Below are 121,896 nucleotides of genomic sequence, written 5' to 3'. Positions count from 1 at the left end.
AAGAAAGCTTATGTTGCAGTGTACTTCTGTGCTCAGAGGAGCAAAGCCAAAGGTAGAACCACTGTGAGTTTAAGGGCATTATAGGCATACCCATACTTGGAAAACATGCATATATTTATGACTGTAAATCAGAAGGGGCTGGACCCAATGATCTCATGCGGTTTCTTCTAGCCCTAATGTCTATGAAAATTTCAGGAGCCCTTGACTTAGTTCTTGATGGTATTTAAGAAATGTCTTTTTTCTGCATTTATGTAGTACTTGCCACAATGGTAGCCTGGTTCATAACAGCGTCTCTTCTGTACCATCACAATGCAAATCATAGCAGCAATAATTACAAAATTCAAATGTAAAAGTTTTTTTTTTTTGCATATGAAGGTTAGATTTAGTTGTAGCTATGATTCCTCTAAAGGTTTAAAATGTATGTTTAGCTGTGTAAATTCCCTGATGAAGACTAGGTGTTTCAGGTTGAATGTTAACAATAAGGAGGATGAAAGTAAAACCTCTGAGATCAGTGGAAAATTATATTTGAAAAGTCTGTAAATCTCAAGTGGGACGACAACCCCTTAAACCCTTTTATTTTTTATATGTTCCACAAAGGAAGTGCATTTTCTTGTTGTTTCTGAGAGGAAATAATATTTCTTTTAAGGAACTTGTTTTAATTTTAACTTAATTTTTCTCAACAGAGAGCATGAGCTTCTGTTTTAATTAAGTTTCTCTCCCTCCCTTTTAGCTTATTCCTAAAGAGAGGATGTGTTGGTTTTTAATGTATTCAGAGCCTGAGAATGTCTTTAAATTACACCTGTGAGCTGTTGTAGTATGTTGTAATACCATCCTGAAAGATTTCCTATTGTTATTTTTCCCTTGAAATTCTATTTCTCTTCTTATACCTATTAGACCTATGTGTGTGAGGTGTAGGCCCATATGCCTTTCAGGATTGGAGCCTCAGACTATAAACACTTTCTGACAAGGATTGCTTTCTATTACATATTTGCACAGTGCCTACCTCAAGTAGGCCTCTGCCTTATTGAAATACAGATACCTTATAACATTAATCTGCTTTGGATAAGTGTCTTTATTTTCTTCATTGACCTTTGGGGCTTCTCTTAATTAGTTTTTTTCTCCGCCCTGAAGATTGTTTTTCTCTGTTCTCCCATGCACCAAAGCACAGAAATGGCATATTCATGTGTGAGTGAAGAACAGGGGAAGCTACCTTCATATTGTTATGAATATTATACACACACACATATGTGTATGTGTATATATATGTATGTATGTATGTACATGTATATGTAGACATGCCTACATTTCTTCCTTGGCACTCCTGGGGATCACTGCTCTTGAGCATCTCTTCCTCACAGCTGCTGCAGGCAGCAAAACAATGCTGAGAGTGCCCTCTGCTGTCACTCTGTGCTTTCCGACAAGCTTGAGAACAGCAGTAAGGGGCACCACCAGCACAGCATCAATAGCTCCTCCTCGATTTGGTGCTTGTTAGCAGGAATGGGTGTGAAATGTGTTCCCTGTTAAGAATGAGGAAGCTGTGTGGTGCTCCCTCTAAGAGAAGTGCCGATGCAAGCCTGCCACTTTGCAGGAGTGCCTACAAGAAGATTGATTGTTCACTGTTGCAGCTGCTTGTGGGGCTGATACGAGGTAATGGAGAAGCATGACACTCCTATAACTTGTCATCTTGGAAACTGTTTCTTATTCTCTCATATATTTCCTACACTTAGAAAAGTCTGAATTTGGAGAACTGCAGAGAAGGCAGCTGAATCAATAGAAAATTAACAGAAGCCAATAGCATATAAGACTGCAGTCAGTAAGAATGGTTCGCTAGCATCTGATGAAGTACGCCCACTGTTTACAAAAAACATGCTATGCATCTCTGATTTAGTGATTCTATAGCCACGTCCACACAAGCATGGATGCTTGTTTCCGCAGGGACAAGAAGCAATACCATGTGCTACTGCTACTTGTCCCTGGGGAACACCTGTGCCACGCACCTTGCGGTGCATGGCAAGTTACACCGGGTAGGGTTGGGGCAACTGTGCTGGCCCCAGCAGCCTTACTTGGGGGTCTCAGGGAGCTGTAGCTCTGGCGATCCTGCCCCTCAGAGTCTGGCTGGCAGCCAGAGTATGGCTCTGGCCAGCCAGGCTCTGGTTTGGGTAGTGCATGCTGCCCCCACATGTGCCATACTGCTTTTTTTTGTGTGGGATTTTTGACCCTGGGATCTCTCGAGGTCAACCCCCCCTCACACACACACTACTACCTTGTAGCAAGAAGAACACCTGAATGCACAGTGTATGGTGCTGCAGACATGTCTGTGGCACCACATACACTACAGCATGGCCGTGCATGTCTGGACATGGCATTATGGTGCAAATCTACCCTGCCTTCCACCAAAAATAATCATTCCCCATCCCACTTCTGCAGGTTTGTGCCTACTCAAAAAACAGACAGGTCTTCTTGCATGGGAAACCTTCTATTTGAGTATTTTCTTGTTGCATTGCCTGTGAAAAAGAGGGGACTCCAGAAGAAAGATAGGAAATTGAGTGATGCAGAGAAGATTGGGGGGGGGGGGGGGGGGAGAAGAAAGAAGAAAGTTAGGGAAAACATTGGGGGAGAAAGAAAAAAGAAATATCAGCAGCATTGGTGAGACTCCTCACAAAGTGCCTCATGAAACACTTTTTTTGGTACAGAGAAGAAACTGAGGTCAGGGAAGAGCTTATAGCATTGTGAGGAGTATAATGACTCTACGCAATTTCAACACAGAGTGATCTGAATATGTCAGGCATCTGATAAAGAAAACCTTGATGATAAATGAGTTAGGGGTTACATTCTGCTTCACTTAATTTGGCTTTTCCTTTTAAATAAAATTAATTTTAAGATATTTTATTTTTATATCAAATGTAGAAGCTGTTTACATGCACAGTGTTGTGCATTAAATCTCAGGTCCAGAAGATGGGTAGTTCTGATCCTAAAACTGAGGTCTGATTCTTTGCAGTGAGATGTTAAGTGAGTATTTTAATCTCTTATGAGCACACAGTTTACACTATTATGGAAAGATTTGTTGTGGTACAGTTTGACTCAAGGAAAGGATTAAAAGAAAATGGATTTTTAGTATCTTTCTATGGTTTTTCACACAATTTTAAATAGCTCATGCACAGCTGAAGCAGCTTTCATTTTTCCTGGATGCAGCATTTTTCCGTCCAGTATGGATATCTGTTACCCTTTGTTGTGGATTCCTTTTTTTATCGAATTTGAAATGTAGATAAAGATACTGAGCTACGTTCCTAATTCATCTGCAGCGTAACCATGGAAATGCCTGGAGTTAAATCAGGATTAAATTTAGCCCATTTGAATTTTACAAAATTTGGAAACATGGTCATATTATTAGGAGTGAGTGCAAGAATACTGCATGGATGTGCAGAACGAAAATCAGAAAGGCTAAGGCCCGCGTTAAGATGCAGTGAGCAAGTGTACTAAAAGCAACAAAAAACATTCTATGTTAAAAAAGTAAGATGAAGACCAAGGAAAGTGCAGGATCCTTAGTAAACAGGGAAGGCAAAGTAGATGATGCAGAGAAGCCTTGAGTATTTAATATCTTTTTTACTTCAGTCACCATGAATAGAGGCAGGTATCAGATACTGAACACGGCTGGCAGCAAAAATAGGGAAGGAGATGATCAGCCTAGGATAGAGAAAGAATAGGTTAGAGATTACTTAGAGAAGCTTGATGTTTTTAAGTCAGCAAGTCCAGATAAGATGTACCATAGTGCATTCAAGATCCCAGACCATAATATGGATATGAGTCAACAAGGTGCTCTTGTTTGAAAATTTCAGGGAGGATGTAGACAAATCAGAAAGAAGCCAGCAGAGACCAACTAAAATGATTAGAGGTCTAGGGAACATGAGGTTGGAAGAACTGGACTTATTTATCCCAGAGAAAAGCTGTGGTAACATTCTTCAAATGTATGAAGGGTGGTTGTAAATGATAGACTATTTTTCGAAGCTGCATGGGACAGGACAAATAATAATAGTCTAATATTGCAACAAAGGAAAGTTAGGTTGCATGTTAGGAAGAATTTTCTCACTATGAGAATGGTTAAGCATTGGAACAGATTACCTATACCTTGGACATTTTAAAGAGCAGTTTAGACAAACATTTACCTGGAATGGTGTAGACGGACATGATCCTGCCTTAAGCAGGGGTTTGGGCTATATGACCTTTTGAGGTTCCATCCAGCCTTAATTTTCTATGATTTCCCCAATCCCACAAATATATGCAGTTTCTAATAAAAAATATCACTGTAGGATCAGGTGAAGAATGTATTGGTTTAAAAAACTGACCAAGTGGCGTTCACTTTATTTTAAATAGTTTAATTTAAAATATTTTGTTTATCTTTGAAAATGCTAATACAGTTGCTTTATTTACAACAGCTGCTTTGTAGAGAATAGATTTTAACTCACCATTTCTGTTATTAGGAAAGCAATTTAATATTGTGTACTCTCTAGCATTTAGAATAATATTCAGTGAAATGAAAAGTAATGTCTCAATCTTAATCCTATTAAAGATAATGGCAAAACTCATATTAAATTTAATCAGGACAGGAACAAACAGAGAAAGCATTTCATATATTTGTTCATTCTCTTACAGAGTCTAATTTGTGTGTCTAATCTGTGTTAATTTGTTATCAGACATAGATGGATCCAGGACCCAATTCAGCAAAGCATTTAAACCTATATTTAGGCCTACACCTAGCACAACAAAGCACTTAGGCATGCATTTTAAATTATCTGAAAAAGTAGAAGTGGATTGTTCAATCAGATCTAATTATGAAAGCAAATTAAAACACATCTTGTTAAAAGTGTACTTAACTGTTTTAAGGCAAGAGAATAATGTTAATGGTATTATGATCTCATGCTACGAACAAAACCAGATTTACCATTATGGCGACTTGTCAGTAAAGCCACAACTTTGTCTGGGATAAAACTGCACATGTAATTTACTGTTATTAAAAAGGATGGCAATTTGTAAATGGCAGGAATAAAAGTGCAAATTCTGCTTAAAAGCATTATAAAAAAGTGGGAAATTAAAAGTAGTAAGAATACATTTCATTTTGAATATCAAGGAAGAGCACTGTAATGAAAAACTGAGATGGCCCTTATTTTCTATTTATCACATATAACAAGCAAAAAACAAAAAACAGTACAAAACAAAACAAAACTTTGTACAACTTTAGAATATTTAAAAGGTCAAGGTATATAGTCCAGTATAGTCCAGACAGGATTGAGAATGAGATGCATTTTCTTTTCCCTACATACATATCATTTAAACTTTTCTTCTTTCTCACAAATTTAAAACCTGTCTTGTGACTTATACCACTGGTACTCAACCTTCTGTCCCCAAAGGCTGGATGAGTAACATGAGCCAGTCTGTGGGCTGGATTCTCTGGGCCTGGGTAGTCCATGGGCCAGATACAGCATAGGGGTTGGTGTTCAGGGTCAGTCTGTTAGTATGATCTAGCACAATGGCCCAGCCCTACATGCCAGATCCAGCCATGTGCTGACCCCATGTGCTGGCCCAGCTGTGCACCCTGGATCCTGTCACAGAGTAACTTCATATGCCAGCATGATCTGGTGCATGAGGCCATAACTAGAAAATTGGCAATGGGAAGCGGTGGCAGTATTAACTGCTGTGGCCTCCAGAACCACTTGCAGAGTCACAGCAATTAACACTGTCACCACGTCCCTGCTGCCAAATTTCCAGACTTGTGGGGTGCCTCCCCAGCCAGATGATATGATATATGATACTATCAGAATGCAACACAAAATGTTTATGAAACAAGTATGTTATGTCAGAATACTTAAATTATCTAGAAGCAAGGATTTGTTGTGGTATTTATATTGGACCAGCTGTATAGCTGGAAGGCCTGGTCATTCAAAACGCTTGTCTAACAGGTCTTCCAACTATACAGTTGGTCCAATAAACAATATCTCCTTGTACCTTTCCTGGATCATCACAGCAACAACTCTCTAACCCTATACCATCATTAAATTAACTAGTACAAGGATGCTCAACCCCCTGGGAGTCATGTCATTTGGCCTATGGGGCTTCCCAGAATTTGATGGTAGGTGAGTAGAGGGAGTTTCAATTGCCACTCCCCTAGTGACAAATTTCCAGACCTGTGGGGAGTCCTGTGAGGTGGATAACATAACCCTGTCCCCCGATCATGCCAGCACTCAGGTGGATCTGACTGCATGACATCAGGCTGGCATTAGATTGGGGTAGCGTGTGGCCAGATCAGTACAGTGCAGGACTGACCTCATGCACTGACCCCACACTGCCCCTGGACTGACCTCATGCACTCATCTGGCCCACAGAGTCAGAAGGCTGGTTGCTACTGATCTGATATATTAACTACAGCTCTACAATGACTAGCTTTGATTGCTTTAGGAAAGATTGTGCAATGTAAACAGAGAAATGTGATATTATTGGTAATAGTTTCACACACTATTCCATGAGAGTTCATAAAATATACTTTCTGTAGTGATTTTTTGTTTTTTGTTTTTAATTCCCTGAAGTTTTCCATCAGCCATAAAACTTCTTTTTCCTTTTGTGAAATAGAAATCTGATCATTTAGCCTAGAGAAAAGTGTTTGTTGCCTTTGTGATCTCAGCTCTTTAATAATATAAAAATTCCATCTTATGTTCCAATTTTATTCCTAAATATTCAGAAATATTAGCTAATAATTTCTTCGAACATTCATTTGCTTCAGTAAAGAGAGTTATGATTCAAGCAGTTTTTCTTAGTAAGGCATGGAGAACTTGTATTTAAACATCATGTGGCACAGCCTGCTGGTCAGTGTTCCTTACTCTGCCCTTGAAGTGTTGGGTCACATCTTTATAAAATGGAGGATGAACTTTGGTCTCTGCACCATACCTCATATCTTTACATAACAATTGTCTTTTGACTTATATCAGGGGTGCTCAACCTTTTGACCTTGTGGGCGCAGGGACGGGTCTGTGGGCTTGATCCAGCAGGCAGACTGCCCCTGCCTGCAGATCAAGCATAGTGTGGTGTGGGTATGTGGGGTCAGACAGTGGGTATGATCATGCATAGATCATATTATGTTCACTAACCCAGTACAGGACAACTTCAGTGAAGATATGTTCAAAGGATATAAGAAATCCAGAGGTGTGTGTAATTTAGTAGCCTGGGCAAATCATAGAAGGTAATATAATATTTTAAATGTCTGGTAGATTTTGTAAGGTCCTATTTGCACAAAAAAATATTTTTAAAATTTTAATTTAATATGAAACAAATTCTGATCCCCTGAACAATAAAGATAGCACTTCATTGTGAGTAGTACTAACAAAATTAATATTATAGTTTAACATATACCAGCACTAAATGATTCAAACCACACTATTTTTTCCATCTATTCAGGCAAAAAAATTAAACATATTTGCCATACTTAGCTACGATTGTGTTGTAATATTAACGAGGCCTTAAAAAGTGTTTACGTTTGTCAAAACTTTAGATAATAGAATTATGGAAATGAAAAGTATCTAAAAATCAAAGAAAATATTTGCTACAACAGACTGCTTTATTTTTAAAGGATTTACTGCAGCAGAATAAAGATTGTACAACATAAGATACCATCAAGGTAATTGGTTTTTATTTTGGTTTGGTTTGGGTTTTTTTGTACAATTAGATTTAAACATCAATTGGGAATAACGTGTTGAAGGCGAAAAAGACTCTTTGGCTGGATAAGGTTTTTTCCTTACTGCAGAACAAGTTTATATAACCCTGCCAAACTGTAAATGGTTTAGAATGATTTTTAGCTTTGTTTGAGAAGCCAGGGATTTCCAGGTATTATGTATTAAGAGTCAGGCTGTTAAATGTCAGTATTCATGCTGAATATGTATCCACTCTAATCATAAAAAATACATTTTCTTTCCTCTAGCCAGTATTGATGACACAGTTGTGAACGAGAAGATAATTAGAAAGAAGAATTCCTTGTTACTTGTGCATGTATCCTTCCTGACAGAGGGCAAAGACTGCAAATAATAAAACAAAGCAACATTACCAACGGTCGTTATGTCATTTGTAGTCACTTTACAGCTAATACCTGTACATGGATGGTTTCAGTGTTTGGCTCATATTTTTTAAATATCTAAGTTATTGCACACCTGAGCAAGGCACACTTGAGTGTGGAGGAAAACATTATTAGAGATGAGACAAAATAAATAAACTAAACAGGAAAACATATTATACAGAGTTTATTCTCTTGAGGTGTATATAATGGAGATCCATAGAGCTTTTGATAATGGCTTTCACTGACAAGATACTACATACAGGTGCTTTCCCTAGTTTATTACAAAATATGAGCATGCATAGAATATGAAAATTAGATTTAATGTACTTTGTTTTTACTGAAAAAGTAAGAACATAGAGAAAAGCATTTTTCTTCATGAGCAGGGTACTTATACATTCTTCATATGCATTATTAACTTACAAAGGTCAGTAGTAGAGTACAAAGAATTACTTCTCTAGAGTTTTAGGAATGCTAATCAGCAATATTCTTTGTTAAAATCAGTAGGAAGTGTGGGTTGTGGAACAGTACCTAAGATTCCTTATTTGGGCCCAGAACATTCATCTCCCATGGAAATTCCTCTGATTGGCAATTGGTAGAATCAAGGAAAAATCTGAAGGGCCACCCTCGTAGAGCTTCTCAAAATTATCCCAAGGGACATTACCATATGGTTCTTCCCTGGGCCCTAGTACCTCCCCATAATTGGTAGAGTACAGAAACATCCACATAAGCACAGGTTCTAAAGCCTTTCCATATTTTTATTTGGAAACATGGCTCCAGTAGCTAACCCCTTTTTTCCTTTTTCTAGTTTCCTGTACTTGGTTGTGGGAGTTGATATAGGTCACCACAATGTGGAATCCATCTAGCAGTTACTAATACAGACAATAATGTCTTTAGATTTGCAGGTAGGGTGAAAACAATGACATTTTTAGGTTTATGTAGGAACATAACCATACTGGATCAATCCTGTAGTCCAGGGGTGCTCAACCTCCAGCCTATGGGCCAAATGTGGCCTACACAAAGCCATGGCATCTGGATTGCAGGGCTCCCCATGAGATTGGAAATTTGGTGGTGTGGGAGCAATAGTATTGTTACCCCTCCAGTGGTGCCAAATTCCCAAGCCCCACAAGGGTGGATCACAGCCAGCCCTCCCCTTTCCCTCCCCCACATAGAGCCAGGTTGAAGCTGAGCAATGCCGCTTCCCCCTGCCGGGCAAGATTTGTGCCGGGCCATTCCCACCATGTGCCTGGATTGGGGCCAGACCATGTTCCTCCCTTCAGGGCCTGATCTGGGCCCCTCCTGAGCCCCTCACACAGCTGTATTGGCCCAGCTTCACCACACTGAGTGCCAGATTGGGCCCTTTGGTGGGATCTGGCCTGCAGAGGGCCTGAAAACCATTTATCTGGCCCAAAGAGGCAAAAGGGTGGGTACCACTGCTGTAATCTATAGCAATGTTCAAAACCAGTTATAGAGGAAGCTGCAAGAAAGCACACAATGGGCTGATGTGGGAAAGTTAGCAACCTAATCACTAGAGCAGAGGTTTTTAAAGAGTTTTAGATTCAAGGCAGCTCTTGGAAAATACCAGCTCTTAGTTTTCACTCGTTTATTTTTACTACAGAAAAATAATAGAGTAACTTTTCTGTTTCAAGAATCTTGGAAAGATGACGACAAGTCAGAATGCTTTTGATGCTACAGATTGCTATCTGAATTTATCATGTGGTTTGAGTGTAGCACTACTTTTACCTAGTCCCTATGGCACCCTTAAAAAGATCTCATATCACCCTGGTGAAACTCACTGCAGTAGAGATTGGCTCAGCCCTGAAGACTGAGTTTTAACATCCTCGAGGTTTAATAACATCTGATAGCATGCAAGCTCAAGCACATCCATAGCTTAAGTTAAGCATATGGGACGACTTGTGTTGTTAAAGTTATGCATTTGCTGCTTGCTGAATCTGTGCTTTTTGCTCTACAGTAGAACCCCGCAGGGAAGATTTACAACCTGCTTAATTCACAGCAGGTCTCCAAACAAGGATTTCTGTAACTGTTACTTCAAAGGCTGCTGTTTCCATTCACCTAGCTAGACCATAGCTAATGTCCTACACAGTTAATGGGAGAAGGAGGATATATCTCCATGAGAGGCTTCATTGCAGAGCTGACTAATTAGCTCCCATCCAGAGTAATACCTAGGCTCTTGAGGCCCCATGTTAACTCCCATTATTCCTTCCCCAATTCCTTCTATTGCTCCCTCCCAGCTTCCCTCTGACCCTTTCTCTCCCTCCATCTTCTCTCCTCCACTAATCCCCACCTCTTCTTCCTCTCCCCCCTTATCTCCCTTCCCCTCCTGTCCTCCCGCTCCCCATTCCCATCACCTTTCCCTTTCTTCTCATTTCCTTCACCTCTGTGGGCCCCGTCTGGCCTATTATTGTCCCCTGTATCATCCATTTCCTTTTCCCTTATCTGCACCCCCGGCAGTCCTTCTGCCCCCTTTCCCTGCCTGCTTTCTGCTACTATACCCTCTCCATCTTGTTTTCTTTTCATAGTATTTGCAAATGTTTTGGGGCAGAACACGACCCAATTCTCTGCCCAAATTACATTTCCATTCCTTTTTACATTCTCACACCACATGACTCTCCTCTTCACACACCATGCAAATTGCGTATGGGCAGGCCATTGCCAAATGTCCCTCTTCCTTGCACTTCAAACATAACTTTGGCTGTTCATAGTAAATCACCACCCTTTTGTGGGTCCCTAAGGTGATTCCCAGAACCAGGTATCATATTCCATCTGGTCCCACTGAGTCCATCCAGAGTAATACCTAGGCTCTCGAGGCCCCATCCCATACTCCATCTGGGTCTTGGACCTTGTCCACATTCTTCACTCTTTCAGAGTACCTCAATAGGCAAAAATTTATATCGTCCTCTTCAGTAAAGTCCATAGACTATTCACAATTAAGATGTATATCTCAGATATCCTCAACAGCCCCCCAAATCAAAATATGCCAGGATGGGGTCTCCCTAGCATTCCTTGTATGTATCCCAGAATGTTCAGTATGTTGTCTCATCCCTGAATGTTACCTCCCAGTCCAAGTTCCTCCACATCTAAATTAGGCAATTCATATCAAGCACACAAGACTTCAGCATCCGCTGGAGTATCACCCTGCTGAAATCCAGTTGAGTCATTTCTAGCTTTGAAACACCCAGGCAAAAGCCTTGGCTTGTGGAGATGCTCATGTAAACTTGCTTCCTTCTCCTGGTTCTCATCCATTCTCCTCCAACAGGTGCAGTCCATCTCATCTCTTTTTAACTTTTATTTAACATCTCTTTCCTTGCCACCATTACAAATGTTGCTGCTGCCGACGCTGTCACTTCTGCTCCAACTGCTGCCACCAATCCTACCTAAGCCTTCCAGCCAGACTATTCAACTGATGAGAGCATACCACAAACATAGAAGAGTACAGAACATCTGAATAAGATACATGGTAGTGCCCACTGCATTCAGTACCAACTCTTTTTCAAGTCATGGTGAGGCACTATGTTGAATATCTTTCATCTTCCTCCTCACTTCCACAGCTGAGTAGTGCCTTTCTTTCCAATGATTCTTATTTCTTCACCAGCCTTGAATGTTTTGCAAACATCACCAAACAGGGCCTCAGACAGTTCACCCAGAATCCCTCTGTCTCTTCCCCTCTCAGCCTGCCACATATGATTAGCGTGACCCTGCCCTCCATGAGGGGAGGCCAGGCCATGTTGTCCTGCACCTCATCTGTGCATACATTTTTGGAGTATCCCAGGACTCATGACAAGAACACATGGTTCCAGTCATGAGTAGGTGGATAATTAGCATGTAGAACCTTTCTGGATGGTATCAGGGATACACGCATATATTGAGCAGTGCTGTAAGGTCACCATTAGGGTGGCCATCATAGAGGACATTCCAGTTTTCTGTTACTCTGTCCTCTATTGATATAAAACCCAATGCCATTATGTCCTCTATTTTTCTCTTCAAGAGACATAAAGGTATCTGGTTTCATATCAATAGAGGACAGAGGACAACCAGACTGTCCTCTATGATGGCCACCTGTGATTGCCAGAACCAAAGGGGTTAATGAGCAACTTATAGCAAAAAAAATATCTGCTTCTTGAAAGGCATATAGTTAATATTGGCCAGGGCAAAGCTTGCAAAATTGTTTCCCGCAGACGTATCCTATCTGTCAGAAGCATAACTGTAATGTTAAAATTAACTACTTGTACCAATCATAAGACTAACATGGGCCCCAAGAAGCAGAACTAGAAAACAAAACTGCAAACTTAGCTGATCTAATAATTTTTGCTTAAAGGTCAGTAAAATTGACAAACCTAACCACAAGGTATAATTAACACATTTCAAAAAATTCCAAGTGGGTTGAATTTAGGCGGGGAAAAATGATAATCTCAGACTCCAAAGTGATGTGGTGTGATTTGCTTATTGGGTAAACCCAAGTTTAGGCAGTAACCTATTATAATAATTTCTAACACCTTTTAACCCCATAGGGTAACAGCTGTAGGGTAAGATTGTGAGTGGCTCTAAAGCCAACAGAATAGTATAGGACAGGATATAAAGGAACACGCATGTCAGGTGACCAGTAGGAAGGACAGAACAGAATGGTCATTGCTGTTCCAAGCCAGGACTTCAGACTCCCAGTGTGAGCAAGGACCAGATCCTGACTGAGGGATCTTACCCAGTGCTCCCTTCGACAGCATGGATCAGTGATGCCTGACTTCGCTGGATCAATTTGACGTATACCTGGCACTGAGGGACTATCGATAAGTTGCCAACCAAGTGGGAACTCTTTGTCAATTTGTCTGTCTGTTTTTATTATCACTGCCAATTTTTAACTTTTATTGTTATATTGTCTGTTTATTAGCTTAACTTTTTTATTAACTGTTATACGTGTAAACCATATTTTGCTGCTTAAATGTATTTTTGTTGCTATCTTGCTGCTATAAAATTTATCTTTATTGTTATAAGTTAAATTTGTCTTTGCTTAACTCCCAACTCTGCCTCCTCGATCCCGAACAAAACAGCCCAATGGCTTATTAAGTTGCAGCACCCAGTCAGCCTGCAATTAAATTGATACACTCACAGTGCCCAGCTGGCCTGTGACAGCCACCCTAGTTACCATGGCTGGACTCTGCTGGGCTCCAGCCCAGTGAACTATATGGTAAATATAGCCTGTTGGCTTTACACTCATATCATGCATAGTTTGTAATGTATAAGGAGGTACAAAAGTACTGCTTAAAAGTATGTTTATGGAGTACCTGTGATAAAACTTGCAGCAGAAAAGGTAAAATGCATCAATTCTATATGAACTAAGTATATGGATACCTGTAGTAATTTAACTATATGCAAATTACTGCAGGCATGTTTATTTCAAAGTCAGTATTTTAAAATTTGCCCCTCACTTCCATGTGCTCAGGGAGAGTAGGGTCTGACAGTAAGGGGCAGTGGGGAAAGGGGGAAGAAGCTGGTGGGACAGGGGGCAAGGGAGCCACCTGACATACTCAGATTTATTTTCCCTGTTGCAGCAGTACTAAGGGGACAAATTCAAGACAAGCTCCAATAATTAGATTCTATACATCAAAAATTTATAAATTTTCCATAATAGAATCTAATTAATGGGTGAGTCATATTATATTCAGAGTTATCTTATATTTGAATAAATATGGTAATGCTATTCTTTATCAGGCTATTTTAGATTAATGTAGCATATCCTTCATTAATATTTTGACATATTAGTATCTTAGCTGTAGTCAGTCAGACAAATTAGTCAGACAAATGATGGAACAAAATGAAAATAAATTAGGAGGCTGAAGAAAACTACATAATTATTAATGCAAACTCTTAAAAGGTGACGTAGCAGGAACTTTGTATCATGCCAAATATCCTGTAACATTTGGGAAATGCTCAACTTTGAAGTCACATTCACATTTCTGACCTCCTGCCAATAATTTTGAAAAGGGACCTGCAAACAATACATCCTGGAAATTTCACAGTAAATCTAGAGAACTTTGTAATAAAATGTCTCTCTGACATGTCTCTTGTGAAATTTAATGGTGATGAGTTTTTAAAAATGTTTATATGTATAATCATATGGTCCATGAGATTTTGTAACTAGCTATGAAATTTAATAAGTAGTTTTTAGGGATTACTGGGCAATATAAGAAAAGTAATTAAATTAACAATAATAAAAACATGAAAATAAGGCCCACTTGCACTTTATAATCAATTGTATTGTTTGCTTATATTTTGCCTTTGGATTAGTAATTTAGGAACTACAGTTTATACAGAGAAATTTGTTGTTGTTATTTGACTCTAAACAAACCTTGGGCAATTTTTGATACTGGGGATTAGACATATATCTATCAATTATCCTATAACTCTATGAATGGCATCCTTCAACTACTTGAATGGTTACAAAAAGGATGGAGCTAGACTGTTGTCAGTGGTGGCGGAGAAAAGAACAGGGAGCAATGGTCTCAAGTTGCAGCAAGGGAAGTTTAGGTTAGATAAAAGAAGAAACTTTCTCATGAGGAGGATAGCAAAGCCTGGAAGAGGCTACCAAGAGAGGTTGTGCAGTCTCCATCCTTAGAGGTTTTTAAGACCTGGGTAGACAAAGCCTTGACTGAGATTAACTAGTTAGGGATGTTCTGCTTTGAGCAGGGTTTGGATTAGATTACCTTCTGATGTCCCTTCCAACCCAAATTTTCTATAATTCAATTTTAATGACAGGGAACAAGAAGGCTCCTTTTACTTGAGAGGAAACTGCAACAGGGTGAGGTGGCTCAGGGAAAGCTAGCAGCTAAGGACTAGCTTTCTGCTAGCTGGGTTGTAGCCAAAACCCAGCAATAATAGGCACAAGGGACAGACAGGCTAGTTGCAGACAGTTAACAAGCCTAAGGCTGAATCAACTCAGTCTTTTCAGGTTAATCTAAAATGAACAAATTAAATTGAAGCAGAGCCCCCAGAGAGAATAAAAGAGCATCAAGCCCAGCACGCAGGCAGACACATCGAGGGATGGAGATGAGAGCAGGACTAAGAAGAGCTGGGGAAGAGCTTCCCAGTGGGTGGATGCTGCTGCCCTGAAGAGCCTCTGTGGATGCTTCATGGCAGATGGCTTCAACCCCAGTCAGTGTGCAGTGCAGGGCACGGGGCAAGACCCTGGGAGCTGTGTGAGACAGCTCGGGTCTCCAGCCACTCGGTGCACATAGCACAGTGCATGGAGCCAGACCCTGGGAGCAAGAGGCTTGGATCTGCAACCCCTGGCATGCGACCAGGGCTCCCAGTGCACAGCACAAAGCCAGATCCTAGGAGCAAGAGGTTCAAGTATGCAACCCCTGGTGTGCAGCCATTGCTCCGGGTGCATGGAGCCAGCAAGACTCTGGGAGCCATCCGCAGCGACTCAAGATTCCATCTCCTGGCATATGGCAAGGAATCTGGGGCAGGAGATGTTGCACGGGGGGTCCAGGACCTGACCAAGGCCCGGAGCCACGTAAAGGTCTTCAACCCTGAGCAAAAGCCAAAGCCCTCACAAGCACAAGATAGTGCTCAAGGCTCTGAACAGGGAGCAGCCCAGGAAGAGCCAGAGGCTCCAGAGGCTTTTCTGAATGAGGGCCGCTCACTTGAGGGGATGAAGAACCCCACCTGGGCATTGGATTCATGAGCTGCTGGGGAATAGGGTTCCCACAGGGGAGGGGAAGTCCTTTTTGGCTAGAAAGGGGTTCCTGGAGAGAAGGACCAGAAAAGGTCCCTTTTGAGTTTGTGGCTTGCTAGGGGGCTTGGTGTGAGGCCCAAGGGGCAATAACTTCACAGGTCACTCGAGCATAATCCAGGCCCCAGGAACATGGCAGGGCCTTAGGGACCCTTTTAATGGTTTAAAGTTACTTCTATTGTGCCTTCATAATTTATGATATTGTGCCTTATATTTTATAATATTGTATTTTATGTTTTATATGTGAATTGTGTGCTCCCGTATCAGTAAGAAAAATAACAGAGTGTAAAATCTATATTGAGGTCCTCCTGAGATGCCTCCCCATTACTTACCTGGGTTTACTTATAACTTACCTGAACCCTGGTTATGGTAATCTATTGTAGAGAAACAAGGTTATTGGTCCTATCTTATCTATAAATATCTGTATCAGTTATATATTAACAATTATCTTTTAAAGTTAATAAATTATCTTTCCCTGTAAATTGTAATAAACTTGTATATAATTAAGCTATCCCTTGTCCTGGCCTAACTCTAGGGATCATAGGGAAGTGGATAGTATTTTGCAGATCCCTCCCACAGCACTTCTGCTTAGCTATCTATCCCTTCTATTTAGAGAGGGGAGCACATACTTGGGTGCACCCAGGTTACATATAATTCTAACAAATGGAAAAAAGGGAAAAAATTTTTGTTCTGCAATCTCTTCCAACTATAGTAATTTAAATGTTACTTATACCATCAGCATTAATATCCTTTTGGACCAAGTGTGATTTTTTTACCCTGCAGTTTTCCTTCATCCACAGGCCTTTAAAATCTGAAGGCAGTTGTTACAAAATACCCGAAAATGACGTTTCCGGGTATTTGTATATCTTGTTTTTTGAGAGGGGGCAGGTTGCATGTGATAGGGGTTCATTAGGAGAGTTTTACCTAGTGGCAGCTGATGAAACAGGCACTGTGGCTGCTGTAATTATAAGTAAAATCTGGAGCAGGGCTAAATTAAGTATTAGACTTGATAGGAACTGCAGTGGTCAAAGATCACTAGGTTAGTATTGACTTCTAATAATCTCCTTTACTCTGCGTTCAGTTCCATTTTGCCCCAAGGATATTGAAAATGAAGCATAGTAAGAAAGACCAAGCCCTAATCATCCAAGGGATGCTAGTACCGGGGGAAAGGCATTTCTGGTCTCAGTCTTTCAGGTAGTCTCCAGTCCACATTGTTGCTCCAGGGTTCCCCATCCCTCCCCTGCCAATACAATCCCAAATATGCGTGGGATAATAAACATAGGCATTTTCATTTTCTTTCCCGCACAACTGAATTATCACATCAGTTCATTTCGCAGCATTTTTATTGAAAATGTACATGTGAAGAATGTGAAAAATCTGTGAGCCCCTATATCAACGGATGGGGACTATTCATATCTCTACTGCTATGTGGACTGGGGACAGTTTAAACTATGGCTGTCCTAAATTGTCTTTAAGAGCCATTATGAGAGACAACTCTCATGTCAGGTCTGGAACACTGTGCACCCCCTGCAGAACCAATAAGGAGGTTCCCTGCATTAAGGGAGATTTCAGCCTGTCCAAAAGCTTTGCTAGCACCATCTGTGCTGTAGAGAATCTGTCCTGTAGTGGCTGTTTGTCACATCAGTGCCCTAATGCCATTATACTGTCCAGTGACTGTGGTGAGAGGTACTTTAAAAATGTAAGTAGACTGGGAGAACAGCTTTTCTGTCTCTGTTGCCATTGCAACCAGACTGATATAACAAGAGATATTTGTACTACAAGGCTGGTGCAATTTACCAGCAATGTAGAATGAGTCTTGGCCAGATGCCTGTCTCTTTGGTCCAGGCATGAGGAAAGAATTAAAATTTATCCTTTAAGTCCCAGATATTTATTTTTCTCTCTATAAATCATGACACTGAGCTTGAGAACCTCAGGGACAGCACAGGGGATTTTCTAAATCCCTGATGCATAGCAAATCTAACCTTGTGCGTTGAAAGCAGCAGCAGACATGGCAGGTGTGCTCCCAGGTGAGGGCGCCTGGGGGGGCTGAAGCATGTGAGCAGGGTTCCCATTGAGAAAAGAAACCAAAGCAAAGCAGGAAGCAAATACAAAAAATATTCCAGCAGTTCATGTCATCACAGGCTGTTTAAAGCAACAGGCTGACCGGGCTGGTTAATCATTACTAAGAGCTAGAACATGCAGAGAGATTCACTACTAACTACGCAACAGGAACTCATTTGAGAGAAGAAAAGAATCATCAGAAACAGCAAAACTACCAAAGAATCAATGCTTAGATTTTCTCATTATTTTTACTTTTTTTGTGTGGGGGACACAAGGATCAATGATTTTTTGTTCCTCCAAGATTTCAGACTATACACTGTTCATACGTGTTTTCTTGTTTGGACGAGGAAGTGAAAAATTCCCCCATATGAGCTATTGCACTTTAATGCTCAAGTTTCACTCCTGACTCCGGAGTTGCCTTGTAATGAGCTCTCAGTGGAGCTCTGGAAAGAGAAGTTTCCAGCTGCAGTAAGATTTATTTCATTTTGTGCCAAGAGGGAAAAGAAATTCTACAAAGAACTAAAATGTTGATGATGCAGACATTTGCTTAAGGGTGTTGCACCTGGGAGACAAAGAAAAAGAATAAGGAGGAAAGAGAAGGCGGCTCAAAGGAAGAGTATCAGGATGGGGAACTTTTGCCAGAAACACTGCCCTTGTTTTGTGTCTTGTGCTCCTTGGCTACTCCAAGAGAGAGACTGTGAACAGAGTGAGAAATACAAGACTGGCCAAGTCATCCACAATCCAGCCTTGGTAGGGAATGACTTTCAGCCACGCAGCCTCTCCCAGGGAACATGGAATATGCCTGAGCCAGACAACAAATATAAAACAAAGCCTCTTCCTCCTCTGCCTTGTCCAAAGCAGAAAAACTGCAGGTTTGTGGCATTGTTTGACTACCAGGCCCGCACTGAGGAGGATCTGAGCTTCTGTGCCGGGGATAAGCTTGAGGTACTGGATTCATCCCAAGAAGGCTGGTGGTATGCTAGGCTTCTCCTGGAGAGTGAGTCAACACGAACTGGTCGCAAGCTCCAAGGCTACATCCCTGCCAATTATGTAGCTGCTGATGAAAGCATTGAGGCTGAGCCGTAAGTAGCGCACACATTTTATGTACATGACTATGATCTTTTTGACTTAAAAGAGTGACTTGAGATTGAAAAGTTCCTTACCTAACAAGCTGTCTTCCTAACTTCCATGGTGCTTTAAGTAGTAGAACTAGTCAACATGAGTAAGGAAATCATAACCTGGTTCTAAACAAATAATTTATTAAGACAAAATATCCACAGGGTTTGTTATAATCTATGTTACTCTTATCTCTGAAATGCTTTCATCATCTGCTTTAAAATATGTGGGAGTACTGGGTAGATCATGCCTGGTAGAGATAGTTGCTATGATTATTTTTGTATACTGCTACACACACACACACACACACACACACGTGTATGCATGTGCGGGGCAAGTATGCTTGGCACTTTTTGAAGAGTCAGACTAGGTCCCTGCTCCAAAGAGCTTGCAGTCTAAATAACTGTAACCGTATTAAATTAGTTAAAGGCTTAGCAAGCTATAAAACTACCACAAAATACAATGAGTGTGTCTCTAAAGCACTGATTCTCAACCAGGGTGTTGCAGCACCCTGGGATGCCTCAAGGTTCTTTCAAGGGTGCTGCGGGGCGCCATGCAATGTGAGCATCGTTAGATGTACAAACATAATTCACAAGATAAACCCTCAGCTTTCAAGCAGGAATCCATAATGTTAAAACAGTCTGACCTATTGTGGCCTTTTCAGAGTTCTTTGCAACACAAGATTTATTATTTGCTTTATTATTTTTCTCTAGTCAAAAAACAACTGAAAACTAAGAACTAGCATTTTCTGAGATGTGCCTTGCATCTAATGAAAGGTGCTAATGTCTAACGAGGTAGGGAACCATACTCTAAAAGGGCTGAGATCTGTTTTTATTTATGGTTTGTGAGTATTGCATCCTTTTCTTTGGAATATTTGAAGTTAACCTGTAGCATTATAAAAGGAAGATGATGGATGAAGCAAAGTAACATACACTGGATCTGTTAATGTCTGACATAATTTGGCAAAGCACCCAAATATTTGGCTGCTTCTGCAAGACTTCTCTGCACTAACTTCATCCTTCTTTTTGTTCCCACCATCTAAGGCAATCTGACGAAATTAAGCTTTCAGCCACGGTTTCTTGGACTCTATCTTTGGTGCCTGGGATTCCAAGGCAACCTCTTGTCCAAATACTAGCCAGACTCAGGACTGTTTAGCTTCTAAGTCATCTTAGATCAATTTGGGTCCATTCATCTGGGGGCAAGCATGTAATATTGATAATTTAGAAATCCAGTGAGACTAGGCTATTTCACTAGTGGCATGAGCCTTGGTAGGATATATTATTGTGTGTATATTGGTGTTAGCTACATTTGATCTTTAGCCAAAAGATCCATTTATTAACCAAGAATAGATGCATGTTCCTGCTAAAATGATTACCACAGGAATAGATAACAACACAATATCATTAAGCTTCAGAGATAACATTGATTAGGGACTAGTAATATACTTTATTTTACTATCTGCAGAAGTATATTTCAGTCTTTAGAGGAAAGATGTTTGACCTAGTGAGATAAATCCTTAATCTCTGAAATATGTCCCTAACATTCCTGATGCTTTGGCTGATACTTAGACTCAGTAATTCCATCTTACACTAGCTGAGGAGTTCATGCTGGGGACCAATTTTGGGCAGCTTGAAGTTTTGTTTGTACTCTGGAGACCTTAATTTGCAGGCTCTGTCTAGTCCATTGCATTTATACACCGAGTCAGGCAGCACTTCTTTCATTCATATTCAAAAGACTATTTTTCTTGAACCACAAAAAATTAATTTGCAGAACAGCATTTCTCTGAGGCCACCAGAGAAATGCTGATGTGCTCCAATTCTGACCCCTGCTCTCTTTCAAGAACTGGTTTCCTTGCAAGTTTTCCAGGGTTTCTGTTTCTCATCACAGTTAGAAATACTGTCAAAGCAACTTCTCTAGGACTTAGCAGAATCTTATTTACCCTACTCTCTCTTATCTTTCTAAATGTTCAACATTTGATATGAGGTTATCTCCCACAGCATGCATAATTTGCACTGAACAGTCCTCCTTTTCTCCTTGTTGGAGTATCACATTATTTTTTCTTTTTCTTTTTTTTTTAACCTCTCTCTTTTTTTTCAACAGAGGGAATATTACATTTTGCCATCTCTGTTTTTGCTTCGGAATCTTGAAGGGGAGCTTCTTCAGCTCGCAACTGAAGGGTCCTTTTTTCAAGATGTTTCCTTCAAGGAGTTTGACTTAGGAAGAAATCTAAGTTAGTGAGAATAGAAAAAATGTTTAGTTACCCTGTTTTTATTGCTTTTTGATTTACCTGTCATAAGCCCTCTAGTTCTACCTCCAGTGTTATAGGAATGGACATTTCCATGTCCATGTGCTGTATAGTGTATGAATCCATGGTGATCTTCTAAAATTTATCATCAGAGTTCATTTTTGTTGATTAAAATATATAGTTTTTTTACCATATTTTCCCCCCCAAAATGCTGAAATTATCTATCTGTACTATATAGTCAGATAGTAAACAGTATCTATCTGTCTGATAAAGTCAATCTACATGTTTCTGTTCCTTCTGGCAGAAGACAGCACTGGGTATCATCTGACATGAGAGCTTTCTTGTTCAAATACCACGAGATTCTATACTTTTTTCCTTCCACTTTGTAACTGGAGGCATTAAAAATAGACTTTCTGACACAGGGGGCCTCAGTTAGACCAATGATTCTCAGTTGACTGCTGTGGCACCCTGGGGTGCCATTAGATCCTTTTAAGGATGTCACGATGCCTGGGCCCTGTGGGAGGCAATGCACTCTCCTTCCACTGCCCAGCATCCCACAGACAAGTGGTACCCACAGCTGTTCCCCAGCAGGCCCTGTGGTGGCCACCCCATGCTCTGACTGGTGTACTCTGCTGCAGGCTTGTGGGTGGAGCCAGGCCTTACAGCCCAGCTCAGACCCCTACTCCCACTCCTCTTATGTTTCTAGGATTGGAAGGAGGGGCAGGTGGCTGCAGTCACTGGCCTGGTAGATCCCAGAGGTTTATCCCCTGGGGTAGACGGCTGCCCTGGTTCCCCTGTAGCTGAGGCAGGGGAACCAGGGCAGCACCCCTGGGCACTAATTTGTTGCAGGGCAAAGGAAAAATAGCAGCTGCTACTGGGGTCACGTAGGTGCGTTGGCAGCATGGTATCAGTTGGAAGTTGCTGCTGCCTCCACGTTGCAGCTGCCCCAGGTGACTAGCTGCCTTGTTACACCTCTGGGGTTGGCTTTTGGGTCTCCCAACTTGATTGGGTCTAGACAGTACAGTCCGTTTCTTCTAGCCAAAGTAAAGCTACAAAGGGAACTATCTCTCTTTGGCCTCTACTACACGTTACATAGATTGCTCAATTCACAAGTTAATCACACAATAAATTTAAACCAGCCACATGTGCAAAATAAATATCACATGATAAAAATGTCTATCCATCTATAAAAAGAGCCAACCAGCTGTAAAGTTAATGCTTGAACATATGTAACAGCTCCATAGTTATCTATCCAGCTTTAATCTTAATGTTGAGCACGTAATGTTGAGCAGGTAGGGAACATAATGGGAGAAAATGGCAGAGATTAAATGGTTCTCCCTAAGCATGAATTTTTCACACCTTTCTTTACATCTTCATAACAAAAATGGATCTGTTTGGATTCTTGTGTTTGGAATATCCAAACAGAGGCACCACTAAGGATAACTTTGCTCTTCTGTGCTTCTCTCTTAGCAGAAGGCTCCTTCTTGGGATGAAGGTAACTATGTATGGAGGGCAGAGTATAGATTATCACACAAACATGTCAAAGGATGCATTTTACTAGGTGGCTGAAATCTATTTTTGAGCAGGTGGAATTCTGCCACCCTTACTCATGTTGAGTGGCATCTTGCTCTGTAATTAGTCCCTAAGGCATTCAAAAAACCCTGAGGTTGAATCAGTCCAGTCTTTGCAGGTTAGTCTAAACTGCGCAGATTAAATTGAAACAGAAGTGAACAGACATTTACCTTTGATTCAGGTAATGCAGCCACATATCTGCAGTGACTCAGGCCAAAAGCCGGGGGGTGCTAGAGTACAGCTCTCTGGCTGTGTGTTCACTTCCTCTTCCTGCCGACCCTGAGGTCTCTGGGATTTGTAGTCCAGAATTACAGGAGAAGGATTCTGCAAGTTTGTTGATTGCTTGCTTTTCCTGCTTCCAGGTGCCCCTGGGTTTTGTAATCCAGTTACAGCCAGCAGTAAGTTTGAGTGGGTGAAAGGGTATTTAGCCCCCCTCCCTGGCCCTAGACCCTAGTCAGGGTTTGCCTGGGGAGGGGAGGGTAGTCCCCATAGACTTGGCTGCATCCCCAGCCCGGCTTGCCCCACAATTGTCAGCCAACCCTCATTGCTCCAGCTAGAGAGAAGATGGGCGAGGTCAGCCCTGCTTGCTGGAGCAGACAGCTCAGCCCAGCCCAGCACTGGAAAGCATGCTGGGGGACTGTGATTTAACTTGAACCAGGAAGGGGTCTGAGACAGAAGTTTCATAAACCGGTTTCAACCAAATCAGTTAAATCTGATGCTACATTCAACCAAGTTTGTCTTAAACTAGTTTCAGCCATTTTGAAACCGGATTATGTGTACTGAGCTTCTGTTCTGTTACAGGTTTAAACCAGTTTCTGATCACTTAAACCACTTTATGTGTGACTTCTGTCCCTATCCCAAGAAATCAGTGCTGCTCAACATAAAGAAAGCTCCAGAGAGAAAAGATAGTTATTACTCTTTAGCCAGCTGTGTCATGATGGGGGAGGGGAGGGCGATATTCCCTGCCCTTCCACAAACATTAAATATTGTAAAGATGGCTTAAAGACTAAAATAATGAGGTGCCATATGAGTACCCAAGATAGAGAGAATAAGGTCCTTAATTTTTATGTTGATTAGTAAATAACTTCTTCCTTGCTGACTTTTACTGCACCTGCTGTTCTCATACTAACAATATTGTTGTCAATGAAATGTTAGGGTGTACTTGGTATTTTCAGAGGCAGGTGTGTTCTGTCTGGGTGTACCTGGAATGCTTGGTACTAATCAAGCGATTAAAGATAGGCATTTGTTTAATTAAACACACTCACCCATGATCTGTATATGGCATTTCACTTCCTGAGGACTTAAATGTGTAATAGTACAAAAAATATTCTACCAAATATTTTGGTATATAAAGAAACAGCCTGAATAACAGGAGAAATCAAGTATGTCTGTGAAGCCTCCATACCCTTCCCTCCAACTGAGAAGAATCCAAGCAGTAGAGGATCTTCTATTTCCAATTCTAAGGAGCTGGGCTCTGTACAGCTCAGGTATATACCTCCTCACTCCCTTCAAAATTGATTTTTTTTCCATCTCCTAATACAGTAGAAATGCTCCAAATCCATTATTGTGGTAGTTTTGTAGCTGCAGGGTCAGGGTTGGACTTACCATATTATGGTTAATCACAAATTTTAGTGTGGCTTAGAGATACAATTGTTAATGATTGTTAATGATAGTTCCACCAGCTCCAGTAACTTTAGCACATCAATATGTGCACCCACTGCTAATTTTTTTCTGGGTGGAGCTTCTGCTATTAAAAGAATATTTTTTTTCCCCTGGAGCCTGACTGCATAAGCTGCGCAGGGACCCAGTCCTTCCCTCCATGGCTGTGGTCCCTGGGACTGCCTGAGCCAGGTGCCTGTGGGCAGGTGCCACTTGGGGGATGAGGGGTGGCTGCTGCTGCTGCAGAGGGAAGCTCAGGCCCCCTTGCCTGCAGCCCTGGGACCACTCTACCCGCTGGCAGCTCGCCTTCCCCTCCCTGCCACTGGAGAGGCATGTACGACACGGCTGTACATGACACAGGGGTTTACTTTGCCCTAAATTGAAGCGGTGTTTTAAAAAACCCACTGCTTCAATTTAGGGCCCCCCTTTCACCTACACACACCCTTAGGCAGCTGGCCCAATTAATGGGAAATGAGCAAAAGTCTTTGATAATTTAGAGAACCACGCTACATCTTAACAGAGTTGCCCAGTTAACACTCAGGTGGTTCTTCTGAGCCCTGTGACCTGAGAAGGTTAGGGTATGTAGCTCCTTCCTTCTTTTCCTACTTTTTCCCAGTCAAACCCTCTTAATTTAAAATTATTTGGGCAGATGCTTGTTATTTTAATAGTAACATTTTATGAGTGTAGGGAGTGTTCTTTTGAGGCCTTGATTTCACTCATTTTGAGAATACAGTTTTATAAAGGGATAGAATGTTCTATGAAGGCAGGTTCCTTCTAGTTTTTTTTCTTTGTGCATCAGTTTGTGCTCAAAATAATGATCTGGGCAAGGTTTCATATTGTCAGTGGGAATGTGCTAGAGAAGGAAATGGCATCTACTTGATCTGATAAGATCGACATTTGGAATTCTAATTTTAGGGGTTTAGAAATAAGCAGCAATAATATAAACTAACCCAATGAAAGATCTGTTCATCATTCTTAAAGTTTAACCTTCTTTAAAAATAAAGAAAAAGGGATGAAAGAAGGAGGAACAATTTGAATAGGTTTCTAGATGGGGAAGTAGAAATCTGAACTAAAGTATAGGAACTTCCCTGACAAACAGTAGGTTTTCTCTCTCTTTCTATGCCTTTTCTGTGTTGACTGCTTTCCTGCACTGTAAACAGGAACCATAGTAACACAGATTCACCTGTCCTTCTTTTCTTCCTGCCAATTGTTTTAACTAAACAAGAAAGCAACATGGTGCAAATGATTATGGACAACAAATACTGCCCAGCTGTACGGTTAGTTTCAGTGAACCAAAAACTAACCAGTGGGAGTGGCAATGCTACAGAGAAACCTGTCTTTGTTTCTTAGAAAAAGGGTGGAATCTCATTATGGTGGGCCTCCTTCTTATAAAGGGCCCATTCACTATTTATCTACAGTTAATTGCATTATATTTATTCTCCCAACAGTACAGGCACAAAGGAGTGCCATGCAGTACATCCAGGCACAAGTAGTGGAACACATCTTACAAATTTATTCTGATATTAAAGCTATCAGTTGTTCTGGGGATACTGTCTATATTGGTATTTCACAACATTTTGATAATAGAACCCTCCTTTTTAAGTTGATGTAGCTAATTGTGAACCCTACCATTCATACTGTTAAAGATTTTCCCCTACCAAAAGTCTTCATGCAAGATTTAAAAAAATATTCATATTGTAATATTTTCCCACTTTTCATATACCTATTGAAGAATGACGCAGTTTGTAATGTTGCTATTTAACGAATCACCACTAGAATTTGAGTTGGCATGAGTAAAGTAGTTTATAGCTCAGGGCTATTATTTCAGGCTCTTTGCAACCTCCAGCAAACATGGTTGTATTAGTTAGATAGGACATTGTTCCAAAGTTTTTTTCACAAATGTAGCAGAGAGACATGCTTCTTTAAATGAAAACTGTGACTGCAGAACATCTGGAAAGTCTGTCTATATCCCTTTTCTCCCCCCACGCTCACTTCACAAAAAGCTGTCTTATTTTTAACATTTGAACTAATAGTAATTCTAGAAGCATGCTATATGTTCTAAAGCACCTTATTCCTTGAGTTTCTGAGGCTCTGTCCACCTCTAAAATTAAATGTTCCAGCTCTTCTCTTATATAAAAACAACCTCTGTCACAGAAATAAGTAGTTATTGTGTACCTGTAATGGCTGCATAAAAATTCTAAAATAAAAGTATTTTCCTTAAATGGTGATACAATTACATTTATTTAAAGTATATGTAAGTTTTAAAGCCAGAAGTACAATGCTAGTTAAATTCCCCCCAAAATAACTATTGGAGCAGTAAGGCACAAGAGGGCACATATTGTAAAGCTGTGAGGAGATGCTTTGGTTGTGTTCTGCTTTGTGCTTTAAACTCAAATACATGATGCATGTGACCACCTATCATTCCAAAGAGAAACTTTCTGGTCTAAGCCAGGGAAAAAGATTCTTAAAATCAAAACTCTTTGAATGATTTTAGAGCCTATAATCTAATATTGAAATTAAATAGTCTTAACTGTACTTCTTATAAAACAAAAGTTCAGAATACTGTATGCACGTTAAGGCTGAGATTCATAAAGGGACCTATGAGTGATGATGCTGTGTTCCCAATCCAGGAAGTTATAAGCCTAGGTCAAGGAATGAAATTCACAAATCTGAGTTGGATATCTAAGTTCTTTAAACTTTAAATGGTGTGACTTTGGTTCCTAGGAATAGGATTCATAGGCTAGGGATAGACATTTACACATAACTGGTTTAAGTGATCAGAAACTGGTTTAAACCTGTAACAGAACAGACATTCAGTGTACAAACACCAATTTGAAAATGGCTGAAAGCAGTTTGAGATAAACCTGGTTGAATGTAGTATCAGACTTAACTGATTTGGGTCGAACAGGTTTATGCAATGTCTGTCCAAGACCCTTTCCTGGTTTAACTTAAACCAGAGTCCCCCAGCATCCCAGATGCTTTGCAGCCCTGGGCAGGGCTCTCTGGTCCAGGGAGCAGGTCTGGCCCTGCCCTTCTACTCCCTGTCTGGAGCTCTGGCAGAAACAGCAGGCACACCAGCATCTGCCTGGCTTCCCCATGCCACCGCCTCCCTCCACCCTCACTGCTCAAGCAGGGATTCTCCTTTCCTCTCTCCCACAGCATGAACCATAGCCAGAATGTGGTATGCTAGCAAATGCTGAAAGGTGTTTGTGTAAGGCAGACAGGATGCTGTCCACTGAGGGCTTTTTGGAGCTAATCTATAGGTAGCTGATAGTGTCCCTCCATTCTTTCCTTGGAAAAAGCTCTTTAAGAAGAGCTTGAACTAATGAGAGAGCCTTTTGTTTTGTTTTGATGGGGTGCTAAATGCTCTGTTATCAACTCCCTGCTGGGCTGGTCAGGCGCGGTGAGGGAGGGAGGGGGACCCCTCCCTAATCGAAGCATCCCCTCCCTAATTAGCACATCCTGCCCTGCCCCCCTCCCACCTCAGCTCAGCACAGTGGAAGAGAGGGGAGGGCTGCTCTAGCATGCCTAGTGTCAGGCTTCTAGCCTGAGCCACTGCAGCCATGCGCCTGAATTTCTTCAGTCCAGAGAGAATGTCTGTGCAATTACAAACAGGTTCAGCCTAGTGAGGTTATACTAACCTGCAAAGCTAGAATCAATTCAGGCTCCGGCTTTTTGAATGTCTGTCCCTAGCCATAATGGCCAGCCTGCTCAGTGGGGGGTGCAAACTAGGCAGTAAATGTAAAGGAGCAGTGTGTGTCTGAAACTTTGTCTCTGAGGCAATATCTGTGAATTCTCTTTGCAGCCCTGAGTGCACATATGTATGTGAGACTGAAATTCATAGCCTTAATCCCCTTTCCTCACACTTGGGTGCCTAAGTCATCCCCTTATTTTTAAGAGACTTGAAAATGGCTTGCAGATGGCGCTACCTGCTTTTCCACAAACCAGTGGTTTGAATAGTCCCCTAAGCAGTGAGAAACCAGGGTTCAAAGCCTTCTTCAACCAGAGAGGTTCAGATTCACATCTCTGAATTTACAGGAGAGTACCCTAATCATAGATTTCATAGACAATAGGGCTGGAAGGGACCTTGGAAAATCACTGAGTCCAGCCCTCTGCCCCAGGGGCAGGAAGTCAGCAGGGATCATAGGATCCAGCAAAATAGACATCCAAATGTCTCTTGAAGGTGTTCAAAGTAGGTGCTTGAACCACCTCCAGCAGCAGCCTATCTCAAACCTCGGGGGCTCGGACAGTAAAGAAGTTCTTCCTTATGTCTAGCCTGAAATGGTGATGGAGGAGTTTGTGACCATTCGACCTTGTCATCCCTTGGGGCGCTCTGGTGAACAGATGTTCCCCTAGATCCTGGTGAGCATCCCTGATAAACTTAATGGTGGCCACCAGATCACCCCTGAGCCTGTACTTTTCCAGGCTGAAGAGATCCATGGCTGTCAGCCTCTCTTCATAAGGTCTGTTTTCCTGACCTCTGATCATGACTCTCCTCTGCACCCTCTCAAGCTTCTCCACATCCTTTTTGAATTGTGGAGCCCAAAACTGGATGCAGTACTTCAGCTGCGGCCTCACCAAAGCTGAGTACAATGGGAGAATGATGTCCTGGGATTTGCTTGAGAAGCATCAATGGATGCAAGCCAGCATTTTGCTTGCTTTACTAGCAGCGGCATTACATTGAAGGCTTATGTTCATCTTGTGGTCAATCATGACCCCCAAGTCCCTTTCATTCATAGCGCTAGCCAGCGTAGCACTGCTGAGCCTATAAGAATGCTGCGGGTTTTTCCTCCCAAGGTGGATAACCTTACATTTTTCAGTGTTAAACACCATCAGGTCCTTGTCTGCCCATTTCCTGAGCCTGTCAAGGTCAGCCTAGATCACCCTCCTGTCCTCAGGTGTGGACGCTTTACCCCAGAGTTTGGTGTCGTTGGTGAACTTGGCCAGTCCACTTCTGATACTAATATCCACAGCATTAATGATGATGTTGAAAGTGTAGGCCCAAGGACAGAGCCTTGAGGGAGCCACTTGTCACAGGGCACCACAACGATTGACTTCCATCAACCACCACCCTCTGGGTCTGACTATGGAGCCAATTAGCGGATTGTGGTGATGCCGATCATCAGGCAAGAAGCTAGATTGGAGTGAAGACACTTGTCATTCTTCCTGTAGAAGCTGGGACACTATGCAGAGTAGAATGTAAGGTTCAATAGACTAGCAGGAGAGCAAAGATGAAGCTTGACTCTATAGCCTGATGATAAAGGCATCCACTGAGAGGGAGGGAGTCATGCCTTCTGGTCTCCCCTCCTCCGTATGCTGCTTATTATTTACATTAAATATTCATTGGTCAAAATGCATAAACAGCATCACAAGTTACAGTTTGAAGCTGCAAAATGTCAGATTTTATCAAATGCCACAGTGTATGTGTGCATGGACAGATCTAGGATTTTGAAGAGTGTGTTGTGACCTTATGGAACAGCATGCTGAAAGCGGTCTGAGCTCCTTGCCCCAAGCCCAGACAGAGCTCCAGGCTTGGCCACCCTGGGGTACTTTACAGGAATGGGGTAATGGGAGGAGGAGTGGACCTAATAATTAGAAGTGGAGCTCAAAGTGGTCTATTTGAGCTTGTGTGTAGAATTGTATTCATGTGCACAAATAACAAGTAACAACTCCCATCAATGAAAATGAGTGTCATACCTGTGAAGGTATTGTAATGTAGCAGGTAAACTGGTCATTGCAAACTTTATGAGCACCAAGCTTGGCATTTTCAAATGCTAATGTTGCCAAGAAATATGTCATAATTTACTCAAAATTTTGAAATTCCAGAATGTTCTTTGATTCATCTATCATTGAAATTAGTGTATACAATACGTTTTGTATTTAGTTTATACTTGTTTAATAGCATACCATGATGGAGAGATTGATGATAAAGTGTGTCAATGTGACAGACCACAACCTTAATGATCATTTACAGACATACCCATTTTGGGTACAATGAGTTTCAGGTGACCTTTAATTAATCCATACCACCTACTTACTTACAGGCTAGTGGGAGGGAAGACTCAAGACATGCTGAAAACATTGTACAATTACTTATTTTTGCTTCTAGATAAGGCTAAGATTTATAAAAATTCAGTATTTAAACTCCTCAATCTATATTTTAGCCATGTCAGTACTGTAGGGTGGGGGTTCCAGTCCCCTTGTCCACGCCTGTATCTACATTTTATATTAAACAGCTATTGCAGAAAATATGAAATAGTCCCTGGGGCAGGAACCAGAATCTGGAATTTACCCACCCTAGCTGTAGTCCAAGCACTTGGCAGCAAATCAATCCCCAGTTTTCACTTTCTCTCCCTGGCCCCATGAATTATTTCCTATACAGCAGGGGTGGCCAACCTGAGGCTGTGGAGCCACATGCGGCTCTTCAGAAGTAAATATGCATCTCTCTGAATCTTTGCACAAGCTCACAACGACAAGCTTCCAAATGGAAGAGGCCATTTGGAATGGCCAAATGGAAGCTGGTCACCATGTGCTTGTGCAAATAGTCAAGGAGACGCATATTAATTTTTGAAGAGCCACATGTGACTCTGGAGCTGGAGGTTGGCCAACCCTGCTATACAGATTCAACAGGAGAGGTGTAGTGCACTCCTACTTTCCCATGTACATTCTCTAGAATAGCCTATAGCCTGGTGATTAAGGCACTGTCCTAGGAAGTGGTCTATTTGAGCTTGAAACCCCATAGCCTGAAGAGGGTCTAGAATATGGAAGCATTGCCTGTGGGAGTGTTTTGATTACTAACTGTTTGTGGGGACTGGCACTACCTCTGCTTACTCCTGAAGCCATGTTTGTAAACAAATGTGGCTGCCAGTGAATTTCATGTGTGGGAAAACCTAATAATTAGGCCCTTACATATAAAAATGCTCAGTTCAAGGATCCCAAAGAGACTTAAGTGGAAGAAATGCAGCTACCTGGTTAGGCTGGGGCAGTTCTAGGCATGAACAGAGGCAGAACTCAACTCACTAAAGTTATCTGGCATCAGTGATTCACCAAAATAAATTCTATTAAATATTCCTTAAGATATTCCACAGCTATGCTCACTAGCACCAGGACTGAAACAGACTTGGGGGTCTTGACTGACCACAAGATGAGACACCAATGCAATTCCATAGCTGGCAAAGCAAAGCAAACCCTGGCATGCATCCACTGATGCATCTCAAGCAAAACCAGGGACATCATTCTCGCGCCTTACTCGGCCTTAGTGAGGCTGCAGCTGGAGTACTGCATCTAGTTTTGGGCCCCTCACTTCAGGAGGGAAGTGGATCAGCTCAAGAGAGTCCAAAGGAGAGCCACCTGCATGATCAAAGACCAAGAGAGCAAGCCTTACGAGGAGAGGCTGAGGGACATGGGATCCTTCAGCCTGGCAAAGAGAAAGCTCAGGGGAGACTTGGTGGCTGCCTACATATAAGTATATAAGGGGTGTACACCATGATCTAGGAGAACAGTTGTTCACCAGGGCTCTGATAGCAAGGTCTAATGGCCACAAACTTCTGGAAGGCCAATTTAGACTGGACATAAGGAAAAACTTCTTTGCAGTTTGAGTGTCTGGGGTCTGGAACAGACTCCCCTCCAGAGGTGGTGCAAGCACCTACTCTGGATTCATTCAAAAGGCGATTGGATGCTTATCTTGCTGGGATCATTTGACCCCAGCAGACTTCCTGCCTACGGCAGGGGGCTGGGCTTAATGATCTAACAAGGTCCCTTCCAGCCCCTAGTGTCTATAATGTCTATGAAATCTATATCCTTCAAAAGAGCAATGACAATCTATTAGTGATCTCAGTACTCTGCATTTCCTTATACTTGCACTGTAAACAGCATTGCTGCCCAGCTTTTTAAAACTAGCCACCAAACTAGTCACCAAAAATAAATTCCTAAACCCATGTTCGTTCATAAAATAATTAAAGCAGTATGATTTACAAGAACTGCTCAATGCTTACAAATCTCAGCAAGAGTTGTATATGTTCTGCATTATAAACCTCATTCTCTGCTCCCAGTTTTGCAAATATTGACTTGTACAACTAGTTAAGTCTCTTATAGTCTTCTTCTAAATAAGGGATCCTCAGGGTTTCCTTTTGGTGTACCTTTCCCTGAACTCCTACCGGTTTATGAATGTTTATAACTTTGTGTATTATTTTCAGCTGTTCACATGGATGAATTGGTACCTTATTTATCCATAGAAGATTGCCCATTGTTTTTCCACCCTTCAGAATGACAATTTGATTAGTAGGAAAGATGGTTATTACTTTGCTGAATATTCAAAGAGAATAATAATTAGATCTTCCTCATTATTAAGAGGTTAAATTACTTGACAAATCACGCACAAATATTTTAATACCAAGGTACCACTGTCAGGCTTTCCTGACTTAGTGTTACAATGTATTTGAGCAGTAGTTTTAACTATTTGGTGGAATAGCAAGAGGTCAATCTTCCCAGTCACCCTGGCAGTTAGGAATGGTGTTTGAAGCAGTATGGAAGAGTTATTTTTTCCCCTAATGCAGATACATTCAGTCAAGAGTCTGTTACTGAGCTGCAGATGTGTCCTGCAACTCTCTGGAAAGGGGAAAGAGCCAGAATGGGTTTGGGGTTTCAGACTGTAATTTCTCTCTGGTATCAGTCAAGGGAAGGGGCATATTTTGGCTACTACAGTCCCTCCATATCATACACTAAAATATTATCTGAAAGAGGTTTAGAATCTGTTTGTGTTGCTGGACACCATATGAAAAAGTTTTTGTGTGGAGCTACTATACCTAATATTGATGGAAAGATCTGACCCAATAAATTATTTTGTACTTTTCTTGTGTGTATAACCTCTTTCTGCAACTATATCAGATGATTTTCACCCCTGCCTCAAATATTCTAGTTCTTGGATACAGATACAGACTTCTCTCTTGTGAATTTAGGGCTTATAGGTCTTTGAAAACATCAATAGGGGATTTTATGGCTACCAGTGGGGCATTAAGGAAAATAAACTGTTTCTGACTAATTTATGAAACAGAAGCTTGATAACTTAAACATGAAGTTTGAGGACTTGAATGTGAACATATGATACATTTTCTTTTGCTTTCCATTGTCTGGACTATTTTACCATATGGTGGTATTGTAGCTATGATGATCCAGGAAATATATTAGAGGCAATGATTTGGGGGGGATAATATCTTTTTATAGTTGGGAGAGATTTTAGATAAGCTTACCTTTTGCCCAAAAATGTATTTAAAAATTTCTCCCAAACATGTAGCTGGTCCAATAAAAGACAGCCCACCAAAAATCCTCTCCTTTACTGTTAAGATTTAAAGAAGCTTCTGCTTTGTGCTTCGTGGGGGGGGGGGAAATATTAGCACTTCTTTGCATATTGGTTTTAGACAAGGATTAACACATGTCTAAGAGTTTTCATAGGTAACTTGCAAATTTATATGCAGAAGGGAAAAAGGCTTGAGAAGTGCTCGTTTTCAGTCTTGCTTCAGTCATCCTAAAGAAGAAACAGGCACTTAGGTCTACGATTGTGCTTCACATATTAAGGCCTAAAACAATGTCCATTGAAATCACTGACAGTTTTCATTTCCTTCAGTGAACTATGGACTTGAGCAGGTCCAGTGGAACTGCTACTGAAATTGGCTTCAAAATGTGTCTTGGGAACAGGCTTAGACAGTCCAAAAATCTGATAATGGATCATAGAAATCAAGAGCTGGAAGGGGCCTTGAAAGATTATCGAGTCTAACCCCCCTGCTCTGGGCAGGAAAACTGCTGAGATCAAATGATCCCATCAGGATGTCTGTCTAGTTTCCTCTTGAACACTTCCAAGGTTGGGGACTGTACCACCTCCTTGGGAAGTCTATTTCAGATTCTAGTCACTCTTACTGTAAAGAAGTTTTTCCTTACATCCAACCTGAAACAATCCTCTAACAATTTATGGCCATTGCTCCTTGTCCTTCCCTGGGGCACCCTAGTAAACAGGTTTTCTCCCAGCTCCTGATATTCACCCCTTACATACATAATGATAATAGAAAAATTCTATGATTGGTGAATGTATAATTAAGTTAAATTGGTAGATACCAGTGACTTATCCAACTGCACTTTGTGCGCCTTGTAAAAGGGTGTGGTGTTATCATGTACACAGTTTATTTCCTCTTCGGCGGTGAGGATTTTAAAGCAAATTAAATCATACAATTTACCAATGATAAATTAGCTGACAGATAAAAGGAAATGTTAACATTAATTAGGCAGATGATTGCAAACTGGCCTTAAAGAACAAGATTGATTTAAGGAGGAGAACATTGGAATTCAAATGAATTCCACAAGGACCTTTTGTTTGGCTATTGCTGTTATTTGCCTTTTGTCTCTATTCTACAATGAAAACAGGGTAATGAAACTATGCTGATCTACACCAGCCGAGGCTGTATACCGAGGACAAGCCTTTTCCATTTGGTAGAACAAAAATAGCTTTGTTAAAAATAGCTTTGTTAAACAACTCACCTTGCCAGACCCTGCCCTGCTTTTCTCCTCCCTACAATCCATAAGAAGGAATGCAAACAGTAGCATAAGAATGGGTGACCAAATAGGTAACAAGCCTTGGGCTCTGGCTAAGTGTTGAGGGGTGACCATATGGAGCTAGGAGGGACTCCTCATCCTCCCTCTCCTCTCTCGCTGCACCCTGCAACAGATTCAGCTCTGGCAGCAGGGAGGACAGAGCAGCAGTCGCTGCTGGAGGTTTTTTCTGTGGGTGGGAAGATGTCACCTCCTTTTCTTGCCACTAAAAATTAGTGTTCGAATGGCTGCTTGACACACACATGGCGGCAGCAGCAGCAGCGAAAAAAAAAGAAGTGATGTCTTCCTTCGCAGCACCTACACCATATGCAGCCACCATGCGGGGCAAAAAGCTGGCCAGTAATGCTACTGAATGAGCAACAGAATTTAGTTCTAGGTGCCTAGTTACAGCATTAAAAGTAAATTATGTCAGCTAATGCCAATTAAGGCCAAACAGTGTTTCCACCATGCATAATGGCTTAAAGAACATCACTTTAATTTATGGACAAGTTTGTGTAGAAGCTCCTCAGAATATTATAAACTGAAATAGACCAAATAGTTCAAAACTATCCACAAGAAAATCCATTTTACAATAAAAATAGAATGGCTGACCTTCTTGACAGGGCTTTAAACTGAGGCCGCTGGGGGATGGGCAGTCTACTAACAGTTCTAGGCCAAGTCATGTCATCTGCACTACCAATAACTTAGACAGCCCAAGGAAAGGTCCTGATTCACCTGTCAGGGAAGCATTGGGCTTCTCATGGCAGACTTAACTGCCTGTACACAAACATCAGAAGCTTGGGAAATAAGCATGAGGAACTGGGCCTTCTCCTATGTGAAAATGATTATGACCAGGTAGGAATTACAGAGACCTGGTGGGACTCCACCTATGATTGGTTGGTGGCAATAGAAGGCTATAACCTATATAGGAGAGACTGGGTTGGAAAGGGGGTGGGGGTGTAGCTCTCTACATCAAGGATCAGCTCACCTCCCTGCAGTTCACGTTTCCAAACCAGGAAGGGCATCTTGAGATCCTCTGGGTCAAGATATGTGGATAACTTGGGGAGGGTGACTTACTTATAGGAGTCTACCATAGACCTCCCTACCAAGAGGAAGACGTAGTTAAAAAATTCAATAGGGAACTGGTCGAGGCCACGCACTCCTGATCCATGATCACCATGTGGGGACTTCAACTTCCCTGACGTCTCTTGGGATGAGCGCACGGCCAAATCTGACAGGTCACGTAGCTTCCTCGCATGCATCAGTGACCTCTACCTAACCCAGGAGGTCTATGCGCCAACTGGGGGAGAGACATTGCTGGATCTGGTCCTGGCCAATGGGGCAGACCTAGTGAGTGATTTGTGGATCAAGGGAAAGCTTAGTGACACTGACCATGAATTGGTCACCTTCTTAGTTCATTGAAGAGCAGGCAAACCCAGCAGTAAAGCAGGAGTCCTCAACTTTGGGAAGGCTGACTTTTACAAACTGAGATAATTGGTCAGTCAGACAATTAGAGGCCATACATTCCCCGCCCCCCCCCCCCCCCCGCCGGAAAGGGAGTACATGAGGATTGGTTATTTCTTAAAAACATAATCCTTGAAGCACAGGGCAAAGCCATACCATCTCACAAGAAATGCAGTCAACAGTCAAGAAAGCCCCCATAGCTGAATAAGGAACTCTTGGACCTTATTAAGCGCAAAAGAGCAGTGTACACCAGCTGGAAAATGGGAAGTGTTACCAAAGAGGATTACTCCGCACTTGCCCACACCTGTACTGAGTGATCGAGGAAATCCAAGGCACAAACTGAACTCAGGCTAGCTATGGGACTCAAGGACAACTAAAGTCCTTCTTCAGATATGTGGAAAGCTGGAAAAAGAACAAGGATAGCACTGGACCCCTGAGAGATCCAATGTAGCAACTGACTACTGATTCGCAAGAAAGGGCCAGTCTCCTAAATGACTTTTTTGCATTGGTTTTTCACCACCTCTCTCCACCCCCCCCGCGCCCCCCCCCCAGGAGGAACATACTGTCAGAAATGGCATAAACCCTCTAGGAGTGGGTGACGGGCCTAAAATCAGTGTGGATCAGGTGAGGGAACACCTTAAGGAACTGGACATTCATAAGTCCATGGGCCCAGATGGAATGCACCTGAGAGTCTTGAAGGAGCTGGCAGACACCATTGCATCTCTCTTGGCAGAGATATTCAAAAAAATTGTGGCACTCAAGCAAGGTCCTGGATGACTGGAAAAGAGCCAACATGTTCCCATCTACAAGAAAGGGAGGAGGGTTGGCCTGGGGAACTATAGACCAATCAGTCTTATGTCTGTCCCTGGAAAAATCCTCGAGAGAATTGTCAAGAGATCCATCAACACCAGACTGATGGAAGGCAAGTTTCTGAATGCCAGCCAACATGGCTTTGTGACTTGCAGGTCATGCCTGACGAACCTCATTGCCTTCTATGACCAGGTAACATGTGCCCTGGACAAGGGAGATGATATGAACATCATATACATGAACTTCAAGAAGACCTTTGACCTAGCTTCCCATGATGTCCTCATGGTTAAGCTGGGGAACCGTGACCTTGATTATCATATGATCTGTTGGCTAGGCAACTGGCTATGTGGTCAGACTTAAAGAGTACTAGTTGAAGGAAGCAAATCAACCTGGTACAGGGTGACCAGTGGAGTCCCTCAGGGCTTGGTACTTGGGCCGGTACTCTTTAACATCTTCAATAATGATCTGGATTTGGGAATTGGATGTGAACTCACCAAGTTCATGGACAATACCAAATTATGGGGGGAGGGTGGTCACACTGCAGGACAGGCTGGGGATTCAAACTGACTTGGACACACTCTCAAGGTGGGCTGATCAAAACTTGATGGCCTTCAATGCAGAGAAGTATAAGGTGCTGCACATCGGTAGGAAGAACCCCCAGCACACTTACAGGCTTAGCAGCACTATGCTCACTAACACCACAACCAAAAGGAACTTGGGGGTCTTGATTGACCACAAGATGAATATGAGCACCAATATGATGCTGTGGCTGGCAAAGCTAACCAAACTCTGGTGTGCATCCACCGATGCTTCTCTCCCCTATGGCAGGCAGCCACTTCTCTCCCACTTTCACTTCCTCCCCTACTAACTGGTAATTCTAATAGGTTGAACTATGCTGATGTAAACTATTCCCTGCTTATCCTAGGAAATGTTCCATAGGTCTTTTCCCATTCCCTGTCCCCAACACACCTTTCCCATCTGATCTAGAGGAAAATTACTTCCTGAGCCCAAAGCTGTCAGTCTTCAATCTGATCTGGTGATCAAACTGCAATCAGGCACTTGAGAGGTTTCTTAGCACCAAAAGGACCACCAGTGCACTCCACCAAATCTCTGATGCTTCAGAGGAAAATGAAAAAAAATATAAAAAGCAAAGTTATGCACAGTTACTTATGGTCCATATTAAAAAGTCCCACATCTCTTGACACTTCCCTAACATCCAATTAGCCCAGCTGCTGGTCACCAATATATCCTAGAATCCCAGTAGTCTTTTTTTCTCCCACATTGCCTCACATTGGTAGCTTGTGGTTAGAGCAATATCCAGGATGTGTAAGACCTTAGGTTTATGCACCTTTCAGCCTGAGGGAATTCAAACTTACATCTTTCTCTTCCCAGTGCCTTAATCAGCTAACTGCTATGTCTGAGGGATATGGGGAAAGGCACCCTCCACCTCTCCTGTTGAAACTTGGTCAGAGTGCAGTAACATTCATAGGGCTAGAAGGAGGTTAAGAAAGAGGAAACATGACTGCATCCTAGTAATGATGGTCCTTCAGTTCCAGTGCCTGTTCCCAAGGTTACTACTGTTTTTTCCTCCAATGATTGAAATGTAAAATTCATAAATACTTTTGGGATGGCACCCAACAACCAGTGTTGTTCTTCCTACCTTGGGTAAGAGGTAATTATAATAGTGAGTTTTAGAAAATTGTATAGAGGAGTAAGAGGTAGCCAAAGTGCTAAGAACAAGGTAAGAGAATGCCTTGATTTGTATTTGGTACAGTGCCAGGCATGTAAGGGATATTTTTAATTTCATGTTCAAACTGAAAGACTAGGGAGGAAAAAAATGGTTTTAGTTAAATAAAAACATTTGTCACTGTTATCTAGGTAAAGAACAAATGACAGTTATTTCCCCCAAACCCAACATGTTTTGTAGGGCTGTGTAGAGCTTTGGGTGGTGATTCAATTTGGAGGATATTCAGCCCTATTCAGTGGCCGAATCTCTGAATCTGAATTGAATCAGGGGACCAATTAAAAGGGATGAATCGATTCAAAGCTCTCTGAATCTTCAGAAAAGATTCAAGAGCTTTGATGATTTGGGGAGTCCCCAGTGACTGCATCAAGGAGCTGCAGCCGACTCCGAGCTGGTAAGTACTAGGGCTGGGGGAGGGAGGGCTGGGGGAGGGGGAGGGTACCATGGGGTACCCGCTAGGCCCCATCACTTGCATAGTCCCCCAGACCCCACCATGGCTGCCCTGTTCACCCCTGCTCCCAGTGTTTTAAAAAACATGGGGCAATCCCTGCTCCCCTGCACTGCCCCACACTATATGGGGGGGCTCTGCAGAAGCCCCCTGACCCCTCCACTGCCTAGCCCCCTCCCCACCATGGCTGCCCTGCCCGGGCCAGCTCCGTCCCTTTAAGAAAAAAAATGGAGAAAAGCCCGCTTCTGCAGTGTCCTCAGGGATTCGGGGGGCTCGTGGAAGAGCCCCCCATGCAGCATGGGGCAGTGGGGGGGGCAGTGGAGATCACCCCCCTGCTGGCAGGAACTGTGAGTCCATGGGTCTTTTTGTGTATTTTTTCTTAAAGGGCCGGAATTGTGGCAGGTGGGGCAGCCATGGGGCAGGGGCTGGGGGAGCAGGGGATGGTCAGGGGGTTTGTGCAGAGCCCCCCATGCAGCAACGTGGGGCAGTGAGGGGCAGCAGGGATCACCCCCTCCCTCCACCCATCCAGCAGCAACCACTGAGTCAGGGCTTTTTTTTTAACAAGTGCTGAGCTGGGGTGAGCAGGGCAGCCATTGCCAGGCTCGCGGAGGGCGGCGGGATGCGCCTGGCTGATACAAAGATTCAGAGTTGGCAGTAGCCAAATCTCCAAATCAGATTATTCTGAATTGATTCAGGACAGTGATTTGAATCACCAAATCGAATCACTGTCCCCTGAATTGACTGAATCCGAAGTGAATACTAGCCGCTTTGTGCAGGCCTAATGTTTTTGTTTTGTTATCATATTTCTTCAGCCTTTTTTCTTGTTTCTGTTAATTTAGATTAACTTTTAAATGAAAAAAAAACATTTAAAAAAAGAGAGAAAAAGTATTTCATTTGAAAATGTCATAATAAAATATTTCAGTATCTTTTAATGTTTTTCCTTCATTTTCTTTTTGGTTTAAACTATTAATTGAATTCACCTCAGATGACTCTCCTGTGTCAGCTCCCTGAAGCTCCATTTTTAGGCAAATTTAATATAAACCAAATAATCTAATTTGGTAAAAAATGGTGGCTATTAGTGGGTACCCAGGTTTTGCCCCTCATATAAGCCAGCCCTTCATATAAGCCTCAACTTTTTTAGACTCAAAGCATGCCTGGATAGCCATGGGAACGTCTCAGAAAATGCTGGCTCTTACTTTTTCTTTTTTTTTTTTATGACAACAGAAAAACAATAGAGCAGTTTTTTCATTGCAAAAAACTCAGAAAGACCACAACTATAAGTTTCTATTTGAAATCTGTAGGTTTATATTGTGAATCATGTTTACAAACCAAACAGTGCTACCATTACATAGCAACCTGTGACACCCTTGAAAGGATGTCAAGGTACTCCAGAGTGCCATGATACCCTGGTTGAGAATCACTAATATAAGGTCTCTCTCAATCCTGGATTCAGCATATGAAAATAATATGATAACTGCAAGCTACCAAACATATAAATAGAGTGCTAGACTCTTTCTTGATGTGAAACAATTCAGCCAGAGCTGGCCTTAGGAAAAATGCTGCCCTGGTTGAACTTGTATTTTGCCCCCCACCAGCATCTCCCCCAACCCCACAAGTCACCCCCCCCCCCCCGCACTTCAGCAACACTGCTGCAGGCACAGGTGGGTGGGCAGGGGTGTAGGACTGGAGCAGGAGCCACCCTGCCTGCACTTCAGCCTGTAGAAGAGAAGGCTCAGGGGAGACTTGGTGGCAGCCTACAAATACATAAGAGGAGTGCATCAGGATCTGAGAGTTGTTCAGCAGAGCTCCCTAAGAAATAACAAGGTCCAACAGCCACAAACTCCTAGAAGGCCAATTTCAATTGAACGTAAGGAAAAACATCTTCACAGTCCGAGTGTCCAGGGTCTGGAACAGACTCCCCCTGGAGGTGGTGCAAGCACCTACTCTGGACTCAATCAAAAGGCGTTTGAATGTTTATCTCACTGGGATCATTTGATCCCTGCAGACTTCCTGCCTATGGCAGGGGGCCTGGACTCAATGATCTCGCGAGATCCCTTCCAGCCCCTAATGTCTATGAAATCTACTTCCTGGCTTGGCTCTTCCTCAGCAGTGGTTTCAGGAGCACCAGACCTCAAGCTGTGGGCAGACTGCTCTGCCCCTACCCGGCAGTGCCCCCTGGCAGGCTGCTCGGGTGGGCTGTGTCCAGAGGGCTGTTATGGCAGGTTAGGGACACATCCTGCCACTGCCTGAGCCTTGTATAGACCTGGGGCTTCCTCAGCAGGGAGTGGTGTAGTGGGCACTGGAGTGGAGTACTTACCTGCTCCATGTTCCATAGGGTGCAGGGTGGGCTGGACTGGGTGTACGAAGTGGAGCAGAGCCAGCAATTGGGAAGGGTGAGTTTGTGCGAGGGGGGAGTGGAAAGTTGGGAGTCAATTAGGAGGCAGCAGGGCTGGCCTGGCCCTCACCTCATCTCCCTTCACCTTCCCCTCCACATGTCATGCCACGCTGGGATCTTGGGGCAATGGGGAGGGCAGGGATGCTGCTCCACATGACTGAGCCAGGGGTACATGAGGGGTCCCCATAGAAGTGGGGGTGACAGTTGGGCTCAGCTGGCCCCTGCTGAGCTGGGCTGGGCACCCCTCATCCTGCCTGGGGTGAGGATCGGCCAGGGCAGTGGGGTGTTTGGCGACCCCCCACCCCTGGACCATGGCACCCTGGGTGGTCATCCTCATTGCCCACCCCTAAGGCCAGTGCTGAGTGTAGCCCTGTTGGTTTTAATGGTGCTACACCAATTTGTATCAAGGGAAGATCTAGCCCTGTATGTTTAGGGAGGAAAATAACTTACCTTTTTCTTACTTTCTTTTTCTGGTTTCAGTGTTTCCCAACTTGTAACCAAAATAAGATTACTTTAGGGAAAGGATTGACCTTTTCTAAAACGGGAAGTGGCTGAGCACCTCAAGGTGCTGTATGTAAAACATGTGGACCTTGCCTCTTTGTTTTCACAACAATTAAGTTATTCAGAAGTGTAAAACTAAACAATAGGCATGACTCAAATCTTTACATACCAAGTGTATTTATTGAGTTTGAGTAAGGTTAAGTGATTCTGACCTGAAGAACTATCTCTGAAAACATGAATTTCTGGTTCTATTCAGACTAAAAGAGCTTTTTGAATTAAGAGATCAGAACTAATCTGCATGGCTTTTTTTTGTGTAATTTAAATGAATCCTTATCTCAAGTCATGCCTATATTAGATATTTTTTTCAATGTTCTCAGCAAATTTTACTTACAATTTTGTAAGTGGCATAGAAAGCTGTTATTGCTTATAATTTTGCCTAAAGCATACTAAACACTAGCTTAGCTCTACCTGCTGCTGCTTACTTCATGATTTTCCTCGTGAAGGCAAAGTGTTATGATGTAGGTTACTTAATCCTACAAATGTATGAGGGGGTGTAAGGAAAGAATGATGAAGCATTCTCTAGGGAACTACAAGTAGGTACAGCCTTGAAACTGAGATGACCTTTGGAAATGGAATAGTAAGACTGATGCTAGGAAATCATACTGAGCAGTAGTGATATCCCTGATGCAAGGATTACCTCCTGGGGCAGGGCAGCTCTGTGAGAATGATCCTCTGAGCAAATGCAGTGGCAGTAACCAGAGACATATTCAATGACCCTTTTGACACAGGCAGTGTCATCAGACCAGCTCTTTTCCATTTGTACTTTAGAAAGTGTTTCCTTTTCTCTAATTGGATGGCAGCTTTGACCGTCTGCTTCCTCCCTCCTATGCAGACCCCTCCCTCCCACTTTTCTTCCTGTAGTCTCCTTGCTTTTCTCTTCCTTTATTTTCCTTACCCACTTCTGTCCTTCTTCAATATCAACAACTCAGTTCTCTTGCTTTTCCTCCTTGCTCTGCTCCTGTATCCCGACAATTAAGTTTAATAACTGACATAAGGTTTATAAATTGAAAAAAAAACTCCCCACTACTTGCTACCTTATAGCTAGATGACTTACCTTTATGACAGGAGTACAACGTGTGAATTCAGCTGCCCTGTGCTGCTGCACAGTGGAAACATGCAGGATCTGTTGCCAATGGGACATCTTTGTTATGGCATATCTTGCTTACATAAAGCAGTGCATGTCATTGCTCCTAAGAATTATCTTTTCAAATTCACTCAAGTGAGATAAATTAAATTATGTGTAATATGAACCATTTGGCTGTCTGTAGTTTGTTCCATATTTTTCCCATTCTAAAGTCAGATTCACCAAGGAAAGCTGTAACAGCCTGCACATCTCTTAAGCTGCCTCCTCAGAAGCAGTTAGCGATTTCTAAATGTTTTGCCTAATTTTTTTCTTAACTTTCCACCTCATAAGTACTTTAATCCTTGCAAGTTTACTTCTTAATTCTCAAAGAACAGTACATGGTTTCTGAAAGACAATATTATATCATAACAATTCAAGATGAACCTCATAGTTAAGGGTGTCCAACACATTCCATTAAAGGACCCTATTTTCAGTCATGTAACTTTACTATTTATATTAATTTTTTTCATGCTTTGTGCTAGTTCACAGGTTTGTTTGTTTTTATAACCTTTCAGCAAAAGTGGTTCAGAAAAAAATATTAGGGGGAAATTATTTTGAATGTGCCAAGATATACTTTCAACTCTTTTGTTGAAAAGCATTGTGTCCCCTGGCTTTGAAGCAGGGATTTGACATTTGTATTAGAATTGTGCCTTTTGCCATCTCTATAAAATCTACCTCATGTTACAAGACTCAAAAATCAGTTTTCACCTGCTCAGTAAAGACATTTTAGAATTTAACAGCTAAATTCTTTAAATATTCTGTCTGTACTAAGCATATTCCAATTTAGGGTTACAAATAGGGTGGCCATCATAGAGGACATTGCAGTTTTCTGCTACTGTGTCCCCTCTGTCCTCTATTGATATGAAACCTGGCACCTGTATGTCCTCTATTTTTCTTTTCAAGGGAAAAATAGAGGACATACAGGTGCCAGGTTTTGTATCAATAGAGGAAAGAAGACAACCAGATTGCCCTCAATGATGGCCACCCTAGTTACATTTATTGTTCGCAGCTGCTGGAGTCTGCAGAAGAGCTTGGTAATAAAGTCAAGAGTATAGAGACTATTTTTCCTTGTGTTCTAAATACTTTCCCCACTGGGGTTTAGTGATCTGAAATAACCTGGTTGCATAATAGATGCTGAGTGTGGCTATACAGGATGTTTACTGTGCAGTTGACTAATTAGCTCTGCAGTAAAATGTCACTATCTACACATGCAGTGGTATTAGGACAGAGTAACTTAATTAATTCCACCATAGGATAGTGCTACCAGACACAAGTAGTATCTTGCAGCAGTTATTTACTTTGCCACAATAGGACAGACATTGCACAGTAACTGATTCAAGTAATCAGAAACTGGTTTAAACCTGTAACAAAAAAGATGTTCAGTGTACCTAAACCAGTTTGAAAATAGCTGAAACTGGTTTGAGTTAAACCAGGCTGAATGTAGTATCAGATTCAACTGATTTGGCTCAAACCAGTTTATGCAATGTCTGTCCCAGACCCCTTGCTGGTTAAAGATTAACCAGACACCCCCAGCATCCCTCCTGGCATGCTTGCTGGGCTGGGCAGGGCTCTCTACTCCATAGCAGAGCTGGCCCCTCCCCTCTGCTCCCTGGTTGGATCTCTGGTAGAGACTGCAGACACAGTAGAGTCTGCCTGGTTTCCCCCTGCCCTGCCCTCCCCTCCCCCCCCCCCCCACTCCCTGCTGCTCACTGCTCAAGCAGGAATTTCCCACATCCCATCTTCCACAACACAGACTCCAGCCCCACGGACCCATAGCACATGGTATGCTGACAGGGTTGGCTGGGGCATCCACACATGTATTGGCTAGGGACAGAGGTTCAAAAAGGCTGAACCTGAATTTATTCAATCTTTTCAGGTTAGTCTAACCTGGCTAGGCTGAACCAGTTTGTAACTGAACAGACATTCTCTCTGGACTGAGGAAATTCAGTCACATGCCTGCAGTGGCTCAATGTGTTTCAGTGTGGGAACTACCTGCAAACTAGCCCTGCCCTGAAGCACCCTCATGCTCCAGCTGGGCCTTCTGCAGCATGTTGAGCTGGGTCAGAGCAGGCCTAGCCTGGTAGGCTGACCCCCTGGGCCTCCTGCCAGTCAGAGCTGCACCACCTTGGCTCAGTGTGCTGTGGATGGACTGGTTGGGGCATGAGGGTGCTATAGTATGGGGTTAGCCAGTTGGCAGCCTCTGCCCTGAAGCACCCTCATGCCCCAGCCAGCCCCATCAGCGTCTACATTTGTGTTGCAGGAAACAACAGGAAAAGCAACTGCTGCAGGCTGGGGAGGGGAGAGGGGGAGGAGAGTGGGATTTTCACCTGTTTTAGGGACTTAAAAAAAACACCTTGGAGCCTCCCAAGAGCACTCTGCCTGCATCAGTGGGGGTGAGGAGGCTGAGATCTAGGGGTGCAGCCACCCTTGAAGTGTAGGTTGCTGCTCTTGCACCCTGCTTTGGGAAATCCTGGATCCCTCCCTGCCAGTATACTATCTGATATGACTTTTTTCTTTTTTTGCTTCTAGGAACTTTTCTAATACCAACAACCTACTAGCGCTATCAGTTACTTTAATAAGTCAAGTGCCAAAGGTCTATGTTGTGAATCTAGTGTTCTCACTCTGATGAAATCACATGGGAATCACTATGGGCGTGTATGATGCAGTTTCCAGGATTTTTTTTTAACTCCTAACTTCAGTGAGCAGTTTGGTAATTATATTTAAAAAGCTTCTGATAACAGAACGTTAAGATTAAGTAGTCAAGATCTCACATGCTAGAAAATGCCACAGTTAAGGTTGCCTACACAAATATTAATTTGGTACCCTTATGCACACATATGATACATTCTTTAATTATGTGATCAGATGCTGTTCTTCCCCCTCGCTCCTGATGAGTAAATCAGACGGATGTTTGTCAGAGAATAGATCAAGGTCATGTATGTGATTTGTAGGACTCCTGTTTTGTTGCAGAAGTTGGAAGGTGTATACTAAATAACTCCGAGGGCTTTAGGGAGCCATGCAGGGACAGACATTAAAAAAGCCGGAGCCTGAATTGATTCAATCTTTGCAGGTTAGTCTAACCTAAGTAGATTGAACCAATTTTCAAGTGAATATACATTCACTTTTGATTCTGGAAATGCAGACACAGGCCTGCAGTGGCTCAGGCTAGAAGCTGGGAAGCACTATAGTGGGCACTCTCTTCCCTTCTGCAGCAGCTGACCTGGGCGGCATGGCATGGCCAGCCCCCCCTCCCCCCCACAGGATGCTAAGTATGCTTGGGAAGGGTTTTAATTTAAACCCCCACCCTGGCCTGCAGGGACCTCAGATGGGTTGTGCCAGGGAGGGGGGCAGGGGGGGAAGCAGCCCTTGCCAGGCTTGTCCCTGAGGGGGGAGGCATGGCCAGACACTGGCCTGAGCAGTGTCTCAAGTGAAGGGGGGCAGGGAGGGGAAATAAACTCTGCTGTCTCTCCTCAGGCATAGGCACGGGGGCCCCAGCTGCGGTCTGACTAACTTTCCCCTGCTCTCTGCTTGCATGGTGGGGGGGGGGGGGGGCAGGGCTGGAGTGAATGGGAGCTGTGCTCTGAACAGACAAAGTACTATCTGGTGTTAAACTCTCTAAAACATTAGGTTTTAGACATCTCCAGTTAGACACCCAAAATCACACCCAATCATTTCCATTTGGACATCCAAAATAATTAATTGATATTTATGTCTCAATGCTTTAGTCCCTGCCTATGTATGCTCCTTTCTGTAAAACTGATTTACAGGATTACTGTAAAAATAATTATGTTTGTGCATTGAGATCTAGTAGTGATGAGCCCTGTGATAGAACTTATGAGGAAATTAATAATTCAAATAATTCAACAAATTTATATTCAGAACATGTTTTGAATAGTGTGCAGTAATAATGTGCAGGGCTATACAATAAAAGTAAAACAAAATACTGAATAGCTGCTCATTCAGTAAGCAGCAACCATTTGGTGAACTGAATGAGGAAGAAGAATAGGGTAATTAAAGATGGTATCATAGTAAATACATGCCAAGGTGCCACATTAATATTGCATAGGTAAACTGAAGACTGGCTTTTCCTAACTTTGCAGGTCTTAAATTTGCAACCATAATTTTTTAAACATTATATATTAATAAATAAATAAATAAATAAATATGTGGTGTATATGTGTTGTGATATATATAATGGGGGGAGATTGAGATGTAATAGTGTGTAATTTTTATATTTATGTTGTATATACCTTAAAATCTTTTCTTTACTCAAACTAATTTTTGCATGATCTTTCAGTATCCTAGATCTATTTGCATATTGTGACAATATAATATACTATTATACTGGGCACCAAAATTTATACCTATCTACCTACCTTCAAGTATGTTATAAAGTCCTTGTGGGGATTCCCATCTGTACCTGCCTGGCTTTGAATGCCTGCTCGTGTGCTGCCTTGGCCCGAACTGAAAGGGACGTATGCTCTTTAGCTTCGTGGACTGTCCGAGGTGGGCTTTGGTTGTCCCTCTGGCCTTCCCCGAACTCACCTGCCACGTCTTTGAATGTTATGTCAGTGTGGGGCTTGGCCTCGAAGGTCCCCTTAGGGATGATCATTCTGCTTGCAGGATGTTTGTGGGGCTCCACCTCCCCTATACCCCTACACAGTCTTACACCAACCTCTGGCAGGATGCCAGATCTTGACATGGACACCTCTCCAGTGTGGATGTTCCTCATGCCCTATTGTACCCCACTTTTCTCCTTGGGGGAAGGATAATTAGCTGGCTCAGGCTCTAAGCCTGAGACCTCCTTGAGCTGGCCAGCTCTATTCCTGGGGTCTTTATGGGTACCCTCTGCCTCCTCACTGGCTCTCCCCACCTTACTGCTGGTGGCTGCTTTTATCCCTGCTGGTTGGTGCATCTTCGTGATGTCACCCACTGGCTTTAGTTGCATAAAGTTGCTTGTAAACCGTGCGGGCTCTTTTCTTCGATCCTCCTGTGTCGCTCCTCCTGTAAGTAAGTAGTTGTTTTGTATTTTTTTCTTTATTTTCATGTTTCTTCCCACACTGAGCCCCGTGCGTGGGGCTTCCCGGTCCCTCTTCTCAGTATCTCCGGGACACCATACTTTCATAATCTTTAGCAAATCTCCATCTTTAATTCTCCTCAGGGCTTGTCATCACTGAAACAGTTAAGTAAAGTTAATACACCCAAGTGATTTAAGGTCAGCTAGCTTGATCTGAAAGTCTCATTTCATTCAATCCAAGCTAGGGAGAAATGCAAGTTTTACCTGGAGCTGGCACCACAGCAAAATCAAACTGTTAGAGGAAGTAAAACTGATTCAGCTGCCAGTTGAAGTGAAATGAAACTGTCAGGTGCCAATAAAGCAAATTGAATTGATTAGAAAGTTAATGGACAGGGCTTACCTTGTTCTTTTATTGAAGGGAGCTGTTTTCAAAACTTTCATGTAACCTTTGAGCTCAAAAAGTATTAGGGATTAATTGAGGATATGAATACAATTTTGATTTCATCTTCCTTTCCTTCAGAACCTCCTCTCATGCAAAGCAATTACTTTGACATGCTAATACCCTCTCTAGGGTGTACATTCCTCTAAGATGCACAATTGTAGCTGATGCAAAATACTAAAAGCCTTTCACACATAATTTAAATCACTAAAATTTTAAATGGGCCCCTAGAGATTTATCCTAGGAATTTATATATATCCGTTTATAATGAAAATAGTACTTTAAATTGAGTATGATTTCGTAAGAACTTAAAGTGGATTTCAGTTAAACTTGTCTCTTTGGGGGTGAGGATAATATATGATTATTTTATTCATTGCTGACATCATACCTGGTATTACATGGTAATAAAGTATACCCAATGACTCTGTTTGGATCCCTTTTCTAGCAATATTATTCAACTTGGCATTAAGAAAGGTGATTGGAGGGTTTCCATTGGCACACAACTCTTCCTGAATTACGTTAATCAAATCATACAGTTTTCATGGTGAAGGAATGCACCTGATGCATTTCTCTTTGTAAAAGATGCTTGCTTTGTAGCCCATGTCTCCAGCCTATTTCTTTTACTCTTTTAAAGGATCAACTGCTTTTAAGCTGCATTGAAGCAGAGCCCACAATATTCCATATTTACCTGAGAGTCTTTGCTACAAGAGAGATACAAGGGGCTTTCTGAACCATCATGACCAGTCCCCTGGAATAGCATTCAGTCATACAATAGATAAGGGTGTCACATTGCTTTACATGAAGTGTCCCAAAAGCAATGTAAAAAAGTGATCCAAAGTATTAAATTATTATGCTTGGTATTAAGACCCTGATTACTTATACACATTAAAGCCCCATTAAAATTATCATAAACTGCAGAAGTGTATTTCCCCAAACAGAAGTGGCACAGCTACATGTGTGCTTTAAAGCACATTAGCCTATTTTATTGCACATTAAAGCATCACTAGAGGCTCCTTCCTATACATGTGCACAGAGCCTGCTTCAACATGCTGGAAATCCAGCATGTCAGAGCAGACTCGATTAATCGGAGTGTGCAAATTGATGTGCTCCGGCAGCCTTCCGTGTCACCTGTATCAATGTCCCAGCATGTTTCTGTGCTGAAAAAAATGGCAGCAGGGCGCTTTGAAATAAAACATGATTGATGAGCTTTACTTCAAAGCACCTTGCCGCCATTTTTTCAGTGTGGGTGTGCATGGGAGGACACTGATACATGTGACAGACAGGCACTTTCAATGGGGGTGGCTTGCTAATTAAAGTTCCCAGTACCGTGTCACACAGCACATATAAAAATGCCCTAAAAAAACATTCTGTTTAGTTAATGCACATTAAAATCGGCTAATGTGCATTAAGCTTCACTTTAAAAACCGTGCTCTTCAGTTAATGCGCATTAAGACAAGCTATTGCACTTTTTCCTAATACCTCACAATGGAGGTACTAGATTGAATGTGCATTAACTAAAGCACATTAATGCACTTGTAGATGTGCTCAAGAAGATCTATAGATTAAAATAAATACTTGCCCCTGTTAAGGAACTGGAGCCCTATCCAAAAGAGCACTTACATGTTTGCTGATTTTTAAGTACATGTTTTAAACCTACTGAATTAAAGGGACATTTAAGGACATAGGCACTAAATGGGATATAGGTCCAAAATCATAATCCCACTCCTCCCCACCAACATCTCCTATTCAGGAGCTGCCTAACCCTGCAGGTACCTATAGTCATTTCTTGCCTCTCTTTTTGATCTGAAAGAGACCTGCAAGTTCCCTGGGAGCCTGTAGCTCTCTGTATCCATACCCAGAGCAACCTCAGCCTGAGTACTTAGGTTCCTGCCTAAGTTCCCTTGAGATACAGGAGCCAGGCAGGGGGGCACCCTGCCAGGTTTTATTTGACAGGAGTGCTTTGAGCATGCCTAACACACATTGGCAGGCTGGGCTTTTCACAAAACGTCATTGTGATGGTTTTGTCTTTAAAACATAGCTGGATAGGAAGAGTTGCTCTACCTTTTATTTAATAGCCTGTGGCTTAGAGCCTACACTCAGAAAATAAGAGACCTGGTTTAATTTCCTCCCTATCCTGAGAAGAATCAGATTTATCTTCAACTTTCCACAAACTGGAACAGTCAAGTTCAAGTCTGACATGGTCTGGGTAGCTTCTGGCAAGGGCTTTCCCTGCGCCTGTGCCAGGGCCAGGCAGCTGGGAGCTGTGCTTATGCCACTCCCGCTTCTCCCAGCTCCTTGGCTCCTCACTGGAACAGGTGGGTACAGCTTCCAGCTGGTGGGATGCTCTGCTGGAGCCAGGCAGCTGGAAGCTGTCAGCGCTGCTGCAGCTTCAGCCGTGCATTTGGGTGGCAGTGGGGAAGGAGAAGCGGTAGCAGTGTGGATGCAGCTTCCGGCTGCCCAGCCCCAGTGCAGCTCCCCACCAGCTAGAAGCTGCACCCATGCTGCAGCCAGGGGGAGGCTAGGGGGCAGCAGCAGCAAGTGCTCAGTTGGATGTTGCTGGACTCTGAGACAGCTCCTCACTGCTTAACCCCATGCAGATGCAGACATAGGCAAAACCCTCAGGCTCTGAGCGCCAAATCCAGTGGCTCCACAGCCTGTATCTGGCCCCTGGGCCACTTGTTGCCAACTCATGTCCTATGAGAATCCTTCACTCTTCTAGTTCAAACTGGAAAACTGGGTAAGATGAATGGAGTCAATGGAGATCAAACAGAAGGTAGTATGGCCATGTAATATAGTGGTTAGGGCACCAGGTCAGAAGGTGAAATCCTGTAGTTCTGGTCTTTTTATCCACTCTTTATATATCTTACGTTAAATGGCCATTAGATACAAAGAAACAAAGACCAATAAGAAACAAACAAAAAAACACCAAGGCGTGCCCCCCCACCCTCCCAGTAATCATAGAGAGAAACTTGCTAGCAGGGATCAGCACTAAGGACTTCTTTTAAGGTTCCCAACTTAACCACTAGACATAGTATTTGTTTCCTCTGTCTTGCTTTCCTTCCAGCCTTATGAATCTTTACTGCATAATGTCTTCCAACAGTTTCAGCTTCATCATGAAAATTTGAGAATGCTCTGACACAGACTCAATCTATTGGTTAGGCCATTCTGAATGGTAGCTGATGTGGATTTGAAACCCTGAAGGCTGGGAAAGAACAAAATCCAGGTCTTCTACTTCTTGGACAAGTGGTTTAAGTATTGCACAATCATCGCTTTTGGTTGAATCTTAAGAGTGTGCACTGATTAATTAATCCAAATATTTGTAGATGACTGTTTTGAGGGGAGGATTCCAGTTCTGGATCCCAAATGGATAAAAAAAGCGACTTCCTTTTAGTTCTGAGCACAAGCGAGTGGCAGGAATTTGGACATACTTCCATTCTCAAAATTTCTTGTTGGCTAGCTTTAGATAGTTTCCTGTTTAGAGTGTAAATTTTTGGGATTGCCCTACTAAGATGCCTAACTTCTCCCTGTGCTACACACAGAGTCAAACAGCTTATTTTTGGGTTTGGCTCTGAGGATCAGATGTCTAAATGTTAGGTATTGTGACACTTAACTTGTAGGCAATCAAGTACTTTATTTTGGATTTTAATTGATTTTCCAAATCAGTGTCTCTGCTAATGTACTGTTATGGCTGTGATTTTACATGCAAAGGCTTAATGGAATTTTAAGCTGTATTTCCCAAATGAGCCATAAATTGGTCTCCTCTTACATATGCAGTACTTTGTATTATTATGTTTTTTTACTTTAATGCTTTAATATAGTGTGTGCATTTATATATAGATAATATGAAATGGGAGAAGAATACAAATGAGCTTCCTGACCAACTTGGTTTTCTTTTTTTCTCTCTCTTCACAAGCTATGCTTGATTTGTCTTTATTATATGACATTAGATTTATAATAGTAGTTATTTAGACTGCCAGCCAAAATATGCTCTTCTAAGAGCTTGAAGGGAAGTTTTACTTTTCTCTGAAAAAATATATATGACATGTAACTCCTCTTTTAATGTCTTATTCCTAAAACGTATAATTTTATTTTGTTTACTGTTACTGGAGTGGACTCATACTGTCCACAGATTTGACAGAGACATGTCAGTTCACTTATCTGAAAAAAATGTAGTTTTAAATGGTTTGGCTGTGTTCTATTTGGAACAAGTTTTATATTGTTCAGTGAGGTCCTAATTTATTTACTGGGACAACTTACATTTTATATGAGTTCTGAGTAGTGGATTGAATTAGTACCTTGTCCTCCCCTTATGCATTTGATCAGTGTTTCTGTCAGTGGATTTGCATATTTATTGATTCATTTATTTTCCAGAGTACATGTAACTAAAGAATCACTCTATCTCTAGCACTTAAAATAGCTGACAGCTTACAGAAAATTATTCAAAATCTCCTTTGCCAAGTAAGTATCAAGGCCTTCTTGGAGTAGTTTACAAGGGAGCTTTTTCCTTTATGGAGCCATTTTTGATTTTTTAGCTCAGTGGTGCTCAACCTTTCAGCTCTGCCAGCTAGATGAGGGGTGTGGAGCCAGCCTGCAGGCTGTATTCCTTGTGTGGTTGGCATGCCTGGATTGGGCCCTACAGTGCTGTACACTGGCATGCCCAGATGAGGCCTAATGCTACCTCAGCCTAGCCCCATGTGCCCAGTTCAGGACCTGCACTGCCTTGGCACAGCAATATGCACTGGATTTCAGTCCCACAATACCTCAACACTACATACCCAATCTAGCAATCTGTCTGGCCTGCCAGGCTCCCCATGGATCTGGACATGGCAGGAGGAGAACGGCAATTAATGCTGCCACCGCTTCCCTGCTGTCAAATTTGCAGACCCTTGGGAGGCCCAGCAGGCTGGCTGACATGGTCCCATAGGCCAGATTTGGTTTACAGGCCCAGGATTGAGCACTACTGTTTTATCTTACTTTTTTTTATAGTACTTTAGCTATAGGAGTCTGCATATGTAACTTTTCTATTACTATAAGGAAAAAAACAATGTTTTTGCCTTACTTGCAGTTTCATCGAAAGTATTGAAAAATCGGAGGCCTGAAATATTATTGAGCTTGTCTGAGATGAGACGTTTATGGCGTGTAAAATTGCTTAATGCATTGTTATAACTAAGCAAAGCAAATATGCAGTTTAACTGTGGCCAAATACATCTACGTGTGTCATCTTTTAGTTCTTCATTCTTGAAATATTGCTCATACTCTCAATCAAACAAGCAAAATATTCTCATTTGAATGTTTCATCTTGTGTTCTAATTTATTTCCTTATTTCCTGTTGATAATTCTAACCATTCCAGGTACTAAAGTAATTTGTTGATGACTATTTCTAACTTTTTCACTGGTATCAGTAGGCAACTGTTGATCCTCTGGACCATGGTGTATGCATAAGAGGTCTAGTCAGGTGCCTGATGAATCCGCTTATGGCTGGCAAGCCCAATTCCAGAGCAACACAGATTGTTACAAGTTTCACAGATCCATGTATTGTCTGAGCTGGAGTCCAAGTTTACAGCACACTGCTTTCTTTCTCACTTTGCTTTCATCCTCTGGATCAAAGCAGCTTCCTCTTGTGCTGCAACCAGTACCAGATGTTCTTTCCAGATCAGACGGGATTCTGCGTGTTCCTCCCATCTTTCTACATTGATGTGGAATGACTTCATACCATTTTTGCACACATCATTGTACTGCCATAGAGGGTGATCTTGCTTTCTAGAGGTGTACAAAATATTCTTCGGGATGCGGTCGCCCCCCATTCTCCAGACATGGCCTATCCATGACAACCTCTTCTTGATAGTGGTTTCTAAGTGTGTCAGTCCTGAACACTCCAGCATCTCTCTGTTTGTTTGTCTTCCCACTTTATTTTCAAGGTCTTACACAGACATCTTAGGTGGAAGCTGCTCAAAATCTTGATGTGCCTAGCATATATAGTCCATGTTTCTGAACCATAAAGCAGGGATGGCAGTGTGGCAGGAGGCTTGGTGTTCCTGCCACTTTAAGAAGAAGGCAGGTTAGGACTGAGGTAGCCTGCAGGTACAGCCAGGATTGATTATGGAGTCAGCTGACCTTGGAGGAAGGCTAGGCTTAGGTGGGATATAAGCCCAGACTTGAATGGAGCCAGCAATAACATCTTGGAGTCTGCTGAGAGAAAAATACCTTAGCAGGATGACTGATGCTCTAGAATATCAGCTTGAAGAGCACAGCAAGAAGGAATCTGGAGGTTTGGGGAGGAACTAAAGGAGAGGAGGAGGTCCCTAGGTACCCAGGGAGGGGTCTGGAGCCCAAATTGAGAGGTTGAGACTATGGGACCAGCGAGGGTCTAGGAGCCTATGGAGAGGTTGAGAGTGTGGGACCAAAGGGGGCCGAGGAACCACAGAGAAGGAAGAAAACATCAATGAGGCATGGGGGATGAGGTAGGGATGGAACAGAGCCATTCAATTAGCCCATATGGCAAGGGCTACATGCACTTGGTAATCTGGGAAGCCCTGAGGCAGCCTCCCTCCTATACAAATAACATCAAGGCATGGTGGGAGACTAAAGGGGTCATTGCCCCCAGAAAGTGAGGGCTGCAGAGAATCCAGGGGCTTCATAACCACTCCTGAAGAGGCACACTGCCACAGACAGCACTCAAGTCTCATAGATTTTTTTTTTTACCTTAGTACTTAGTTGATAGTTTGCTGTTATTCCATGCATGTTTTTATAATAGCTGGAAATTCGTAGCTGCTTTTCTGAATCTATTAGTCCGTTCAGTCTTAACTCAAGTAACAAAAGCATTCAATGGTGCCAAGAGATTTACCCCTCAGAGTGATGTCAGATATTGCCACCCCCCTTGGTACATGATCACAGTGTCCTTGAGACTAATTGTCAACTCAAAGCTCTTGCATGACTCAGAAAATCAGCCCAAGAAATTTTGCAGGGAAGATTCACTGTGGGCAATCAAAGCTGCATCATCCATAAACAGGGAATCTCTTAGAACCAGCTCTTCGACTTTTGTTTTTGCTCTAACCTTGCAATGTTAAACGAACATTCATCTAGTGTGTTTCAAAGGTAAATGCCATCATGCTGTCTTTGAATGCATGAAGAAGTAGGAATGAAAAGTAGATGTTAAAGGGAACTGGGGCTAAGACACACCCTTTGTTTCACCCCATTATTGATGTCAAAGGCATTTTGATTCTTTGTTTTCATACACTACAGTTGCCTTTATACCTTAATGTAATGAACAAATGATGTTCAACAGTCTGGGGGAACACCCCAGATTTACCCAAAGAACCTTGTCTATCTGTTGAAGGCCTTCATCAGATTTATGATGGCTATGTACAGTGGTATTCATTTTTCTCTACATTTCTCTTGCAGTTGCTTGACCATATCAGTGGTGAAGCATCCTGAACAAAAGCTGCATTAACTTTCAGGATAAATTCTTTCACCTAGAGAAGGGGTTCCCAACATTTATGTGCCCAAGGGCACATTTGAAATTAAAAGATAAAGAAGCGGGCATGAATATGAATATTAAAGTTTAGAATTTAGAATCCTGGATATGCTCATGCACATAGTTTTGTTTGGGGAGGGAGTAGTAAGCACCACTCCATCACTGCATCAATCAGATTGACTCAGTCCCATTTTGGTGGCCATTGCGTACGGCCTGTGAAACTTTTTTTGAAGTGTTGCTGTTCTGAGGTCAACCAGCAGTGACAGCATTTTTTATTGGAATAATGATTTTTACTGATCCTGAAAATGAAGGGCACCTGAATAAACCTTGCGGGGTGCCATGGCACTTGCAGGCACTGTGTTGGGAACCACTGACCTAGAGATTCCAGCCTATGGAACACAAAGCAATTGGCAACTTTTCTGATGTTCAACAGGGAAATACTTCTATAGTCATCACAGTCACTTCTAATTCCCTTGTTTTGTATAATTATACAAAGCAAGCACATTTGAAATCTTGTGGTACTGCTTCCTCTTTCCAACAGAGCAGTATAACTTCATGGAGTACTCTTGAAGTACTCTGTTGTTGGCACACGTGTAGATTTCAGCAAGCAAGCAGTCATTGCCGGATGCCTTGTTCTCCAGGATCAATTTAATGGCTTTCTGCAAATCTTCTAAGGTAGGCTCATTGTCCAAAACCATCATAACCTTGAACTTTGATAATCCTTCGAGTTTTTTGTTTGATTTCAGTCTCGTTGGAATAGAACTCCACAGTATTTGGTCCAGTGCTGATGTTGTTTTTGTTTATCAGTGATGCCATTTCCACTTAAGTCTTTCAGTGGAGCTGTTTTCTTCATAACTGGACCAATTGCTCGTTTGAAACCTTCATAAATTCTGTGGCTATTGCTTGCGTCAGCTGCTTTCCAAATATCATTGCAGAGTTTCAGCCAAAAATTTTCAGCATGCTTCTCAACCTCCTTTTCCATTTCTCTTTGAGCCTTTCTCAAATTTTCCAGGGTGATGGTGTTGTGTGATTTATTGCAGATGGTTAGTGCTGTCTTTTTGTTGTCAACTAGTGGTAGAAGGGCTGGAGAGTTCTCTTCAAATCAGTCTGTATTTTTCTTGCATTTTTTGCCAAATGCTGTTACAGCAGTATTGTATATGTTAATTGTTAAGTTTTCCCCAGAAAAGTAATTGGTTGATAACTATTTCTGGCTTTATCACTGGTAGTAGACAAAACAATTCAGTAGAGGAGTGAGCAACTTATATGTCACATAATACATTGATTTTTTCTGGTCATTTGCATATCAGGTTTATCAGTAATGAATTAAAAAGGACTTCCTGGTAACCCAAATGGATAAACATTCCACAATTCGGATAACTATCCATCACTCTTAGTTCAAAGGGGGATGGGGCTGATCTCAGAGTTTGGTTAGTCTGTTAGCCAGGAACAAAACAGCTCTGGCTGAGAATACTGAATAATCAACTTATTTCTTGTCAGGTTAATTCTTGTATCAAAGAAAACAGTAAAATTAGCTAACCTTCACTTTCAGAGTTCCAACTGAAACAATGCTGCTGGCACAGTGTTTGTAAATCAGAGGTGTTAGCATGTGTGAAGTGGTATACACCTACTGTAAAATGAGCTGATTTTTATAGGCCATAAACAGATGTTCAAGATTTTTCACTGATATGAGAAAGACACTGCTTTTACACATATATTTAACAGCAGTGGGATTGAAATTTCTCCCAGTCAGTCATTTTGTAAGTTAAGTAGGAGCTGGAGGATTAAAGAATCTCTTCAATATAACTTAGTTCATTAAAAAATAGTTTGTTTAATTCAGTACAAATATAATTAATCAAATATAAAATAAGGTTATTGATAAATATATATATCCTTGTATAAATCAAATAGGATTTGACACCAAATATTTTTAAAAAGCTATATAAAGATATTTTGCTGAGTCTTCTTTTAAGATAAGAGCTCTTTCTCACAGGTGAAATTAGGGCCCATGGAAATTAATAGGACTTTTGACATTGACCTACATTATGTTTGAGTTGGGGTTTTTTTCCAGAGTTGCAGGTCACAGTTTCTAAAAACACGAGGGTGTTTTCTTTTCAGTGACCAAATAAAAATGCTATCAAAATACCACTTCGTTTGCAAAAAAATAACATATGCCAGGTTGTATGCATAGTAGAGTGTAACTGTCTCTTAAGGTAATTATTACTGACTGGTAAATTAATTTTATTATTTTCTTCCCTTGTTTAGATGGTTTTTTGGCTCAATCAAACGAGCAGATGCAGAGAAACAACTGCTATACCCCGGAAACCAGAAAGGAGCCTTCCTAATTCGAGAAAGTGAAAGTTTAAAAGGAGAATTCTCACTTTCAGGTATTCGTTTTCATCTGAAGAAATGTCTTAAGAGCTTCTCATTTAGCCTATTTTTTTCCTGTCTTCTCAAGTGATAAACTGTGTGAATGAGAGTGAAATTAAACTCTGTAATAATCTCTTCTTCCCAGGAGATATATAAAAGAAAAGTTGGCAAGAACCAGTAGGCTCTACTAACTTTTTTTATTTTATAGCTCTTTATTTATTAATATGCATAGAATAGAAATTAACTTTTTTGTACTTATTGCTTTTCATTTTTCCAGCTGCCTTGAAATTGAACTGTTTTCATAATTAAAAACCAAAAGTATATTACATTTGTACACTAATCACTGACGGGTACACACAGTGAAAATTAAACACATGTCGGCAGATCTAAGTGGGTTATGAAAACAGAAGAACTTCTGTTAGAATATGTCCTTGGAATTTATATTGATCTTTTTGTGACAGAGGATTGCATAGCTACAATCAGAAACATGTGATCAGATTTCAGCAAAAAATTAGTTTCATCTCTGTTGGCGGGTTTGTTTCTTTGTTCACTCAAAGTCCATTATTCTGGCTTCAAAACATATAACTGGCTTCATGATAAAACTCTTACATAAAAGACTGGACTACCAGAAAGGGAATACAATGTTTTACATGCACACAGGCACACACATGTGCACGCACATTTTGTTCTGAAAGATACTTGTCCTAATGGGTATCATTATTCCATGTAGGATTTTCCTGCAGTTTTCCTGCCACAAATCAGACATTGCTCACAAACAGTCTAGTGATTCTTTGGGGGGGGGGGGGGGGGGTTGTTTTGGGATTGTTCCAAATACTTCATTTCATAGTAAAGCATTTTGTTGTTACTGGAGTGGATTACAGCACAGGTTGAGGAAGAAGATGGTAGGCTAATTCCACTGTGACACCATGGGAACTTCATCCATGAGTGTTAGCCTGCTGACAGGATACAGGATGATCAAGGGGGGGAGGGGTGATCACCCTCCCATAGTTGGAGAAGATCTTGTGGGGGAAAACCTAGAGAAGCTGAATATCTACAAGTCAGCAGGACTGGATGAACTACACCAGAGACTGCTAAAAGAATGGGCCGACATCATCGTGCAACATATGGCAAAGCTATTTGAAGACTTGTGGCATTTGGGAGAGGTCCCAAAAGACTGGAACAAGGCCAATGTGGTGACTATCTTCAAGAAAGGGAGAAAGGAAGACTCAGGGAATTACAGGCCAATCAGTTTGACCTCAGTCCCTGATAAAATCCTGGAAAAAAATTATGAAAAATCCATCATTGATAGGTTAACAGAAGGCAGTATTCTAAAGGACAGCTAACATGGCTTCATTGCAGGCAGGTCATGCCTGACCAACTTCATTTCCTTCTATGATCAGATAACTTGCCACCTGTGTAGGGGAAGTGAGGTTGATGTTAGATACTTGGACTTCAAAAAGGCTTTTGACCTAGTCTCCCATGATGTCCTCATGGTAAAATTCGGAAAATGCAGCCTCAACTACTTTACAGTCCAGTGGCTAAGTAACTGGCTCTGAGGCAGGACCCAGAGGGTACTAATAGATAAAACTTTGTCATCATGGCAGAAGGTGGCCAGTGGCATCCCTCAGGGTTCAGTACTCAGACCAGTGCTTTTCAATATTTTCATCAGTGATTTGGATTTGGATATTAAAAGCAAACTGGCAAAGTTCACGGACAACACCAAATTATGGGGAAGTGTGGTCACACTTGAGTACAAGCTGGGGATACAGGCTGGCCTGGATTGGCTTGTGAGGTGGACGGATCTTAGCCTGATGATTTTTAATGTGGATAAATGTAAAGTGCTCCATCTGAGGAGAAATAATCCGCAGCATGCTTACAGGCTTGGTGGTACTACACTTGCCCGCACCAAAACTGAATGTGACCTGGGGGTCACAGTAGACTACAGAATGAACATGAGTCACCAGCACAATGCCATAGCTGGCAGAGTGAATCAAACACTGACATGCATCTACTAATGCATCTTGAGCAAGACTAAGGATGTCATTCTCCTGTTCTACTTGGCCTTGGTGAGACCGCAACTGGAGTACTGCATCCAGGTCTGAGCACTGCAGTTCAGGAAGGATGTGGAGAAGCTCAAGACAGTCGAAAAGAGGGTCATGCACATGATTAGAGGTCTGGAGAGCAGGTCATATGAGGAGAGGCTGAAAGACTTGGGACTGTTCAGCCTGGAGAAGAGAAGACTCAGAGGGGACTTGGTGGCAGCCTGTAAGTATATTAGGAGCATACATCAGGGCCTGGGGGAGCATCTGTTCACCAAGACACCCCAGGGGAAGACAAGAAACAATGGGCGCAAACTAATTGAAGATCACTTCAGATTGGACATAAGGAAAAACTTCTCTATAAGTTGAGTGCTGAGGGTTTGGAACAGCCTCCCCAGTCACCCATCCTGGCAATCTTCAAAAAGCATCTTGATGCCTACTTTGCTGGGGTTATTTGACCCCAGCAGTCTTTTCTGCCCAAGTGCAGAGACGCAGGGTGGGGGAGTGGGAGTGGGCAAAGGCCTGGGGCCAGGGGGGGCCTGGGGCCGGATGCAGAGCCTGGGAGGTGGTGGTGGTGTTCTGTTCCCCCAACTCCTTCCACCCTTTATTCTTAATGGGTAATTCACTAGTATTTAATAAAAGCCTGGTTTAGTTGGTTATTTACTTTGCAACAATATTATAAGCCTGTGATCAAAGAGGAAGCAAAACACAGGACACAAGACGTGTTTACACAAGACACCACATGCACAGCAGACTAATTCTACTGCACATTAGCACATCAGGCAAAACCTATGGTAATGCTCAGTAGAATTAGTCTACTGTGCATTAGCATTACCTAAAATGCATGCACCAGCACTACTTTGCAGTAGCACTGGTTACTGTGCATTTAGCTTAGTACCTATAATAACAGGTAGTAACTAAATGCACAGTAACCACTGCACATTAATGTACATGTAGACATGCCCACATTGTCTTAACCAATGTGATTCTGGTACCTATATGCCAGGTCCCAGAGTGGCTGACAAAACCATGTGCCATGCCTTGTATTGCTGTAGAAGAGAGGTTGTAATGCTTAACACCAGAAATGGAAATTATATTTTCTCTTTGCTGTGCTTTCATCTCCTCTTTTTGCGTTTTTTCAGATCAGACTCCAGCAACAAGTTTGAACCCAATTCATAGAATCATAGAAATTAAGGGCTGGAAAGGACCTTGAAAGATTATCAAGTCCAACCCTCCTGCTCTGGGCAGGAATACTGTTGAGATCAAATGATCCCAGCAAGGTATCCAATCTCCTCTTGAACACTTCCAAAGTTGGGAACTGCTCCTCCTCCTTTGGAAATCTGTTCCAGATTCTGGTCACCCTTACTGTAAAGAAGTTTTTCATTACATCCAACCTATAACCATCCTTTAACAGTTTATGGTCATTGCTCCTTGTCCACCCCTGGGGCACCCTAGTGAACAGTTTTTTTCCTCAGCTTTCTATATTCACCCCTTACATACTTATAGATGGTCACCAAGTCCCCCATCAGTCTTTTCTTCCCCAGGCTGAACAGTCCAAGATCCCTTAGTCTCTCCTTATAAGGTTTGTTCTCCAGGCCCTTAATCATTCTTGTGGCCCTTCTCTGGACCCTTTCAAGATTTTCTACATATTTTTTGAAGTGAGGCACCCAGAACTGGACACAGTACTCTGGTTGGGGTCTCACCAGTGCCAAATAGAGAGGAAGTATCACTTCCTTAGCCCTGCTTGCGGTGCATCGGCTAATGCAGCCCAGTATGCTATTAACTCTTTTGACTACAGCATCATCCTGTCATCAACCATAACCCTTAGGTCCCTTTCAGCCATTGTGCTGGCCAGGACATCTCTTCCTAATCCAGGGGTGGGCAATTATTTCAGGCGGAGGGCCGCTTACTGAGCTTTGGCAAGCCACTGAGGGCCGCATGACAGGCAGCCAGGGGCAGATAAATACTAATTTTCTAAATTTTTTAGGGGTCCTGCAGGCTAGATAGAATGGCCTGGTGGGCCACACCTGGCCCACAGGCCGCATTTTGCCCAACCCTGTCCTAACCTATATTCATGTTGCTGGTTACTTCTCCCCATATGAAGCACTCTGTATTTATCCTTTTTGAACTGCATCCAGTTCCACTTTGCCCACTTTTGTAGCTTGTCCTGGTCTGCTTAGATCCACATTCTATCTCCTAGCATGACCACTAGAGGTGCGCCAATGCGCTGGTCTAATATCAGATCGGCACTGATATAAGGAAAATTGACAGTATTTTCAATTGGCTTTTTTTGACTGATGAGGCTGATAATGTAGCCAATAAATGCCCCTTGCATGTGTGCAGCTGCAGTGCAGAATGCAGGTGGTAAGGAGCACAGCCCAGCAGTGTGGAGAGCAGCCAGGTCTGGCTGGTAAGTTTGTTGTGAGAGAAGGGGGGCAGCAATTCAAGGTCCCTGCTGTGAGGGAGGAGTGGGGCAAGGGCAGGGGCAGGCACTGCACAGCCACGGTGGAGCAGGGGACGGAGCCATGAATGGCTTGTTTGGAGAGTGTGTGGGGGGGGTGGATCTTGCCACTACACACACCTTGGGAGGGCATTGGGGGTGTGTACCTCCATATCTGCACATGGGGTGAGGGGAGGTTACTGCTGCAGGCTGGGGCTGCGGCAGCACCAGGCTTTTCATGGCAAGGGGACAGAGCCAGGCTATACTCAGTGCTGGTGGTGGTGGTGCTGAGAGGGAGGGTTGGGGTGGCTGTAAATTCCCCGCCTTACATAGCTCTGCTCCCAGCACTGTTGTCACCCACCCCAAGCACAGCCCGGCCCAGCCTCCCGCTGGGAAGGGCCTGGTGCCACACTGGCCCCAGCCCACAGTGGCAGCCTGCCTTCACCCTGTGGGCAGATCTGAGAGCACATGCCCCATGCCCTCCCCAGGTACATGCAGCAGTGGGAGCCCCTGCTTCCCTGCACCCCCCCAGACAAGCCGCTTGTGGCCCCATCCCACCCTCTGCCCTCCCCCACCCTGGCTGGGCAGCACCTGCCCCTGTCTCAGCCCCACTCCCACTCCCTCCATCACTGCACAGGCTTCTGTCTGTCCCCTCCCATGACCCTTCCCTTCTTCTACCCCTTCCACCAGAACAGACTTACCAGCTAGACTCTGCTTTCCAAGCTGCCTGGCTGCGTATCAGCAATTGGATCAGTATCAGCTTTTATGGCTTGTTAAAAATCGGCCATCAATATCGGCCATCAAAATCTCTATAGGTGCACACTGTGACAGGTCGCCCTCCCCAGTGCCATCTTCCGGATCATCTGCGCTTTACACGGGGCACCCTTGGAGCCCTCTTGGACCTCTGCTGTCCCGCTCTAATCTCATCTGCCATGTCTTGATGTTATTAGTCTGTGAGTGGGAGACTACCGATCCTATTGGGTATGTTGGGGTCTCTCCTATAAGGTTCTGACCCCGTACCTAAGCCTCATGGGCTATGCGTGGCTCCTACCACCCCAATACCACGCCCCAAGCCTCGCAGATGGAATAGACGTTGTTCAGTCTCTCTCTGTGTCCCTCCTTCCACGCCCTCTCTCAGGGCCTTCTCTGTAATGCTGCCCTTCTTTTGGGCCTTCTCTGTAATGCTGCCCTTCTCTCGGGCCTTCTCTGTAATGCCGCCCGGTCTCAGGGTCTTCGCTGTAAAGCTGCCCTCCTCTGGGGCTTTTCTACCATGATGCCCTTTCTTAGGGCTTTTCTACCATGCTGCCCTCTCTTGGGCCTCCTCAGTAATGCTGCCCCCCTTCTTCGGGGCTCACCGCACTGCTGCCCCCTCCTCTGGGGCTCACCACGCCCGCACTGGGGGTTCTTCACAATGCCCCCTCCTCTGGGGCTTCTCAGCTGCCCCTCTCTGGGGCTGGGGTCTATACACCCCGAATACTGCACCCTCACCGGTGCTGGGGTCCCCACGCTAGTGTGAGTCCCCTATGAGGCCTCCTCCATCCCCTGATAGCCTCACCCAAACCTCCGGTTATAAACAACATAACAAAACACAAGCCCCTAGGCTATAATATAACTTAAAGCCGCCCAGCTTATAGCAGTCATCTTTTACCCGGCTTGGGCTGTACCTGCGGTTCTCGCATCATTGCTCGGGGAGCTTCTTCCTCTCTGGCTGCTGGCAGAGAACTTCCGCCTGGCCTCCTGCCTGTGGTTTATATAGGAGCCAGGCCCTGCCCCTTCTTGTCAGCTGGCCAGGCTGGTGTGGATCATTAGCTCCCTCTAGTTGCCTCAGCAACCGGCATCTGAGGAGTCTTCCCAGCTTTCTCAGTAGCAGACACCATAGTGCCCTGCTACACACGCCTAGTGACCACTTTTCCCCATAATGTAGTATCTTCTTCAAGCTTGGCCAGCACGCTTTCCACATCCTCATCTAAATCATTGATAAAGATGTTGAACAGCATGGGGCCAGGAACTGAATCCTGCGGGACACCACTGGCCACCTCCTGCCAAGACGATACAGACCCATCCACTAACACACTTTGGGTTTGACCTCTTAGCCATTTTCCAATCCACCTGACCATGGACTCTGCCAGCCAACAATCCCCCTTTTTTTTTTATAAGAGCGTCATTGGGGACCATATAAAAGGTCTTTTTAAAATCCACGTATATGACATCAACTGCATCTCCCACATCTAAGTGGTTCGTTACTTGATCATAGAAGGAGACAAGGTTGGTCAGACATGACCTGCCCACAACAAAATCACATTGGCTATTCTTCAGCATCCTGCCTTCTGCTAGTCTCTCATAAATGGACTTCTTGATAATTTTTCAAAAATTTAACCCGGCATCGAGATCAAACTGATAGGCTTATAGTTTCCCGATCCTCTGTCTTCTCCTTCTTAAAAATTGGCATCGTGTTGACCCTTTTTCAGTTTTCTGGGACCTCTCCTAAGTACCATGAGACTTCAAATACCTTTGCCAATGGCCTGCAATGACTCTTTCCAATTCCCTCAGCATCCTCAGATGTAGTCCATCCAGTTCAGTTAACTTTTCTTCCTTTCCCCCAATAAAAAATACTTTTATTATTAATATAATCTAAGAGCCTGTCAAAACGTGTTTTTTTTATCTTCTATAAAAAAACTCTCCAGCTGAATGAAAAAAGGAATAAGGAATATAGTTAAACAGGGGTCTCATTTAATGCTTTGTATCTAAAGGCTTATCTGTTTTTTGTCTTCCTCTGTATCTTTATAAAAGCATTAAAAAAATGTAATGGTGGATGTTTGCCATGAGAGCAAGCAGGTTGTGGTATCTTTGTGTGTGAAACCTCAAATTTTGTTTAATTGTATAAAGTTGTACAACGACAGGGTTATGCTAATCTCTTTAGCTCCCTGGCCCAAGTATTGCATCTGAAGTAACTGAATAATCAAAAACCTGTAAAAAAAGGTTTCTTTCCAAGCCTCCGTGATTAAAAAAATAAGAGTTCCCTGCTAATTCCTCATCAATGCATGTAAAATATAAGGAACTCAAAAATAGAGGGATAGTCTAATGGTCTTTATTGGAAATGGAAATAAAACGTTCATTTTAAAAGATGGGCATTTTTAAAGATGTCACTGTGGAAAAAAATCATATTTCATAAATGGCAAATACGAATTAGAATTAAAAAAGGTTGATCTAGGAACACATCAAATTGTAGATAGGCCAGTGAAATGCATTGTTATCAATTAAACTGGTTGACATTTTTAAAACTTATATTTCCATTTTAAAAATGCACATGTTGTAGCTGAAACTTTTATGTTGATATCTCCATCATCTGGTGTAAAATGTATTAAATTTTAAACATGTTGGTGCCATTTTAGGCATCGTCTCTTTTTAATTAAAAACTATAATTTAGATGTGCTCAATTTAATTGAATGTCATTGCCAATAATAGTAGGATTCTCTTCCTTTTTTTTTCTTCCCTTGGATAATGGCATCTACAAGATAGATTGTATTAAATGGCAATGTAATCTTGTTCTTTTTAAAAAAAAGAAACCAACCAAATATATTGTTACCATGTATTATTTTATACATATAATTAAAACACAGATCTATCTGTTATCAAACCTTCAATGAAAGAAGCCATACCTTTCTTCAGTAAATTGCATGGATATAGGGTATTCAGGATGCTTATCTGCCTTCACGCTTCAGTCTAAAGGCCACCCTGTCCCTTTCCATAGGGATAAGCATGTGCTAGTGTAGGGGTAGGCAAAATATGGCCTGTGGGATGGATCTGGCTCATGGAAGCTCTTTATCTGGCCCATGGGTCCCTCAGTCTCACCTGGCCCAGGCAGCGCTTGGCTGTGGCATGTCCTGCCACACCCTGGGCACGCTGCAGGGCTGGGACAGCTCCGCAGCTGAACCTCCTTTTTAGGCAGCCCAGGCAGTAGTGGCTCCTTCTAGCTGCTATTGCCACTGGCCCAGGCCCCACGGTACCGGTGGCAACCCGTGTGCACAGTCCTGACCTGGCCTGCCCCATGCCTGCTCCAGACTCATCTGTACTGGGCAACAGTGGTAGCCAGGCAGAAACTGATGCTCAGCACCGAGGAAAAGTGGTCCCTCCCCATCACCATTGCCAGACCCTTCCCGCTGCAGGCACCCAGAGCCTGCACTGGGCTGCCCTACATCTCTGTCACTGTCACTACCAGGTCTGGGTTGCCCAGTGGGGCAATGGTGAGAGCATAGAGCCAGACACAGGGGAGCCTGGGTGCAGGTTCTTGGTGGCTGCATTAGGAAGAGCCTGGCAGTGGTGAGGGGGAGGGGATTCTTTTTCCCCATGCTGAGCAACAGTTTCTGTCCTGCCACTGATGCTATCCAGTGCAGGTGAGTCTGGAGTAGTTGTGGGGTGGGCTGGGTTGGGGCTATGTACGCAGGTCCCCACTGGTACCATGGGGTTGGGGCCAGTAGCAGCTCCTTCCAGCTGGAAGGAGCTGCTACTGCCTGGGCTACTTAGAAAGATAGTTCACTGTGGAGTCACCCCAGCCCCTCTGTGTGCCCAGAGTGGCAGGAAGTGCCACAGGCAGGTGATGTAGCACAAGTGTGGGGTGTGCTGTGTGCATGAAATCTGGCTGATCTGCTCCAATTGGGGTGAGTCCAGAGTGGGTGCGGGGTGGGGCTGGGGCTGCCTGCTCGTGGTGGTGGCGGGGAGGTGCTGCAGAGCATGTAGGCTCCAGACTTTTGCTGGAAGGGTGCTGACTGCCTCAGGGGGGCATACATGGTGGGGCTCCCATGCATACCCCACCAAACCCATAAACCCTCCCCTGCAAACCCCACAACTACATCCTTCTCCACACACAATCACACACCCCACAAACACTGCACCCACCCACACCCTTCTCCATCCCCCCAAACTCCACACCCCTCCCTACGTGCATCCCTCCACACCCACACCCACACACACACATACACATCTTTGAGGGGAGCCCTGCTCACTGCTATGTGCACACACCCCACCACACACATGTACCTCTCCCTGCACAAGCCCCACTCTTCTGCTTAGGAAGGTTTGGAAAGAAATGTAAAAGGTAGCTGCAGACAGTGAATACTAGTGGGGAGGGAGTTATATGAAAGGGAAGCTGGGAAAAAATTGCCCATCAATTTTCAAATGTGTCCCCTTGTCAAGCTATACATCTATCTGACAGGCTCAAGGACTGTCATGGCAAGGGTTCAAGGATTGCACCGTTGGCTCAAAGGCTGTCTTCTGTTCTGTGTATGCCCAGTTCTTAGCACAATATCTTCAACCTGTTTGGGGGCTTTAAAATAACAACTGCTTGTCATACATCAGGCTAATCTCCCCCATACTGTTGATTGCCTCTGGACCCAGTGAAACTTAAGTAATGCATAGAACAGTGGTTCGCAGATTTTGTAGACTCAAAGCATCCATGCAGTAATGCATATGTAGACAGCTGACTGGAGGCAAATCTGCTCCCGGTGTGCTGGCCACCACAGGGTGGGAGATTGCTCTCTGCCCCTGGGAGCTGCCTGCTGCAAGGGCAGGCTCTACCACTGGACCCTGGGCAGGAACAATGTGCCAGCAGCAGGGAACTCCCAGCCATCAGTGACTGGTGCCACCTGAGTTGGGACGGCACTTGCCAGTCAGTGACTGGGGGGGGGGGGTGCCCCAACATGGCCGATCATACTGACGGGGGGAGGGGTCACCCACAGCCAATCACGCTGATGAAGAAGTGCCAGTGGTGCACCACTGGTACTTCTGGGCTGGCTCAATCGGCTATGGGGGAACCCATCTCTTCCTAGTTGGCGCGATTGGCCATGAGGGAACCACGAGGATCACTTCTCCTGGCACCCCCACTCCCTGGCCAGCACTCTCAGGGGGAGCATCAGCACTCTTACCTGCCCCCCCTGCCCATCACCTAAGCAGGGAATGCTGCTGCCAGGGGGTGCACCAGTGCTCTCAGGGGGTGCATGTATACCCCTGTGCATCACCTACACATCACCACTGCTCCCAGCCCCTACTGAGAAATTGCAGGGCCTTGGGCTGGGAGAAAAGGATCTCCCAGCCCAAGTCCCACGGTTGGGTGATCAGGGCTGGGAGATCCTTCACCAGCTCTGCAGTCACAGGACTTGGGTTGTGAGATTTTTCTTTCCCAGTGGAGCTGGCACTGCGAGAGAAGCATCTCTCAGGCTGGGTCCCACAACCATGGGACTTGGGCTGGGAGATAAAGATTTCCCAGCCCAGGCCCTGAAATCATGAAGTGGGGGCTGGGAGCTCCCTGCTGCCAGGGCAGAGGGACATTGTCCTTGTCTGGGCTCCAGTGGTGGATCCTGCCATGGCAGCAGGCAGCTCCTGGGGGTAGGGAACAATGTCCCAGCTCCAACCTGCAGCTATCTCTCTCCTGGCCCCTGAGCTAGCACCCAGGGGGAGCCTAGAGCTCCTTCTGCCTGCTGCAGGGGCCTGTTGCAGAGCTGCAGGGAGTGGGAGTAGTCTGTTGCCAGGACCAGCAAATTTGCTCCCAGGTCCCTGTATGTGTAGACTTGTACACAGGAGAATTTACTTGAGAGTAAACTGCTCCTGGATTATGTTCACATGTAAACGTGCCTGCTTGGTGTGTCTATATGAGACACTTTACTGCGAAGTAGCATAGTTTACTCTGCTGTAAGCATGTTCATCTACATGGGCACATGCTTACTGTGCAATAAACATTGCTAATCATGAATAAATTTTCTACCTGCAAATGTAAGTAGCAAATTTACACATGAGTAGTTACTGTGCAGTAATGCATGTGTAGACACCTGACCAGGAGCAAATCTGCTCCCGGTCAGCCAACAACCAGGGGGCAGGAGATTGCTCCCTGCCCCCAGGAGCTGCCTGCTGCTGAGGTAGGCTCCACCACTGGAGCCTGGGTGAGGACTATGTCCCCTTTTCTGGCAGCAGGGAGCTTGAAGCCCCCCACTCCAAGGTTGTGATCCTGGAGCAGGGGCTGGGAGATCCTTAACAAGATCCGTAACAAGCTCCCCAGCCTGTTCCCCACCCAGCTCTGCACTTGTGGAGCTAAGCAGGGAACAAGCTCTCCAGCCCTTGCCCTGAGATCATGGAGCAGGGGCTGGAAACTGTCCCAGTTAGGGGAAGGCCCCAGCCCTGTGCCTCAGTCAGGTGATCGAGGCATGGGGTTTGGGAAGAGCTGGAGGGGTGGGGAATGTCTGAACCCATTGCCCCATTCTCTGGTGGGGCAGCTAGTAGCAAGCCCCCAGCTGGGTGGGCAATCCCTGCCCAGCTGGGGGCTCACTGCTAGCTGCCCTACCAGTGGATAGGGGCAGGGAGCTGTGACCTGCCCCTCCCCTGTAGCTCTTTCCAAAGTCTCCTGCCCTGATCAGGGAGCTGGGACTAGGAGCTCCCTGCTTCTGGGGCAGGGGGACATTGTCCTTGCCCCAGCAGGAGGCATCCCCCTGGGGCAGGGAGCAATGTCCCAGCCCTGGCCAGGAGACAGTACGGGTGTGTGATGAGGACAGTATTCAATTCAGATTCATCCCAATTCAGGGGACAGTGGTTCAATTCGCTGATTTGGATCACTGTCCTGATTCAATTTGGCTGAATCTGAACCAGAAGATTCAATTCTGATTCGGAGAATCAGCGATTCAGCCATAGACACAGCTTTATATATTTTTTCTACATACCTTGAGGTACCAGGTGCAGCTCATGAACATTGAGATGATGGGGCAGATAGAGCATCCCACAGGAGTGCGGGGACCCCCCTGTGAGCTCGGCGGTGGACCCCCCTCCACATCTCTCTGGCTTGTTGATCAGCTGCGGGGGGACCCTGGGTGCCCACCCAGACCCAGGAGGCACCAGTCACTGAGCGGGAGGGTGGGGAGCGGGGGGGGAGGGGGGGAGTCCCCTGGGCCCTCCACGGTGGACCTGGAAGTGAATTGGAAGTATGCTCCATCCGCCCCACCATCTCAGCAGTCTCGTGACTGTACTGTCAGGCTACCAGGCTGTGCCTGGTATCTTGAGGTATGTAGAAAAAACATGTAAAGCTGTGTCTATTGCTGAATCATTGAATCTCTCCAAATGGAATCTGCGGCTTCTGATTCAATTTAGAGAGATTCATGGGTCTCCTAATTTGATTTGGATTTGGAGATCTGGTCACTGAATAGGGCCAAATCTCCTCCGAACTGAATAGAGACCAAAGCTTCACACAGCCCTTGGGGCCAGCTGCCTCTTGGCCCAGTGCTGCCTGCCAGCCCCTGGGCTAGCACTTAGGGGGAGCCTAGAGCTCTCCTTGGTGGTGGTAGGGGCCCATTGCAGGACCACACAAAGTGGAAGCAGTTTGCTGCGAGGGGCAGCATATGTACTCCCACATCCCTGCATGTGTAGACACATGCCTGGCAGCATTTACTCATGAATACTTTACTCGCAAGTAACCTGATCCCAAATCAAATGTAAGTGTAGACAACACCCACTGTTTCCTCCTTTTGGATATGGGAAAGTGAATCTCGGATCACTCGCATCACTTCAGAGATCCTTCTACCTCGTACTGTGCACACTTGATCTTCATGTATTATCTTCTAGATGTTTTTCCTCATTTTCAAAGCCAGTGTCTAGGCTTTTAAGTTATATTAAATGGGATATAATTGGTTTCCAGTTTTTCAGGATTTCCTTCTCCCCTTTTTTAAAAAGTAAGATCACACTGCCTCTTGTAAAATATTTCCCCCTCTCTCCTGTTTCTGCTATTTCCTTGAAAACTTTCACTATCTAGGGTCACCATATTTCCATTTCCAAAAAAGAGGTTGCCAGTCACATGTGTGTGTATGTGTGTATGGGGAGGGGGGGTTATATGATTGTGAGGGGCAGTGCTGCTGCAAGAGGACTAGATAGAAAACCGCAGGTGCTAGGACCACAGGGGTGCCTTCTGTGCTGTGGCAGAGAAACTAAACTGAAATTGGTAGGTGCTAGGACCCTTGGGACATCTCTACCACCAGGCAGCCACACAGCTCCCTGCTGCCCCTGAAGGGCCCCCATCCCCCCACCCCTTCCCCACCTCCCCAACCCTGCTGCAGCCCTGGTGCCTGGACAGCTTCTCCCAATGCTGGCAGGCACCTGCACCCCTCACACAGCTGAGCTGACCAAAATCCTGGACATTTGATCATATTTGAAAAAAACTGCCCAGATGGAGATCAGAGGATCCAAAAAGAGGACATACGCAGGAAAACCCAGACATATGATGACTCTAAAATCTATATCCCTCCCTACCCCTGCCCAAAAGTTCTTGTAAATTTCCATAGGTAGTCCATCTGCTCCTTGTGATTTACCTCTTTTCAAGGTTTTTAAGCATTCCTCCACTACCTTTAAGCTATCTTTTCTTCCATCTACTTTGCTTCCTCTTCTACTTTCTCTTCAGTCTTTTCAGCAAAACATTCATCTTCTTTCTGTTTATTTTCTTCTTCTGATATAACTCTTCATAAATTCTTCTCTTTGCCTCCAATACCTCGTGCTTTTCCACCAGGGTACCACCTTCTTCCTGCACTGCTTTTAGCTCTCCTTTCACTTTCTTCACTGTATCAAAAAATATCAGGACCACTCTGTTTTCTCCCATCTGGGTGCTTGTGCTACGAACATTTTATCTCTCATCTTTCTTTTCAATCCATTTTTTTATCTCTTGCCTTGTTTCCTCTAGTTCTTCTCATACCTGTCTTCCTTCTGTAGCTTCCTTTAGCAGCTCCTGCATCTTTATTTGTAGCTCCTTCAGCTCTTTTGTTCTTCTCCCCACAGTTCTTCAATCTTCCTTCCTGAAGAATTCTCCTGTCCTCTTTTTCACCATCATCCACCATCCTCTGGTACTCTTAAAATATTTCTTCAGTGTTCTCCACCCCTCATACTGTCTCATGTATGCTTGACATATCTCTTCATCTTGTAGCAGTCACACATTTAATATCCACACTTCCATTCATCTTATGGGGCTCTTACCAAGACTCAGTTCTGTCTTCAGTATCCAGTGATCACTAAATGCCACAATTATATTTCCTTTCTTCCTTATCTCTATGTCTTTTGATACAAACACAAAATCAATTTTTGATTGTTTCCTCCTGCTGGGGTCAGTTCTAGTGAAAACGTTCTCTCATGCCCACACATCTCTCAGTGACTTTTATTATTTGGATGAACTCTCTAAAGTTCTACCTTCTCCTTCCCCTGTTCTGTCACCCACTTCTATTATGCGATTGAAGTCCTCTGCCGTTATCTGCAGTTTCCCTCTGACTACATAAACTACACCTGAAATCTATCTGCTGTAGGACCAGGATACCTCAGTGGCAGCCACATTGTCTATAGAACTCTATGTCTATGGTATAACTAACTTGTGGACATTATCACACACACACACACACACACACACACACACACACACACACACACACACACACTCTGAAAGTATATTTATTTTCTGACCCTTATGTTTTTATCTTTATTCAGAGTGACATAGATAGATATAGATAAAATAGGTAACAGAGCTCTTTAAAAATATATATTCCAGGGCAGATATAAAAAACCCTTATGTTTTCAATAGCATCTATACGCCCTCTGATGGTATTCAATGGAAATCACATGCTACAGTAGAAAGAAAAATTCTATTTCATAGAACATGACACTGCTTAAGGAAGTTCATTTAATTTTATTTCAATTAAAACTGAATGAATGATGAAGAAAACTATATTACATGGTATCCTTGGTAATTATATGTAACCAATATTTTCTATAAATTAAGTTACATGCCATATGCAGCTGAAGAATTCTTGCAATTGACAGTACTATAAATGCAAAGATTATCATTTTGGCACTTTAAGTTAATGAACAATGTCAACTGACAATGTTTTTAATTGTTCTAATACTTCAAGAACATATATATCTAAAGATATATAGATATCTATATCTATATCTATCTATATCACACACGTGCCTATATATATCCCTCCCCCACATTTCTGCTCTACCAATTCTTATTATATTCTCAAAATGAAAAGTGGGGACACTACTCATCTCAGGGGATGGGCAGTAGAGGGAGATTCTGGTAAGGGATAACAGAGAGTGACCAGGAAGTGAGAAGACAAAAGGAACATTACCTTCTTTCTCCTGTTTCCTCCCCCTTTAGGAATGGAAAAAATAGGAGACATTTTCAGGAAATCCATTACTGTTTTTGTCCATCACCTCATGATTCTTACGTCCTTCCTAATCCTACCCTTTTCTTTTCAAATCTAGTTCTAGTCCCCTTTCCCATTATGGTCTTCCTGGATGCCCAGCAGTGGCTGATCCATACTCCCCTTTCACAGTTGGCTCTCTATTTCTTCCCTTGCACTCAGCCTACCCCGACAACCTGCACAGACTGCTTCATCTCCCTCTGATCCATTCCTTGGCATCTCAGGAATACTGACACATGCACCTACTTTTAAACTTCCCTTCTTTTTACTTTATAGCTCCACAACGTGGAACCACTTCATCAGCTCTGAAGGCTGTTCCTGCTGAAAACTCAGAAAACTTCAGTCACAAGCTCTCCAGGCTCAGAAAAACTATCCTTAGGCTCAGACTCTTCCTTCTCATAGGAGAACTCCATGTTTCTCCTGATCTAAAAATTCTCTCTGTCTGAATCTCATACTTGTTGCTATAACTGTGAAAGTCTAGGCAGCAAATAAGAATAGAGGGCACAGGAACACCTTCTTACATATCTCTATACTCTGATTTAATCCCACAGGACTTTGTCTCTTGATCTGTGACTGTTCCTTCTAGCTCACAACCAATGTGTTGCAAGTTGTAGGTCTTTGTGAATATTCCAAAGAATCTTGTTTTCCTTGCTAGGCGTGTCTTCCCTCTGACACCTGAAATCTATCTGTTGTAGGACCAGGATACCTCAGTGGCAGCCACATTATCTATAGAATTCTATGTCTATGGTATAACTAACATGTGGAAGTTATGGGATATAAGTCCATTAGCTCCTACACACATGCAGGGAGCCTGCTCCAATAAGCTGGAAATCCAGTGCATTGGAGTAGACTCGATTAATCAAATCTGCTGGAGCAGGGAAATTGATGCGTTTCGGCAGCCTCGATTGTCATGTGTATTAGCATTACTGTGTGTCTATGTGCTGACAAAATGGTGATGATGCGCTTTGAAATAAAACATTGTCCGATAAGCTTTAGTTCAAAGTACACCGCTACCATTTGTTAGCATGGAGACGTGTGGCGATGCTGATACAGTGATGCGCAGGCGCTTTTAATTAGCACAGCTCGCTAATTAAAGTGCACTGCACCAGGAGCACATGTAAAAATGCCCTAATGTGTAATGGGATATCCCCCTCATGCTGTCTGAGGAGTTATTCTTTGATTTAGCCTTTGAAAAATGATGTTTTGTTTCACTCACTGTAGGTCCCATTAAATGTGTAGATCAATGCTGTTAACCTATCTATACCAATTCTGAATCCTTGCAGCTCCCCCAGGTCTGTGTATAAAGAGAGTGCCTAATCTGTGCAACAGGGGAAACAGAAATGGCAACACAGCTGTAACTTTCCCTGAACTGGAGACTGGGGGGGACAGTGCACGTTCCCTTCCCCCTGACCTTGTTCCTACAAGTGTAAGCCTACATATGTGCTGCATATTGTCTCGCCTGCTCCTTGACCCATTACCTTGAGAGGATCCTTTGCATGGTTGTAGGAAGGCGGCCATGCTTCCTGAGGTAATTGATACTACCACCTCCATAATTATCTTCCATCCTTAGACCTCATGATCATAACCTGACTCTGAGAAATTTACTGAAATAGAGTGGAATGTGTGAGGCTCCTGTGCAAAGGACTTCAGTGAGGCAAATTATTTAATAGATTTCACAGATTTGCATAGACATTCAGGCTGAAAGGGACCCTGGGGGATCATCAAGTCCAGCCCCCTGCCCCAGGGGCAGGAAGTCATCAAGGATCATAGGATCCCAGCAAGATAAACATCCAAATGTGTCTTGAAGGCATTCAAAGTGGGTGTTTGAACCACCTCTGGTGGGAGTCTATTCCAAACCTTGGGGGCTCAGACAGTAAAGAAGTTCTTTCTTATGTCCAGCCTGAATCGGTTGTGGTGGAGTTTGTGACCATTCGATCTTGTAACCCCTTGGGGCGCTCTGGTGAATAGACATTCCCCCAGATCTTGATGAGCACCCCTGATAAACTTATAGGTGGCCACCAGATCACCCCTGAGCCTGTGCTTTTCCAGGCTGAAGAGTCCCATGGCTCTCAGCCTGTCATCATAAGGTCTGTTTTCCTGACCTCTGATCCTGCATGTGGCTCTCCTCTGTACTCTTTCAAGCTTCTCCACATCCTTTTTGAATTGTGGAGCCCAAAACTGGACACAGTACTCCAGCTGCGGCCTCACCAAGGCTGAGTCCAATGGGAGAATGATGTCCCGGGATTTGCTTGAGAAGCACTGAATGGATGCAAGCCAGCGTTTTGCTCGCTTTACTAGCCGCAGCATCACATTGATGGCTCATGTTCATTTTGTGGTCAGTTATGACCCCCAAGTCCCTTTCATCTTTAGTGCTAACCAGCAGAGCACTGCCTACCTATAAGCATGCTGCAGGTTTTTCCTCCCAAGGTGGAGAACCTTGCATTTTTTGGTGTTGAACACCATCAGGTTCTCATCCACCCATTTTCTGAGCCTGTCAAGATCTGCCTGGATCGCCCTCCTGTCCTCAGGTGTGGATGCTTTACCCCAGAGTTTGGTGTCATCGGCAATTTGGCCAGTCCACTTCTGACACCAATGTCCACATCATTGATGAAGATGTTAAACAGTATAGGCCCTAGGACAGATCCTTGAGTGACCCCACTGGTGCCTGCGCATCAAGATGATTGGCCTCCATCAACCACCACCCTTTGGGTCCTACCGCAGAGCCAATTCTCCAGCCAGCAGATCGTGGTGAGGTCGAGGCCACAGTTAGCCAGTTTTGCCAAGAGGTGATCATGGGATACCAGATCGAAGGCTTTTTTAAAGTCAAGATATATGACATCAATCTCTTCTCCCTTGTCCAAGTGACTGGTCACCTGGTCATAAAAGGAAATGAGATTGGTCAAGCAAGACCTACCCGCAGCAAACCCGTGCTGGCTGTCTCTCAGGATATTGCCATCAGCTAGTCTGTTAAGGATGACCTCTTTGATAATCTTTTCCAAGACTGAAAATGTGTGCTTCTCTGCATACAGAGTATAACCAATAATGTGTTTACAGATAGAATTGTAAACATTTACCATTCAAAAGCAAAATACTATGCTATTATCAGCAGGATTTTTCGCACATGTTCAGCTCTTGCAGGTCTTGATGATATCTGTGGGAGTTGCAGGTGCTCAGAACCTCACGAAGTACATCTGGTATGTTTTAGTTCTCTTTTAAATCTCTGCCAGCCCAGAACTTGCTATTTGGAATGTCAGCACCAATGTATGTGATGTTAGTAAGAGATGAAATTGTGCTGTTGAATGAGATAATCTTTATTGTCTTTTGTGACAGACACAAGGGGCACATCTACACATTCATTAATGCACTTTTGCTGCTGCGTATTAAATTTAGTACCTCTAATGTGAGGTACTGAATAAATGCGCATTCAGCTGCCCTAAGGCACAGTAGCAAAAGTGCATGCTATTTTAGTGACAATACGCAATAACCTATTTTTACTGTGCATTAATGTATTAGCACAATTTTGGACATGACACATTAATGCACAGTAAATTAGGCTACTGTCCATTAAAGTGCATGTGTGGACATGGCCAAGAAGTGGGAATTGCCGACAGAGAACCTCTTTCTGTATCTCTGGGCCAATTCTATAGGCCCGAATTTTCAAGTTTGACTGGTTTTTAAATTCATTTTTGGTTTCTAAATACTCAGAGCTGGATTTTGGGAGGGTGATGTATGAATGCTTGGCATCTGAAAAAATGAGGGCATTTTTATTTAGGTACTTCAATATCCATATAAGAGTTTAACTATAATTACCTGGCTTGAAAACATGGCTAAAATCTATACTGAATGACTGTGTTATTGTGCAGTACTACTATACTGTACTACTGTACATATTTAGCACCTGGGAACTCAATATATCTTTATTTATTTATTTATTTTATTTTTAGTTTTTGATGGAACAACTGTGAAACACTACAGGATCAGAAAGATGGATGAAGGGACATTTTTTTTAAGCAGAAGGAAGATTTTTAAAACCTTGAAAGATTTTGTTGACTACTATAGTAAGGACGGTGATGGACTCTGTGTAACACTTGGGAACCCATGTATAAAGGTAAAGCTTGTTCTGAATTGTGAAAGAAATTTTTTCAACTAACCTTTTAGTTATCAGTCATAAGATATTAGTTTGCAAAATGGTGATGATCTGATTATTTTAGGAGGTCGTGGGTAGCAGTACTATTTCATTCTTGAGGCTGAGACATTAATAATAAAACACTATTGCATTTTGGACAAATAATTTTGTAGCTAGAGGAGAAAATGTGCCAACTTGTGATTTATGAATAGCTGTGTGTAAACGTATATTGAGATGAAATCGTCAAGTTCATGACTTTTGCTGTCTATAAGTAATTACGGAGACAAAACCATCAAGTTCAAGCAGGCAATATTTCACTGTTCAAAAAACTTGCTGGGGGATGATTTCTTTTTTATGTAGGGGTATCTTCTTTGGAGCTAAAATAACCTTTTTTGTAATAAGATTTGAATTTTATAGTAAAGCTATACATTCTGATATGTATTCTTCATCAAGCATGCTTCATGTAAATATTCACTCTTTATAATTGAAACTTCATTTGGAATGTGTACAACAAAGATTGACACACAATCCTGAAACAAAATATGTAGTATTTGTGTTGTTTCTTTTTTTCCTACCCCAGAAAGAAATTCCTACTCCTTTTGATTTGTCATACAAAACGGTGGATCATTGGGAGATTGACCGAAAATCTCTGAAACTGTTGAAAAAATTAGGCTCTGGCCAGTTTGGTGAGGTGTGGGAAGGATTATGGAATCACAATACCCCAGTGGCTATCAAAACATTGAAGCCAGGTATGTCAAGCATCACTCAGATTTGCTGACTACAGTACTTGTTATATTTTGCAAGTACTCTCTTAGAGAAAAACACTAATGCTTAAAGACTTGTGGAACTCATCTTTTTAAAGGTATGTAAAATGTGGCCCTTGTACCTTGAGATCCTTTGATGATCCCATGGCACTTTTCACTGAAGTTAGACAGGCTGCCTCCCCATGACTGATTCTTTTGGGTCTTTTGTTGTTTGCCTTTGCACACCACATGGAAAACCAAATAGCTGGTCTGTTTCATCGTATTTTATCAGTAGCTGAAGCAATCAGTTTAGCTTTAATCTATAATCTGTAAAACTCCGTCTGCTAGTCCGCTATATTACTATAATATTTTATTGGTATAGAATCTGTAGTACATAAATTTTCCTGTTGCTGTTTAGAGTTATATAAAATAAAATGCCTGAGTCTAAATAATAATTGGAAATGTGATAGCAGTAGAAGTACTGGCATACTCTACTAATTGCTGATGTTCCTTGTGGATCCTTTGTGAATAATGTAGCTTCTAATTGATTTTTTTCTTTACATATTTAATTATTTTTAAATTTCTTTTACCTCATAAAGCAATAACATGTACCAGGAGATAGCATAAATCCCATAGGCACCCAAGTGATAACACCATAATGTGTTTCATTTAAAATGATTCAAAATGCTTTTGTTGTAACAGGTTGGATTCAGGAAAATTCTTATTTTAAAAAACCTGTAACACTTTCCTGAATAGAGGTAGACTTAACCATGTGCTTAAATGGGTTATTGACATTGAAACAATAGTTGCAATATGCGCAAAGCAACTGAAACAAAAAAAAAAGACTTTTTCCACTAGATTCTAAGTGAAGGAAAAGCTCATATATGGGGCTTCTTACAACATGGAAGCCCCGTATATAAGGCTATGTGAGACATACTTACTTCATAGATACTGTTTGTTTCTGGCATTAATGATTTACTAGAATTAGGTCACCTGAGTTAAATCCTCTTAAGCATCTGACACAGCAGATATACAGATTATTGAGAGGGAAAGAAGATTGCCCTGAACAATGAAGCATAATTTTTAAACAACAGCATAAAATAAGAGATCATTAAATAGAGGGTGTGAGGAAGGGAAGCAAATAGAATAGGTAGCCTCAAATGAATTATTGGCTTTTTACTGTCTTTATTAAAATAACTTTTGATTAGAAGGATCTTGGGAAAAGGATTATCTTTCCTTTCCTTTCCTTTCCTCTTCCCCTTCCCTGCCCTATCAAATTCTGGATGAAATACAACAATTGCACGTCAAACTTTTTTTGTGGGTGGACACCCACGCAGAGCATATAGCAGAGTTGTGTTCCGAAGTGGAAGGCTCTTTTTGATTTTTATTTCCTTTCAATTTTTCTTTTTGAAACGTGTTTTATATATAAATTTGCTTCAGTTTAAGGAAACACCTTGAAACAAACATGAAAATGAAGGAAACCTTTTTGTTGAATGTCAAGCACATGGTTTCATTCAGTTTACAATGTAACTTGTTTTGACTCTGCTTAACTAGAAAAAGCTATTATTTTAAGTTTCAGGTTCCTGTAAAATGATTTATTATTAGATTTTTTTTGGATTGGCTAATGAGCCAAAAGTGTTTAATTATTTGTATCATCCTAATGAAAACCGCAGTTTATCCCATTTTTTTTAATTATGTTTTTGCCTTCTCTCCTGATCATACAACTTGGCTTCTCTGATTTATTATCAATTATCAGAACCTTCCATATTGCAAACTTCTTTGGAAGACAATTTATAAAACAAAGCAGAGAAAGCTTACTTCCCTAAATGAGTGAGAGCATGGGGTCTGAAAGGAGGATAGTGCCAGATTGTCTTTTTTCCCCTTTTTCTAACAGAAGTTTGACAAGTTTAACATATATTTCACTTCTCCCAGCACTCTACATTTAAAAGCATGATTCCACTTTTGATTTTTCATCACTTCTGTAAGTCAAGAAATTCTTGCTTCATCCCTTGATCTTGCAAAAGGAAACATTGGGTAGAAAGATATTAAGGTTTAAAAGAAAGACTAATGATCTTGGATGTCCTGATCTTTAGGGTACTCAGCTTGATGCATAGTTGTACTGATTCTCAAAGGGTATCAGAATCCTTAGTCCAGCTTTTGAAATGTCAGAGCTCAGCATCTTTAAAATCAGGCTCGAGGTGTATTAGGTTGAACAGTGTAAATCAGTGGCAATGTTGGGCTCCCAACATGTTTGGTTTTTTTAAAACTATTTTGATCTTAATCTCTCTCTGCTTCTTTCTAAAATGGGGCTAATATTTTTCCAAACTCTTGTAAAGTGTTTGGCGATCTTCCTATTGATAACTCTATGAAATAATGTCTTTGATGGTTATAGGCAGACAAGGTTCTTTGGGTAAATGCAATATCATTTATTGGACCAACTAAATAGTTGGAAAAATTGTTCTTTGCAAGCTTTTGGGTACAAACACCCTTCTTTAAGCATATAGAGGGTCTGCTGGAGAACTGTATGTTTTCCTGTATAGAATAGAAGCCAAACTAATGACTATGACATTAGGAACCAAACCAAACTTTGTGTCTACCAAGCTGTTGTCATCTTTAACCTATTGTGTGGATGTGAAGTTTGGATGGCATATTGGAAACACCTAAACACTTTGGAATGTAACCTTCAGTTATGTCCTACATATCCAATTGGAAGTACAGAAGAACTCCAATCCTCCATATAACTTAGAAGTACAGAAGAACTAATGCCAGCATTCTGGCACAGGCAAACACCATCAGCATTGAAACAGTGTTTCTATGGCACCAGCTTCATTGGACAGGATATGTCATAAGGATTTCCAACTAGCCAAAGTACCCGGCTTCGCACGGGTTGCAGTAATCAAATTTTAATCTTATCTTATTTCCCTCTACTAATAAACTGTGTGTATGTATTTAGTTTTGTACCCTATTTTACTTGTGTGATACAGCTTGATGCTGTGAGCTTTGGTCATACCAAAACCCTATAAAAGTTGAACATTCAAATGTATTAAACAACTGAATTGTGAGGTAGAATTACTTATTTACTTTGTAAGACTTAAGCATAGCACTGAGGATTTCACATCACATTTTTCTATCCCAGTTTATGACGGGATAGAAAAATGTTTGACACTTTTTTATTCATGTAGAGCTTCAGGATAGACAGTGTTGCATGTTTTGCCATCTGGTGCCAAGATGAAAAGGTTTTTGCCATTGCCAACTCTGGAACAACCAATATAGAGTTGGCCATGAGAAAAGCATGGGTTTCACAGGTTGAGGCCAACAACTTTGAGTGATTGTCCCTGTGCCTTGTTGATGCTCATGGCAAACCTGAGGCAGATAGGGAACTGGAGCTGTTTAAATGGAAATGACAGGTCAGAGGGAATGATTGGAATGTATGGAATGAAGACATCCTGTTCCGCTGCATGGCCAGTCATGATGGTGGCTTCAATGACATGTGGCATGAGCTTCTTGACAGCCAATCACGTTCCATTGCAGAGTGCTGTTGGGTCCAGATTCCTGAGAAGAATGATGGGTACACCAATCTTGAGCTCCAGATTGTGTGAAGGCACATCTGGTTGTTTGAGAGAATTGAGAAATTCTGTTGGGTAGCTGACTGCCTCATTGGTGTCTGGGACAGTCTCATAGTTTTGTACATATGTCATGGCATACTGTGTGTGCTCATGCATGTAGCGAGGCACACCTGTGAAACTGGAAGGCAAGATGACCAGTTGGCCAACATTGGCAGCATCTCCATCATTGTTCATGGCATCCCTGAGGTGAACATAGTTTTCAACTCTCAGTTTCTTTTGGTTCATTTGAATGAATCTCAACCTTTCTGCTTCAATTTTGGTGCACCACAGCAAATTGGTGGAAGTGATCTTTGCATTGCAAGATGTGATTGAAACTTCTAGCTCACAACATCATCCTGTAGGCATAAAAGTCCATGGCAGAAATCTTCTTTTGAGTTGGCAGCCCCAATGCTGGGTTTGTTTGTCACACTTCAAAATGGTAGCCATCATCACCCTGCCAGAAAATTTGTGGATACTGAAGTGCATCATATGATCAGTGTGTCTCAGCCATTCTCTGGAGGGAGTTGTTCCTAAGTTGCAACACAATATCTCGATTGCCATGTTGTTCACCAGCCAGAATGACAGCCACGTCTGATGTTGTGGGTGCATTGAAGTGCCGCTCATGCTCACCAGCTGGAGTTTTGTCTGCATGAATGACAACATTATACTCTGGAGTCATCTTCTCCGTGGCACACTTGAAACTGTGAACATAGTTGTTTTCCTTGTGGAGCATGTCTTGCAACTGCAGCACCACCCACAGGTTGGTTTGAATGACATTGTTGCAACGCTCTTCAGCCTGCTTTGTATTGTCACCCATGAAGTAGATCTGCAGGAATTTAGGCTCTTCATTAGGGAGTGGCATCAGACTGCCAATCCTGCACTTTAAATGTAGGCGTGTAGCCAGATTCTCTGATGTCTTTTGTGGTGCCAGAAGATGTCATTTGGAAGCATGACTTGTATCTTCTAATGTTGCTTTGGAAATGACGTGCATCTGGAGTGTTGCCTGTCAACAATGTATGAAGGGGCTCAGGAGGATCATTTCACTTGGGGCAGTTGAACCTTGCCACTGTTGCAGCATATCCCTGGAGCTTCTCCTTTCCATCTCATTGCAAGGCAGTGGCTGCAAGAAGTCGCCATTGAGCCAATTGCAACTAATGGATCAGAACCATAATCCAAGGCTGGGTTGTAGAAGAATGCAGAGTTTTCTTTTTCCCTCCAGGGCTGGTTCCTGTCTGCAGTCATTTCTGCTCTGTTTGCAGCTTGCTGTGCAGGAGTTTCATGTGCTCTGGATGCAGCCATTGCTGCTCTGTTTGTTTCTCATCTTGCAACTTGCTGCTCTGGAGTCTTAGCTGCTCTGACTGCAGCTTTTGCAAGCCTATTTTTGGCAAGTTTGCTTCTTGTACATTGCCTTACAGGGAATGCCTCTTACAACCCCCTAATCAGTCTCTGAGAAGGTCCAGTACAGTTTTCTCCCTGGACCTTCCTTAAGCTGTCACTCTGCCTGCGGGTGCTCCCAGGTCCTGTTAACCAGTCCCAACCACAACCCTTAGGAGAATACTCCTAAATGTGGAGCCTTCTCCAGCTGTACCAGTTGACCTTGGCCAGGAGCTTTGACCTTTGCTAAAGAATGTTTTGCACATGCAAATTTATTCTGCTTCCTGGGGCTGACCTGACACAGGGGGTTATGTAGTATAGATCAAAAAATTGGCAAAAACTTTTTTGAGCCAAATAAAAAAAAAAAAAGCACCCAGGTGCATGTCCCCAGGGTCCCCTTAGTATGCATGCAAAGTTTCAGGTGTCTAGGTATCATGGTCTTGGAGGTGTGGTGCTCACACACACACACACACACACACACACACACACACACACACACACACACACACTTTTATTAATATAGATAACCAGCTCCCAAAACAGATCCTATACTTCTAACTCATTGATGGGTACTGCTGTAGTGATGGGCAAAAGAAGACATCTTGACACCTTGAAGGCCAGTCTAAAGAAGTGTGATATTAACATCAATACCTGGGAGACTCGGGCAGAATTGTCTCCAGTGGCACTGTAATGTACAACAAGGCATCAATTATTTTGAGCCAACTCATCTCACTATGGAGGCAGATAGATGAAAGAGACAAAGGGAACGAATGATCACCCAACATCACCAAGATCTATCTACTCTTTCCTCCAAAAACTATTTGCCACATCTGCAGTCAAACATGCAGATCTTGGTTTAGCCTCCTCAGTCATCTGTGGACTCACCAAAGACTTCCCTATTTATAGAAAGACTGTCATCCTTACAGTGAGGGACTGCTGCTGCCATGAATTAATAACTCACCGCATACTATCAGTTCTCTGTGAAACAAACTTCCCTGTTAATACTAAAATGAAACAAAGCTGTCAGATCTACTTCAGCCACATCTTCCCCTTTGTCATAAATGCAGTTTGCTTCCTTTTAAAAAAAAGGTCATGAGTAGTATGTTAAATGATGGGTGGCACCACTGCCATTGGGTACAGTTAGAATTCTGCCACATAGCTAGCAGGTGAGATAGCAGAAAATTCATCTCATTCCCTCATGAAGGGTATTGATTATTGTAGAGGTGACCAGCTTGTGGCATGGCTGCCAAAATTGGCATGGACAGTTTCTTTGTGTGGTATGTGGCAGACTGGGGAGGGGACAGGCAGCTCAGAGGAAGATAGGGCAGGCAACAGAAAACAGAGTAGCAAATCAGGCAGGGAAAAGGAATCAGAGTGGCACCTGAGAAGGTTATGGAGCTAATTTTTGTCACACCTTTCAAAAAAGTTGGCCCCTACTGGATTATTGCATATGCCCAGCCACAGCTCTCCCTTCTGCAGTAGTCTCTTTTGACCCTTGTTCATCACCCTGCTTATGTTTACATGGCTGTCATTGGAAAGTCAGAAATATGTAGCACAATACTTCTGCAAGAAGGAAAAAAGTAAAACCCCTTCTCCCTCTATTTTTAATGGTCATATTTATGATTGTTCTAGGAAAGCTGTAATCATAGGAATGGCTGTTGAGGTATGTTACACAGTCACTGCTGCTTCCTTTTGGACATTAATCAATACCAGCATTCATTTATTGCTTCATAGACTATAAGCGATAACATCTCATCACATAAATAAAGTATGGAAATAGATTTGTTACATAAAATTGAAAATTTTATGCCAAATTAGTAAATAAGTATAGTTTATGTTGCAATTTTGGCACTATCAGAGCAAAACAATAGTGAAGGGGACTGCTGGATATCCCACCATCTGTGACAATAAAGCAAGACTGAACAAAACTGTAAGCACTGTACTGTAGGTGTTGCCCTACTTTGCTAAGGAAAATGGACTGAACAATCTTATTTGTCTTCCATTCCAATTTTCTATGACCTTATTGAAGGCAATGGAAAGATTCCCACTGACTTCACAATTGTACAATTTGATTCTGGTATTGATATCTTTATAAGATATTTCATGTAGGAATACATTGTAGTAAACCACTTCTGTGTTCAAACATTTTAATGTGCTTTTTTCATAAGAGTTTGATTTTTTAAAATTAATATTTTATGGTAAAATGTGCTGCTTGCACTCTGGAACCTCTGCATCCCAACCTTTGAGCATGGAAATCTTTGATTTTTCAGATCTTTCATAATTAAAATAAACACCATTAAATATTAATTTAAATATTTTTAAAATAAGCGGTTTTAATGATTCACATGGGGAATCCAGAGATTTGTTAATTTATCTCCTAGAAATTAAAAACAATGCCAGTTCTACTTTGTATTATGCATTGTGCTTTGTTTTTATTAAATATTTAATGGTATCCATTTTAGGCATGAATTCAATTCTAGACCCATTTGCATTTAACTATAGCTTTATCACACACAATAGGTTTTTTTTTTTCTCTAATAGAGGTCAGAACAAGCCAGTTTTATAGATACATAGCATTTGCACTCCTGAAGGGGCATTAGAGATATTAGATCACCCAGTCCAACTACCTGACTACCACAGGCCATTAAATCTCATCTGGTAGCCCTTGAATTCAGCCATGCCTTTGGTACAACATTTGAAAAAGCTATCCCATCTTGATTTGAAGACATCAATTGATAGAAGGCTTTGCTTTTCTCCATATTATAATCCAATGGTTAAAAAATTCTGTCTCTTCTTTTTGATAAGCCAAATAGATTGAAGTTTTTAAGTCTCTTATTATAAGGTATATTTTCCCTCTCTGGAATTATTTTTTAATACATTAACAACATTTACTTACCTGGGACATTATTTGGCTCCAGGAAAAACACAAGTCCTAGAGAGATGCAGGCAGTGGTATTGATATACCATTTTCAGGATCAATTGGAGCTGAACAAAACTTAAGGTTTCCAATATGTTGTTAATGTTGATATTTCAAAAATGGTTTTTCATACTATTTAGGAATATAGCCAAGCTTTTCAAATTTCCTGTAAACTGGAAAATGCCCTCCCATCCCCAGGAGTCCCCTAAAAACAATTATTTCAGAAATGTCATGTTTCTAAAAGAAAACATTCTCATTGGAGGTTTTCAAGAAGAGGTTGGACAGGCACTGTTTGGGGACAATTCAGGCATAGCAATGCCTATGTTCTGCTATGGGTATTTCCCATGCTTCTGGCTGCTGGTTGTCCCCTCCCCCTTTCTCTGCTTATATACATCCCACTCTTGGGGCAGTCTGCATGGCCTGCTGTCCTGGAACCAGAAGCTCTAAAAGCTCTGGATTTATTAGTTCCTATACATTGTGCACAATTAACAATTTTGGAGCTGTGAACCTTGGAAGATGAGAGTCCAGAGAAATTAGACAGGTTTCTATGGGAAAGGGATGAGTTGATACTTTTCAGAGAAACATAATGGTATCAGAAAATTTCTGGCCAGTTCTAAGAAACTAAATAGAATAGAGGATCAGAAGATGAAATCCATATTGATTATGAACAATTTTTTCCCCTGACTGCTTGAAGACCAATTTCTGACCCTGCCAATGTTGGATTATGGAGCCCTTCAAAATGTCAGAATGATTGGTCTTTGGTTTTTACATTTAGACAGGGTTTCCATTAACCTCACAGAAAGAGTCACAAGACTACTAATTAAACTGAAGTCTTTTGATTAAAATAATACCAAGTCCTGTGAAACACCCTTAATATCTTTTATTAATACATCAATATTTGAAAATGTTTTGTTATCTTAGGCTAGCTTCATCTGTGAGTCTCAGACAAGCTGTCATATTATGTTAATATTTACAACTGATTATATCCCTTTTGATATCAATGCTGCTTTATTCCCTAATAGTATTCAGACTCCTTTTAATTTTTATGTAGAGTCCAAAATTAGTCCCTTAGATAGAAAACTGTACTTTCAAGAGTGAGATACCAGCAGAACATTTAGTATTTCTGTATTAATTCTCTTCACAATACAATAACCTTGCTGTAATATATATGGAGAGCCCAAAACACTAAGAAGCTATATTCAGACATGATTCAGAACGGTCACTTAAGGCTTCAAATGAAAGTCTTAGTAATGCATTCTTATAATTATTTACATTTCCCAGAGAAGAATAATTTGTCCACTGGGAGCTTGCACACAGGCACAGACATACATGTGTGAACCACCTTAGGCTGAAAAGTTATACAAGGGACTAAAAGAGGTAGGTCAATGGTGGTACTAATCACCGTCTGGCAGCAAATTGCTCTAGCATTGTGTCATTTCACGAATGACACTGGGAAATAAGAGTTCCCTTGTTACAATATCACCTCCAGGGCACAATGACTAAGCTGACTTGCCTGGAGACCAGCAAGCCAGAAGCTACAGATTTTTTGTTGAAACTAGCAATATTTGGACTGACTTTTAAAGAACATAATAGCATCATTTTCTCTCTCTCTATAATTTTGCTATTTGATCCTTCATTTTTGTCTAGATCTTATATTCCGGCTAAGTGATATGTGCTGCTTTAGGCATTGATGTGGAAAACAAAAATAGGTCAGATGTTCAGGGGATTTCTGTATGAATGGTGCAGCAGAACACAATCATTTCTTGAATGGGAAATCAGTATCACTAGGTTATAGGGTCATAAATAAACCTAAATGCATGTAGAACATCATCTTTATTTCATTATGGTTCTAATTCCCATTGTTTTCTGAGAAGTAAAATGATCCAGGGGATCAGGGACCAGTTGAGAAGTTAAGAGACCTTATTTCTATTTCTTTATGGCTCTGCCACTGGCCTGCTCTATGAATGTGGTCAAGTCACATCTTCTCTCTGTGCTTTGTTTGTTTTGTTGTTTTTTCTGTTTAGATAGTAAGCTTTGGAGCATTACTGTCTCATGCCAGGTATTGTACTGAGCAATGTGTCTTCTGTAACAGTAATAACTCTCAGCTTAGCTACTTTCATCTTCCATGTAACCATTTTTACAACATTGCTACCTCATTGGGCTCCTATAGAGAGGCAGGGAGCCAGCTCGGAGGTGTTGGAATTCCAGCGTGTCAGAGCAGACTTGATTAACTTGAACAGGGAAATGGAAATAAATGTACTCCAGCAGACTAGTGTCACATGTATCAGTGTCCTTGTGCTGAAAATAGCATCCCACTGCTATTTTTCGGCACAGGGACACCGATACATGTGAGGCTTGGGCACTTAGAGGTAGTGCGGCTCACTAATTAAAGCCCCGCCCCTCCGTGCCTCTTGGAGCATGTGTAAAAATACCCATTGACTGTTGTCTGTCTCCTCAGCATGCTCTTTTCTTTCAGTGTCTTCAGATCTCAACAACTTGCTGGTCAAATCTGATTTTGTTTTGTTTTATTTTAAAACACAATTTAATTGCGTTTATTCACAAAATATATAGTTTTGATCATTCCAAAATTACAAGTGAAATCAACTTAATTTTACTTAATAGCTTTGAGTGACTTTTCAGAATCTTACGTAACAAACTTGATGCTGATATTGGTTTCTATATTTTTTCTCAAACAAATCCACTGGCATTTATTTACCAATTACATAGCAGACATGTTTTAACCAACCCCTAATGTAACAAGTAAATACTTTTCTTATTTCTAGGAAGCAAGTTTCTCAGACTCCTACTCTAGACAATCTCCCTGACCCCACTACAGTAAATATCTTAGAAAACTGTATTAATGAGGCCAGATTGTTTTCTTTAGCTAAATTTCTACTTGCTCATAATTTTTTAAGTGTAAAGCAAAGGTTAGAAGCTTACTGGGGCTATGTGACTATGCAGTTCCTACTATTTAAAAATACAAACTAAGGCTTAAATGAAAACAAAAAATCTATTTGAGCAAACCAATAGAAGTTAAATCCAATTATTTTAGAATGAAATCAAGTTAGATATAAATATTTAAGGAATAAAAAAACAGAAAAATATTTAATATAAAATAAATAAAGATACATTGATTTTTATCACTGCTTATTTTTGTGAAATCTTTTCCTTTATTATATCAATACATTTCCAAAGAAAAAAAAACCTTCTAATTTTACTCTCAGATTTGAAGTTGCACATCATCCAGCCATTACTGGGTGCATCTACACATGTGTAGTTACTGCATAGTAACCAAAATTATTTGGTAGTGTTGGTGCATGTCTACTTATGCATGCCCATACTGTACAGTAAATGTAGTGACTTATGCTGACTTGAGTGTAAATTTGATACCTGCCTCATGCAGGTAGTTACTGATTAGGCCTGATTAGTTACTGTGCAGTAACACCTGTGTAAATGCATTAATGCACAATAACACTGTGTATGTGGACTAACTTGGGATTAACTTTAGTCCCAAGTCAGTCCACACACAGTGTTAATGCACTTTAATGCCTGCACGTGTAGATGCTTACTGCACAGTAATTTACTGCACAGTAAATTTAAGCCAGTGTAAATGCATGTGTAGACACACCCACTATCACTAAGAGATGCATAGTTTTCTTTAATGGGAAGAACTCATATCATATCACTATTTTAGTTGGTTTTGTAAACTGATTAGATTTTAGCAGTTGGCTTCAAAGAGTTGGGATAACTTAACAATGTGGTTAAATTGTAAGAAAGTCTGTATTGTAAGAAGGCTCAGGTTCAGATATCTTAGCATTGGAGTGACCCATTGAAATGTACAGTTAATCAGGTGGGGGGATTTAATGGCCTCTGAGTCAGCTGATTCTTAAGCCATTTTAGGATTTTAAATGAAGACCAGGACCTTGAATATGGAATTGGTGTGTCAGCTAATCATAGACTTATGAAAATGTAGGGTTAGAAGGAACCTCAAGGGTCAACTGGTGCCTTGCACAAATACAGGATGCACTATTCCTGTCTCAGAGAAATGCCTGTCCAGCTTTGATGTCTTCCTTCTTTATGGCAGTCTCTCAAATATTTTCCAAATAATGAGTTATGCATTCTTAATTTACTTTTAAAGGTGGAACACCACAATGCTCCACAAAGTCAGCTTCTGGTTGGCCTGCAGGGTCAACCCTAGGGCAGTATGTCACAGAAGTATAGCCGTAAGATGGTAAACAAATGGACTACTGTGAGATTAAGCATGGAGTACTACAAATGCTTATGGTGGTATTTCTAGCCATTGATATTATTTGGAAATCCAGTAAAACTGCATAGCTGTCCTTTGGTACACTTTTTGGTGTGAATTCAGTAACAAATGGATGTTTTTTCATAATCTTTGCCTCATTTGGACCTTGAGCCCACTGAGGTCCTTGCTTCCTGCTGACAGGTAGATGAAAATTTGTATAGTCTTTGTTTAAGAAGGACATGTATAATTGACTACCATCCACTTATCAATATCATTGAAATCTTCTATATCTCACAAGCCCTTCTAATGACCTCCTATAAAATTTTGTGTGAATCATCACATAAGAGGAGCAAGTGTCCATCACAAATTTCAGAGTCAACTTAAGGTAACTGTCTGTTTCTACCAGGCCTTTCTTATTATCAAATCAGTGGGACATGTAAGCATCTACATAGCTACTGTGTACACCCAGTAGCTTATAGGCCGACCAGGCAGGTACATAGTTATGTACACATGCCCAGTGCACCCCATAAGTCACATGGTTGGACAAAACCTCACGATTACTGGCTGTGTTAGATGCCAGCCAAAGAGGTCCTTTCTATGTCTTTGCCCTAGAACTTTGTCTTCCCGCTTTTTGGGTAAGTCCTTAATCTCTCAGCAATTAGGGCTCAAAATGGGAGGATGTGCCATGATCCCCTCCTGTACTGTCTCGGTACATGTGTATGTAGCCACATAACTGCCTGGCCAGTGAATAGCCTACTCAGTAGATGTGGGATGCTTACATGTCCACACTGCATAAGTAATAGAATTGCTAACTATGTTTAATTATTAATGTAGGCTGCTTGGTTCAGTGCCATTTAGGGACATAGAGGCCATTGACCTGAAGACATTATCTCAAAAGCCTCATTTGGAAATAGGCTTGGATCTCCTTTCAGTAGGTATTACCAATGTCTGGTATTTGGTGGAGGCAGTCCAAGTTTATTTGTCCGCTCCCTATTTAAAACAGATTTGCTTGCTGATTCTTTGTAGTATAGCCATTTAGTATCCTTCTAATGTTCCACTTAGTTCAAACACCCCTGCCTGGATCAGGGTCAAACACACAAATAAACCTTGTCACTTACCAAAGGTTAAAAAAATAAAGTTTCTAAATCTTACCTTCCTGGCTTCCAGAGTGACTCAGCCTTGTTGAGACTAGGAAAACAGATTGTGTTTGAAGAGTGCTATCACAAGGCATAGGTCAGTCTAGAGCCAATTGTAATTTCTCTAGTTTTGAGGTGTCAATAATTTTTTTGTTATTGTTGAAACTATGCGTTTTTGAAATGGGAGAATAATTACCTGAACAATTTTAACTGTTTTTAAACTCAACCAATACTAGTATATATATAATTTCCCTTCTTTCTCAAATCCATAGAGAGCTTCTAAATATACAGTACAGAAAGCAACTTTCACTTTTCATCTTCTACCCTTGTTTTCTCCACAGTGAAATATTTTTCTTCCTACTTTATTTTTGCCTAAATAACTTGTTTACCTGTCATGTAACCTTGGCAGTTTGCTTTATCTCTGAATGGCTTAATTTACCCAGATGCTTAAATTATACAATAGTGGTTATGGATACAGCAGAACTTATTTAACAAGATCATTAACTCTAAAATGCTTATGAGTATGAAATATAATAATATATATTGAGGTTCCTTATAAGGCTGTTCCACATGAGATATTTATTTTACAGTAAAGTGTTTATAGGATAGAGAGATCTTACTGATTTTCTTTGGTTGTTCAAGTGGCAAAGGTATAAAACTGACATCATGCATTATACTCCTGGGTTAGTTTTTGGTATTCTTATTATTTTTTTGTCTAACAAACTCTACTCTATTTAAATATTCATTTTTTCCCTGCCTTTTTGGACCTTAATATGGGAACCCTGTTGAGCAGGGAGGTACCATGTGCCTTGTTATATTAATTAAAATGTAAGTCTTTCTATCATTTTGTCCCAGAGGTAGCAATATTAACCTTTATTTGTCTAAGGGTTATAAAATGCGTGCTCTATGCCCTCATGCATCTGACACATTTAACTTAGTTGTTAGGTTCAGCTGCATAAGTTTGATTCTTTAATAAGTTTGAAGATTTGTGATGCTAATGCACTTTACAAAGAGACAGAAAACAATCTTTGTAATTCCCACAATGTTGCTGGGCAGGTAGAATAGCCTTTAATAACTTTAGCTGATTTATTTTTCTGTTATTGTTTCAGGTTCAATGGATCCACAAGACTTCCTGAGGGAGGCACAAATAATGAAGAACCTGAGACATCCGAAACTTATACAGCTCTATGCGGTTTGCACTTTAGAGGATCCAATTTATATTATTACTGAGCTGATGAGACATGGAAGTCTGTTAGAATACCTCCAAAGTAAGTAAAAGATTAAAAACTAATTTCAGATAGTGCTAGAGCATGTAGTTCAGTGAATGCTCTCAAGAAGAAGGGAAAGCAAGGTGCTCTGATTTAATCTAAAGACTGCAATATTCATTGGGGTCTGGAGCAAACAGGGTTTAGAAATTCCAGATTGCAAATCATCTGAGAAGGTGGAGAATTCATAGTTTTATGCTCACTTTACAGTAGCACACATGCTTGCACATCTTCTGGGAATAAAGTAGAACCTGCACCCACAGATCAGGGTTTGTAGGAATGAAGAAGGGCTGTTTGTCACACTTTACTGTGTACCACCATTCCCCGAGCCACTAGAAACCTCTCTGTAGATATTTTATAAAGTGCCTCGGAGTGAATTTGTGGCAGAAGATGCCTCTTGCTATATGTTTGTGTATCACCTCATACAACGGGGCTTAATCTGAGTGGAACTCTGAGGGCTACTACTAATAATTGATAAGTCGTAATAATAATTAAAAATAAAGCAGAGCAGCAATGAAGGGACTGGTACCATGACTGTACTCCAAGTTCTACCCAGTTGTCCTGGTCCTAGAGCTATTCCTAATTTTAAGTATAGAAAATACCTATGAAACCTTTATCATCTCTAAAACGAGAGTGATTTTTTTTTAAAGCCTGCTCTCCATAAATCTCTTCTGAATTCTTGTCCTTCTATATCCCGTAAGGAAAAGTCATATGGATAACTGTAGACAGGTTCTGCATTAGAATATTGCTTCCTCACTGCTTTCTGTCAAACTGCTACTTAAGTGGGGTTGCATCCAGGAATAGCCTCATCTGGAAGCTCTACGCATCATGACAAACTATATGCCTAGAACTTGCAAATAAATTAGGTCCAGGCTCCTCACAAGTTTGGGAAGGCGGGGTCTAATTCTCAATGATTCTAGTGGGACTTAAGCTCCTAAAAGGGTTCTGGGTTTAGGGTGTGTGTGTGTATGCACACCCTATGGCTCTGCTGTGTCTCCCAGAGTTGAGCAAGTATAATAAGTAAAAGCCCAGCCTCCTTCACAGGATATGGCAGATGGAAACTTGCTTTCCCTAATGGGAGAGAAATGGGGAAACTTAGCTGAAACTCTTTGAATTTATGGCCACTGAGTTCTACACCACTATTCCTCAAAAAATAATGTTTATGAGAGAATTCTTGATTCTGATTACAATGGGAAATAATCCTCAATAGTCAAAGAAGTAGTAATTTCCAATATGTTGTCATTTCTGGCTACTTTCTGTGATAAAATGGCAAGACAAATCAGAGATCAAGTTAGGCAGTCATCAGAATTTCCAGAGCTAAATTTCCCTTCCTAGAAATTGTTCATTTTTCTTGCTTTAAAGAAATACTCCAAAACCTTCAGGACTGAGTTTCCTGCATGGTAACTCAATGCTACACATAGACAACTGCCTAACAGAGATGGGCAAGTGATCCCCGTTGGTAGTGTCCTTCCTGATGAACACTGCTATGTATGGTTGAAGTCATATTATTATTTCTGAGCTGACAATGGACAAAGTAAGAGAACATGACTGCAAAACTTTTCTGCAAAACATTGTGGATGTAAATTAAATTGTAATAAACGGATGAACATATTGTTCCGTGATGATATACAGTAAGCCTTCTCTAGCAACAATACATTCTTGATATTTGGTAACTACTGAGTTCCATATATGAAAATGAGAGAAATATATGTCTGTTAGTAAGACCTTTCCTATCTTTTTGTTCTACTCAGTCAGATACTGTGACTGATTGGTGAGATCCTAGGACAATCACTGAGCCTCCCTTAATATTTCCTCTAATAAATTTTTAATTGAAGAAAGATGGTTTTGTCTAAAAATGTTATTAAGTAGGTGCAGAGGGAACTGTCACATTTTCTTTGCCGGACAGAGAACACGTCAGGGATAGATTTTTGTAAATTTGTTTACCAGTGCCTGAATAGTGAGTGTATTTTTTCATATTAACATCACTGGTCATTGACAGACATGGAAAAAAGAATAAAATACATGCTTTACCAGAAGACGCAGCATTTACATAGATTTGGCACTTCAGCAGGACTTTTTGGTGCTTTTATCTAAAACTGATTCAATCGAATATTAGATAAAAGTACCAAAAAAGACCCACTGAAGTGCCCAGTCTGTACAGATGTTGGGAGAGCCATGTCCAACTAATGTGATGCTTCTTCTGGGCACGTACTGTGCTCAGCACAGGGGCACACCAAGTTTAAATTAAAGCACTGGTTTTCAGGGGTTTTTATGTCTGTAAACAAACTCTCCTTTTTTTTTTCAAGACCTCTTTATAATAACCTAATATTATCAAACTTGAAGCTAGAATTTACAGGTTTTTTTCTGAATGAGGGTGTGTAACTGGGAACAGCAAAGATAGGGCCTTATAACTCTCAGGATATCACTGTGTAGTTCCAAAGTACTTGCATCCTCCTGCTTCCTGTACATCTGTAGGTACCATTTGCTTGACACTAATTTAGCGTGATGCAATCATAAAGGCTCTTAAAACAGGAGCATTCACTCCTTAGAGGCTGTTAATCCATCCTAAGTACCCTCTAAATTTTTTAGAGTTGTCATTCCAGGTGAGGTTTACCTTTGATCCATTTTGCCAAGGCTGTTACAGGGTATTGTTAGTCAGCATCCCAGAGATAAAACTATCAATTTGCAGTCTTCCAGAAGCCCAAGATGAACAGCTCCTAGCCACTCTACTCCTCTCCACCCTCCAAACCTATAGTGGTCTCTCCCCTGTCCTCCACCAAGCCTCCACACTGGGTGCAGACAGAAGTTACATTTGTCATGCAATCCACCTCCTGAACATGCCCTACAGCCATGCTGTGACACATGTGCACAGCTGCAGAGTGCTTTAAAAGTGGTTGATTGTGCGACAAATTAACACTCATTTAATGAAGGATCAGTTGAAAGTGCTCCGCTTTGGAGTGTCTTGAGGAACTTTTGGTCTTGATTCCCACCCCAAACCAACAGGCTGTTGGGTCAGGGGGGCACTTTTGGGACAGGTGGAGTTCTCTAACTCATGACACTTTTTATATAAGTCAGCACCCATGGAAAGCAGCCACTCTCAGTCACTTAAATACAACGAGACCCTAAGCATCTTAACTGCAATGAGACCCTGGAATTAGGGAAAGCATGCTTCCCTTAGGCCCAGGGTCTTGATGCCTGGCTGCCTAGCTTAGCATATGGATGCTACAACTTAAGTGTAGCAAGCTGGGAAAAGCCACTCAAATGAGCATGAGAACTCAGAGATACCAGAGAGACCACAGCCAGTAGGCAGTTTGACAGGCAACAGGACTTAACACTGGTCAGTAGGGCCAGCGAGCTCCTGGAGGGAGGCTGGGATGGCTGGGCCAGGGGGGACCATGTGGGCTAGTATGAACCTCCTGAACCAGCACCCAGCTCAGGGATACCAGGGAGCCTGCAGCCAGCAGGCAGCTGGTGGGACCTCCTTATTTAATTAATAACCCTTAACCCCATCTGCCAGCTGTGAGAAAACCCAAACTGTGAGCATCCAAGGGTTTTGGGGAACATGAAGGCTCAATTTGTGGGGGAGGGCCTCAACGTGAGGGCTGAAGTTGAGGGGGAGAACCCACTTCCCTCTCCCCTCTGCCAAGAGAGCACAGCTGGCTATTGGCTGAGCATGTCTGACCAGTTGCACAGCCCCATGCTGGCCACTGGGGCTGGGGGCAGGAGGGTCTACTGTGGCCAGGGCCAAGGCATGTCTTGGCATCAACCTCCCTCAAGCATCCGGCCCAATCCCAATTGAGGGAAACACATGCAGCATTTTACAGTGTTATATTATTATACAGCCTGCTGACAGATTTTCATGGTGTATCATTAAGTTATAAATTGCAATGTAGCACAATTTCTTTTCTTTCTTGTAAAGGTTATGGGTGCGATTAGAAATATGTGGGGGAGGAGAAACCTCAGTAATAGAAGTAAATAGTCTTAGTGTTGAATTGTCATGACAATGAGTTTAACCTCAAAGAGGAAGTAGTAAATGTGCACAGGCAGGGCAAATGTAATCATTAAAATTCAGCCTTTTACCTATTCAGTTAAGAACACAGGGATGCAAGTAGAAAATTTCAGGCTTGGAGATTTCAGGGAAGATTGATAAATAATCATTCTTAGAACTCTTCATCGTGGGCAACAGCAAGGTTCTGTACATTAGGTGATATGAAATGGTAAGTGATTCAAGTCAGTGCTGCTCATTGCTACTACAGACTGGAAATTTGAAGCATCAAAAGGCTATCCTTCACAGATAATGTTTTTGCTGAAATACAGATGCAGTTAGGAAGGATAGTTGCCATCTCCACTCGAAAGAGAGCCAAAAGTGAAAGAGGCAATAGAATCTTATTGGATGACAACTTTGGAAAGTTATTAGAAAATCAAAATATTATAGTTTTTTGTTATTTTTATTACACTTGCCATCTCTTAGTAGTGACATGTCAGTGCCTGAATGCTATCTTGCTCTTGTATTGTTATGTTAAGTAATATCTGGATATTACTGTGATAAAGGAAAATATTCCCAGGGGAGCTGTTGTTGGTAAACAGTGAGAGTTTATGTTGTTGCAAATGGGCATTGACTGTATCACCCTAGCACCTAGAGTGTTGAAGTGATAGTCTTATGCTTTTGGCACTTTCAGTCCTGGGGTCAAATCTCACTGGCAATGTGCAATGACTATATGTAACAATTTTTAAACTTCTTCAGGGTTAATCTACATGAACATGTAAAAGTAAATACTTTTCTGTCTACCAGCACGAGTGCATCCATCACAACAGACCACCAATTGCCTTAATTTGAGTCTCAGGTGCCTTTTCTTTGTATATGCCTTAGTAGCTATGGTGCCAGTTATTCAAGGCATTAGGTCTTTGTCTTTCATATCATATGTTGAACCAAACTGCTTTGTTCAAAGGATTTTTTTATTACTTATTTGAACTGCATGCCTCTGAGTGTCAGATCAGTATTCCAGGATATTGCCAACCTTCAAATGCTGTAAATAGTTCAAGAGCATGTGGATGGGACCAGTTTCCAGTCATGTGTCCCTGCACCTTACCCTCAATTAATGTTTGCTTATAAAAATACAAAAAGTGCACTAACATTATCCCGGTCAGGTACTTGTGGAAAGACAAATAGTTGCTCTACCACAGGAAGCTGGGTAATAATTTAAAAGTGTCTCAATCACCATAGATGTACTTTGAAATGAAGTGTTGAATAAGCTATTGTTTGCTTTTCTATCAGAGTTTCTTTCCAAAGGATAAATGGAGGCTTCTTTTTAAGTACTGTGGAATTCATTTGCGGAACATGTAGTATTCTGCTGGAATGGTACTTTGTCACGCCTGGGTTTGCTGTTCAAGTGAACAGTTTGAGCCAATGTTACTGTTCAACCATGATTTTTACATAACTCAAGAATTCATAGGGTACCTATACATATTTTCTGTAATCCTACATTCTTTTCCATTTCTACAGAAGATGCAGGCTCACAGATCCATCTGCCTCAACAAACAGACATGGCAGCTCAAGTTGCCTCAGGAATGGCTTACCTCGAATCCCAGAACTATATCCACCGGGATCTGGCAGCCAGGAATGTCCTTGTTGGGGAACACAATGTTTACAAAGTGGCAGATTTTGGCCTTGCCAGAGTTTTTAAGGTGAGCCTGAATGGGTTGGTTTGTTTGCTCTCTTATGAAGTACTGAGGAGCAGCTTGCTGCTTCTCCTGCAGTAGCCTGGCTGTAGGGGCTAAGTGTGGCAGGTAGAGACAGGAATGGAACCAGGATGTTGCCCCTTCATTTCCTATTCATCTGCCAGGCAGAGAAAGCAGGAGACAAGAGTAGCTGTTCCTCCTTCTCCATGCTCTTCCCAAAATCCAGGCAGCATCTGGCTTTACATTCCTTAACTTCTTCTATGGGTGTGTAGATGGTGTCATAACTGAGCCCTTCACAATTATAAAGTGGTACTGTGTGAGCCCTTAGATCATCTTTGACACTTGACCTTTGCTTTTTTCCAGTGTTTAAGAATATTGCAGATAGTAACAGGGTACTGAACTTGGTGTCACTGTGGACAAAAGCATTGGAAGGATGGCTTTCCAGTTTAAAAGGAGTTTTCTTGCTTGTGTGAAAAATTGGATTCTATCTGAAAGAATTGGTTTATTATATCTTATGGGTTTCATGAAGTAATTTCCAGGTTTTCAGTTTTTTATTTTCATTGTTTTAAAGATTTGAATGGGGAAAAACCTAACTTTTCTTGACAGTTGTTTTCCATACAAGGCACCAGGCCTGTAGAAGCTGAAACTGAGATTGGCGGTATAACACATTGAGTTGACTTAACATCAAGTTGATATTAAAAATGCTGTTGCTCAATTTTGACTCTACTGTGAATCTTTTAACCATTTTAATAATTAACATTAATTATTAAAATGAACTCTATTTACAATGGTATTTTCTCTTTTGGCTGTTAGGATAATTGTTCAAGTATCCTGTTAAAGTTGAACCTTTAAAAAATGCTGTCAGAGAACACACAGTGTCCGTAGAATATTTTGTGTTGATTCAGGTTCCAGACTAATATTTAGGCCCATGCAAATTCCTCCAGGCAGCAACTAGTTGTGTCCTAGTAAAACATAAAAAAATAGATTAACTAGCATAATAAAAACATAGTTTGTTTGTGTATGAAAACTAAAATAGCAATCCTAAATACAAGGCATAATAGTATAGTGTAGAACATTACTGCAAGACCAAAATATATTCAACAGTGGTGGATATCCTTCATCTTATTCATTTAAATTTTGCTTAATTTGTACATACATTTGCATGTTAAACTTTGAGTGAGATTAAACCACGGGTGAGATGCCCTTGAAACCACCAGTGAATGAAGAAATAAAGACTGTTCTTTGAAAATACTGGTAAAGTAACATATTTTTCCAGAGGCAGCTGCAGTAGCTGGGCAGAAAATGCTGTGGCTGCTTTGTTAACCCCCTTGCTGCAGGGTGACACAGGTACTGCCAGATGAGCCAAACTGCTCATTCCTTTTTTCTCAAGCTGAGCTGGGTGGGCAGCCATCAGCACCTGCGGAGTCAACTGGGGGCCTCTGCCCTTGTACCCAGGGCTCAACTCTGCTATAGAGGCACCTGGTGAGTCAGTAGCAGCTTCTGTATCCAGAAGCTCTGCTGATGTAAAGACAAAATGTCTATAGCCAGCAGTTAGGGAGCCTCCATGCTCGCCCCCCTATGCTGCATATATAGCATCACTTTCTCTTTACCCCAGCAGAAGCTCAGGCTGCAGAAGCTGCTTTTACCATATTTCCTCACTTAAAACATATATTTCAATTTCCAATAACTGATTTTTGGATAAAAGTTAAGTGTTGTATGTGAGAAAATATGGTAAAGAAGTTTCCTTTGTTTTTCTTATATCTGACATCTTCTTTTTACATGAATTAATTAGGTGTGACTTTAAGATAAATACATTCTTGTATCTCCCGCGAATGGCAAAATCTGTGAAGAAGACACTGAGCTTATGAATGCAGTGCCCCCGGAGGCTGGGGGGGAAGGGAGGGGGCAAGGGTCCGGCGGCAGCGGCGGCAAGCACAGAGCTCCCGAGGAGCTCCTGTAGGTGCATAAATTGTATTTAAATGCGGGTTCGGCATTTTTGAATATTTGAAACCGGGAATGCCGAACCCGCAAATAGCAAGGGTTTCCTGTATATTAAATGACTCAGAATCTGTTTTCTGGTACTGGCGTCTGGTGAAGTGATAATTACCAGCATCAATGGCCCTTCAATGCTAGCAATAAATCACAGAAAGAAAGGTTTCTAAATGCATTGGCCCTTGCAGTTGCTGCCTCTATTTACTGAAGAGCAGATATGAAGCCAGTAGTACCATGTGGTTTCTAGTGCCAGCAGGATGTTTCTGCTGCCACTTCTGATAGACTTTTGAAATGATTTGTGCCAGATTCAGAATTCACAGTAGTAAGACATAATTAAGCACAAACCATTCTAATATTGTGTTATCACTGGAAATTACAAATAGCTTTGAAAGGCTTCTGATTAACAAAGATATATTTTCAGCTATAAGGCTGGATTCAGCAAAAGACTATAATCCCACTGAAGTCAAGTGGTTGTTAGAAGAGGGGCGGGTTTAATCACATGTTTGATTTCAGCATGTGCTTAAGTATTTTGCTGAACCAGATTCTAACTTGGGGTTTGCTTTGTATATAACAGGTAGGAAATGAAAATATATATGAGGCTAAACATGAAACAAAACTCCCAGTGAAATGGACTGCTCCTGAAGCAATCCGCTCCAGTAAGTTTACCATCAAGTCTGATGTGTGGTCATTTGGAATACTTCTATTTGAAATAATGACATATGGAAAAATGCCATATCCTGGTAAGTGTTTTTTTAAAAGAAAATTTTTAGTGATTTCTTGATTTTGATTCGTTATTATTTTAACTGAAGTGCCTTGGTGACCCATATATAATGGGTCAGACCTATATTAAGAACTGTTGGCCTTCTCAGGTCTGGTAGAAGCCTTCCAGAATCATTTTCAGCTATCCATAAATTGCCTTCCTGGGATCCATCTGCAGTTTGTGGCCTCCTGAGCCGGTTGGGCCATCAGTGTAATGAAGCCATAGCAGCATGTAAACCCATGCTTCCCCATCTATGTGGGTAAACAGGAGAGTCCAGTGTTGGGTACTGCACAGATTTGACAGGAAGAAGATACTGAAGAAAATAAAAGTTTTTTTTTGCAGTAGCTCTGACTGAGCAGGTAAACAGAGGAGGGAGCCAACAAAAGAGAAGGACAAATAGCACATAGGGTAAAATAGCATTAATTACAAAGAGGACATTTCAATATTGGAATAGTCTACATCTCGAGTCCTGTAGGTGGCATCCAGAGAAATGCAGTTATGATTGGCACAAAGTACTAACACAGTGCTTAGTTGTCACCCTCATTTTGTCCTTGGTGAGGACAGCATAATGAAGAGCAGAAGCCAGAAAGGAGACAAAGGATATGTCTGGATTCCTTGTCTCTGTGGAACTTCTGGGTAGGGTTGCTGCCAACCCAAGTTTTGGGGTTTTTTAGCTGACAGTATGCAAACTTTTCACTGGCATATGTTTTTGCTAGCATAATTTTACATAATGTAACTGTAACCCTTCTGCTAGGCCCTAGATGGCAGTTACAACTGGATTCAAATTCAGGGGTTTAGCATTAACTTTGTAAATTTGGTTCAAGCCCCCCAAGTAATAAGATCTTACTTGACTGCAGCAATGATTTTACACAGTGCTGCCTCCACCCAAAGGTCCCCTACTCACCCTATACACTGGTGTACCAACTACACCCTGCACCCACTCCTGCCAGCCCTGCTCCTCCCTGCATCCTGACACAAAACTCCAGCCACTGTCTATACTCTCCTCGTGGTCCTACAGCTCCCTCCCAGTCAGAATGGCCCTCTCTCTGTTTAACCTGCTGCCTAAGACTGCCTGAGGTCATATGGTCCTGCTTACTTTCAAGGTGAGCAGTCATTACAGGCAGGCAATGGCTAGAACACAGTGGCAGCACATGGCTGGGGATGCAGGAGGACACTCCACAGGCTCCCATGGGCCACAGATCCCTGACAGAGAGCACCTTTCAGGGCACTGATCTGCACTCCTGCTTAGACACAAAGTGGCACTGCTCTGTCTATCAACACTTGCATCCACCTCAATCAAGCTCGTGGTTTCTTTTTTTTTTAATGGATTTTATGGACAAATATTTTTAGCTTTTTTTTTATGAACTGTCTGTAAGTGTAGACAGCTGGCAACCCTGTCCCAGGAAGTGTTGCATGATCCATCCACCTGCTCCTGTTCTGCATGCATCAAACCCAGAAATTAGGAGATGCAGCCACCTAGCAGATGTTCCTGCTGCTGCTCCTACATTCTGTCTCTGGTGTGTTCAATAGTAGTAGCAGGCAGTGCCATTAACCTCTCATTTCTATGGTAGCAGGAGTGTGCTTGAAAGTGGCACTCCATAGAGCACTGCAGAAGCAGTATAGACATATTAAAAGAAAAATGGGATTTCAACAAAATTATTTTAACCATCCACTCTATACCTACCTAGGCCTGGAACTTGTTCTACTCAACAGGACCTTCATTTCAGATGATTCCAGAATGCTAGTCTCTGCCTGTTTGCTAGGTTTATTTTAGTTGTCAATGGGTTTCTTTCTATGGAATAAGTAGTAAAGGAAACACCAGACTTGATGAAAATATGAAAATGCATTTAAATTACAGGTTGTTCTCTGCTTTCCTGAAAGCACACTCACATTTATGCTTACTGAGGTCATAATCTGAGCAAACTTTCACAAATGAAGATGGAAAACCCTGTGCCAAGTTCTTTATTCTAGCTAATAAATCTAATTAAAGTGTCCCCTCCCCACCCATCCCCGCTCCACCCCAGAGAACATGTATAGATGCCCCTTGGTTCTAGGTCTTCCTCAGACTCCACATCTCTTACTTTTCAAGAGAGTGCCCTAACCAGAGGGCTATAAAGTAGAGAGTAGGGGTGTATGAAGTGGGCTGCATTCGATTCAGATTCAGCTCAATTCAGGGCACAGAGATTCGATTAGCTGTTTTGGACCACTGTCCCAATTTGATTTGGCTGAATCTAAAGATTCAATTCTGATTTGGAGAATCAGCAATTCAGCCACAGACACAGCTTTAAATATTTTTTCTACAGACCTCAAGGTACTAGGCACAACTTGTGAATACTGAGATGGTGGGGTGGATGGAATGTCCCACAGGAATGTGGGGCGGGGGTCATGCCTTGTGTGCTCGGCGGTAGTCCCAGAAGTGGGCGGGAAGTACTTCTGTCTACTTCTGGGTCTGCCGCCGAGTGCACAGGGGACCACCCCTGCACCTCCTGGCTCAGCGATTGGCCACAGAGGGACCGCAGGTGCCACCCCAGACCCAGGAGGCAACAGTTACTGAGCTGTGGGGTGGGGAGGGGGGGCTCCCCCAGACTCTCTGCGGCATACCCAGAAGTGGACTGGAAGTGCTTCTGGTCCACCTCTGGGGCCACTGCTCAGCATGCTGGGGACTCTCCCATGCTCCTGTGGGACGCTCCATCCATCCCACCATCTCAACATTCATGAGCTGCCTGGTACCTTGTGGTATGTAGAAGAAAACATATAAAGCTGTGTCTATGTCCAAATCGGCAAACCTCTCCAAATCAAATCGGAGGCTTCTGATTCAACTCAGAGAGATTAATGGGTCTCTTGATCCAATTCAGATTCAGAGATTCAGTCACTGAACTGGGTCATTCTTTATGTTCCTGGTGAAGCTGGGCTACTGAGTAGCCAAGAATGCAAGAGTCCTGGAACTAGAAGTAGCAAGAAGCAAAATGGAGCTTGAGTCTATGGTGTGGTGGGGAGGGCACTTTGCTGAAAGAAGAGAGTCCAGACTGTCTGGCCCGTTCATGCATTTTACATGAGACTAGGGAATGGCAACAAAGAGCCCATGGGCAAAGGGAAGTCTTTGCCTGTGTTCCACTGCTGCTGGAGGCTTTCCGCAGGAGATTTGTGGACTGTAAGTTAAGCATTCATAAAGGGAGCTAAGTTCTAATAAATGTTATCTACCTTTTAAAAATATTATTGCAGGTCTGATGGGATATCAGGTAGTCCAGAAACTGGATGAAGGATATAGACTCCCTAAGCCAAACAACTGCCCACAACAACTTTACAACATTATGCAGAAGTGCTGGAATGCAGAGCCTAAAGAACGGCCCACGTTTGAAACGTTGCACTGGCAACTAGAGGATTATATTGAACTGGACTCTTCATCCTATACTGATGCGAGTGATTTTGTAAAATGAACTCTTTAGCAAACACTGAGTAAAATGCAATGATTACTTCAATGAACATGACAAAGTATAAGTGAAATCAATTTATCCTTCAAATATGAGAGAGGAGAAGTTAAATTATTAGATGAAACAAGAATGTTATATATTTTCAAGTCTGGGCTAATGCTCTGGAACACTTCATATTTGAATACCAGGAATTATCTTGCAATATTAAGCAAAATGAAACTAAGAGCCTTTTGGGGATTTGTAAAATAAATGATCTTCCTTTATTTTTACATAACAAATCAAAAGAATGAACAAGGGACATAATGTTGTTGCTTAATAAGCATTAGAGTTTTTTACTGTTTACTTATTACAGTAGGCATTTGTTATTCCCTTGATCGTTGAATCCCATTGGTTTGCTCTTATGAAGAAATTTGGTTACTATGTTGCACAGCAGGACCTGTGCTTTGAGCTATCTTTTTTTTTTTTTTTAAACGATCTGTGACTATTATAATGGCAAATCCACATTACATACCTTGATTGGACTTGGAAAGCACATGACTTTCCTGTAAAGGCAAATGAAACTGATATTACGAAACAGAAATAAAGTATCTCTTATTTTTCAGAAGCAAATGGGATTTTCATGCACCTATCATGCCTTTCTTATAAAAATAATTGCAATTATTATTAGATTCTTAATGTTGTGTCATACAATGTTATAGAGTCAACACACTTTTATTATTCATTGAAGAGCGTACAGGCATTTTCTAATTCATAAATTCATTGATGCCTACACAGTCAGTTGGGTGGCAAACTGGCTTGGTGGTTGTACCCACAGAGTGGTGGTGGACGGGTCGTTTTTGACCTGGAGAGATGTGGGCAGTGGAGTTCCCCAGGGCTCGGTCCTTGGACCTGTGCTATTCAACATCTTTGTCAGTGACTTGGAGGTGGGCATGGAAAGCATGCTGTCCAAATTCATTGATGACACAAAGATTTGGGGAGAAGTGGGCACACTGGAGGGGAGGGACAGGATCCAACTAGAACTAGACAGGTTACAGAGGTGAGCAGATGAGCATAGAATGGAATTCAATGCAGACAAGTGCAAGGTGCTGCATCAAAGGGAGAAAGAACCTGCAACATACTTATAAGCTGGGGAACACCCTTCTCAACAACACGGTTGCAGAAAGGGGTCTTGGAGTCATTGTTGGCTCCAGGATGGACATGAGCTGCCAATGTGAGGAAGCAGTCAGTAGGGCTAACTGCATCTTGTCATGCATCTACGTATGCATCACTATCAGGTCCAAGGAGGTGATCCTTCCCCTCTATGTGGCATGGTCAGGCCACAGTTGGAGTACTGCATTCAGTTCTGGGAGCTGCACTTCAGGAGGGATGTGGACAGCATCAAGAGGGTCCAGAGGAGGGCCACTCGCATGGTCAGGGCGCAGCAGGCCAGGACCTATGAATATAGACTGAAGGGCCTGAATCTATTCAGCCTCCACAAGAGAAGGCTCAGAGGGGATCTGGTGGCTGTCTATAAACTCACCAGGGGGGACCAGCAGAAAATAGGTGAGGCTCTGTTCCCCCAGGCACCACCTGGGATAACAAGGAATAATGGCCACAAATTGATTGAGAGCAGGTTCAGGCTTGATATCAGGAGGCATTACTTTATGGTTAGAGCTGCCAGGCTCTGGAATGGGCTCCCAAGGGAGGTGGTGCTCTCCCCTACTTTGGGGGTCTTCAAGAGGAGGTTGGACAGATATCTGGCTGGGGTATAATGATCCCAGCACTCGTTCCTGCCCTGGGCAGTGGGTTGGGCTTGTTGATCTATTTAGGTCCCTTCTGACTCTAGAAACTATGAAACTATGACATTTTAAAGAAACATGAAGTTGTGAAGATTGTTTTAAATTAAATGAGTATGGTCTTAACATTTTGGAAGGAGGCAACAAAGCTTACTCATCTGATAGCCATAGGCCAAGTATCAGCCTAAGAATTTTACAGCAGTCTGCAAAATGGTTATATTGCGTGCTTACCTTATATTCAAATATATCTTCCTGCTTTCATAAAGCATGGAATGAGGTTATGGGCTGTTTGTTTTGCTACAGGAGAAATGAAGCCCAATTTTAAGTTATTGACATTTAAAGCATTGTTTTACAGTTCTCCTGATCAGCCAGTGCTCTGAATTGTGCCAGACCTTGAAGGTTGTATGTACACGATAATGAAGTGCTTGCTTTTCCTCCTTTCAGAATGCATTATTGGTGAATTATTACTTACTTAACTATACTATAGTCTCAACTGTTAGTGAGACTGTAACAGGGGCACCATCTGGGTGGTTGCAAGTCCCTAGAGGCCACCAAAATTCCCCTTTTTTCCTGTTCACTGTGGGAATGGTCTCTCTTTCACTTTCCTGCCATGTCTTGATGTCCTTTATGGTAATAAAGGGGAGGCATGCCGAGCTTCCCAGGCTTGTTCTTGCTTCAAGGAGCACCTGGAGGTGTGGGTCCCTTGCTTTAATGGCTAATGGCATGGCTCCATACTTCCCCATACACCGTGTCCCATGCCTTGCAGACTTTGAATCTCCAATGAGACTTTTTGTTGGGGTTTTAGCCTTCCTTGCTTCTGCCCCTCTACTCTGGTTGATCCCACAGCCCAGGTCCACTGCTCTAGGCGTGGCTTCTGGGCCCCAGCCCCAGCCCTCGCTCTGCCTTGAACCTGTCCCAGCAGGGCTCAAGAGAAGCACATACCCCTGGGATGTTACTGGGTCATCTGAAAACCACCCCTCATAGTCTACCCCAAACCACCGGTTTAAATTGCAACATGAACATTAATCCCCTAGGATACAGCATAAGAAGAAAATGAAGGCTGTATGCAAGCATCTCTTTCTGTCTCTGGGTCACTCTTTCTTGTTCCCCAGCCTGCAGAGCAGCTTTCTTCCTGTTCCACAACTCTCAGGGCTGTTCCCCCACTGGCTCAACCCCAGGGCTTATATAGCTCTGGCCTAAGTCCTCTCCTAGTCATGTGATGCCCCAGTCAGCTGACCTGACTACAGGGCTGTTTTTAACCCCTGCTCTTCCAGCTGGCTGTGCTCTAAAAACTCTGCCCTGACAGGGGCTGTACCACTTTCTAGTAACAAGGCCAGGAGTCCCTGTTATTGACACAGTGTCTAGGCTCAAAAAGGTGTCCTACTATTTTCTCTTTGACTCTACTAGGAAAGTCCAAAACTTACATAAATAAATGGAAGGATTTATTAATCTGCATCTCTTCTTGCTTCTTGTCTTCTATTTCCTTTTCTTTTACTCCCACATCAAGCACATTCATGCCTTCATACCACCCACTTCTTATCTTATTTCTTATTCCTTTTTATTAACAGGTTTTCTTCTTTCATATGCACTCCATTCTTTGTCATCTACTAAGAACCATCCCTCACCTAACCCCTTATTATAAAGTTTCTTCTCTCCTATTGTTCTCTTTTTTCTGTCCAGTATATTTCTGTATTCTTATTTCTCTGTCCACCTTGGCTAGCACATACACTGCATTTTCTTCCACTGTCCTCCACAGTTCAATTACTTTACTGCCACAACATCTTTGTGATGTTGAAAAGTATTACATTCCCACAGAAGAAAGAAAAGGTTAAATGATTTAGTTAAAGATGCAGTGAAACTCAGTGTTGGTATAGAACTCAATTCAAGAGTCCCAGGCATGGTTTCATGCTGTTATGCTTTCCCTCTTTATAACAAAAGCTTACACTGACTTCTCAGTAGAGTAACAAACTCTGTTACTGGTTAATGGCCAGCAGCCTGATGGAATTTATGATGACCATAAAACTATCAGCCTGTGTGTCAATCCTCTAGTCATAAACTGGGTCTGGTGCCCTTACAACGTGAGTTGAAGAGGTCTGCCAAACTAGCCAAGCACAAGAAGACTATGAATAACCTATTATTTTTCTATGAAAAATATCACTGCCACGAGTTGCCAGTCTTGATGATCAGGTTATATTTTGAAAAAGATTTCACACTTCAAAAAATTGAAAACATTTTAAACAAAAGTTCAGTTTTCCTTGACACTTTATCAGAAGGGAAAGTAGCCAAGAACTTTACAGGGTTGGTGTGATTAAAAACAAGAAGTACATTTAAGAACCTCAGAATTTTAGATAGAATGTAAAGTAAGTAAATATTACTGACTATGACAGAAAGGTCATGAGTATCCTGTAGCAAGGGAAGTACTGAATCAGAAGAAAATCTAAAGCAAGAAATTAGCAAAAAATTCAAAATCAGACCAGAATGGTCAGTACATTTTATGCTGAAGTGGGTGCAGTTCTTTCCTATGCATAATTACTTCACTTAAAGTCAGTTTCAATGAACAGCTTTATATTTTGTTGGAAAGCAGGAGAATTTATCTGTAGGAAATATTCCTGTATCAACACATTGTAAAGTATGCATTTATAAATCAGTTATTTCCTCCTCCCTTCAAAGTGAATGCTATAAAATCTCTCTTTGACACCATAATTAATTTTTTTCCTAAAATGAGAATGTAACTGCTATATATTTCTGGGCCAAATCAATTCTTTTATTTTCATAATATCTATTTGAAATATTTATTTTGTGTGGTCTTATTTAAATGTAGTTTAAATACTTTGTAAACCTGTGATTTGCCTAGGCATCTAAAGATTGTAGTGCACCAGCTGCACTAACTGACACAGAAGATTTTGAAGGTATATGGACACAGAAATTTGTGCAGGTTTTCAAGATTGTACATACTTAAAAAGCTGATGTTCAGGAGCTGAGACATCATGCATGGTGCAATAACCTTGAAAGAACAGAACTATGAATTCTACAATACATAGCGACCTATCTGAACTTGATGTGGTGAGGGTTGTACTGCATAGATTATACATCCACCACATGATGAGCAGCAATGATTTTGTGTTGTCTTGATTTCCATCAGGTAGAACACTGAGTTCAGACTGTTTTTAAGCCTGAGGATTCATTTCTTACACAAAGTCATATGGACCAGGCATCTTGCATCCTTTAACTGCTTCTTTGGGAGGTAGAATTTTAAACCACAAAGTAGAATCTGGATTCAGGTCAAGCTTCAGCAAAATTTGGGGATGTTCACACTCTTATTTTTTTTCCAGAGCTATTCATTTAGAAAGATTAAGAAAGTTCTGTATCTTTAACATCAGACTCAGTCACTCTCTTTCAAGTTGAATAGTTTCTTAGCGTATAAAAATGTCCTGTCAAAATCAAAGGACGATGGTGGGATTCAACATAAGAACGGCAAAGAACTGGCAATAAGATGAAAGTGACTGCATATGAATGGGTTTTTTCTTGGCAGCCTTGTACCTTATGTAATTTTTTTTTTTGGCTTGGGTATCATGGTCACAGAATACCAACATTCTAATTTTTCTCCATTTCTAATTTTGGTTCTACTGCAAAATCAAGCCCCAAACAAAGCAGAGAAAATATAGAGCAATATAGAATATTGAAGATTTTTTTTTCATTCTTTCTTAATATAAGCATGTAGCTGATCAACCTGTGTGGCTATCAGACTTTGGTAGAGTTCAAACTTGCTGGGCTGTAGTGCCATATCACTTAGTGCTAAAATGTTTCTATTAGATGGCTTCCTTAATCCAATCCATTTCATAAGAATTCTATTGATATGACAGAGAACAATTATAGTCAAAGCTCTTTTGTGGTTGGTTTAAATTAAACACCAAGGTTATGGTTTCCAGTTATAGGGCACACTAAAACGAGTTTAACTTATTGCACTTGATTCTCGAGGCCTATTCTGTTCAAGGTTCTGCCAAAACAATCTATTGCACTTGTTTTTACTTGATGGATCATGGAAGGAAAATAATGGATTCAGTTATGAGAAGCAGTAATAGATTTTTTTGAACTGACATAAATGTCTATGTTTAGATAGAAGCAAGGGATCAGGAAGAGATAAGTTGAATTTTTCTACAATAGATGAGCTCTTGTAAAATTCACATCACATAAATTGTACTGAGACCTCTCTTTATGTAATGTTTTATTTATGTAATTCAGTTATTTTTTAAAGCTAAATCATTTTACGTGCTCCTTCAGAAGATCGTTTTGACATAAGCTTAAAAGTTTCAAGTCAGATAAGAAGAATCCTCAATTCTGCTAAACTCTCTGTTCTTTAAAAAGCTATGAAGTAACACCATTACCTTAATAATTATGGAGGCTTCAGACTATTTCTGATTCTTGCCAAAAAGTCTTTGCATAGTTCACCTGTATTCTAGAACATGTATAGAACATTTCTAAAGGTCTGATACTACCTTATGCAAGTGAAGGCTGAACTCATATTGAACTCTGTGGTTCACGGTTGTATCAAAAGTGTATTGTGTACACAGCAGAAACATGCCATAGAACAATACAGAATTATTTTACCAACTTTTACTTCCTTATTTCTCTATCCATTATACTGAATCTGTTTTACTATGGAATGTATCAAATTTATGAACATGCAGAACATTTTTCATGTCTCATATTGATCCAAAGAGAGCCAAGAAGAACCAAGAATCAAGGAGAAAATATCAAACACTCATATGTACCTGCAGGAAGCAAACATATATAGCCTTCTGGAGCTCAAAAACAAAACTGTTGAATGTACCTGCAAGAATACATTACCCAGTTCAGTCTCTGAGAGATATTCAATTACAGCAGGGTGGGCAGTTATTTTGGGTAGAGGGCCACTTAACAAGTTTTGATAAGCTGTCAAGGGCTGCATGGGTAGCGCTGCCCCACTCCCAGTCACCATCTTGGGACTAGAAGTCCCACTCCTAGCTCCTGACCTTCACCACTGGAAGTCCTTCCTCTTGACCCGCCCCAGAAATACTCCTTTTTGAAGGAGAGGGGCGCTTGCCATCTTAGAACCAGAAAAAAAAACAAATCATACGGTAAAGGCCAAGCACCTACTATAACATATTTTAATTTTATTACAAAAAATATTTTTTCATGATTCATGTTTGTGTACTATATATAGAGGGGATTCCATAATAACTCAAAAATACATTCTTGGTCTTGCATATTGTGGGGTTGTTTGGTTGTGTGTGTGTGTATGGTGGGGTGTATATGTGTGTGTGTGTGTGTGTGTGTGTGTGTGTGTGGTAGGGCATAGGAATGGGGGGTTTGAGAGGTATGGCTGTGTGTGTGGGGGGCATATGGGATGTTGGGAGTTGTGTGTATGTGAGGAGTTGTTGGGGAAGGGTATGGGTGTGTGGCATTTGTTGGGTGTGAGGGAGGGTGAGGCATGTGCCCCCCCCCCCATGGCACAGCAGCAGCAGGCTAGGGCACTCAGGGTGCTTGTGTTGGCACAGGCTCTGGTGCCCAGCAGGATGTAGTTCCAGCCAGTGCTGCACAGCATGAGAGGCACAGCCTCCACTGGGCAGTCTCTGTCACTGGTGCTCCCCACCACGCATGCACAGCATGCACACCCACACAGCATGGAAGGGAAACCCCATGCACTGGAGCTGGCTTCCTTCCCTGCCAGGGCTACACAGCATGGGGGGGAAGCCCCAGGAGCCTTCCTCTGGGGTGAGGGAGGCACCCAGATCCAGTACCTGAGGCTTCCCTTCTGGTGTGTGTAGAGCTGGCAGTGATGAGCTATATGAAAGTGGACTGGTTTGGTAACCCCCATCCTGCTGAGGTGGTGAAGTGGTATGGTGGTAGGGAGCACCATGAGGTCTGCTAAGGGGGGAGGAGCGGGCATGATGAGCTCCAGGAGCCTGGGGAACACTGGGGGACAGGGACTGCCCTTATCCAGGACCTGTTGGATGTAGCCAATAGCAGTATTCCACAGGGTGCCCTTGACTTCCTGTACTAAGCAGCAGGACACACACAGTGTGGGCAGCTCCGCGTGCAGAGCCAGTGCGGAGGAATCTGCCCATCCCTGCCTGGGATAGCAAGGAGATCCCTGATATGGATGATGCTGGCCAGGCCAATCCTTTTGTGCACTCATGGTATCTGTGTCATTGGCACCACCAACTGAGGGTTTTTCAGCAGGGGCTTGGCTAGGATATCTGCACACTGAACAACCATGTGTAGGGACCTGCAGGCAGAGACCAGCCTCCAGGCCCTGAGGAGGTTCTGGTAGAACTCCAGCTGTCTGCTAAGGCCTCGTATGGGGATGCCTTCCAGGTAGAAGAGCTGCTGGAGCCCTTGAAGGTGGTGGAGGAATGTATGTCCTATCGGGCACCTTGTCACTTGGTTACTGGCACCATAAAGGAGCCTCTGAAGGACCTGAAGGCAGAAGGTGTGGACCTGACTGTGGAGGTAGACCAGGTCATGGTCCCTTCACACAAGAGGAGCCTCAGGACACCTGCAGAGACCCAGTGCCCATCTCTGGAAGTGAGGCAGAAGCGCAGTGGCCATGGGAGCCCAGGTGGCTGGAGACTGCAGGGAGCAGACATGGGAAATAGGAATCGGCGCAGTGCTGATGCTGTCTCTGTCTCAGCTCTGATCCCTGCCCAGCTACAGCTCCCAGGTGTGATACCTGATTGTAAGACAAGGCTTTGTTTTCTCCATGATGAATGGGAGAAAAATTCATCTTGAAATCAAGTAAAGATGGTAAATTGTTTAATAGTCCTTTGCTAAGATTATCACATTATGATTAAGCTTCCACTTGAGAGAGCAGAACCTTTAGTTTTGTAGTGAGGTACAGAGAGTTTATTAAACAGCAACAACAATAAAATTAGGACCCTTGATGATGATTGTAAAGCTTGTTTTGCAGAAATAAAACGAAAAGGGAGAAATACAAAAAACTGTCATATCATAATGCTAACAGTGTCTATGTCTGTTTGGGGGTAGGAGGGAATAAGAACTTAGGCCTGACAGAAAAACACTACTCATGCTGAAGGAGGCACTGGAGAAGTCTGTGGCACTATCTTCTCAGGAAAAACAAGAAAATATTGCACTATATATTTATTTTTGGTCATTACTTTGAAAAGAGCATCTGAACATGTCTATTCTGTCTATATGCCTATGTACTATATAATTAGGCGTGGCAGAATTTGATTTTTTTTTCATACTTTCAACGGATAATATTAATGTTTATTTTTAAGCATTAATTTACATTTTATCAAGTTATGTTTTCAGGATTGCATGAAATTAGGGGTGTGGTGGTTAGACAATTTATTAATGACAAATGTAACAACTATAGGATTGCAGCCAGCTGAGTGGCAGAGCTGCCTTCAGCCCCAGCTCTGCTCTCCCACAGCTTCCTCGTCCACTTTCTCACTTCCTCTTCCTTTTTCTCTAGTCCCCTGGGAGTTGCAGTCCAAACTACAGCCAACTTGATTCTGTAAGACTGGTCCCCTTGCCATCACACACTCCATCAGCTGTCATTTTTCTTATTTCCCCTTTCTATAAATTTGGAGTATTAATGAGTGAAATGTTTTTGGTTGGTCTGTGAACCTGAGGTGAAATCAATGTTTATGAATGTTTACCAATAAAGAAATAATCCTGCTAAGCCTATATATATAATTAATTTGTCCAAATGTTTTGTAAATATAAATGTATAATAATATCAATGCCATTTTGATTTTTTTGTCTCTCTTGTTCTCCTGGTCACATCTTAAGTGTGATCATTTTTATTGTTGGCAATTTATATTATTATTATTCATAATTATTTCTTTTCTGTTCTTTATAAGTTTTTTAAACATTATTTTCTTTCCATGTAAAATAAATAAAACCCACCTCTATGTAAGTTCTGTGCATTCTGCCAATTATTTTAAGTTACAAAAGCAATGCAAGCAACATACAATGCTACCAAACAGCGACATGTAATTTTATATCAGCCCCAACAATTCACTATTACGCTCTTTCAAGGGGAGTTTACACAAATATGCCTTGATTTCTGCTTTGAATTCTGAGCAGGGGTGACCATGATATAGCTCATGAGAATGATCCAGGTCATGGAGCCATGTCATCTGGTCTGTGGGGCTCACTAGTGGTCTGAAAATTTGGAGGGGTTCCTGCTGCCCTATGGGTGAAGGGAGCACCAGAGCTGCTCCAACTGGGCTGTGTAGAAGCTAGGCTCAGCATAGTGGCAACAGTGGTGGTAGCAGGTGGGTGGGTTTCCCTAACCTGTGCTTGCTCCGGGGCTGGCAGGGAACCCTTGGGGGAACCAAGCAGGGAAACTGTACCCCCACTGCTGGTGTCTTGGCCTGACACTACCTCCTGTAGTGTAGACCAGGAGCTCCCCTCACACCCAGCACATCAGGAGCAGTGGCACTGGCAGGTAGGGGAAGGGATAATGGAAGAGAAGAATATGTGCCACTGACTGCAGAGGGGAAGGAAGAGAAGAAAGAATTCTTATGTGCTTCAGGGACTTAAGAAGTCTCTGACTATGCTCCTGTCACATGGTCAGAAAGGGGGTGGGGATGCACCAGTGCACCCACTTTGGATTCCCCCTGGGCATTATGTGATTTTTTTTCTTGTATAGGATGCCTTGCTAACCAAATGAATGTCTTCCATGTGCACAGGTCCTGGAACTGATGGAAGACTTAACCCAAGCCATTGCAACCATATAACCTTGAAGTGACAAAGTCAGGGATGATTGTAGCCCCATGTAGCCACAAAAGACCAATTCCATGTGGTGGAATAGAGGCAATAAAATTTGTTTTTGATCTTTACTATCACCTGATCTTCTAAATGCACCTATCAGTCTACTGAGATCCCAAAGGCATGTCCAGAAATTTGAATGCCCACAATCTTAGCATGGCTATAGTCTCTAATGTTTTTCCAGTTCTTCTAGCATTGATATTGCCTGGTCTTGCCTGAGCCTCAACCAGCTGATTCTTATTATCCTTATTCTTGTTAAATACTGGATCAGTTGAGAAGACGTACAAAGTTGTCAGCATGTTGAAAACCTGTCAGTTCAAGACTTTAATCTTTTTAATAGTTCCACATACAAACTGGAATACATGGAATCCTGTAGCACCCTGTATGGGATGTCTTTGGAGCTGAGTAATGGCCCATTACAACTTTTACAGAATTCTTAGCAAGAAATGAACAATGCTACTTCAAAGCGCCACAGTGGACTATTGCAACATTGCATAGTCATCAGTATTATAGACAGCTAATTATGTATAATTATATAAACATGACATTTCCATTGTCCATCACTAGCTGGAGATAATCAGCCAAAGCAATAATGGTAGCATCTCTACCAGACGTAGGTTAGTGAGAGTCAAGAAACTCAGAAGAAACAAGCTGTGAGAATTGGTTGTACCATACCATCTCATAATCCCAAAATGGGTGGGGCATTTGCTTGATACTAGAGGTTGTCACTGTTGTCCATTTTTCTGATACCCGTGCACTTGTCCAAAATCAGTACTGGCTATGTGCCAGGCAGAAGCAGATACTGGATGCCTTAAAGATATACTTGTAAGTGGAGGAGAAATCAGTAAGAGAGCATAGGTATGTTAATTTTATAAATACGCTACAGATTTGGAACAGAGCAGGTTAAAGAGTGTGAAGACAATCTGTGTTCATAAGTCTTAGGTCTACACCAGTGCTTGCTTCCAAATCTGTCTCCATAATTGATTCAAATCCAGAGGCCAATGTAAAGAGCAAATCTTCTTGCTGTGCATAAAGTGTCCTTTCAAAAGACCATGGCATCTAAACAAACCAGTCATAAGAAAGACTAACTGTAACAGGTCCAACCCCAGATAGTGGCTGTGGTGCCCCCTGGAGGCCTGATTTACCTTGCACTACTTTCTCTGGTCTTTGGAGGCTACCACCTTCTACTTGTCTGCCATGCCTCTGTTGTTGTTATACACTCCAGGAAGCTGCCTGCTTAGACCTGCAACGTGATCTTCAGTGCTCAGCTATGCTCAGACCAATCCATTTGGGCTCTCTTGCCTTGAACACAGTCTCTTGCTTTGGGCCCTGTCAGTCTGGATTGTGACCTCCTGGCTCTGCTTGTCTTAAGAGTGTTAACTATGGTCTCCAGCCTCCCCCTTAGCCATACCCAGGTCTTGCAGGTGTCAACCAATCTCTGTTATAAAGGCAATCCAACTCCCCAGGCTTAGTTCCTTTTGTTCCAGCTTCCACCTTTATGGCTTAGGCCCCTTTTTTCTACCTGTGGCTTTTGGCCCTGGTCCACTCATTCTGTCCTGGCTTTTCTCCCTCAGTCTTGGCCTTGGCCTTCTTGGCCTCAGCCCTTCAGTCTCAATCTTGGCCTTCTAGGTCTCAGCCCTCAGTGGCTTTTTTTTCTAGCTTCCTGAACAGATCCTAGCCTCAGGCCCTCTTGGGCTTTTGTCCCCCTGTCCTGGCTCATGCTATCCCAACATTGTCCATTTTGTATTCAGGCTTCAGCATTTCCCAGTGTTGATCCAGTCATACTGCTGCAAGATGTCCAACAGAGAGTGTTCCAGACACCCTGCTCCTACAGCCAAAGCCTGAACTTCTAGTTTACTCAGAACCAAAACCATAAGCAAACTGGTTCATTTGAAATGAAATGCCACCCTGAGTCACTGTACAACAGCATCCACTGAGCTGCCTACCCCTCAGTCCTTAAGGTAAATTGTGCCTATGGACCCAGTGGCAATGCATAAGGGGTACACGGGGGTGCACATGCACCCAGGGCATCCAGCCGCTCATTACCCCCCATTCCACCACTGATGCCACCAGTGCCGAAAGCAGCAGCAGCTTCTTTGGGTCTGGGGTGCATGGGATTGGGGTGGGGGTGGGTCCCTGCATGAGCTGATTGGCCCTGGGCCCTGCACCCTGCTTGGGTCAGCTCTGTGTGCACCCCTGAAGAGCACTGGTGCACCCCCTGACAGGCTGCACTCCCTGCTTAGGCGATGTGCAGGTGGGGCAGGCAGGAGCACCAGTGCACCCCCTGAGAGAGCTGGCTGGGGGGTGGGAGCACTGGATGAAGAGCCGTAGCCACTTCTGGCAGCACTGTGGCCGCTTTCCAGTCTGCAAGATTGGCCGCGGGGGAGCCCCCCCGGTCACTGACTGGTTGCTGGGGGGGGAACATGCCCCCCCGACTAAGGTGGCACCAGTCACCCATGTATGGATCTATTTCCAGCTGTGTATGGATGCCCAGCTCAATGCCCAAAACAAGTGTTCTATTCCAAGCTTAGTTGTAGCCTGAGCTCTAGTGGCAGCCAGAGGAAATGCTACAAGGACACATTGAAGGCATGCCTCAAGAACACAAATGCTGATGTTAAGAGCTGGGAGGAGCTGACTTCTAACCTACTCAAATGGTGTGATAACCACAAGCAAGTAGCTGCCAGTTTGAGGTATAGCATCTTGCCCTCGAAGTAGAGATGAGAGAGTGGAGGAAGGAAAAGGAGACAAATCCAAGCCTACTATGGCCTACTCTCTACTGTGGAAAGAACTGCACCTTCTATAGATGAATCTGTGGCTCAAGGATTGGACTCTTAAGTCATCTTAAGACCCATCAATGAGTCAGGCTAGAGATCATCCTCAAATCAAGGAATTTGCTGGCACCACCAGCAATCTTTAGCAGAAGCTCTTCAGGCGATCAGAAACTCATCAGGAGCTCTTCACCCTGCAACAGCCAGAGCCAGACTGGCAGCCCTGGCCCAGAAGTGCCCCCCTTCTGGTCACATGACCTCCAGGCTATCACAGGATTTCAGCCTGCTCTTCTTGCATTATAATTACTACATGATTACTGTGATGCAATTTGCTCCCTGGTAGTCACTGTAGGCACCTGCCTTACTGTTGCTTATTGTTTGGCAACTAGCTCAGTTCCTGCTGTTCCCCCCCGATTACAGCGTTGTTCTGCTGCCCTTACCATCTCTTAGCAGCAGGGCTTAGGAGACCCTGATACACTAACAACGATGTGCCATTGGTTTGTACAATGAAGGTATCTTTATATTGTATTCATTTCTATAACTGCAATACAGTATAGAGACACTCAGGCTTGCTCAAAACAATCTTAAGTACTTCTGTCTAGCTCTAGAAACCCAAAAGCTCAGGACAGGCTAATTTACCCCTTCCCCTGAAATCAGTATAGATATAGACAACCTTAAAAAAGAACTAGGAAGAATATGTGCGACACCTGGTGACACATGCCATAAAATTATGCACTACAGCTAACCATCAAGCGGGTGGTCTATAAAAGGATCTAAATTCTCCCTCGGAGGCTTCTGAAAACCTTCTGTCTCCATTAAACTTTAACACAGACCCTGAGCAATAAAGGTCAGTGTTTGAAGGTGGCAGTTTGTGTGAGCTCTGGTATTTTTCATCACAGCAGGCACTGAGCTTCAGCATTTCTCTTGAGTTGAAAAACAAATAAAAGTTGTTTTCATGATGTGCTTGAACAAGTTTAAAAGAATTTTAAAAAGGAAACAAATTTGACAACAAGGGAAAGGGGAAGAACTAATAAAAGGATGCTGACCGCTGGGTTACAAGATAAGGTGGGGAAAAAGACATGCTATTTAAAAAAAAATCTACAAAGGCCTTTATGTGTATTTAATTTTATTGGCTTTGATTAGTCCCGTTCAAGTGAAGTAATACAAGTCTGCAAGATCAGAGCTTGAGTCTGAACTAAGAACTAAGAGGCAGGGTTTTGCCCTTTTGCCAAAAATATTTGGAGAAACTAAAGGAGCTTTCATAATCACAATTTTTTTTCATCACCTGTAAGTCCCTGTTCAGTGGAAGATCTATGGGAAAGATGAACGGAAAATATTTAAACTTCAGAAGAGGATGGGGCCAGATTGTGCTAGTGGAGAGCTTCTAAGCATCATGTGCTTCAGCCTAGAAGTGGTTTTAAGCAACATTTTTTGACAATACTTTAGATTCTGAGGGAAAAAGTGAATGGATGAAATGAAATACTTTAATATTTTTCTTTTCTGTTAATTGAAGCTGCAGTGCATCCATTCTGTGAGTTCCTTGAAGTGTGTACGTGGGGAAGAGGGAGAGAAAGAGAGAGAAATGAAGCCACGTTGTGGGTTGTAATCTGGTTTCCCTGCAGAGGTCGTTTGACCTTTATTATTGTCTTTTTACTACTTCTTCCTAGTCTTTCTAGTGAGTGTGGGGCACCAGGACTATGATCACTCCACCCTTTCCATTTTATTTCTATAGGCCTTTTGATACAAGTAACAAAATATATAGGCTGTACCATGTTTTAAATATAGTAGAATAATGGTAGAGGTGTGTCTATTGCAGGGGTGAGCAAAGTTCGGCCTCTGGGCCAGAGCCGGCTGACAGTTGATTCTATTTCCCAACAACCCCTGGCAAGGCATGTAGCAGGGTGGGGAGCAGCTCTTGGGCCAGGCTGGGATTTTGCAGTGGTGACAGTATGGTCTGGATCCAGCGAAGAGCCTCCATCTGCAGCCTGCATGCTCCAGGCAGGGATGTGCAGGCAGTGGGTTGTGGCTCTGCCCTGGCTCTGGACCACACTGTCACTGCTGCAACACCCCAGCCCAGCCCTGGAGCATCTCCCACCCTGATGCATGTTCTGCCAGTGCTGATGGGAAGCCTGGCCCCACACTATCACAGCATACCTACTGCTGGAGTCTCCATGGAAACCAGCCCTGGCCACATGAGCAGGGGCTGCTGGGAAATCAAACACAGCTGCTGGCCAGACCCACCATTTTTCTCACCCCTGGTCTACCTTTTTTCTACGAAGTTGGGATAGAATTCACTCCAGTGACATGCACCCAGACCAGGTTTTTGTAGCATTTATCTTATACTTCAAGCACACATTAAAGCCCCAGTCTACAAAAGTGTCTCAGCAAGTGAACCTATGCACCCCTAGAGACAGCACTGGATCTCTGTGTTTTCACAGGGATAAATCTAGAAGAACTGGGACCCCCATTATACAGTAGGCCTATTAACACACAGCAATAAATGCCAGTGCATAAAAATTGAACATGTGCCTGAGACTGTAGCATGTTGAACCAGATCAGAGCAGACCCAGTTGGCAGGGGGCCCTGGGGGTCAGCCTGCCAGTCTGGGGCTGCTTCTGCCCAGCTCAGTGTGCTGCGGAGGGGCTGACTGGGGCATGATGGTGCTTCAGTACAGAGTTAGCCAGCAGGCAG

General features: G+C 42.5%; 1 protein-coding gene across 1 annotated transcript; it reads left to right on the top strand.

Annotated features, from left to right (window-relative positions):
• Positions 1-17,987: 17,987 nt before the first annotated feature.
• Positions 17,988-112,273, top strand: FRK (fyn related Src family tyrosine kinase). The gene is made up of 8 exons (XM_006278721.4): positions 17,988-18,982; positions 58,808-58,929; positions 78,552-78,715; positions 79,314-79,482; positions 93,864-94,022; positions 99,523-99,704; positions 102,265-102,430; positions 105,673-112,273. The coding sequence occupies exons 1-8, from the start codon at positions 18,525-18,527 to the stop codon at positions 105,885-105,887; spliced, it is 1,635 nt and encodes a 544-aa protein (XP_006278783.3). The 5' UTR covers positions 17,988-18,524; the 3' UTR covers positions 105,888-112,273.
• Positions 112,274-121,896: the final 9,623 nt, after the last annotated feature.

The sequence above is a fragment of the Alligator mississippiensis genome, chromosome 1, assembly GCF_030867095.1.
Source record: "Alligator mississippiensis isolate rAllMis1 chromosome 1, rAllMis1, whole genome shotgun sequence".
NCBI lineage: Eukaryota > Metazoa > Chordata > Crocodylia > Alligatoridae > Alligator > Alligator mississippiensis.
The sequence above is the reverse complement of the archived record's forward strand: the minus strand, read 5'-3'. Positions and strand labels throughout refer to the sequence as shown.

Bases quoted from the DNA above. Each gene is read 5' to 3' on its own strand.
- FRK (XM_006278721.4), top strand. From the start codon at position 18,525: ATGGGGAACTTTTGCCAGAAACACTGCCCTTGTTTTGTGTCTTGTGCT. The intron at 18,983-58,807 runs GTAAGTAGCGCA...TCCCTTGTTTAG, and splicing joins GAAAGCATTGAGGCTGAGCC to ATGGTTTTTTGGCTCAATCA. The intron at 94,023-99,522 runs GTAAGTAAAAGA...CCATTTCTACAG, and splicing joins TCTGTTAGAATACCTCCAAA to AAGATGCAGGCTCACAGATC.